Source organism: Curcuma longa, chromosome 5 (assembly GCF_044706935.1).
Source record: "Curcuma longa cultivar G26 ecotype Majalengka, Jawa Barat chromosome 5, ITB_CL_G26_1.1, whole genome shotgun sequence".
NCBI lineage: Eukaryota > Viridiplantae > Streptophyta > Magnoliopsida > Zingiberales > Zingiberaceae > Curcuma > Curcuma longa.
In genome coordinates this window covers 9,532,652-9,672,811 of record NC_133865.1, presented here as the reverse complement: position 1 = coordinate 9,672,811, position 140,160 = coordinate 9,532,652, and the positions used below count along the sequence as shown (strand labels likewise).

The 140,160-nt window shown below is 37.9% G+C and overlaps 15 protein-coding genes, 2 long non-coding RNA genes, 1 other non-coding gene and 1 pseudogene across 26 annotated transcripts in view; 11 read left to right on the top strand and 8 right to left on the bottom strand.

Annotated features, from left to right (window-relative positions):
• Positions 1-3,343: 3,343 nt before the first annotated feature.
• On the top strand, positions 3,344-6,135 carry LOC141829585 (cyclin-dependent kinase inhibitor 5-like). Its single transcript, XM_074717099.1, has 3 exons — positions 3,344-3,807; positions 5,234-5,428; positions 5,571-6,135. The coding sequence occupies exons 1-3, from the start codon at positions 3,410-3,412 to the stop codon at positions 5,641-5,643; spliced, it is 666 nt and encodes a 221-aa protein (XP_074573200.1). The 5' UTR covers positions 3,344-3,409; the 3' UTR covers positions 5,644-6,135.
• A 1,792-nt stretch (positions 6,136-7,927) lies between these two features.
• On the top strand, positions 7,928-9,890 carry LOC141829833 (actin-related protein 2/3 complex subunit 2B-like; annotated as a pseudogene).
• A 1,225-nt stretch (positions 9,891-11,115) lies between these two features.
• LOC141829645 (uncharacterized) lies at positions 11,116-13,752 on the top strand. Its single transcript, XR_012601899.1, has 4 exons — positions 11,116-13,154; positions 13,241-13,331; positions 13,432-13,513; positions 13,609-13,752. It is a non-coding gene; the product is annotated as an uncharacterized LOC141829645 (long non-coding RNA).
• A 472-nt stretch (positions 13,753-14,224) lies between these two features.
• LOC141830062 (uncharacterized) lies at positions 14,225-15,182 on the top strand. Its single transcript, XR_012601922.1, has 3 exons — positions 14,225-14,399; positions 14,496-14,582; positions 14,690-15,182. It is a non-coding gene; the product is annotated as an uncharacterized LOC141830062 (long non-coding RNA).
• Positions 15,140-16,021, bottom strand: LOC141830061 (LOB domain-containing protein 6-like). Its single transcript, XM_074717541.1, has 2 exons — positions 15,529-16,021; positions 15,140-15,387 (listed from the first exon to the last, which is right to left on the bottom strand). The coding sequence occupies exons 1-2, from the start codon at positions 16,019-16,021 to the stop codon at positions 15,146-15,148; spliced, it is 735 nt and encodes a 244-aa protein (XP_074573642.1). The 3' UTR covers positions 15,140-15,145.
• Positions 16,022-21,450: 5,429 nt separating this feature from the next.
• Positions 21,451-28,039, bottom strand: LOC141828956 (cell division cycle protein 48 homolog). Its single transcript, XM_074716349.1, is given in 10 exon segments — positions 21,451-21,949; positions 22,615-22,653; positions 22,655-22,975; positions 23,050-23,331; positions 23,409-23,480; positions 23,805-24,026; positions 24,117-24,883; positions 27,091-27,319; positions 27,661-27,823; positions 27,954-28,039. Coding segments are annotated over 10 exon segments (2,433 nt in total). The 5' UTR covers positions 27,989-28,039; the 3' UTR covers positions 21,451-21,646.
• Positions 28,040-32,466: 4,427 nt separating this feature from the next.
• On the top strand, positions 32,467-34,688 carry LOC141829093 (putative glucuronosyltransferase PGSIP8). Its single transcript, XM_074716512.1, has 4 exons — positions 32,467-32,992; positions 33,261-33,519; positions 33,605-33,806; positions 33,886-34,688. The coding sequence occupies exons 1-4, from the start codon at positions 32,736-32,738 to the stop codon at positions 34,581-34,583; spliced, it is 1,416 nt and encodes a 471-aa protein (XP_074572613.1). The 5' UTR covers positions 32,467-32,735; the 3' UTR covers positions 34,584-34,688.
• A 354-nt stretch (positions 34,689-35,042) lies between these two features.
• On the bottom strand, positions 35,043-37,856 carry LOC141829094 (GATA transcription factor 2-like). 3 transcript variants are annotated; one of them, XM_074716514.1, is made up of 4 exons: positions 37,741-37,856; positions 37,410-37,502; positions 35,904-37,319; positions 35,043-35,811 (listed from the first exon to the last, which is right to left on the bottom strand). In XM_074716514.1, the coding sequence occupies exons 3-4, from the start codon at positions 36,360-36,362 to the stop codon at positions 35,188-35,190; spliced, it is 1,083 nt and encodes a 360-aa protein (XP_074572615.1). In that variant the 5' UTR covers positions 36,363-37,319; positions 37,410-37,502; positions 37,741-37,856; the 3' UTR covers positions 35,043-35,187. The 3 variants fall into 3 exon arrangements, with proteins under 3 accessions (XP_074572615.1, XP_074572614.1, XP_074572616.1); XM_074716513.1 differs by having other exon boundaries at positions 37,766-37,856; XM_074716515.1 differs by having other exon boundaries at positions 35,904-37,310; positions 37,410-37,856.
• Positions 37,857-40,244: 2,388 nt separating this feature from the next.
• Positions 40,245-51,183, top strand: LOC141830026 (E3 ubiquitin-protein ligase BRE1-like 1). Its single transcript, XM_074717505.1, is given in 19 exon segments — positions 40,245-40,522; positions 43,387-43,548; positions 43,646-43,730; positions 45,178-45,402; positions 45,510-45,677; positions 45,908-46,101; positions 46,186-46,269; positions 46,372-46,491; positions 46,584-46,613; positions 46,615-46,771; positions 46,844-47,004; positions 47,093-47,164; positions 47,948-48,024; positions 48,650-48,844; positions 49,343-49,415; positions 49,493-49,579; positions 49,992-50,332; positions 50,405-50,567; positions 50,646-51,183. Coding segments are annotated over 19 exon segments (2,640 nt in total). The 5' UTR covers positions 40,245-40,408; the 3' UTR covers positions 50,778-51,183.
• A 5,430-nt stretch (positions 51,184-56,613) lies between these two features.
• LOC141828884 (ethylene-responsive transcription factor ERF039-like) lies at positions 56,614-57,447 on the bottom strand. The gene has a single exon (XM_074716269.1). The coding sequence runs from the start codon at positions 57,445-57,447 to the stop codon at positions 56,842-56,844; it is 606 nt and encodes a 201-aa protein (XP_074572370.1). The 3' UTR covers positions 56,614-56,841.
• Positions 57,448-62,332: 4,885 nt separating this feature from the next.
• LOC141828882 (putative trehalose-phosphate phosphatase 2) lies at positions 62,333-66,982 on the bottom strand. 3 transcript variants are annotated; one of them, XM_074716267.1, is made up of 12 exons: positions 66,847-66,982; positions 65,055-65,150; positions 64,508-64,987; positions 64,266-64,406; positions 64,112-64,183; positions 63,897-64,019; positions 63,474-63,530; positions 63,285-63,386; positions 63,096-63,173; positions 62,875-63,015; positions 62,708-62,800; positions 62,333-62,625 (listed from the first exon to the last, which is right to left on the bottom strand). In XM_074716267.1, exons 3-12 carry the CDS (start codon positions 64,802-64,804, stop codon positions 62,548-62,550), a joined length of 1,182 nt encoding a protein of 393 aa, XP_074572368.1. In that variant the 5' UTR covers positions 64,805-64,987; positions 65,055-65,150; positions 66,847-66,982; the 3' UTR covers positions 62,333-62,547. The 3 variants fall into 3 exon arrangements, with proteins under 3 accessions (XP_074572368.1, XP_074572367.1, XP_074572369.1); XM_074716266.1 differs by having other exon boundaries at positions 64,508-64,980; XM_074716268.1 differs by having other exon boundaries at positions 64,508-64,980; positions 65,055-65,140.
• Positions 66,983-72,472: 5,490 nt separating this feature from the next.
• LOC141829528 (auxin-responsive protein SAUR36-like) lies at positions 72,473-73,433 on the top strand. Its single transcript, XM_074717018.1, has one exon. It carries the CDS (start codon positions 72,623-72,625, stop codon positions 73,175-73,177), a length of 555 nt encoding a protein of 184 aa, XP_074573119.1. The 5' UTR covers positions 72,473-72,622; the 3' UTR covers positions 73,178-73,433.
• Positions 73,434-75,300: 1,867 nt separating this feature from the next.
• LOC141828828 (pectinesterase-like) lies at positions 75,301-77,001 on the bottom strand. The gene is made up of 2 exons (XM_074716211.1): positions 76,071-77,001; positions 75,301-75,992 (listed from the first exon to the last, which is right to left on the bottom strand). The coding sequence occupies exons 1-2, from the start codon at positions 76,999-77,001 to the stop codon at positions 75,301-75,303; spliced, it is 1,623 nt and encodes a 540-aa protein (XP_074572312.1).
• Positions 77,002-77,524: 523 nt separating this feature from the next.
• LOC141829998 (elongation factor G, chloroplastic) lies at positions 77,525-81,853 on the bottom strand. The gene is made up of 4 exons (XM_074717469.1): positions 81,591-81,853; positions 78,945-80,359; positions 78,035-78,547; positions 77,525-77,929 (listed from the first exon to the last, which is right to left on the bottom strand). Exons 1-4 carry the CDS (start codon positions 81,838-81,840, stop codon positions 77,762-77,764), a joined length of 2,346 nt encoding a protein of 781 aa, XP_074573570.1. The 5' UTR covers positions 81,841-81,853; the 3' UTR covers positions 77,525-77,761.
• Positions 81,854-82,913: 1,060 nt separating this feature from the next.
• On the top strand, positions 82,914-98,588 carry LOC141829449 (AP-2 complex subunit alpha-1-like). The gene is made up of 27 exons (XM_074716917.1): positions 82,914-83,259; positions 84,465-84,596; positions 85,120-85,245; positions 86,100-86,162; positions 86,235-86,332; positions 86,451-86,658; positions 89,545-89,616; positions 89,699-89,791; positions 90,352-90,453; positions 90,649-90,746; positions 91,660-91,741; positions 91,854-91,942; positions 92,773-92,878; positions 92,970-93,035; positions 93,719-93,825; positions 93,905-94,009; positions 94,129-94,249; positions 94,384-94,560; positions 94,645-94,932; positions 95,105-95,185; positions 95,600-95,764; positions 95,845-95,931; positions 96,017-96,142; positions 96,824-96,904; positions 96,978-97,049; positions 97,948-98,027; positions 98,098-98,588. Exons 1-27 carry the CDS (start codon positions 83,128-83,130, stop codon positions 98,237-98,239), a joined length of 3,099 nt encoding a protein of 1,032 aa, XP_074573018.1. The 5' UTR covers positions 82,914-83,127; the 3' UTR covers positions 98,240-98,588.
• Positions 98,589-99,261: 673 nt separating this feature from the next.
• On the bottom strand, positions 99,262-121,369 carry LOC141830088 (uncharacterized). 4 transcript variants are annotated; one of them, XM_074717572.1, is made up of 21 exons: positions 121,095-121,369; positions 120,878-121,006; positions 118,777-118,944; positions 118,580-118,663; positions 117,177-117,227; positions 116,028-116,084; positions 115,869-115,951; positions 114,044-114,167; positions 113,878-113,937; positions 112,834-113,079; positions 112,546-112,617; positions 112,299-112,446; positions 111,150-111,277; positions 109,415-109,462; positions 108,312-108,442; positions 106,744-106,826; positions 104,301-104,404; positions 103,499-103,569; positions 101,509-101,792; positions 100,884-101,059; positions 99,262-99,638 (listed from the first exon to the last, which is right to left on the bottom strand). In XM_074717572.1, the coding sequence occupies exons 1-20, from the start codon at positions 121,350-121,352 to the stop codon at positions 100,902-100,904; spliced, it is 2,487 nt and encodes an 828-aa protein (XP_074573673.1). In that variant the 5' UTR covers positions 121,353-121,369; the 3' UTR covers positions 99,262-99,638; positions 100,884-100,901. The 4 variants fall into 4 exon arrangements, with proteins under 4 accessions (XP_074573673.1, XP_074573674.1, XP_074573671.1 ...); XM_074717573.1 differs by lacking the exon at positions 99,262-99,638 and adding an exon at positions 99,897-100,335; XM_074717570.1 differs by lacking the exon at positions 99,262-99,638 and having other exon boundaries at positions 100,346-101,059.
• A 1,027-nt stretch (positions 121,370-122,396) lies between these two features.
• LOC141830260 (small nucleolar RNA snoR77) lies at positions 122,397-122,537 on the top strand. Its single transcript, XR_012601949.1, has one exon. It is a non-coding gene; the product is annotated as a small nucleolar RNA snoR77 (small nucleolar RNA).
• A 5,991-nt stretch (positions 122,538-128,528) lies between these two features.
• On the top strand, positions 128,529-130,171 carry LOC141829009 (GATA transcription factor 5-like). Its single transcript, XM_074716417.1, has 3 exons — positions 128,529-128,724; positions 128,858-129,205; positions 129,292-130,171. The coding sequence occupies exons 2-3, from the start codon at positions 128,876-128,878 to the stop codon at positions 130,012-130,014; spliced, it is 1,053 nt and encodes a 350-aa protein (XP_074572518.1). The 5' UTR covers positions 128,529-128,724; positions 128,858-128,875; the 3' UTR covers positions 130,015-130,171.
• A 3,976-nt stretch (positions 130,172-134,147) lies between these two features.
• LOC141829005 (uncharacterized) overlaps positions 134,148-140,160 on the top strand; it is a 6,086-nt gene continuing 73 nt past the window's right edge. The window contains exons 1-7 of one of the 2 annotated variants that reach the window (XM_074716410.1): positions 134,148-134,532; positions 136,497-136,710; positions 136,792-137,492; positions 137,579-137,800; positions 137,894-138,317; positions 138,390-139,662; positions 140,013-140,160. The exon at positions 140,013-140,160 is cut by the window's right edge and continues 73 nt beyond it. In XM_074716410.1, the coding sequence (XP_074572511.1) occupies positions 136,638-136,710; positions 136,792-137,492; positions 137,579-137,800; positions 137,894-138,317; positions 138,390-139,662; positions 140,013-140,160 (2,841 nt within the window). In that variant the 5' untranslated portion in view covers positions 134,148-134,532; positions 136,497-136,637. Of the gene's footprint in view, positions 134,608-136,496; positions 136,711-136,791; positions 137,493-137,578; positions 137,801-137,893; positions 138,318-138,389; positions 139,663-140,012 lie in introns of both variants that reach the window. The other variant, XM_074716409.1, reaches the window with a different exon arrangement.

The window sequence follows — 140,160 nt, the reverse complement described above, 5'->3', positions numbered from 1 at the left end:
TAAGGTACGGTGGCCCAATTACAAGGCCCAAGGCCCATTAAACTGATCTGGTGGGCTCATTACAAGCCTAGGGAGGGTTCATCAAATTAGTTGGTGAGGTTAATTGCAACTTAATTACCATCTATTCAAGATTTATGTTGATTAAACTAAGCTAACTAAGTTTAAAATTAATTAAGTACGGTTGAAATGGTTGTTCAAGCTTAACTTCTTTTTTGTTTTTTTGATGTGCACACTTACTTGATCTTCATTTGAGCTTCAATTGAGTTTGATTTATTTAGATTTATCAAACTTTTAATTTGAGCATGTTTAATTGTTTTAAACTTTTATATTTTAAGTTTATTTGATTGATTAATTGACTTGATATTATAAACTTATTTATTTATAAGTTAAAAAAATTAAGCTTACATGATGAACATGATTTATAAGTTTTGTTCATGAATATTACTCACGAACAATTCACAATCTCTATTTATGAATGTATATTGAAGCGAAATAAATAAAATTATTCATGAATATTTAGTTCATTTGAAGGAATAAGAATCTAAATAAGATTACATCGTCGAATTCCATAAGCTAGCTACCTAACGCATCTTAGTTTCTTTGACTAAATCTACGAAACATGTACCGAAAGAGAAAAGGAAAAGAAGAAAAGGAAAACAAAAACATTGCTCTTTTGAAAATGAATGATTAAAGCTGATTTAGCTGGTACACTACTGAAATATTCGATCATCCATCTCCATTAGCAAAACCATCGATCTATATATGAATAAAACTGGAGAAACCAAATGCCATAGCAAAAGACCACTCACTCTCGATCGATCTATCTATCTGTAAATCTAAACGAAAAAGGATAAAAATTAATTAAAAAGAACACACAGAACCAAATTTTTGCTAGTATTTTGTGTTTACGAAAATATTAATTCAGTCGTGGATTAAAACTTAAAATCGGGTTGTTTGGTGGGCTAATTAGCAAAATTCCCCTGGCGCCCTCAATTGCGGCGCGCGGGATCTAATCTAATCTAACAGTCGGCGGCGGACACCACGTGGCCGTGTTTTCCGACCGGGAAGATTTGGGCGGGAATCCAGGGAAGGGCGGGAAACTCCAAACTCTTTTCAATACATAAATAATTTATTGAATTTTTTGAAGACATTTACTGAAATCTACGTACGTACGAGCAGTAAGAGCATGATCGAAATTATTGAATGAAAGAAATGTGTGTTTTCTTTTGGGCGTGGATAAGTTATTTTATGTTGCTCTTGGTTCGATGCGTTAATTATATACAGGACAAGAACCATGCATGGAGATCATGAAGAATCTATCAGTCCACAGATGGCTCCTGTACGTATCGTATTTTTAGGGTTTCTCATGTTTTTTAAACTCCAAGAATAATCATCATGCGAGTAACAGTGCTACTTGGAATCCCATGCATTGCATGCACGTATACAATTCATAATAATGTAGAGAGAAGAACGACATTGGATTCCATGCAAAAGATTCCTGATGACGCAGGGAAGACTTCAGAGCTACTGCAGCAAAAGTTTTTTTGTATATATATTTTTAAAATTAAGTATTTAATTTTTCCAATCGATTAATCTTGAAATGGTATATCCAACCTTGTGAAAGTTTTCCTATGGACCACGAAATAAATTCAAAAAGTGCTTACATCAGATACTCGATGTTTTGACATTCACTATCCGTAATTCCATTGTAGATAAATACTTTTTGGGTAATTGTTAGAATATATATGATAAATTTACGTTATAACAGTTATGATATCATAGATATTATAATATTTATAATAATTACGATTTCATAGATATTACAATGCATACTTAATATGTTTAAGAATATTCACGTTATTATAATTATGATTTAGTTGATACTACAATATAGATTTGATCTGTTCATTTAATATTAATGTTGTAATAGTTGTTATAACTAAAATGTGTTCATCTAACCTTCATATTATAATAATTACAAAATTATAGCTATTAAATAATATTCATTTTATATAGTAGCTACAAAATAATAGCTACTATAATATAGGTTTATCTTATTTATATAATTTATTGATAATATTAAGTAATATATTAAAAGATAATTTGTTATTTATAAGAATCGAGGGTGGAACGTTTTTTAAATTAAAAATTAAAAGAAAAGGACTTTCCGTTAATGATTCCCATAAAATTGGGTGTCTTATTTATTTATTTATTTCTCTCATAATAGTAAATTATAATTCATGAAAAGTAGTGTTGATTGATGAACAGAGAGTGAACGAGTTGCACGGGTTGCACGGGCGGGTCAACTCGTTTTTTAATGGGCAGTGGTTCGAGTAAGATAAAGAAAGGGCATTGGAAATTGGGTTGGCAAAGGGGAGAACACCCTCGATCACAAATTAGGGTTCTTGATAGATATTTTTAAAAAAAGAAATCAAAAGTTATTTTTTTGTTATTAAAAGCACATCCTTTATTAAAAAAAATTTAAATTTGCACGTGAGCATATTTCTTATCTAAAAATACTTTTATTTTAATATATTTAACAGTCACAACCTAACTATTATAATTATTAAATATATTCACTAACTTAATACATTAAAAAATATAAATGTCAACAATTCGAATTTATAACAATCCAAATCGATTTGTGATTGAATCGTATAAAATCTTCAAGGAAACCTAAAAATCAAACAGTGGTTTGGTCAAATGCTTTAATGTGGCCAAAGAGAGACTAAGTCTAAAGTCAACTCCTTAAGATATGGTGGATCTATCTTTGCCATGGTCTTTCTCACAAAAGTCAACATGTAATTTATGATGTGGGTGGGCCCCTCCTTCCCTTCATCCCCATTTCAAACCCTACTCGCTTTGGACTTGCCACCGCATCAATGCAACATTTGGAATCCAAGAGATAATTATTTAATTAATATGATTAAAAAAACAATTATTCCTATTTTTATAAAAAATTGATGATAAATCCTAGTCAGTCTCATGGACTCAATCCTGAAGGTGGTCGGTCCGGTCCCACAGAAGTTTCCCACTGACCACCAGGGTAAATCGGAAAGCGCATACGGCAGCCACTCCAGATGTCCAGCATTATTTGATTGCATTCCCTATTTGGAAGAAAATTCTTATAAATACTCCGTAGCTGTGATCAAACCGCGGGTCACTGGGTCACAATTCGGATGTTTACCGTTGCACGATTGCCTCGGGAACATTCCTATTTTTATAATATTTTGTTATTTATGTTATAAATAATTTAGATTACAAAAACACCCCTCAATGTGGCATTATTATAAAACAAACACCAAACTTTCTTTCTTCCCTCCCACCTATTTACCTGCCCAAAACTCCCCCCTTTTTTCCGGCTTCCCTTCCTTCCTTCCTTCCTTCCTTCCTTGCCTCCGCGACGCCGATGGGCAAGTACATGAGGAAGGACAAGCAGTCCGGGGAGGTCGCGATCGTGGAGGTCGCCGCCCACCAGCCCTCACTCGGAGTCCGCACGCGCTCGCGGGCCCTCGCCGCCGCCGCAGCCGCCGAGCAGGACTCCCCTCTCGCCTACCTCGAGCTCCGGAGCCGCCGTCTGGAGAAGCCCCTTGTTGTGCCTAACGCCGCCAAGCTCAAGGCGACGGTCGCGAAGACCTCTCCCGCGTCGATCGCTAACCCTAGGATCGGCCCGCAGAAATCCGGCACTTCGAGCTCTGGGCTGGCGGTGGGGTCTGCTCGCGGCCCGCGCTGGTGCTCGGACAAGGGATCGCCGGATGTGGAGGTCTCGTGCGACGAGAACGTTCTTGAGCTGGATTCGGGAGAAAGGTGGGATTTTGCTCTGCTCTTTGCGTAAAAAACACACACACACACCATACCTAAGCTGTTTAGGGTTCATGGTCCTTCTCTTCTAAACTAAAGGAGTGGAGAAAAAAAAAACCCCTCTTTTGGTGTTTTCCTGTTGAAAATTCTAGTATTCTCTTGTCGAAATCATTCATTCTCTTCCTTTCTACTACAAACTGAAGCTTAACACAGACGTATAGTTTATAGTTTATTCATCAAGAACAGGACGGTCTTGTGATTTGCTTCTCTAAAGTTCACACTTTTGCTGGATTCCTTGATTTTCTTTCTCTCTTCTGTACTTCTTTGAGCATCATCTCATGTTCTAGCTTCAAGCATCACTAGCACCATTCTCTGTGCTTCCTTTTACAATAGACTCGTAATGATAATAGAAATCCTTCTGTGCCCTTAATGCTTGGAGGGGGGACCTCCTGTACGTGTCCCATGCCAAGTTCTGTCTCGTTGGATCCTCCATACATGACATCCCCTAAATTGTTGTTTTCTCTGTGTTTTCTTGCTTCATTGGTACTTACATTATGTTTGAGACTGCTAAATGCCAAGAAACCCTTTGTTTCACTCACACTGATTGACAACTTCTGCATCAAGTTTTACCTGCAAAACTACTTCATGTTTGTTTTACAAGAAAATTCTGTTTTTTTCCCTAAAAGCTTAGTAAAATTTATTAAATTCTGTTATTTAACATACTTAAACAATTACTTCATACCAAAAAAGGTCTATATTTATTTGTGAACTTCACAAAACAATATTTGTGTGCTTGTGTTCTTACTTTTTTTTTTAAAAAAAAATATTATTATTGTTTTATTTTTGGGAGTTTGGGAATTGGAAGTTGGTGAGTTTAAAGTTAGAGTTGTTCCCTGTTGATTCTGTGGTTGGACCATTGGCTGCAATAAAGGAAAGTGGAGATGGATAGCCATTAGTGAGAACAAATGAATGAAAGGATGAAAAGAAAAAGTTGACGCTGAGATATCTTATTTAATGCTGAGGTTGCCAGCACATTCCTCCACAAAGGGATCCTAGTAGATGACAACTATGTGATTGTGTCCATATCTCAATTATCCTCATGTGTTTATAGAGATTTGTCAATAAATGCTCAAACAATTGTTTGCTTTGATTTAAATTTTTGAGGCAAATCTCCTTCTGACATGTTTAGTGCTATCATTAACTTGACTATGTGTCCTTTTGCCAGGATGATGCCATTATGTTGGGTCTTCTAGGTGGCCTCATGAGTTCATGTGTAGTTTTTTAGGTTTCTATAGTGATCTTGTAGCTACTAATGTCATCAAGCTCACTTCATGTTTGCAATTCTTGCTTATTTATGTTTACATGTCATTGCTTAGTTTTAATCTAAACTTGTTATGGTTTTAATGCCATTTTCTGATTTCTGCACTACCAGAGGGGCGCTCTGCAGTTTGATAAGGGATGTCGGCACAATAGGGACACCGGGTTCTACGACAAATTCTACATATTATTCCATTACCAGTAAGCAGAGAAAACAAAGTGCTATCAGCCAGTACATCCCTTCTAATCAGGAGATGGAAGAGTTCTTTGTTGGTCTAGAGAAACCTCAACATGAAAAATTCATCGAAAAGTGAGTATTCATGATATTCTTCTATTTTAGTTGCAACTCTCACATTAGTATATCTCGATCAATTCTGTAACCATGCATTTAAGCCTTGAGGCTTTGCAAAACAGAATTATGCAGTTATCTAAATGCATGTATCTTATTACAGGTACAATTTTGATCCTGTAAATGACTGCCCGCTCCCCGGCCCTTACGAATGGGAAAAACTCGACTCTTGGTGAATCTACCTCTTGCACTCCGAACTATCTCTGCCTGGGATTCTCGACAGTGGGGTTCATCAGTGATCACTTCTTTGTCATATTCTTTGTCGTGTAAAAATCCTCTAATGTAAGTTTAGTTTCAGTTTAGTCTAATGATGTAGGACCAATGGTTAGAGCTGATAAGAACCACTTAGGCTGACAAGGAGAAAACATGTTGAAGCTGTATTTTAACTCCTAACAGGTCAATTCCATGTGGTCAATGGATTCAATTACCTTTATTTGTAGTTCATGGCATGAAAGACCTAATTCAGCAATTATTTGTCTGACCTTTGGAGTTGAACAGGGATTCATCACATTTAGTTCTTGTAGTACAAGTGCATGCAATGGATTTCTAATGGCCCAGAACAGCTGGGTCTCACCAGTCACTGCCTTGCCAAGGATATGAGGAAGCTCAAACACCTAACTCATCCTCTTTTTCTTTCTCCTGGATGAGTACTTTATTCCTCTGACCTTTTTCATCTTGATAGACAAATAGTGATTCATATTTCATTTTACTCCATAATATACCTTTTTATTTAAAATATCCAGAGTTTGTCATTTTACTTTTAATCATAAGATGACAACAGTACATAAGATTTTGGAAGTTCAATAGGTAATGATAGCAAAAGAGGTAAATTCTAGGGACACAATGAAAATTTCCAATGTATTTGATCATCTCCTTTGGACATTTGAAGGACTTAAGTTCTTTGAACTTAACAAGTTTATAATGTTTATCCTACTAAATAATAATTATCCATTCATTACATTAGTTCCCAATAAACTAAAAAAATACATCTTTGGATTATACTAGAGATGCCATTTCTTTTTGGAATTTACTTTCCTCCATTTGTAAGGAAGAAGTTCTGAATTTGAATTATAATAATGATTTGGCTTGTAATTATGAAGAACTGAAAAGCAGGGAAGCAGGAATCAACATCAAGGAAAAATATGAACTTTTGAGGAAAAAGACAAGCAGCATGGCAGTGAAAATGATTAAAAATAAAGCAGATTTTTTACTGTGCAAAAGGCATCATCTCACTTCAGTGAGTTAAATCTAGCACTTGTACCAGCCTTTCAGAGTTGATGTCAGATATGAAATTAAGCCCCATTTTTTTTTCTGACACATCTTTATCAGGTAAAGAGAATATATATAATCGTTGTGATCTTTAATGAGTTCTTAATTTCTTTCCTGTAATTTTTTAACACTGCAAATGAAAAGATAAATGTTGTTTCAGACAAGCACACTGCGCCTGACAACTTCATAGCCAAAAAAAAGAAGGAATTGTAAAGATGAAAAAGATGCAAATAAACCACTAACACTTGAACTGACTGATGGAAACTTAATTGTGAAAAGTTGGCATAGCTTAAAGAAAGGACATGTAGCTAATAGTGAAGAACTTTAGGTGGTGCTACATAAACGAGTTTTTGCAGTTACCTTAATTCTCCTCTGAGAGCATTTCATCCTCAACAGCTTTGTAAGTTGGCATGGAATGTCTTTGGTTGGATTCAGAAATGGCATGTGGTTTTGTACTTGGCAGACATGGCCTTCTTGGATTGGTAGGTCCATAGCATCTGCTAAGGAACAGTCATGTCATCATAATTTTCAAGAGCAGATAATTTAAATAAATTTTCTTCTCTTATTCTTTTTTTCTTGAGCAGCAAGAACAAAACAAACGAAGAAGAAGAAGAAAGCATGCGTAATTGGTGGCAAGAGTCTACAACACTAAGGGAATTTGCATGCAGATTTCCACAGAACGATGTTGAAAAAGATCAAAAACTGGCTATGGCAAACTACTTGTAGCAATTACAGAAGTGCTTTCAAACTCTTAAACAGCTTCAATTTTAAGTTTGAGCTCCACCATGTTTTCTGTTGAAGAACTATGCTTAATTACAATGTGCAATCCTTTGTGCTAATCCACACTGGCAGCATGAATTATGTCAAGAACTGGTTTTATTATTTTACCAACCACAAATACTGCACTGTTAAAGGCATAGTATATCATCAACTGATCAACATCATGAATCACATCACATGCTCAGAGGACATATATATCGTTGTAGTTTAATCAAAGTAAGAAGTGATAGCAATAGATTTAATTTACTTCAGATAAATAACACATCATTCATATTTTTTAAAGAAGTTAATCTCACCTGTTTTCTTATCAGGTTAATCTTCAAATCAAGACTTCCATATCAAGGAATAAATCACTCACCAATGAAATACTTATGTTCTAGTCACTAGAAAATTTAAGACAGATAAAATAGGATGCCATTATTCGGCAAGGAATCACCTGCACTGGTGGAAATTCTGAACAAACTACAGAGGTATGCAGAAGCTGAAACTTATAATTTTGTTCTATGCAATTCATATCTATGGCGCCTCTCTTCATCCATGCAGACACTCATTAACTTAGTTTCATGTTTCTCAACATCCTTTTCTTCGTGTAGTGCTGAACATTCAGGTAAAATTGTTGACAGTATTTGCATCATATCATTTTGAGAGATCATGAATTTTCTTTTTATTTATAACATGATTTATGGTGCTGCACTTACAACTTTTCTTTTTCTGAATCTGCTGTGTATATAACATTCCATAAGAAATAAAAAACATACCATCTAATATGCAACACAACAATCATAACTTAGATTTATAATAAACCACATAATTAGCATTTAGAAGCAAAAGAAAGTTGAGACCTTTGGAAGTCACACCATTCAGGTCCATTATCGACAAATTCAACACTTATGGTCAGGCATTAAAATCAAGTTCCCAAAATGTTTACTGGTCTATATGGATACCATCAATGTATCTTAAATCTACTTCAAATTGTCCACAGCATCGTACCATAGACATCAGAAATTTATACCTTGGTGGTGCAGTGCTAGTGGAGCCTCCAAAGCAGGGTTTCATGATTACTCTGAGAAAAAACTTCTCGCCACTGCCAAAAAGAAAAGGTACTGAATTTTCATGTACCTGGCACAAACAAAGAAGACTAATAATAGTGCCAAAAGATTTATGGAGATTTAACAGTCAAGTAAATGCCATGAGAAATCCATGTCATTTAAAATGAATGTCTTTATCATCTTAATAGCTTTTATGGTGATTTATCAGTCAAGTTGTCTTCATACTTAACTAGTTGTAAGAAGTAGCAAGATTCCAGTCTCTTTCAGAAGCTCATATAAAGGCTATCACTGAGATTTCCTCGGTACAATCAGTAATACTAAGTTTGCAACTGAAAGATAAGCTGTGTAAAGGACATGGGCAGTGGGATCTGCAAGACAATTAAAATTGTTTACCAGCTCAGAGAGCTTTTCTTTGTCATCAACATGGTAATTGAAGACTATTGTTAGAAATATAAATACATAAATTGGTCCCTTTGGTAATAGATATTGAACTTTTGGAATAAGTGGTTACTCAATCAACTTTACCATGATAAAAGAAAAGAAAATCTAATCAATTCATGTCTCGAGTTTGAGGTCAAAGCCAAAGTATCCCACTGACAAATGAAAGGGAAGTATTAATAATATTAATACATCAATTGATCTCTTTCCTAATAGCTAGATATTCTGGTATAAGTAGTTACCAGTTAACTTTAACAACTACTGTTATTTACAGAACTTCCTAGTAAAATTGTTTGATTCTCTAAGTTGGAGATCAATATTTTATATTTGTTCGTAAGGTGATCAAGATAACATTCTTTTCTTCTTGTACTCATGATTTAAAATATATTGTGGTATGCGTATCAATCTGATATTGCTAAATGAATTTCATATAGACAGTTAACATGATAACAAAGATGAATGATGTGTGATCAGACAAATTTGAAACCAATTTCAAAACATGAGTATTAGTTCAAGAGTCTGATTGTTGATTTTGTGCTTTTGATATGAAAAACCTTCATGCAGCCAGAAAAGATCACTGTGATATATCCCATGCGCTACAAAGATGATTCAGATGTTGTTCTAGCAACATCATTCTTTCAGGCAACTCTACAGAAATTTTTTCATGGGAACTCTACAGAAATTTTTTCATGGCAAATCAAAGCTGGTGCAAAAGGAGAAAAATACAGTCAGAAACTTGCTGGCTTAATTTTATTGCCTATGGTAAGTATCATGTGAAGGTACGTGAATGCAATAAAATGTATTTATGCCGACTAGATACTGAATCAGTAACCTGCTACAATGGTTCATCAATACTGCCAAGAAAATTTATATCTTTCAGTCTATGAGAATTAAATGACATGCAAAGTTAGTACCAAGGTTTCAATGCTTCAGTATATGCGTATGCAATATACCGGATCCATCAACAGATTACCATAGTTCACAATCACAGACTAAGTTGCCCATGAATCTTTTCACTTTTGGCCAGTGATCGACACTTACGAATCTGTGGTGAAATGCTGATCTTGTCGCTCCTAGAAATATCTTCCCTACAAACCCTAATTCGAGAGCTTTACCAGCAAATGGACGATAAATCTGAAAAAGAAAAAAAAATCACGGCGGCGGCGGCGCTCCGATCGCAAGCGGAGACGAAGACGTCGGCGCTGTGTTTCCTTATTTATTGGAGAAATTTTGAATGAGAATGTTATTTATGAAAGTCTAGGGATTATAATGAAAACCCACATAATCTGTGGAGGATCAAAATGAGAATTGGGCGGGTCGGCCCTTTCGGCCTCGGTCCCTTTTTAATTATCACCCTGGCTACGTTACCCGGAAAACGCACACAGAGACCTCCCTAGCCAGTAAAACGGGCCCACTCAGGATCAACAAGGACGGGTACAATTGGGGTAGAATGTTGTCGTGTGGCAGGTATCAGTTCATTTGTTTCCATTGCCCGCCTTCTTCATCATCTCCCTCTCTCTCTCTCTCTCTCTCTCTCTCTCTCTTCCATCGCCTGCATTCTCGTAGTTCAAAGATTCAGATCTGTAGAGATCCGTGGAAGTTATTGCCTCAATCGGATTTTTCAGAGTGCAATCGGATCGGGAAGCTAAATTTCACTAGTTTTTGCTGGGCAGCAAACGTTACGATTCCTTCTCCGGTACATAAAAGCTCCCTCCTTTTTTTTTCTTTTCCATGAATCCGAGTAATATTTGTAGTTCTTCACTGTTTCATATCAATGAGATTCGTGGTGTTGATATTTAGATTGGATCTGGGAGAATTAGGTTTTCTCGATTTTGATGAATGAAACATGGATCTGGGAGTCAAAACGCATAAGATTTGTTTTAGGACTGGAGCCGCTACTTCGGTGGAATCCGTAAAGGGCGTGAACGGGAAGGAGGCGACGGAAGCCGAGAAGGAATCCCTTTTGGGCTCCGAAGAGAAGACGACGAAGAAGAAGCGACTGGCTAGGAAAGTCCAGTGGAACGATCGGAAAGGGAACGATCTGGTGGAAGTTTTGGAATTCGAACCGAGGTCAACCCTAAATCTCCCATAATTTTTTTATGAATTTTTTGAAAAGTTCATTTCTTTAGAGATGTATGACGTGCGTATTACTGTATTAGTATTGCTTCAAAACAGATTTCAACATACAGTTTCTTGAAGAGTAATTTTCCACACAAAGTCGATATTTAGTTTGATTTGATTCGGAAATGCTTGTTTATATTCAAGCAAAATTCTGTTTCATCTATGCAATTAAATTTGAGGATGTCTAAACATACGTCTAAACAAATGACACTTAAATTTTGTTCGAATCTGTTCATCAGTAACTGATCATGAAATCTTCAGGATTTAATAAAGTAGATTTTACCTTTGTAGTCCACCATTAGACCTATAGAACCATTTACACCAGCTTCTGACATTCGATTTCGCTTACTTGCACAGCGATGTGAGTGATTCCGAGGATGAACACTTGGATTCTTGTCTCTGCATCATCATGTAATACTTTTGCCCAATTCTGGTTTCATCTATAGAACTGTTTGATGCTACTGCAATAGAAGAGTGCATGTATATCTTCTGGCCATGTTTATGGTTTCATCTTGTTCTTTTTTATAGAGTAAAAAATAATGTATAAGCTTACATATAAATAGCAATTGATGTAGTATCAAGAATATAGACATGAGAGTCTCAAAAGAAATGAAAGAGCTATTTACCTTTACAAGATCTTACATGAAAGTGAGTTCATTTCTTCTTCCTCGTAAGGATATGTAAATCATATAATTGATGCACAGGGAGGTCATCCTCATCCTCTTCTTGTGCTTGTTGGATTATGTTATATTCTGTTTGATCTGAATGTCAGGAGGAATAGGAAGGCCTTGTTAACAAAGTAGGAGCTTTTAGAACTTGAACTTACTGTTCACAGTAGGAAAGAATGATGGATTGCTACAAGATCACACAAGCATGTGATGCAATGGATCCATGCAGAAGGAGAAGAGGACTTCTATACTGAATGGTCATTTGATGCAATGGGTCCGGAGCAGAAGAAGAGAGACAAGAAAACAGAAGATAAACCTGATCCAATCCCACCAAATTCTGGTTTTGGGGCATGGAGGAAGAAGGTAGCTTGGGGACCCCCTATCGATCATATAGCCGATGTTTTCTTTAGGCTCAACTTGGGATCTTTTTGTGCTCACATGCCAGAAAGGGATGTTGGCAAACAGATGAGGGGAGGAGGGCTTACTGTTCATAGAGGAGACAAGGATGCACTTGCTTTCTCATTCTAGTTGAATCCAATTTCAGATATCAGGATCAAACACTTATTGTTGCACTTGATCCAAATAGGGAGGTTCGAATCCGGAATTCTTGATTAGGGTGTTTGCCCTATTTTGTGATGTGTTTCAGTGTGGTAGTTGTTTCAAAGGATTAAAAGGGATGCAGTGCCTTCTTGTGACTTTGAGTATGACTCATAATTGCTTGTTCCTAGATGGACATTAGAGGTTTATACTACTACTACCTCACCATAACATAAAAATGCCGAGTTTGTAGGACCATATCCAACACATTGATATATGAATAGTATAGTTTTTTGCAGTGTTCTCGAAATTGTTCCAGTTAATCAGTAACCTGAAGAAAAATTTCTTTGACACTGTACCAGCGATCACTGTACCAACAAGGAAAGACAGCAAGAGATAGAAACAATTTCTGAAACATTCTGATTTTTCACCAGAAAGCTATAACTATGCCTAGTTGTTAGTTATCTGACACAATGACAAGCACAAATCTATCTTTGCATGAGGATGCGCAAGTTCATGGTTCAGATCAGAAGTCATTCCAAAGAATCCCCTATGTAATTTCATTGTTGAGTATGTTTATTTACAATGGCATATGACATGAACTGATTTCTTTACACTCTGCTTTGCTATTATCTGAAACAATGTGCAGGGAACAATGAAGCCTATCAAGGGTTGGGTTTCCTAACACTTGTTCATCACTAGAATCATATTCATTTTCAGTCATTTCTTCGTTGCTTGATTCGTCAACGACATCCTCAGGCTTTGCGAATAGCCGGCAGTATTCTGACAACAAAGGAAAACAAGACAATAAGTGACTAATCAATGGTAAGTGAAAAATATCACTTTTGATTTAAATAGACATAATGCATCATCTTCAAGAATACAATCAGTTAATTGTTCATGTGCTATAGGCTGTTGGGTTTGGGGAAATCCACCAGAGTAACCCTCCTCTGGAGCAGCTTCCCAATCTCCAGTTCTGCCTCCAGTCGAACCCTTCATGGCGTGAGATACTCTCCTCCTTCCTTCCACCTCCTGTTCTATTTGTTTTTGTTACCTGTTTTCGAGCTGGTTTATGATTCTGTTAATGGTTTGATGATTACAGCTGAAGTTTTGATGCTTGCTTTCCAACATTACATCGTTATGCTGGGAACAATTGTCATGCTAGCTTCTTTTCTTGTGCCCATGTACAACCCTTCACATCATCATTCTTCTTCTGTTACTGAAATTTCCACAGACCTTAGTCAACAAATTGAACACCTTTTGTGATGATTTGGAGCAGGGCGATAAGGCACGCGTTATCCAAACACTTGTGTTCATGGGTGGAGTAAACACGCTGCTTCAGACATTGATCGGAAGTAATGTCAATCATCAGAGACTTTGATGGTAGCAATAGTTCTAGACAACACACTGGAGGCAAATATTTCTTACTGCGGACCGGGGGGGGGGGGGGGGGGGGGGTTAATCAAATCCTTAAAGATTTTACTTAATAAAGCATCCATCTGGCACAACAGGTAAAGAATTCAAAGATATGTGACAGTCCAAACTCATGTTCTTGGTACACATAGATTCGATCGCCAAATCTATTTTGAATCTCTCGTTCAGTAATTCTAATGAACGTCTCCTCCTTGCTTCGTACCAGTCAACTGGTGCATTATGCAGCTGCTCGTTTAGCCGGCGCAACGCCACCTCCTGCTCATGTGCTTAGTCGAAGTGTTGGCTTTCAGGTTTAAACCAACATGTCATTTGTGCAGTTTAGTGCGAGATTCCTCAGTGAAACAAGGATTTTCATATAATCGATATTCAGTGCTGCAGCTGTTCTATGTAAGTGACCCTGCATTTCAAATCTTCATCCTCACAGAAACCCTGGAGGAGAGTCAAATATCAACGGGTCAACAGGCATGATGCCAGAAATGAGGAATTCTACAGCTTCCCTCCCTATTAAGGTGCACGAATGGATACCTACAAGATTCCTTGATTAACTAACTTTTGCAGAGTAAGTTTAGCCTCGACTAGGGAGTACTACTGTCTTCAATCTGGTGTTGATATGCCAATAAGGGTTGGTCCTTCATAGTTGAGTTTTCTGAAGCACTAATTTGAGTATGTTTGTACTGTGTCTTTTAGAGGCAGTGTTGTTCATTCTAGCAACTTACAAATTTTCTTAATTAGGTTCATTAAAAAGACTATTTACTAGCTAGAAAGAGGACCTCCGCTCAGAGTTTTGATCCATTCAAAGTTTAAAAGGCCGACAGGCATGTAAGAAATTAAAGACCAGCAGCTATTAGCTTTTGATAATATATTTTTCTATATGACAATTTAATCCCACAAGTCACGTAACAGTTTCCTAATATCATTACTTTCAGATGCATGATGAGAAAGTGTGATCTTTGTAGTCAGAAGAGTACTGCAGCTGAGATTTATAGTCAGAAGAATCAGAAGGTGACATAACCAGAGACTCTGTGCCAAAACAAAATGGTTCTTGTATGAGGCAGCAAAAAAGATGTAGGTGAGCTCGCAGCAGAGAGAAGAGAAGATTAATGAGCGGGGACAATTACAAAGATATGTCAACAAGATCAAAACGAACGAACGAACGACAAAGATATGTCAACACCAATCCAAAAGTAAAAAAAACAATAGAAAGAACCTTCTTCTGTCACCAAGACTCAGTTGATGCAGTTGTGTAATGACTCAAAAGTTTGATCAGCAAACGCTTGTTCATCCGATCGAGAAAGAACTCGATCGATTCGAGAGGCAATTAAGGTAAAATTGGTTGATGTATGTATGTAGATACCTTTCAAGATGATCCATCTCTGGTTAATTCAAGAACGGCCCGCAGGCTGCTGCGGCTCGGTGTAATACTGTTGTTGTTGTTGCACAAAATCACTCTGGAATTCTTCTTGCGCCGCCGCCGGAAGAAACTCCATCTGCTCAAATCCCCTCTGACCGTTAAATCTAGCGAGTTCCTGTTGCTGGTCGTACCTCGTCGTCATATCTGCTGTTGCCATGGCCATGCCAATTTGCTGCGCCTCCATCGACTCGGGAGGCGGCGGCGGCGGCGGCGCCGGCGGAAGAAACTCCATTAACGGGCCACCACCCATCTGCTCAAATCCCCTGTTAAATCTCGCGAGTTCCTGTTGCTGGTCGTACCTCGTCATCATATCTGCTGTTTCCATGGCCATGCCAATTTGCGGCGGCGGCGGCGGCGGAGGTTCATGTATAAAAGTTTGGGCGTACTGGTGTGCGGCCGCCGGCGCCGCATTATGCGCGCCGATACCGAGACCCATCACAGGGACGGCGTAGGGGGAGTTGGAGGCAGGGGGGCCATGGGCGAAGAAGAAGGGGCCAAGGGTGGCGGGGCCAATGTAGGTGGAGAGCTCCTTCTTGGCTTCGTAGAGCTGGCGTTGCACATAGTTTAGGTTTTGGTGGAGGAAGGAGATGTGGGCGACGCAACCATAGATGGGGTCCTGCATCCTCGCCTGCCCCTCGTAGGCCAGCGAGTTGGCGGCGAGCTCCCTCTGCGACGGGGGCAGGTCGCGGAGGATCTTTCCGACGTTGCTCGCCCCGAAAACCTTGTGCACGTACGTGAACTTCTCGGGATTGTCCGGGGGAAAGTGTGGCGCGAAGACGCACTCCGGCGTGCACTTCCGCCGCAGGCATTTGCACGCGGCGCAAGAGGAGTGGGAGTGGGTTGACATCGATCGCCGCCGGTGATTAATTCTTGAAAAACGCTGAAAGAAAGTTTTTGAATCAGAGGCAAATTAATTAACGCTCAAGCGCATCGGATCGAGACACCAAGAAAAGAATTTGTTTATCTTTATAAAGATATATAAATGGATTAATCCATTTAAAAACTTTACTACTTATTTATGTATCTTTATAATATTCTTCCCCTTTTCTTTCTCTTTTCTTTCTACATTCAGTCCAAATAAATTATATAAAAATCAAAAGAATTTTTTATTATTATTTAAAATCATAAAAAAAAATATTTATTTTATTTTTATCATTAATCATCATCACATCCCATCCTCAGTTTTTTTATATTCTGAGTTATCAATCCTTATCCGACGATCCAAATGCATGAAAATAAAATCACTCTGTCTCGTGAAATTTTTTAAGTATTTAAAGATTGAATTAGATAATTAATATAAAAATGTTGAGCTGATGGATTATTCATTGTGAATATTTTTTAATTTATTTTGATGATGGATGAAAATTTTTTATGAGATCCAATCGATCATTTTTATGATTAATCTGTATAAATTGAATATTTAATACAAATTTAGATAAAAACTATCTAAAGATAACCAATCAAAACAGTTCAAATCCTCCAAAAGAAATGTTACTAAATGGATTGACACCCAAGATGAGTGAGAGTCGCTCAATGCTCAAAGAAAATTCACTGCTAGCTAAACTAGTCAGATGCAAGCAATAGATTTAGGCAGAACAAAGTAAACATTCCACAACACTAAGGAGAGAATAAGGCAATAAAAGTGGACTTTGCAATTCAGTAGGGCATCACTTCATCTTTGCCTCTGTAAAGAGAACGTGCTTATTCACTCGTGGATCATACTTGCGGAACTCGAGCTTTTCGGTCATCTTTCGAGGATTCTTTCGCTTCACATAGAAGAAACCAGTTCCGGCCGCTGAGACTAGCCGTATAAATATTGATCCACCCTTTGCTTTACCCATCTACCTCAATAATGTATCTGTTCAAAATGTAAGATGACAAAGCACAAAGTCAGAAATAGCTAAGAAAGAACATGTTATAAGTCATCATATTGTGAATAAAAAGGAAGTGATCCTAAGAAGTGCCTCATCCCATTTAATTTATTATTAAACTCTACAACTATGAAACATTTACATTGGGTTGATCTATCTATCACCTTCTGCCTTAGGCTTTATATTGATGATCCATGTTGCTAGCAAAAAATGTAGCTACACCAGAATGAACTACTGTTGAATTGCAAAGTTATCTATTTGGTGAGCATGCTACCAATGCCTAGGACCTAAATGCATGGTCATATCAGAAAAAAGAAAATTGAAATAATTCAAAAGTTCTCATGTTTTTGACATTTAAGCATTTACCAGCATGAGTACTAATAAGCTCGCTGCTCTTAGCAAGTAAGCAGTTGCTGTGTAACGTCCTACATGAACATACAGATGATCACAAAGCAATCCTGCTATTAAAAGACAATGTGACGAATCAATGTCAAACGTGTAATTTACTTCCAGCCAGAACCCTTAATTCAGTAACAATTGATTTGCTCTCAGTTTGATTTTCAACATTTGGAATCAAAGTTCGCCTTGGAAATTCTCGTGGCCAACTAAGATCTACAAACTTCACATAAAAAGTAATTTTCTTAAAAAATAGCGCCAGAAGTTCAAAATCATCAAAAATCTAATCATAATATTACTGTAAAACATTAGAGAACCATAGAAATAACATCAAATTGAATCACTCCAAAAATCTAATCATAATATTACTGTAAAACATTAGAGAACCATAGAAATAACATCAAATTGAATCACTCCAAACTGAAAAGATTATGGCTAAGGTGGAAGATTTACAAGGAGCTACAATTTTTAATCTACTTTCTGGACCACGACAACATTGAAGAAAAAACAAGATAAACAAACTTCATTTTCCTCCGTTGAACTGAAGGGTCAATGGATCTGGAGCAAATGATGATACAGCATAGTGAAAGAAAAAAAAACTTGAAAACTCTAATAACTAAAGATCTAATGGATTTTAGCTCTCAACTACATCTTGGTTATTTATCTATTTATTTTTATATAAAAAAACATCTTTATCCCACACCACTATTACCTGGACTATATACTACTATACTTTTTGGAATAAGATCCATGTAACCCCTCTCAACTACATCTTGGTTATTTAAACAAGAAACATCTTTATCCCATACCACTACTACCTTGACTATAGATTACTATGCTTATTAGGAATAAGATCCATGAAACCTACTCAAATAGTTGGGACAAACATAGCTTGAAGATCATGATTATTGCTCAAGTTTACAGCAAATATGTAATAGGAATTCAACTAAAACATCATCCTGATTTTATAATAAAACTGTGATATATGAAACTGCTAGCAACCTTTGTAATGTGTATAGAAATTTTAATTCATAGATCAAATCATTATCAAAATGAACAATTCAGATGTACTATTCATTAAAAAAACCAGAATCAAAATCAATCATACGTCTCCTTGTGATTAATATAGCTTACCATAATAGGTGAATGAGGTAACAAATAAATGACCATTCACAATGATAGTCAAGAATTGAGATTTTACCATGATATGTTCCTAGTCCAGCAAGGGACCAAGAAACAGTACAACAAGCTGGAAAATGAACTTAAAATCATAAGAGGAAGAAACATCATCATCGAGCTTTCCAAGCCCCAACTCAGCTATATGGATCTCATATTGGAAGACTTTTTGTGATACACATGATCTCATGACCTGATCCCCATTGTTTACTAAATCAAGATGAATCACAGATATACAACATTCGATCCCAGAAGATCATATTGTAAATCATAACAACACAAAACTATTCATATAAATCACAGTCAAGATGGATGATGAATCACAAATTCTATCAGAACTGCAGTTATTAGTCACAATCACAGCAAGATAATAACAGAAAGAGCTGCTCATTAGAGCTCAACAGATCATTATTGGAGGCTCTAGAAATATGAGAAGTCCCTATGTGGCTGTTAAGAATAACTAGTTATCTTGGCTTCAAGTAAGAAGTTTAGCCATGGCTAACAATTAAGTAGATGTAAAGACTCCATAAAGTATGCCAATAGAAATGTACAGAAATCAATCATTTCATGTAACTGACAAGCTAGAGGGAGAATAAAGGGACCTGGACATCAACAAGAGAGCATTGTGTCCCAAGAAGATGTTCATTAACACCATGAATTGAAGGAGGATTTCATACCATAGTGATGAGTGTATGCAAGTGAATTAGGACTAATGGTAAAATGTGTCTAGATCTCAAACTCAAACAGATCATTAGCTGCATAAGAGCATAAGATGAGATCTTAGGAAAAACTTGAGGAGCTTCATACCGACAATCGATGACAATGATATCAAGGATCATACAGTGAGGGAGATGAAGGAAGTGCAGATAGTTAATAATCAATAGGATTCAAATGCCTCCTGCCAATGTTTTAAAAGTCAGACTGATCATCAAACCATGACGTTGCCTGATCATGCATATAAATAGTAACAGTCGGTTAACTATTCTTACACTATATATGTGTAGTTATTTTTTATTTCAGAACAAGTAGATAACAAAAAGAGAGAGACAAAATATCAGCCATGCATTTCTTTTTTTTCAAAGAAAACATAATTTTGGCAATTAAGAACCATGATGTCAGGATTCAAGCGACATAATCAAGTTGGCAGCTTTTTTTTTTCCTGATGCAAATTGGAAGAAGCCTACAGTGTACATGAGTTTAGTTCACATATGTACATCTCCCATGTTAAAGGCAAACTTGTCATGACAACAATAAACTTTTGTCCAGTTTCAGTGTCATAAGAACGCGAGCATAAACAATACATATGAGAAACATCAACGTCGTTCTACTGAATTAATTCCACAATACAACCAATAAATTTTTTATTTAAAAACAAAGTAACAGCAAAAAAGAAATATGTCTCGGGGAAAAAAACTACCACTCGTCGGCGATCTGGATCAAGACTACGAAACTGAGAGGCGAGAGGAGAGGAGGCGTAAGCCTCCACCACTCGTCGGCGACTTTGGTTGGTAAGGCGATCCCGCGCCGTCGATCGGCTCCGATGGTGATTCAGGGGAATGGGAAGAAGAGATAGAGGCGGGCGGCGCTGGTAAAATTTCTTCCTCCTCCACGGGGAAAGGCGGTGCCCTTAGCTTATTCACGCTGAGCCGTCAATAGTTAAGTCGGTTGAATAGATCTGTCCGGTCAATAATTTAATCAGATTAAATTAAAATTTTATTAATTTAAATTGACAATCCGCATTTAATATTTTTAAATATTAATAAATTTAATCTATTTAAATCGTAATCTAAATTTAAAAATTTTAATTTAATCTAAATTTTAATATTTTTTATATTTTTTTTAATCATTAACTCACAATCTATTTTAAGTTTGATTAGATTGAAATTTTTTTAACCTATTAAGTTGCTAGACCAATCCATTCTGTTCCGTCATACGATACATTTTTAATGAATTAAGAAAGTGAAGTACCTCATCCCATTTATTATTAAACGTACTCTACAATTATGAAAAAATGATAATCCCAGTTAATCGTATTGACTCAATCTCTGGAGTGACCGATTCAGTCTCACGGGAGTTTCCCACTGGTCACCAGGATAAATTGGGAAGCCACGCAGCGGCCAATCCAGATGACCAGCATCCTTTGATTGCGATCCTCATTTCGAGAAAAATTCCTGCAAATACGCCATAACTAAGGATTGAACCGTGGATAATTGGACGACAACCTGGATGTCCTACCATGGCACCATTGACCCCGAGGAACACTCTACAACTATGAAACATTTACATTGGGTTGATCTATCGATCACCTTCTGCCTTAGACTTTATATTGATGATCCATGTTGCTAGCAAAAAATGTAGCTACACCAGAATGAACTGTTAAATTGCAAAGTTATCTCATGCTACCAATGCCTAGGACCTAAATGCATGGTCATATCAGAAAAAAGAAAATTAAAATAATTCAAAAGTCCTCATGTTTTGACATTTAAGCATTTACCAGCAGCATGAGTACTAATAAGCTGCTCTTAGCAAGTAAGCAGTTGCTTTATTTTAAATGTTACGATACATTTAAAATAAAATATAAAAAGTCATGTTGAATAAACAAAATAAATTCTTTATAATTTAAAAAATAATTTACCTTCATTTTTTATTCAATACCATGATCTAATATTATCTCATCAAACTGTATCTGTTATAATCGTTCTATTCGATGCAAGAAGAACAGTGATTATTCAATGCAAAAGTGAAAGGTTTTTTCACTTCCTGCAACAGTTCGTATTCGAACTGTATTTATCTTTTATACGGCAGCAAGATCAGTTCCTAAAACCTGCAACAATAAATCACAAGCCAAAGGTTTTTACTTGGATATAGTGATACCAATGTATTATATATCATTGAACTAACTAACGCCTATGAGCACATCCTGTGCCCTTAAATTCGTAGTATGGGATACTCACGACGAACACCAAAGGTGGAAGGAAATTCAACATGGTACCATAATGACAATTTATCCATCCTTCTAAATTAGTTAACTAACTATATAAATCATCGTCATCAGCTGCACCAGCTGAGGTTGCAAAAGGGTCGGCTCCAGTGGCTCCAGGTGCAGCTTCAGAACGATCCGCGAAACGGAACTCACTGCCAAGGCCCCGTGACTGCTGTAAAGTTTGAGCAAATGCTTGGTACTTGCGAATGTCAGCGTCGCTGACACTCCTGCGGGCAAACTTCATTGACTCTTCGAAATGAACGGCTTTGATCTCTGCTATTTCGTCAGCCTCGTCGTCCTCCTCCATCGCTTCAGGATTTTCACTCTTCCTCTTTTCTCTTTCGATGTCCTGCAGAACAAGGTGAGAAGAATATTCTTAACCCAATCACTGCAGAAAAATCAGAAAGGAACTACATTGACGAAAAAGAGTTATGAAAGTGTTCATACCAGAATTATATCCATACATCAGCTCTATTTCAAAAGAAAAACAAGTATATGATATAATTTTTTTTTAAAAAAAAAGTGAGCAATGAAATGTTGACGGTTACGTTCTGAAACACCAATAGCACAACTGATGAATTGATTCAACAAATTGGTGCTATCAGTGTAATGGACTTGTTCCAAATGCCTTGTTCCAAATGCCTTGTTCCAGTACCATTAAAGGACTATTGTATCGGAAACAAGGTGAAGATAGCACTATTTCTCTCACACAACTTCTTTCCGGTTATAGCCTCCTTAACCGCTCCCCTAGAGCCGGACCCCACGGATATGGAGAGAGGTTCATTCAAGTACACAGACGTTAGACGCATACAAGATCGACCCCAAGTCATCACCTCTTGGAATCGACCCTGACCATTACACCAGCAATACCATGCACCCATCGTCTATGCTACACCTTGGGGCCCAGTTATAATAAAACTTAAATGCAAAGTTGCTGGTTTCTATTGAAAAGAAAACCTGATAAGCCCTGCTCTAGCTAAAGGAACAAGTGAACAAATGCAGAAATGGCATTACCTTTTCAATGTTTTCTCTAATGGCATACTTGCATGCCCTCTTGACAAATTTCTGTGATGTCCGCACCACTAAATCCCTGAGTGTACTTTGCAAGAGCCCTCAGGTCAACATCTTTTGCCACTGGAGATTTTCTTAGGCAAGCTTTAAAAATTTGGTGCCGAGAGGCCTCATCTGGTAAAGGAATATAAATCAACTGGTCCAACCGGCCAGGCCTAAGCAGAGCAGGATCTATGATATCAGGTCTGTTGGTTGCTCCGATAATGAATACAGTTTTCTTGGCATTCATGCCATCCATCTCTGTCAGTAGCTGATTAAGAACCCTATCAGCAGCACCTCCTGCATCACCAACACTGCCGCCTCTCTACAGGGGCAAGACAAAACAGTTAGTGTTGAAGACAAACTGAAATGGCAAAAGAGTTGACAACAATAGCTAACCTGAGTCGCAATGGAGTCAAGTTCATCAAAAAAGAGCACACATGGTGCAGATTGGCGAGCCTTATCAAATATTTCACGCACATTTGCTTCACTTTCACCAAACCACATGGTCAGCAATTCAGGACCCTTCACGCTAATGAAATTAGCTTGGCATTCATTAGCAATGGCCTTAGCTAGCAATGTTTTACCACATCCAGGTGGTCCATAAAACAAAACTCCCTTGGAAGGAGACATCCCAAACTTCTCAAATTTCTCAGGATGCTCAACCGGATATTGGACAGTCTGCAAAAGAAAATAATAATAATAAAACACTGTCAAGCACTTGGTGGTCATAAAACAAAAAATATCCATGAAACTACCTCTTGCAGCTCCCTCTTGACATTGTCCAGCCCACCAATATCATCCCAGCTGACATTTGGTACTTCAACGACCTGAACAAAACCCAAAAAACTATCAGCATTTCTCAAGGACAAATGAATATACCAGGCTTATAACCCTAGTGCAAAAAGCATTTGAAGCAATAGAAAAAGGATTTTTTTTAGGCCATTCAAAAACATATGGCAGTAGCCACAAGTTGCCAACCAGACATTTGAGTTTATAGGAATTTTTTAGTTGAAAAAAGGTAGTTTAATTTATAAAAAACATCAATCTCAAATTTCTTATTTTCAACTCTTGTAGCAACAATTTATTTTAAAAATTCATGTAGTAAACGAAAGCAATTGAAAATGATTATAATTACCAATGCAAAGACTTACAGTTTCACGGAGAGCAGATGGGTTACTAGATCCCAAAGCAGTCTTGAAATGTTCATTTGTAACAGCCATAGAGTTGAGAATCTCTGCATCAATTGATTCATCTTCTAGATCAATTATGTCCATCTTTTCACGGATACACTGGAGAGCAGCTTCAGTGCATAAAGCAGCAAGGTCAGCCCCAACATAGCCATGTGTGTCCTTAGCAATCCTTTCCAAATCAACCTGCATTGAATAAATCAAATTGCATAAGATCAACATTCACTGCAAGATATTTATTGAACAAGGTAACAGCAATTGGCAATGTTCACATACATCATCGGATAACTTCATGTTCTTAGTATGGATGCGAAGAACCTCCAATCGGCCAACCTCATCAGGGACACCAATGTCAATTTCTCTGTCAAACCTACCAAATCGTCTAAGAGCTGGATCGATACTATTTGGCCTGTTGGTAGCCCCAATGACAATTACATGAGCACGAGACTTCAACCCATCCATCAGTGTCAACAGTTGAGACACAATGCGCCTTTCAACTTCCCCATGAGTTTTCTCTCTCTTGGGAGCAATGGAATCAATCTCATCAATGAAGATAATTGAGGGTGCATTTTTCTCTGCTTCCTCAAAAGCCTTCCTTAAATTACTCTCACTCTCACCGGCTAGCTTTGACATGATCTCTGGACCATTGATGCAAAAGAAAAAAGCTCCTGTCTCATTTGCGACTGCCCTAGCTATTAATGTCTTACCTGAACCAGGTGGACCATACAACAAAATACCTTTTGGCGGCTTTACACCAATAGATTTAAATAGTTGAGGATGCCTTAGAGGAAGCTCTACTAGCTCTCTTATCTGAGCCATTTGTTTCCTAACTCCTCCAACATCATCATAACCTACCTCATCAAGCCTGTCCTCATCTTCTCTTTTTACCGGTTCCCCCTCACAGAAAATCTCTGTATCAGGAGCAACAATACAGTACTCTGCAGGATCAGTTTCTATAACCTTAAACTCAACACTCCTCATCCCACCCCTGACAAGGAAAAGATCCCCTTTTCTAACAGGACGATATGCTTCCAAAAAATAAGCTGCAAAAATGTTAAATTTTGTCAAAAGAACCAAAAAAGCAACAAAGAAAGCAAACCACAAGTATCAGACAACTCCACCCTCAATAAGTCTTGCCATAACAAGCTAGCATAAATTTTTATGTGGTTCCAATATATCAAAACCCTAACATAGGGTTAAAACGCACTGGTATGCATAAATTCCTGAAGATTACGTATGGAAGAAAGGATTAGGAACTGATCAGACTGAAACTGAACAAGATAGATGTAGCTAACATAAACCAAATGAGGAAAACCAGTCACTCATGCATAAACCAGACATAGAACTAGCATAAATCTTGAATCGCATTACAGAATCACTGATCTACTCCAATTAGAACCATCAATGTGAGCTCATGAAAACATTAAATACATATTCACATGAGAAAAATACTGCTACAACATTTCAGCATTTAGGAAGTAGAAAAGATGATTTATCAAGAATCTTTTAATCATCATATATGAATCAAATAAATTATAGATCACAATATGATTGCAAGAAAGCTTCAAGAAATAGGCAGGTAGCTTGATTAGTTAGTTACCAATGAAGAAGACTAGCAAGTAAACAAGAAATCCAGAATTGATCAAATACCAGCAACATAAATTACTAAATGAATATATAGAGAATGATTTAACAAAGGCAAAATCAAGTGACCAGTCTTTGCATAAATACTTAGCTTGCATGCTGAGGAAATCAATCAGCATAGTTATTGTGCTTTAAGAACTGCATCTAATTTACATTAAACTTGGAAAAAGCTTTACAATGCAGCTCTTTAAGGCCCTCAGTTAACAGTGACTACTAGCATAGAAATGAAAATAGTGATATCTTTAAGTTGGTGGAATTAGTGCCATCCTCAATATAGGAGTTAATGGAATTCCAACATAGTCAATTTTCGTATCTGACAAACATTATAACATCATAAAATATCATAATTCACTTATGCCAACTGTCACAAATGGTCAGGAACATCAATGATGAATTCTCAATTTCGTATGCATGTTTGTACACTATTGACTTTGATGACGAGACTCCAATTAGATAAATGAAAATCATATTACAGAATTAAATTTTGATTTCAATGCCACTGGACTAAAGAAGCGTGAAATTGTATTGTTTATAGTATGCGCATATTAAAGAATTTAATGAATTAGTATCTTATAAATTCTGTCTACAACTTTAAAATAAATATCAATATGCATTTACTCACATATTTACATTTCTATCCAACCAAGGTTAAGATTGAGTGCATATCCCTCACTAGTAAGAAGTAAGAGGGTTCTAGAATCAAGAAGCAAAAGAAATATCACCCAATTAATACATACATTTGCAAAAGATATAATATTGCATGATCACTGATCACAGCATCTCTTTTCATAAGAGAACGGAGACTGATCACTATACTCAATGAATAAATACTACGAAAGATGCGATTGTGAACCAGGAGAGAAGTTTAATTAGAACCCATGAATCCAGGTATTCAACTGTTATAAAGAGCATTTTAACAATGAATAGCTTCGAAATGGCCATGAAAGCAGAGCATCTCAAAACCAATTAATCATATTGTTTGCTCGAATCAAATGAGGGTTCAAATCAACTTCAAGCACAGAACAGGAAAATAGTTAAAGCATCAAAGTATCCTAATTTGACCTAGAAGTCAAATATACCAAGAAGCACCCATCTTGCTGTAGTTCATACACAAAAGGATTTCTCTAAATAGAAAGGTTGCTCCATCGCAATTAACATTGTCAGCAATTGGAACCGTTTTCAAATCAGACAAGTAGAGTATAGAAATATTCTTGCCAAATAATTAAAGGTTAGAGTTATATATTCAGCTAAACAAAAAGAATGTGAGTTACAAGAAGCAGAATTTTCTCAAAACCCAAAGGGATGAATAAATATCTAGAATTTGAATGTATTTATTCCAAATAGAAGCTTGAATTCGAATGAGACAGAAGGCCATAGTGTAAGCATACAGCATAATTTCTTTATTTGAAAAACTGGTTACACAATGAATTCAAGCAACAATAGCACAAATTGTCTCATTAACATGAACCATGGTAAGAATGATCACCTTAAAGGAAAATAATTTTAGAAGAGAAATTGTAGCAAAGCCAACTATAGGTGAAACAACATATACAACATAAGCTGATAAATATCTATATCATTCAGGAGAAATTTAATAAAAACTCACGTTTCAAATATGCATCAAACAGATTTCCTGTAACTCCTTCAATTGTGTCATCAATAGGAAGTATGTGGACACGCTTTCCATACTTGACATCTTGGCATTGATGAACAGCTACAACGTCACCAAGCCTCACCCTGAGATTTGATCTGACAACCTTGTTCATCCTGATCTTTGGTTCATCGCATGTATCATCAGCTAGAGCAATACAGATTGTATCCCTTCTTTTCTTCCCCTGAAGAAAACAAATAGTGGAAAATTTGTCAGATTAAGAAGACCAGATTTTTTCCAACTGAAGTCCAGCCAAATTTTGGACATTCACAGTCACTCAGCAAAATAAAATGAGTATACATTCAAAATTCGCCCAATAGATGTCAGAAGTCGAACATAATTAGAATTAATGTAATGCTAGAAAAGGCATAATCCGAAGAAGCACAATCACCCACAAACCCCCAAACTATCACAAATCCTTAAGATCCTAAAAACCCTAATTTTCCAGTTCATCAAAAACCCTAGTGCTGGACTAGCTGCATCCGGATACAGTTAAGAGGAAACAAAAGGAAACAATCTTGGAACCTTCAAGAGTATGGTATCGCCGCGAAACAGCTGCAGCTTCTCCATCGTGTCGGGATGCATCGAAACAACCGAATTGTCGTCATTGGTCGCTTCATCGACAATCAAACGGTTCGGCGCCTTCTTCTTCTCCAGGATCGCCGTGCTGTAATCCTTCTTCCCCTTTCTGCTTCAATTTCCACCATCCATCCAATTAGAACCAACAAAAAAGACAAAAAAAAAAAATCCCAACGATCCAGATAGATATCGCCGAGCAAAAAAACGAAAATCAAGCTAAAAAGGCAGTGGAGACTCACGAATCGGAAGAGGAGGCCTCTCCCGGGTTCGCCATCGAGATCAAGATCCAACAAGCGACGCCAAGAAGAAGCGAGATGAAGATAAAAGTAATCGAGCAAATTTGATCGACTGAAGTGACGTAATTTATAGGCGAAGGGCGATAACCCGAGGAATTCTTGTTAAGGAAGCAAAGTCGTGGGCTCATCTTATCGTTATGCGGGAGCGTACATCGCCCGTTCATTGTTATAATCCAACGGTTTACGTTATGTCTCATTTGTCCCACTCCTATGCGGATTGTTTAGGGTCGAGTGGCCGCCATGAATCTGGTCCGTTGGATTTCGATATCAATCAGACTTTCGGATCTCCACGTTGAAGGACTAGATCTCAACCGTTGATTCGGACGGAAGAAGAGGAAACCCGATTAGATGAGCGATCCGATTTGAGTCCTACTCCAATTATAAGTAGTTAGGATTATTCTTTTAAAAAAATATTTAAAATATGTGAAAAAACTACATGATTCACCAAAACTCAATCAAAATAGATATCTCTAATTATTTATATCATCAAAATAGTTTGTTTTAAAGAATATCAAAATAAAACGTCTATAATAACTTTGAATAAAATTATACCTTAGAGTAATATTTTTTTTTATTAAAATTGCACCACTTTTTGAATAGTTTTGGAAAAATAATTATACCATTTGAATAATTTTAATTACTTTTTTTTAAAAGTTGAGTTAAAAATATATTTTAGATATTGATATGGCTTGGGTAAATCCGTTTGAGGGTTGTTGCTCTCTTCATGCGAATTAATGCCTTCTCAGAGACTCTACCTACTTAAGCCTCTTTTCCTCCATGACATCATATAACACATGAAACACAACATTTGCTACATGCTTAATCGGATTTCATTTGACTTCGCTCTTTAGTCCAACTGAAAAGAGGGGCATGTGATGGTACTTGAGTTATTTTATCGCTTCTCAACTGGCCAGGCTCATTTCCTATGTAGCCGACTGTTCCGGTTGAGAACTGCTTCGCTGCTGACACGTCACCGGACCTCCTCGCCTGCTGGCTTTGAACAGTAGATGACACTGAGGGCGATGACGGCTTCATACCTGAGTCGCCTGAGACTTCACCGGAACCGAGGGTGACCAGTAGCAACTTTTGGGGTGGCCTGCGATCACAGGGGACGTCAGTAGGAAGGCCAGGGAGGGTGCCCTTGGCACGACCCGGACTCACGAGACGAGTGACGCTCAAGTCAGGGACGAAGAAGGAGGAAGAAGATCGGAGAGGGCTCGGTAGCTCGTTCTCCGGAGTAAGCTCGTTCTCTGGACCGGACGAAGTCGGAGAGGGCTCGGTAGCTCGTTCTCCGGACTAGGTCAGAGAGGGCTCGGTAGCTCGTTCTCTGGACCGGACGAAGTCGGAGAGGGCTCGGGCAGCTCGTTCTCCGGACTAGGTCAGAGAGGGCTCGGTAGCTACCGGACGAAGTCGGAGAGGGCTCGGTAGCTCGTTCTCCGGGCTAGGTCAGAGAGGGCTCGGTAGCTCGTTCTCTGGACCGGACTATGGGTTGGTTTGGGTGAGACCCAAGTTAACCAAGGAAGTTACATTGGTTTAAAGTGAATCGATTAAACAGGGTTTAGTTTATATTTCGAAAAACCCACAGGAGATTACCCGCTTTAGTGAGAAAGCGAATTAGTGAGATGTAATCGATCAGCTGATCGATTACGCCTTGTGGTAATCGATCAATGGCTTAGGTTGATCGATTCCACGGCTTAAAGAGAAATAAGTGCGACAGTTAATCGATCAGTTGATCGATTAACTCATTTCTGATCGTCTGCTCTGACTTCTGATCATCTCTGTGCTTTGCTTTGCTTTGCTTTGCTAATATTCTGTTAAGTGTGCAGTTTGAATTCAAATGGAAAATAGGAATGGTCAAGTTTTGTCGGTTTGGTTTTCAGGTAGAAGACGACGGCAGGACTGAGCTGCACAAGAGGCAGTGAGTGAAGCTGAGCTCAGTGTGCAGTGAACTCAGAAGAAGCCGTTTGAACGAAGAGACAAAAAGGAAGAGAGGAAGGAGAGTAGAATAGGCCCTGGTGGTGAGTTCTCTGGGGGTTGTGTTCGTTGCTCTTTCTCTGAAGCTCTTGCGGAAGCTCTTTTGAGCTGGTGATCCATCTGTTGAGGCTGTGCTGTGAGCTTGTATTGTTTTGCCTCAATCGTTTCTTCCTTCTTATAATGATCTATTGAGATTGTGTGACATCTGCCGAAGATCAAGGATTCGTCCACCTTACGGACACGCCGAGGAGTAGGGGCAAGTTATCCCCGAACCTCGTATATCTTCGTGTTTGCATTGTTTCTGTTTAGTATCTATTCCGCTGCGTACTAACCTATTTGTAGGAGAAAATCGAGGTAACCCCCCCCCCTCTAGCCGCATTCACGATCCTCAACACCTTGTCTCATCGCAGGTAAAATGTTATATTGTCACTATCCGTGCAGGCAGCAGAGGGATAGCATTAACTATTGGGGGTGTGGACTTGTCAGAAATCATGATGAGGTATACCAGAGTACTGTAGGTGGTTTGATAGATCCCGCGTGCTATCAGTGACATGGGGCAAGGCTTCCAGTGTCTAAGTGCTTCTCATGTTCGATTCGGCTAGGCTGGCTGCCGAATGGGGGGATTCGGCCGGTAGGTGGCCGAATGGAAGGATTCGGCTAATAGATAGCCGAATGGAAGGATTCAGCTAGTATATAGCTGAATGGAAGGATTCAGCTAGTATGTAGCCGAATGGACAGATGCGGCTAGTAAATAGCCGAGTGTAAGGATTCGGCGCGCGGATGGCTGAGCGGAGGGATTCGGCGAGGTATCCACCGAATGGAGGGATTCGGCGAGGTATCCGCCGAATGGAGGGATTCGGCGACCGGTTTCTTCGACGGTTCGTGACTTAACCAATTAAGCTTAGGGACTTATAGAGGCGGGGCCCGGACGGTGGGACCGGAGTTGGACTCGAGTCTGACCATTATATTCCTATTGGATTATCCCCGGAACACCGACATTGCTTCTTGACTGGCTAAACTCATTTCACGAGCACTCCTGACTTGTCAATGTTTTTTCATGAGCACTTAATCTTCGTCTAAAAATATCCAATTTAGGCTCAGGAAATTCACTCGAGATCAGTAGTCTCGATCACCAAATGTTTGTCTCTATATCAACATTCCCGACCACCAAACATTCATCTCTATATTGACATCCCAAACACTCTCAATTTGCCAATCTTCTTCTTGAGCACTTAACTTGCATTCAACAACATCCCACTCGGGTTGAGGGAAGTCACTTGGAATCTAAACCCCGAGTACTTAGTGTTCATCCAATGACAAGCCACTCGAGCTCAGGAGACACATCTTGAAACTAGGTGTTCGGTCAAATTGATATTCAATTTCAACTCTCAATGATTTGATGAACATGCACCATTCATGTGGAGATTCTCTTCGATAGTTATCACCTTTTAATGCCCTAATAGCTCCGTAAATGGATAGCTGTTGGTGAGTACGTGGCATCCTAAGCGGAGAATCCTTTCAACAGTTGTCCCCTAACTGCCCTAACAACTCTGTAAATGGATAGCTGGTGGGTATGTGACATCCCACATGGAAATTCTCCTCAATGAGTATCCCCTAACCTCCCCTTGGAAGGAGAGCTAGTGGACACTCATTACCTACATAGGCATTCTTCTATGAGTGGCTTTACGACTATTGTTCTTCAGTTTCTTAATTGCCTCTTTAAGGACAAACATGTGAAAATTCTTTTTTGTTGAATATATAATAGTCAATGAAAGTGAATTAAAGATATGATTTTCTTCTTATGAGCCAAGTAACTCTTCTCCACTACATATTCACTCCTCTTGTTTTTCCTCTCTCTCGTATCTTTATAAATTCTCTTCTTTAATTTAATTTTGACTTAAATGTTGAAGTGGTCACGTCGATAAATCTTAACGTATATCTCCTCGGAGACATTAAAGCTCGCCCAACTAGAAGATCATTATAACCTGAACTTAAAAGACATTTAAAAAAACACTATATTAAATTATGAATAAAATATTGAGTTTAATATTTTTTAAAAGAAAGACGTTTATAATTTTCTTATTTTCTCATTTATAAAATGGCAAAGGTGTAATAAATGATCCAAAGTCATCATTGTGAACTGGCTGGCATCTTGGTGGGCAACACGCGGCTGGTCGTCGGTGTTCGGCATGAATAAGTTGACTCGGCCCGGTCCATGCCAACTCGGTCGACCGCGTCTCCGTGTAGTGTTCACCTCGCCGTGGAGGACGTGGGTTGACCGGTTCACCTAATGATCCTTGTCTCGGCGGAAAAAGTATTAAACCGTACGGCCCATTTCCTTTTTAAATAATAATAATAATAATAATAATTATTATTATTATTATTATTATATATACATTTATTCACAATTATTTTGACTCCGATTATTCCATTTCCGCCCCTGTTTTTCATATATAAGCACCTTCCCCGTTCTTCGACCTTCTCCACGTTAAGAACAGAGACCGCAGCAATCTCTTCTCCGGCGAACCTACGGCCGTCAATTTCCGACACGGATCCGCAGCTGTGCCGGAGAGAGGCGTTCAGCGGGCCCACTAACGAGCTTGATTTCGTCGTGAGGAGGAGCTCCAAGCTGATCGATCGGGCACGGCTAAAGGTTCAGTAATCGCAAAGTTCCGATTTTTATCGCCGTCGGTCGGCTCCGCGTGAAAGTTCGTATCTTTGGGAGTTTCCCACTCCATCGGTAGCGCATCGATGGGGACGCGGTTTTTCCGCGCGGCGGCGATGGCGGTGGTGGCGCTTTCGGTGCTGGCGCTGGGGGCGTCGGAGGCAGCGGAGAAGAAGGGGCGGAACCACGCCTACGTAGCGATGATGTACATGGGCACACCGCGGGACTACGAGTTCTACGTAGCGACCCGCGTGCTGATGCGGTCGCTGGCGCGGCTCGCCGTCGACGCCGACCGCGTCGTCATCGCCTCCGCCGACGTCCCTCCCCGTTGGGTCCAAACAATGTGAGTTCTCTCGGAATTTTCGACGTCGGAATCTTGTTTCTTTTGATTGGTTTAGAGGCTTTCTTCGTCCCCATGGGTTGTCGTTGACTTCCGACGCGCTTCCTTCCTAATCCTGCAACTAACCAACGCTCAACAGATCGTTCATGATCTCTCTCAAGTTATTATCATTCTCATTATTGATTCGTGAGTTTTCTCGTCGATCGTCAACCTTCGCACGATTGATGAAATCCATCTTTAATTGGTGCTGATGAAATGGATGGAAGAGCAGGGAGGAGGAGGACGGGGTGAAGGTGGTGACGGTGGAGAACATCAAGAACCCCTACGTGACGCAGGGCAACTTCAACACTCGCTTCAAGCTCACCCTCAACAAGCTCTACGCGTGGAGCTTGGTCTCCTACGACCGCGTCGTCATGCTCGACGCCGACAACATCTTCCTCCGCAACGCCGACGAGCTCTTCCAGTGCGGCCGCTTCTGCGCCGTCTTCATCAACCCCTGCATCTTCCACACCGGCCTCTTCGTCCTCCAGGTCCGATTCTATTCCCCGCCCTTTAATTCGAACACAATTCCTCGGCGTAAAAATCACATTTTGAAAGTCGGTGGATCGATCGCAGCCTTCGACGGCGGTGTTCAAGGACATGCTCCACGAGCTGGAAATCGGACGCACAAATAAGGACGGCGCCGACCAGGGCTTCCTGGTGAGCTACTTCCCGGAGCTGCTCGACCGGCCGATGTTCCACCCGCCGGCGAACGGCACCAAGCTCGCCGGAACTTACAGGCTTCCGCTTGGTTACCAAATGGACGCTTCCTATTACTGTGCGCTCTGCTCCCATCTCTCGCTTGAAATCGAACTCATTTTACTGAATTTGGATTGAATTTGTTCGTCGTTGCTCAGATTTGAAGCTTCGATGGAGCGTGCCGTGCGGCCCCAACAGCGTGATCACCTTCCCGAGCATGCCGTCGCTGAAGCCCTGGTACTGGTGGTCGTGGCCGGTTCTCCCTCTGGGCCTGCAGTGGCACGAGCTCCGACGAAGCACCCTCGGGTACGCCTCGGAGACGCCGGTGATGCTGATCCAGGCGGCGATCTACCTGGGTCTCATCGCCGTCACCCGCCTGGCGCGCCCCAGCCTGCTCAAGCTCTGCTACAGCCGGCGCTCGGAGCGGACGGTCCCGTTCCTGCACGCACTGGTGAGGGCCGCCGCCGCGTGGTCGGTGCTGTCCGCCTACGTCCTCCCCTTCCTCCTGGTGCCACGGACGGCGCACCCGGTAGCCGGGTGGGCGCTGTACGCTCTCGGCGTGGCGGCGCTCTGCTCGGTGGTGGTCTCCGTATTCCTGCTGCCGGCGCTAGCGTTGACGATGCCGCTGGCGGGGGGGCTGGGCTCCCTTCTCGTGATGGCGTCCCCCTGGTACGCCGACGGGGTGCAAAGGGCTTTGGCCTTGTTCGCGTACGCGTGCTGCTGCGCGCCCGCCGTGTGGGCGGCGGCGGCGAGCATGGCAAAGTCGTTGAATGGGTCGTTGGAGAGAGAGTCCTTCTCCCCGAGCAGAACAGGGGAGTCCATCCCCATGACCCAGTCCGACAACAAGCTCTACTGATATCATCTTCTCTCTACTAGATGCTTACTCGCACCGATCTGTAACATTTTTTTACCTATATTTGTTTATCATTCCTCGAGAGTTCCGATGATCTTCTCATCTCAATTCCAGCCTTTTCCGATCATCTTCTCCGACGCCAAAAGCTTCAATTTGCTAAGGAACGGCAACAGGGCATTCAAGATCAAATCTTTAATAAATCTACCGCTGAAGATTCTAACATTGTAAAAATGTCAAAAGTCAATCGCCCACAATTAAAGTATTTTGATTATCACCGCCACCACGTCGCCGGAAAGCGATCTTTTCGCTTTCGTGTCAGGGTTGCAGGCACTTCACGTGCCTTCCTCATCCCTCCATTAATCACGCTTTTTTTATAAGATTGTTTTTTGCACAAACAAAAAAGAATTTAAATATGAAATCCAACATTTCCGGCGAATCTACGACGTCGAGATCAATCCAATGAGAATATATTGGCGGAGCACAGTTCGTTGAGAAACGGAATAGAATTTCTTGTTTTTAGTTTTGGATTAAAATTAACTAACTAATGGAAGGGGAGGGGGGAATTTGCTACCGACAATCGCCGCCGGCCGGCGAGCGGAGGCGGCGCTCAGCAGACCCCGTAATCGCCGAGGAGGAGCTCTGAGATGGCCGCGGCGGAGGCGGCGTCGCCCTCCTGGCGGCGGCCGTCGACGAGGAGCATTTCCTTCTGGCGGCGGAGCTCCATGACCTTGCGGTGGGAGTTGGAGTGCTGGGTGAGAACGAAGGTGGGGCTGGCGGCCGGGCGGTACTCCGGCACGAGCCGGCCGGACTTGTACCGTACCCCGCACGCGTTGCACAGCGTCTTCGGCCCCAGCGGTCCCGTCCGCCACTGCGGCGTCTTCTCCGACGCGCAGTGCGTGCAGCGCCGTACGCCTCCGCTGCCGCCACCGCCCTTCTTCCCCTTCCCTCCCTTCCCAGCACTCTCAGCGCCGCCAGCTTTTTCCGCGAACTCAGACGACGAGGACGACGACGGGGACGGCGGCGACGCGTTCTGCGCCGTCGCCGGCGCCACCAACGACGACCACGCGGCGGAAACAGAGGTCAAATGCTCCGCCCTACTCGGCGTCGTCGCCTCCCGCTTAGCAGCCGCCGCAGTGACTGCCCCCAGTCCAGAATTACAGTAAGGCACGTCGGAGAAGGAGTCATCCACAAACTTCGACAGCCATTCCAGCTCCGCCGCCTCCTCGCATTGCTATACACAATCAACCATTAAACCTCCTCATCAGCACACTGCCCGAATCACACATCCAAAATTCTAGCAGTTCAATCGCACCGACTACTCACCGGAATGTAAAGATCAAAGGAAGAATTAGACGACCCCGGCAGAGGTTTGAACTCAGAGAACGGCGTGGCGGCTCCTCCCGGTGCAACGCCCTCCATCAAGGGAAAACAATCCTCGTGGCGGTGCGGCGACAAGTCAAGGAGCTCATCGACGATGGGAGGAATTGAGCCGTAGAGGTACGTCGCCGCCGCCGGCGAAGCAGCAGCAGCAGCAGCAAACGGTGCAGCAGCAGGCGGCCCCATTGTGAAATCCATCATCTCCCATTCCTTAGCCATGAGCACAGAACTGGACTCCAAGAGAGAGAGAAAGAGGAGAGAGAACTTGAGAGGAGGATCAACTTTGCCATACAAATAATGGAGAGGGAGACATGATGGGAGCAGCAGCAACAATAATAATATTAATAATGGCGGCATGCATGAAGCCGTTGAAGTAGCAGCTACTGCTGCAGAGCATCCATCCATCCATCCATCTTCTTCTTCTTCCTCCTCTGTGGAGCTGCGAGCTGGGGGAGTATCTACGCAGTTCGTGTCTGCTCGCCACGTGGCGTGTTATTCCATGGATTGAGGTCAATCATTGGCCGAGTAACTCACCTTTCTCTTCTTCACTTTTACGTGGTGTCAGGGCAGTTACCGCCGCCGATGCGGAGGAGGAGGAGGAGGAGGAGGAGCGTCGGGATTTGCTGTTTCTGGTCCGACGCACCGCAGCGAGCTCGTCGCGTGTCAGACGATCAGAAGCATGGTGGGGGAGTGGGCGGGGGCCAGCGGCCAGTGAGACATGCATGTGTGGTGTCGGACGCCGTGGGGCCCACCGCCTCGCCTCTTCTTCGCCTTGACAGATGGCACCGCTGGATACAGCTTGCGCGGTCGACGGTTCGCGGGTCCGGTTTCTTTCCGGATCGGCCGGTTCAAGGACAGCGACCGGACGGCGAGCCGCACTCACTCTCACGCGGTGGAGCCGTACTCGCTGGGCCCCGCGGAGGATGGCTCAGCGGATCGCGTGCTGCTCGTTTTTTATTCGGCCTCGTGGAGTGGGGCTCGCGGGCCGTCGGATGAGCCGGGGAAGATGACAAAGGAAAACGAGCGAGGGGAGGGCATCGAATCACGTGAGCCGGATGGGGATCCCGAGGCGGAGGGGGCATCGAATCACGTGCCGGCTCGTGCGCCCCCTCCTCCATGAGCGCCTGCACGTGATGAACTTAACCCGGGGGTCAGACGAGTCGGGTGAACCGCGGTGAAGTAACCGGAATCAATGTCGGCTGCAGCGAGCGGAGCACGTGGCGGTTGCCGGTGGACGCTGCCGACAGGAGCAGGGAAAGTGCTCGCTCGCTGCGCGTCGGGTCCACCGGCACGTGGTCGTCGTCAGGTGGGCTGCCGGCGAAGATCACCCACTTTTACTCCCTGTAATTCCTTCTTCTCTTGCTTTTAACGAAACGAGATACTTGGTTTCAGTGAAGCTTGACTTCAGTAAGAAGGAAAGAATGAATGAAATCGAGGAGAGGGAGACACTACCTCGAGTTCCAAAGTTCAGTTGGCTGGCCACGACGGTATGGAATTGGTCATACGGCGCTGCCCACTGATTGGCCTCCATGCGTTGACAAACATCTATGAGCATCATAAAGTCAAACAACTGCAGCAGTTAAGTAATGTAAAACTGCAGTTTAGTTTTCCAATGCATGTATTGTATATGATTTCCGTTTTCTTTTTGTGGCACAATTTAGCCATTCTGTGCAGTTTATGCTTTTGATTCACATGGATTTTGCACCAAATACTTAAGAGGAATGTATTATTCAGCAATCGTTGACATTTTCTCTCTGTATCTATACTGAAATAATGCAGTTACCAAAGTTCATCAAAGGTTGAGAGACCTTGCAGAATGAGGGAATGAGAGCTTGCTACCATAAAATCCTCTTTGGTACAATGTTGGAAGGACTTGAACGATCAGGTCAGCCTTGAAGATCACCTTCTAACTGAAAGGCCCATCTCTGAATGAAATTATTATGTAAATGTACAAATTAATCAGAAAAAGTTGGACTATAAGCATTAAGGAGAAACTATTAGTTTAACCATCAGCGTAGTTAAGTTATGTTTATCCTAACCAACTGAAATTGGTTGCATGAATCTTATCCCTCCATTGATAGCTAAAACTTGTACAAGACAAATTTGTAGAAAGCATAGCAAACCAACTTTTTTGATTTTGTTCAAAAACATCGAAGATGATTGAAGCATAATACATCAAATAGTCATGATAGAATCAACCATTAAGCTATATTTGAGAGAATCAAGTCATGCTACAATCTATAATCTTTCTAATTAGTTTGATTTCATGAACCAAGCCAAGAATCAGTTGTCATCCTTGATACAACAGTTTCATTATCTTTTCTAAACACCCAATGTTTAGAACTATTGTAGTAATTTTGTGTATTTTTCACAAGTACAGCAAGATCCTGAGAAATGGATCATGTTATTTTGCAGCACGAATTAGCTTGCACATACAAGACATTATGTTAGGACCTCCTTCCAACTAAATTAGCCATTTAGTCAATGATAATGCTTCACCTAATATAATTTTGCAGAGATTGAAGTGCAGGATAAGAGTAATACAATAAATAATGTTAACTCAATATGTTAGTTTTAGATATCAAAATAAAAAAATGAGCAATTTAGAATGTAGATGAAATGGTTTAAGATGATAACAGTGGCTAAGCATTCTAAGCATTTTGTATCAAATGTTCAGAATGAAGAACATTCATATAAATATGTATGTATGGAGTAGCTCTTGCCAATCCTTTGCTTCCAATTTTTCTCTAACCATCCTACATCAAGCTTCATCACATAAGCGGGTTCAAATTTCACATGCAAATGAGTTCCAGATAATAGTATTTGGAAGATGCAATAAACAAAAGTGCAGGGGAAGATGAAATATGTGAGATGAATTGTTCACTTGTTTACATGTCTGAAAAGCAAAGAGCAAAAGTCTACAGCAGTTCAGATGAGGCATGGATTAGCATCCCATACATCAAATTAAGAAGAGGCTGTTCAGAGATGTCTTGTGGAAGAAAATTGAACAATTTTACTCGGACACTATTACATTTTGATTAGCATAATTCATACTATTTGATGTCAAACACAATTTTAAACGTAAAAGCTTAAGGAAATTCCAAGTCGAGCTGTCATAATCTATCAACTCAAACGTTGACAAGAACATAAAAGTGAACTTCAAAATTTCTGGACAAAACATAGTCAAATTCAGAAGTTTCAGCTAAACTTGCATCCAAGAATTCTCGATGGGATGAAAAGCAAGTAGACAATTAAAGTGAGAGAACTACACTAGAGTCCAGGTGAGGTGCAGCAGAGTATACCCTGTGAGAGAGCCCGGTCACCGCAGGACGTCGTGCTAAGACGCGACGTCAGCCTCGCTGCCGCCACCGCGCTGTGCAACGGGAACAGCGACCCTCCACAGCTTCCCAATTCCAGAGGAAGTCTGCGTCACATACCACCCAAAAGGAATTAAAAAAGGCTTCAATTGATGCACACACAGAAATGTTAATCCCGCACAAACCGGAGAACTGACCTAGAGAGCAACGAAATGCGGCGCATCGGGCACGGCGCCGCCGCGCCGGCGGCCAAGCAAGCAGATAGAGCAGCAGACCTCGATCTGGCACGGAGAGATCGAAGGGAAGCGACAGGAATGCAGCAGCGCAAGGATCCTAAGCAGCTCGCAGTAGCCATTCGAAGAGGAATCGCCCGGGAGGGAGGGAGGAGAGAGGGCTTGATTAGGGTTTATGGCAGGAGGCAAGCCAGGCGGGCCGTTACAAATAAAATAAATAAAGTAATTAACTTTCAAATATAAAATTAAAACAAATTTATTTTTTTCCCGGATAAATACAAAATCCAACTGGATAGAATTGCCCAACCTTTAAGATTCTGCTGAATCTAATTTGTTGATATCCAAATCCTATCCATTAGTGGAAATGGACTATTACTCTATATAATTTATCGGTATATTTTTAGCAAATATCTAATTCATTGGTATATTTTAGCCAAAACTAGAAATGGCATGTGCAAAGACGAAAATACCCCTAAAGCTTGCGAACAATCGCCCTCTCTCCCTGCCCTCGTCATCGGAGTCGAAGTCTAATGATTTTCCTTTGCTCCTGTTCGTCTCCCCTCCTAAACCTCCGCCGATTCGTACTTTTCCGCCTGCTCGATCTTGTAGCCTCCCGCCCCGCATCGAAAGATCGCATCTTGGCGCGGAAGGTCCCGGGCTCCGGTTCCTTCTTTTTGCCCTAGTTCGTTTCCCTGCTTATTTCCGCACCCCCCCCCCTTTCTTTGATGGTTGTGCAATCCGTCAGTTCGGGTTCGATCTGATAGTTTTGGTCGAGGAAGGTCCTCTTGCGCTGTCTGTTACTTGCTTGATTCTGCTGGGAATTGAAGAGATAGAGAGCGCGGTGTATGTATGTGAGCGCGGAGCTGCTGCCTAGGGTTTCTCGTTGCTGGTTGTTCGCGTCATGGGAAGCACCGGGGAGCCGGAGAGAAAGCGACGGCATTTCGATCCCATTTCTCCTACTAGCGCCGGTGCCACCAAGAAGCAACCTTTTTCACCTCGTTCTGAGGACAAGAAGGTGCGATCACTGCGCTTCATAGTTCTTTGTCATTTTTTTTAGATTTCAATTACGTGCAGATTAGTTCATTTATTGAATAATATGTAGCTTGTTTTCACTGGGGAAATGGTCTAATCCATATTATTTTCTTCTCTTTTAATTTTTCATCAGATTGCCGGCTGTAGTAAGCCAATTGTGTCAACTTTTTGTTCTTAGTTAAGATTCTGTGTGGTATTTGATAGTCATTTTTATCATTGATCGGTTGCCAACTCAATCTACTGTCCTTGAAAGTATCAGTTAGAATTAATAAAGAGGGATCAAATATATGCGAGTATAAACAGGCTAAGAAGTTGAAGACATTTAACCCCTTCTCATTTCTGGAGTGAAATGACTATTTGCTCAAGCAGATGCGAATCTTTGCTATTAATCAGTGATTCAGGGGAAATAGGTTTGAGCTAAGAATTCCTGAGAAGAGAATGAGGGTCCTATGGATTCCTATTCATTTATTGCATGGTTGTAAATCTATGTAATGTCTTTGGAATATCAGTTACAAATATAGTGAAGAATGATCAAATATATGCAAGCTCAACAGATTAGAAATTGAAGACATCTAAGACCTCATTTCTCAGGTGAAATGACTTTTTTCTCACCAAATGGTGGATCTTTGCTATTTATCATTGATCCTGTGGACATGCATAGGTTCAAGCTGATAATTCTTGAAAAGAGAATGAGGGTTCTATGAATTTGTATTCATTTATTCCATGCTTGTCAGTTCTGCCAATCTTAATATGTATTGGCCAAGTTGGATTAGGATCAGCCAGATCTGATTGGTTCTGATTGATTTTTCAGACGTGTCTGAGAGCTGTTGAAAAACCGAAGATGCTATTGGAAATTTGTTAAGTTTCTCCTAAAATCAAAGAAATTTGATGATTTTTGGGAAGAAACGGCATTTTTTTTCTTCCAAAATTGTCCAATTTGACCAAGAATGAGGAGTTGGAGAACTTAGGAAACAAGCTCCGTTGTTGGTTGTAGTTTGAAAATTCATTGCTAGGTGATCCTCTTGGGTGCGATACTTGCCAGAGCCACTGGATTGCAAGAGAGAAGTTGCCAATGCTTTTGTTTGTGTTTGAGATGATGAATAAATCTTTTTCAAATGAAGAATTTCACTTTGTGAAGTCATGAGGACTACTGTGGAGGAAGCCTTAGTGTAATCATGAGGACTATTGAGGAGTAAGCTATTTTGTGAAATTGCGAGGATGCGGCTTTGAGAGGTGAGATGTTAAACTAATAATTAATATACAGTACATTTAATTTGTAATGATTATTAGATATCTAAGATCAATTATGTAATGTATTAGATGTTGATGATAACACTATGTAAGGACTAATGACACTACATTACGTACAATTATTGCTAATAATAACAAATAATGAATTAGTAAAATTTATGTTCTGTGAATATTTGATTAAAATTTTAAATAATGATATCTTCATTAACTATAAAAATATTAGATAAAGTTTGGTTGACAAATAATTATGCAATTAATGATCAATTAAATGTTAATTAATATGGAAAGATGAGGGGGTTTGGCTTCGTGAATCCATTTGTGAGAAGTTGATCTTTGATAAGGTAGTAAACTACTAATAATTATTAGGTTACCTTTAATATAGTTGGTCATAGTAATGCAATTGTTGTATTGATTGATAGGGAATGTAAGGTAGATTGGTAAGGAAATGAACAATAGGTATTACACTATTAGTGTATCAGTAGTAAGTATAGTTATTAGTATAAAATAAGGTAAGATTAAGGATCTGATACCATATTAGTTCAGAGTAATATATAATAAGTTGTTTTATTATTATTACTAATAACTATTAAATTTGCTATGTAATAGGTAATAAACATTCCATCAATAATTATGTTTCTCCATGAAATCGCATGTGAGATTGGTTTATCAAGTACATAACTATACTATTATTTATTTTTTGAGAAGGGGAGCTTTAGCACAATGGTAAAGTTGTTGTGGTGTGACTTGGAGGTCATGGGTTTGAGTCTCGGAAACAACCTCTTGCAAAGCAGGGTAAAACTGTATACAATAGACTCTTTCTTGAGACCCTATATTGGCAGGAGCTTTGTGTACCAGAGTTCTCTTTTTTTTGTTTGAAATGAAATTGAAAGTGTTGTGGGTGATACAACTTATTATATATTCTTAGGTTTTAACATGTTTTGTTATCTCATCCATTAAACAAATTTATTTTAATTTGTTCCATATTTTTGTGTTATTTTATCGTTTCTTTTTGAATTTTTTTCCTTACCAACTCTGATACTACTTATCCTATTGATCTGACACCTGCCAACACTTAAAGTCATTGAATGTTCAATATTGTGATGAATATGACAACCTTGATTTATTCAACATATCATAGGCTTGACTTGCTATGATAGGTGTCCTCAGAGTTCAACCTGCACTTACACATTAGGGGTTTACAGATTCACAAATACATATGCACATATCAAACCCTAGGTCTTCTTTTGAATGTCGTCATAAAAAATGCCTGATGAGCGTTTCTTTGGCCTTGATATGCAGAAGATCACTATATGTTCCTTGAGGATTTTTTAAGGATACATTTATAACTCTGATATAGTTTGAAACCACATGATCTTGATTAACTAGTTATTGACCCAGTGTTTATATTTTTATTTTAATAGTGGTAGTAGATTGATGTGTTGTTTTGTTGATCTCTCTGTGTTTTAATTTCATATTAAAAGATAAGGTAAGATTTTTATTTTCGTGTAAGGCTTTTACAACATTAAAGGGTGGTAAGAACTGCATGGGATTCTGAATTTTCTCTTAAACTTATTCACAATGATCTATTTTATGTAGCTTGATGTTGCTGTGTTGAGATACAAGAATCAAAAGCTCTCTGAGCAATTAGAAGCTCAGAAATTTGAGTATCTTACTCTTGAGAATAAATTTCATCAGATCAAAGAGAAACAAAAGACACATGAAGACATGTTACTTTTGGTCAATAATAACTGGGAGAGGGTTAGTAGGCTTTCTTTTAGATGTTTGGTGACAAAAGTTCCAGAATAACAATGCTGGTTTCAATCATTTGATAATAATTTGGTTGTTTTTTTACCAGCTTCTCAGTGACCTGGACTCACTTTCTACCTCAACAAGTGGATCTACAAGTGCTATTCACTTGAAACATTCTCAGTTGTCCAACGGTGAGATTTTGGTAGGATGTATATTATGTTAACTTAGGCAATGTATAGGTTTGACGAGAGCAATTTTGTTCACTGCATATGCTTTAAGCTTCCTGATTCATGAGAAATCATTGTGTTAGAAGTATGTTGGAGAAGAACTAATGCTTTGATTAATCAACAGGAATAATTGAATAGGAAGTTGTTTCTAGCGTAGAAAAAGTTATCCTGTGCATTCTTTTGGATGTCCAAATTAGAAGAATCACTTGGAGTCATTGTTCATACTGCACCTGCTAATTCACTTCTAATTTCTTCAAACTCAACACTCAACTAACTGATCTTTTTGTGTATTTTGTGTGTTGCTTAGAGCATATGTAATCTGTTTCTTTCACTAAAACTAAATGTTATTTTTTTTACACAAAGCTATGAAAATCAAATAGTAGTTTTTTCCTGTGCATTTTGTGCCACAACATACACTGGTATTTTCATATTGAATTAGCCAACCGAGTTAAAGGTTTAGGTTGTTGGGTCAGGTTTGGTCAGATGGGCACCCACTTAACACATACATGACTCAGTTAAGCTATTTCTTTCCTAGTAAATAGGACCTTAGCTTAATTCTTTGAACATCTATGGTCAAAGAAATAGAATCTCAGATACTTCTATATTGTTCATCAATGTGATGTGAATTTGTATAATTTATTTGTGGGTTCGATCTTTGTGAACTTGTTATTTACAAAGCAAAAAATTGCTTTGTTGTTTAATGGAAGATAGACAAACGAGAAGGGCGAACATCAAATGAGAAGGGCAAACATGAAAAATTAAAATTAAGAAAATCTCGCTAAGGAATGTAAAAAACACCTTTATGAGCAGAAAATCTCACTAACAAGTTAGGAATGTAAAAGAAAAACAGTATTATCAGCAGGTATACAAAAACATATGTTTTGAGTGTTTAACCAAGGAGTATGAACCACCGTATAGATCTTATAGGTCTGCTTACTAAATGTGGCAGACTCGATTTGTCATCATCATCTAGCCATCCCAACTATGTGATTTGGGCTACATGAATTGGTTGGTGACTAGGCATCTTTCCTGTGGTAGTTGGCCTGTGGAACTCCCTCTTTGATTATTCTATGTTTGGTTGATATCTGTTCAAAAGAAACTCTGCTGAAGTGTCTTGGTTAGTTTATTGATTTGTTCTGCTGCTTCATTTTGTGAGTTAGGCAAGGTGTAATCATTCAATATATATTTCAAATTGTAAGTACATCTTAGAGTGGAATATGTTTTTATTTGGGAGTTCTTGTCCACGATTTAGGCAGTTATCTGAATGAAAAAATTGTGAATGTGCTACAAATCTAGGTAGAAATTTTCCTTTTGGTTTCAGCGGGGAAATTTTTTTCAAATGCCAGCTTGTCCTCTATTTATTAATTAAGTTTTAAGTTTTTAAAAACTTTTCATAATATATTATTATCAGGTGGAGCATCCTTCTCCATAGAGGAGGATTTCTTGAGGAGACTCCTGGAAACAGGTGCAACTGAATGTTCGGAGGATGCATCTCCTACATCTAACCAAGATGATAGGCAAACAGAAGCTTTGACGACCAAAAGCATCTTGAAGAATCTTATAAGCTTGCTCAATGATGTGTGGCTTGCAAATGAAGTGTTTTCTACTGCTTTCCTTGCAACTCTACCTGAAGATGGTATCAACCTCTTCCATTCAGTGTTTTGGTGATTTTGTAGTTCTGATTGAGCTTCAGAGCTGTGCTTGATGTATTTCTCTTTCAATACTTTTTTTGGTTTGTCGCAGAACCCAGCAGGAAATTGCTGAAGGTTATTCAAGACCTTGAGGTAGAGGTCAGGAACTTTCTCATGGCTGTAGGTGATCTTCATTTAAAACATAGATTGGTGACAGATGATCTCCTAAACCACCAAGATATAGATTTGAAAAATAAGGCTGAATGCAAACGACTAGCAGGTACCCTTCTAGAAAGTGTTGAAGTTCCTTCCAAAATTTTTTGCATCTTAGAATTTGAATTTAAGGAAAAGGATTTCTCATGTTGAATTTGCCTGTGATACCTCTATGAACTTACAACCAGTCCTATGTGACTTGTGTCTCTATGGATGAATGTGACAAATGTATGCATCTGTACTTCATGCCCTTACTCTTTTGATGTTGACATGTTCCTTATTGAAACCTTTATGAAGAGGAGTTGGCCAGTACAGTTGTGGAGTTGGAAGAAAGCAATTGTAAAATATCAAAGCTGAAGTTGCATAAAGGCACAACACAAAATTCATATTTCCTTTTCCCTAATTTTGGAAACAAACAAGTTGCTGGAGATAAGGTGAAGGATGCTGAAAAGGATATGCAACATATGGAATCTTCCCTCAAAGAATTGATGGTAGATATCGACCTTTGGTTTTCTTATCTGCATATTGCTCGACAGGCCTAGTGATTGTTTCATTTGTTCTGGAATTTTTATCAGGGTCTGGTTTCAAGCCGGTTAGAGGACATAAAGAGACTGCATGAAGAAAAAATTGAGATTCTAAAGAAACTAACTGATATGCGGGTTGGTTTTCTTTGTATTTTATCAAGTTAAAGTACCACAGTTATGATTATAATTTTTGTAAATTCTAAGACTATCATGTATTTCTGACATAATAAATTTCAGAATACTTTGATGGATTTCAAGAAGATATCTTCATCCAAGGCTTTTTTGTGTCTGAGTGACTGCCTGAATTCATCAAAGGAAGAAATGGATCAGTGCCGGGTTTTGCTTGAGAAATTGCAGGTGATAACTGGTCGGTAGTTTGTATGGTTTGTTCTGGTATTCCATTTCACATTTTTAGTCTGTTGAGATTTGTTGCAACATATTTATTACAGGTTGAAAAAGACAGCTTCGTATGGTGGGAGAAAAGAGGTGAATTTGAAACATGAGATAGCTGACGTCGGTAGGACAATCTCTTTCCTTTCTGAGTCAAGAATTGCTGAACTAGAGCAGATTCTGCAGAAATTGGCTGATGAAAGGGTTATGTTAGAGACCAAACTTGAAGCAGCCACGAGAGAATCAAGTATTTGGTCCAGTTGCTCAATCTTAATTCATTTTAGGTATGAAAGAACATCATATGGTTTGTTATTCCCAGGTAGGAAGGAGATAATTCAAGAATTCAAGGCACTTGTTGCATCACTGCCTAAAAGCATGGAGATCATGCAAAGTGAAATTGATCAAAAAAAGGAAGCTACTGTAGCTCTTCATTCTCTGAGAGCAGAAGTGCAATCTCTTTCTAGTTTGTTGCATAGGAAGGTAACAACTTATCAATGTCAATACCTTCATTTTTTTTTTTTTTTGCATATTTATCAAATTATCATGAAGGATATGTTATTCATTGCAGGAGAACGAGATTAAAATTTTATTCAGTACATCTTCTCATCAACTTTCTGAAATTAAGCAGCTGCATACAACTGTAAGATTAGTATTGGTTTGAATCTAATTTTGTTACTTTTATGAGCTCTTGATAGAATTGATGAACTGGATCTGTGACTCTGCCTAATCTCTTTTTGATTTTGATACTAACTGGAAAATGTGAGAGGGAATGGGAGATATCTATACTTAATATTTGAGGGTAATTAGTAAAATGAGGATCACCTAACAAAAGAAGAAATTAACTGTAATTTTTGTTAAGAAAAGAATGATGTTAGGTTACTAACACACCAGTTTGTTTTCCCCTCCTAAATACAGTATTAAAAAACTGTGGGATAAGTTTGAGTACCATGGTCTATGAGAAAATTTGGCTTAAAGTAAATCTTTCAACCAATCTCCATGAAACAAAAAAATAACATAACATATTTTATTTCACACCAGTTGGAACTTTCTTAATTGTAGTTACTAAATTGCAATAGTCAACACAGAATTAAATCAAAATCTGTACAGAAAGATGATGGATCAAAAAAGGATTGAAGGGTTAATAAAGTCACACTCAATCCAAGTGCTTGTATACATTTTTGGATAATTATGTATGCTATGTTCCTTATAATTTTTTGAATGTATATGTGCATCATTCAAATGCAATCTAAGAGAGTTACTTCTGATGCTTTTCTTGAATAACCTATTTCTTCATGATTAGTTGTCTTATTATTCCTGATCCATCCAATCATGCAAGGATTTAGAGATTTGATTATTTTCTTTGTAATTGTATTTACTTACTAAATTTGCATCGTTAATTATTTCTTGTTTATGTCTGATACAGGTTCAAGATTTGAGAGATAATAATCACGAGTTGAAACTTTTCATAGACATGTATAGACGTGAATCCACTGACTCCAGGTTTTTCTTCCTTTACACTTGAGATGTCCTGCAATCTAAATCTATTTCCTAGTTTGATTGTCTTAATATCCTGCTTTCTTACACATGGTTTAATAACATATTTTGGCGAGAATGCATGCTAATGTAACTCCAACAAAAGTAGCTTTACTAGATAAAATGAGTGAAAATTGGTTGAGATGGCATGGGCATGTTCAAAGTGCACCAATAGATCTTATTGTTAGAAGAGTTGAATCTTGTATGGAAGGTGTAAGAGCTAGAGGGTTGACTGAAGAAAACATTTTTTTAGTACAAGAAAATATGATTCGATTGATTTGAATGATGCTAAGGACATAACCTTGTATGGAACTCAATGGATAAGATGCATGTAGCTGACTGACCTCAAAGAATTGGAACAGACACTTTTCTCATTGATGGTAATAGTGATGATGATGCGAGAATTTTATTATGGGTTCTATCTACCTCCATGTCAGATGTATTTTACCCATTAGCGACTTGTAGCGTTTTATTGTCTGAAGTGTATGCCATTTGTGTTTGGTAATGCAGCTGAGATATTCCCCCTTGCTTTTGTGATATCTTCATACAATATTGGTTATTATTGTTTATCGTGTCATCTTTCCTGATGTAGAGATCTAATAGTATCCAAAGACAATGAATATAAGGCATGGGCTCATGTCCATACCCTCAAATCATCTCTCGATGAACACAACTTGGAGCTGCGTGTTAAAGCAGCCATTGAAGCTGAAGCAACATCTCAAAAGAGGCTAACCTCTGCTGAAGCTGAGATCGATGAATTGAGGCAGAAGTTGGAGACATGTGAGAGGTAACTCGTATATTCTGTTACTTGCATCTGTACGCCTAAGGTCTGCTGACATGCGGGCATTTCACAATTTGTAGGAGCAGGTTGATATTTTATTATGGTTGCACTTAGATTACATGTTTTTCAGTTTATTTGAATGCTTAAGCTTGCATAATATCGAGTCGATTAAATAGACGCAGATCTTTCGATATCTAATACAGAAATGGTAGGAAAGAAATAAGTACCAGTTTTTTTTACATTTTTCCATAAATATTATGATACTCATATTATACTAAAATATTATTCTTATCTTTCATGTCTACACTTTATTTTTATTGGTAACTGAATTGGTATTTGATATTGCAAAGATTTATGCACCAGATCGGTAGGATTGTAATCGGTGAGGAAAAAAAATTAAAAAAGAGCAAAATAAATTTATGTTTTGATGAATGCGTGCGATGTAGGTGTTGCTGGCTCAAATATGTTTCTTTTTTGATGAATGATCGACAATTTTTTATGCAGAGATTTGTCTAAATTGTCGGAGATTCTGAAATCAAAACACGAGGAAGGAAGAACATATTTATCTGAAATTGAGGTTGTTCTTTCCTTTAAAAGATCGAACGGTAATTCAATGTGAGAAAATGCTCACTGACTTTGGCCTGTTTGCTGCAGTGTATCGGGCAATCATATGTGGATATGCAAACTCAAAATCAACATCTGTTGCAGCAAATTATAGAGAGAGATGACTACAACATCAAAGTAATTAACGTTGTTCTTATTGACATTTTTGAAGCTGATTCTTCTTTCTTGCAATGTCTGTTTTACTTTTCTTTCATGATTAGAAATTATGTTTGTCAATTCTTATTTTCTTATTGTGCATTAGCCTTGTGTTTTTATAATACACTTGATGCTTCTAATTAACATCTTTAAGATTCATTTTGAGAAAAAGGGTGGCAACTTGTAGGTCGATAGCTGACGATGACATCGATCGGCAATGTGCTGGATCGTAGATTTCATTTTACAATGTATTAGCATTTCTTACTGCTGATCCAAATCTGCTAACTATTCTTTTCTTGTACTTGAGTTTTTCTCGAGGCCTGTTTATGAGTTCGAGTATTTGTGCCGCCTTCATCATCACTTCGGTCCGCTTAATTTTACGATTTTTGTCTAGCTCGTGATGGAGGGCACGAAAGAGAAGCAAGCGCAGGAAGCTCTTCGCTTGGAAATACAAACTACGAACAGGAAGCTACGCGAAGCAAAACTGTTGATGGATTCATATGACCTGAGAGTTTCTAAAATGGATGAACAGTTGAAGATATGGTCAGAGCAAGTTGGAAAACTCGCCGAGGATACTCGACAGAGTAGAGCCACTTTTGAGCACACAAAGAAAAGGCTATTGGAGGTACAAATGGAAGCCCAAAAATTGAGACAACTACTCGATGTCGTCCAAAACAAGGTCGAGGGAAGCCGACTGGAGGTAGCAAATTTGCTGACAGAAATAGAGAAAGAGAGGTAATGAGCTACATGTAGTTTTTTTTCAGATCCAGTCAATAGTCTATTCAATCTCACTGGATGGATGTTCAGGTTCAACAAGAAGAGGATCGAGGAAAGTTTAGACGGCACGACAAGGAAAGCTGCCTATCTCAGGGCAGAAACCAAGGGTTCTATCCTGGAGAAACTTCGGCAAGAAGTAAAAGAATATCGGGGAATCCTCAAGTGCAGTATCTGCCTCGACCGGCAAAAGGAGGTAAACCAATTTCAGAATCAGAATGAGGGCTTTTCCTTCTGGTTAACTGGTTACATTAAGCTTTCATCATGCTCACAGGTTGTCATAGCGAAATGCTACCATTTATTCTGCCATCAGTGCATTCAAAGAACAGTTAGCAACCGTCAGCGCAAGTGTCCAACTTGCGGATCAAGTTTCGGTGCCAACGATGTCAAGCCGATCTACATATGATCCTCGCATTGTATCGTATTCTGTTTTGGAGGCTGAAACACTCCCGAATCAAGATCGTGCCATCGCAGATACAACCAAACTCTGTATCTCGGTATCGCGAAGTGTAGCCCCTGTAATATATTCTGGTGTATAAGGTGTCGAAAGGCACTTTAGGCTGCCTCGTCGACAACCCTGTGTGCTCGGCCACTCGAGTGGTTTTCTTTCTGAATCTATCTGTGTAAAGTTCCATTGTTGTTTCATAATTCAATGAACTGAGACTGTGTGCCAAACTAGTACAAGTCAATTTGTAGTAACTAATAATGATCAGAGAGAGATGAAATGTCAAGATAATCGACAGTGAATCTTAAGTTTCAAGGCTATTACTCACTCGATTGATTGTAAATGAACATAATGTTTGTAAATAAGATATTTTACTCTTTACAAATAGTGGTGGGATTGTTGGTGTTATGGTCGTGTGGAACAGGTCCCAGGGAATCAAATCAGGGTAGCGTGTTGGAGACATGAAACGTGACATCTTACCGAACTCGAACGGCCTATATCATCGAACTCGGCTTGACTCGGAAGGTCTGAGACTAGTTGACTCCCCATTAAGATCCGAGCCGACTCCGCATAGAGACCTATTCCTCGGCCCCAGCTGAGCCAACTCTTCGTAGATACCCGAGCCGACTCTCCGTAAATACTTGAGCCGACTCTCCATAAATACTCAAGCTGAATCTCCTTGCAGACCAAGTCCTATATCAGATCCGAATCCTGAATCTCCTTGTAGACCAAGTCCTATATCAGATCCGAATCCTCAGGAGTACTGGCTCCCAAACCCAAGCCGAGTCCTTATGAGGGCCCGATTCCTCCCAGTCGGCTCGGTTGCATCAACCCTCCACGGACTCGGCTCTGGCTCGGTTCAGACGACCCTCGTTGCCCTGCTCTATTAATACTATTCCTCCCATCATGCAGCGGTTGATGAATCACCCCTGACACCCTTGCCATCAATCATGGTTATACTCTGACAGACATACGCGAAATGACTTTTCAATCGCAAGTCAATGATGAGACTCTTGCTTTGACCATTTCATTCCTTCTGACAAGATCTCTATCGATGATGGGATACTTTCCTTACTTAGGATGTGACGTGACGCTCATTTCAGACATACATAAAGTTCGTCCTTCTCCAGAAAGAGATGCGAACTCACCATCCCTACTGTCCATTGTTCTTCGACTTTCTCTCCTTCTCTTTCACTTGCTGACTTAAACATCGAAGTGATCACGCTAGCGCTAGGGTAACCCCTGGCCTTCCTTATCATGATTGTCGTGTTTGCAAGTTCCGCCAGCTTCGCGATCCTCTCTTCACGCGACCTCATCTGATCGTGGTGCTCAAAAGCCGTCGACGCGTCCAGAAACTGATCTCAATAGGAACAGTTGGGATGGCGGATTTTATCTTTATGCTGAAGTAAATAAGATATTTTAGCTCAATTATGATCGGTCTCATTAATCTGGCATTTAAAACGACAAAGTTGTTGCAAAAGAATGATCAAAACATTCAATTCAGTGAACAGAATTTGGTCTAATTGTGAATACTACAAAATTTTTACTATGAACTAGACAAGCACGCATCAATAATTGAAAAGGACAAATTAAATTATTTGGAGTAATAATCTAATGAACTAGTGGTTCACGTGTAAAATGTTTGCTGGGCATCTGGATTGGCCGCCGTATGCGCTTCCCGATTTACCCTGGTGGTCGGTGAGAAATTGTTTCTGTGGCTACTGAGATTATAATTTTTTTTTTGAGCTCCAGAGCTCTCATGTAGGAACCAACTGAGTCAGTCCACGAGTTATTCGATCGATTTAGTCGTTCGCTTGTCAGATTTTGTTTCTTCGATTCGAATGAATCCAAATTATTCTTTTTGTTATGATTTTAGTCGTATAATGGGAGATATATTTAAATGTACAATTACAATTGCAAATAGTTGAAGATCGATCAAAGATACGGTGTTCTTGGTTCTGACCGACAATTTATATTATCGGTCATATTTATCATTTATGATGGTAGTTGGATCTCAAAAGTACAGTACATTTTTTATAATTAAAGACATTTAAATGTACAATTATCATTGTTTTTTTATTCATATTATATATTAAAATATATAAAGCGAATATTTATTTATTAACACAAATGTTTATAAGAACTAAGAAGAGTCAATTAGGCTCCCAAGATGTAGTACCGACAATGAGCACGGTATTACTAACGTAATAGTCAGGGATCGATTTTAGAAGGTAATGACTTAGAGTCAATCCTGTCATGCGCCTAATGTTTGTGTACCTATATGAGCCTCCCTCTATATTCACTACCTTTTTTTAAGAAGAGTCAATTAGGTAGGTTAGGTCAGCTCGAGGCAAAGTATCGAAGATAACAAAAATACCGAAAGATTACTCGAAAACATAGCTTTTCGTAAAGAATTGAAGCAACTTAGGGCATCCAACAAGAGACTAAGAATCTATGAAAGTCCCTTCATAACCAATATATTTTTAAGGACAACTTAGAGAACTAAACTCTGAATCATAGTTAGGGATGTCAAAAATGAGTTTGATCCGAGTCGATCCAAAAAATATTAGATTAGAGTTCGAGGTTTTTTAAAGTTCGGGATGAGAGTTTCTAGATTAGATTGGGTTCGAGTCGAATTCGGATTGATCTAGATTGACTTGAATTTAAAGTTTAGAGTTTTTTTAATTAAATTATTTTTTGAGAAATTAAGAAGCTTTATATATGTTAGTACGATGACGATGAAATATTAAAATAAAAATGAAGAATTATAAGAAAAAGTAATAAAAAAATATTTTTTTTGATTGGTTGAGTTATTCGAGTTGGGATTTAAGATTTTTTAAATTGAGTTAATTGTTATTTTTTTCGATATGAATCCATTCAAATTGACGCTTAATAATATAGTTGAATATTTAACCCCTTAAGATTACAAGGGGTATAAAAAAAATGATAATCTCAGTAGCCACATCTCTGGGGTAGCTGGTCCGGTCCACGGGTAAATCGGGAAGTGCATACGACGGCCAATCCGACCACCATCCTTTGGGTAAAAAAAATTCCTGCAAATACGCATACGGCGGCCAATCCAGATGCCCAACATCATTAGTGGGTATTTTTATAGTGTCCGACCCCACCGTCGAAACGGCCCCATATCAGAAAAACCCCTAAGGGATTTTTTGGAGACACGGTACCACTAGGTTGATAAGAGCATACTGCCGAAACAGCACTTTAGCCGAGCTAATACATGAATCGCACAGCACCTCAGTCAACAAATATATGTTGCTAAGAGGATTCGAACTCGAAACCTCAAGTAATAGGTGTCTTCATGCTTACTACTTCGGATAAGACATTTCAACTACAAGGGGTATAACACCACATGGAGTGTTGCGATTAGAGGGTACGAATTGGGTCCACGTGCAACAGATTGAATTTGTCTCCTCCTGTGTTGCAAATAGTAGCTATAAGCTACAAATGAAGTACTAGTGCAATGGGGGCCACAATGTTGGACAAATGAAATTTGTCACTATGCAAATTAATTAATATATAAGAAACAAAGAATAATAAGACATGACAGCGTAAATAATGGTACTTTTTTTGTTGGGACATTAGACCAATTTTATCTAAATTTGTCTATTAAATAAATTTAAATTTAAAAAAAAATGATAAATCTCAGTCAGTTTGATGGACTCAATCCCTGAAAGTGATCTCCGTACAAAAGTTTTCAAATGACCACTAGGGTAAATCGGGAAGCGATCGGTCCGGTCCCAAAGTTTTCCATGAAATAAATTTAAATTACAGCGATCAATCTAGATGCCCAACATCCTTTGTGTTCTCCCTTTAAAGAAAATTCATGCAAATACGTCGTAGCTGAATCGAACCGTAATATTAATTAATTTAATTTTTGCCTCACAATAAATTTAAATTTGTAATATAGCTAAGGCGGAGTACTCCGTACAAAATCAAATGAACTGGTTAAATCATAATTGAATAAAATGAAATAAATTTAAAAAATTATAAATAATTGAAGCGCCCTAGTAAATTAATGCAGGGATGGTAAGCTTCTAGATCATAATATATCAAATTAAAATTTAAATATATCATAATATATCAAATTAAAATTTATTTATAGATCTATATTTATTATGCTAATCTACAATCGTTTAAATTTTTTTTTAGAGGTTCTGAAGAATTTTAATCCTTTGCATGTTAGTGTTTTCTGATTTTTTTTTAATATTTATTTAATTGATGTTAAGATATGATCTTTTGAATTAATATTTTTTCGTTCTCAATCAAGAGAAAATTTTGGTAATTTTCTGTTCTCCTTAGAATTTTTTTTTTCGAACTAGCCTATAAATAAATATTATTCTGTTTAGCGTCAAATTTTTTTAATACCTTTAAATAAAAATAATACCTTTAATATAAAATTAAAAAAATACAAACAAAATATTTAAAAATGCAAAAAAAATTACAAATCATGGAAATACCCCTATTATTGTGGTATGATTTTCGAGTACAACAGTGGTGCAGTTTCCATTCAGTCTTATTTGATTGATAATAATATTAATTAATTTGATTAAGAGTTTTAAAATCGAATTAAATTATTTAAAATAATTGATATTTAAAAAAATAAAATTATGAAATAATCAAGTTGGTCACGACAAGAGGAGGATATTGTCTCGACTTTATCAAATTTTGATTTTTGTCTACTTCAATAATTCTACTCCATCGTAACCAACTTAACTATGTTCTAGAGGATAAATGATTTACTATTGCACCATATTAATAGGGGTCAAATAATGACACATGTGAGTGTGCATAAGTTGGGCATTTGTAGAAGGATTAGGCTTAAACATGGATTATTGCATGGTTTGTCTTTCCCTTAAACGTAAGTTATAATTAATTAATATTCTGTTTAATACCATTCATCAAGCTTAATTAATTATTCCTAATTAATCGTTCCCAATTCTGATTTGACTCTTATTGTTTATGCCAAATTGTCCACAAATAATTAATATTCAATAATTTTAAACACAAATTTTATAAAGAAGATCTCAAATAATTAATTTATTAACCATCACGTGATCAAGATGTGAAAAGCATTTGAATGAAATAGGCCACGACAATCACGTGCCTTATCACTTGGCTTTTGAGGGTTGGGACATTGCAAATTCACGGGAAGTAGTTGATTGAATGAATGATTGCCCTTTTTTTTGGTGGTTATTTCGATCGTATTAGATATGAAAGCTACACATTGGTTTAACAATCGAGAGGGCTCGCTGTGAATGGTTGTCGATATTCTTATTTCTCTCGTCTTCGAGTCGTTTTCGTGTTGCTTTCTCGATCATACATATGCTAACGACTCGTTACTTGATTCGATTTGATAATACACATCTAACCATAGAGGTAGATGAGATAGATATTCTTTGATCTTCTTTAGAAGCAACATAATAGCACGGGGAGTTTGTATTGAACAAGCGGCGCAACCAAGTGAGCCGCAATCGCCTAAAATCTTGTTGGGTCGGACTGATTCAACATGATATGGTTACGCACCTACGTGCCCACGAGGGGGTCATCTTCGTTCGCCCGAGTACAAGTTCACTCAACTCACAATCGAGTGGGCCGCAATGGGCCAAAACTGAGCCAGCCCAACAAACGCAACTGGATTTGGGGGCACAAACATCATCGCCATGGAAGAGACAAGATCAACAATGGAAGATTTTGATCAATGCTTTCCGATTCATCAGCAATGGAAGATTTTGATTCCAAAGCTCAATTATTCGCTCTTATCTTCGAGCTCATTCGGTTGGAAAAGAGAGATTCCTTATTGAGAAATTCAAGAAGCAAATGGAGATCGAAGCAGAGGACATCGAGAAGAGCATTGAATCCAGTTGTTTATTGTGGGTAAAAGCGAGAGATTTGAGACCTTTGTTTTGATTTTGATGCATAGCTCGAGTTGCTCCTGATCGATCGCTTTTTGCTGCGCGCCGTCAGATGTGGGAAATTAGGGTTTTCGGAATGCGGGGCGTGAGCTTCAGTAGGACTCCCACAGGAATGGCTCCTCGATGGGGAAGTCGGCCCCGATCGAGGACGAGCAGCGGAACCCTTCTATCAGGTCGAGGAACAGATCCGGGAGGTCGAACACCGCCTCCTCGTCGTCGGCGGCCGCGATCGAGGGGGTCGCGGGGGAATCCGAAGGCGGCCGCGCTAATGTGGCGGCGGCGAGCGCGGCGGCGGCCTGAATGTCCTTGGGGGAGGCGGTGGCGGGGCGGGGGAGCGCGGCGGCTAGCTCGGGGAAGTTGAGATGGGCGGATCGGCCCTTGATGGTCATGGCGGCGACGTCGTGCGCGCGCGCCGCCATCTCGGCGGTGGGGAACGTCCCCAGCCAAATCCGCGACTTCTTGCGCGGCTCCCGGATCTCCGAGACCCACTTGCCCCAGTTCCGCATCCGCACGCCGCGGTACGCCGGGTGCCTCCCGTCCTTGCTCCGCTTCTTGGTTTCTCCGACGACCGCGGCGGCGGGGGCCTCCCGCTTATTGGATCTGGCCCTGGATGGCGGCGGCGTGGCATTGGGGCGGCAGGAGGAGGAGGAGGAGGAGGAGGAGGCGCCGCTCTCATGGACGTTGGGAAGAAGCATCATCTCTGCTTCCGTCGAAGGAGGAGGACGAAGCTTGAGAAGACGATGCGAAATGGCGGGTGGCTTAAATAGTAGTTGCGTTGTACTATTTTTTCTGATTTTTTTTCTTTCAAAAAATAATAAATTTAAAATAGGAAATTAATTAATAAGAAATTTTTTTTAAAAACAACAACAACGGACTGTGGAGGCTTTGTTTACCTCGGCGGAAAGGGGAACAGAATGGAAGAAAACAATAAGGCATTCAAAGGAAACAACAGATAGATCGGACCACAGTCTCGCCCAAATTGAGCCAATTAGCCCAAACGACTTTGATGTCCCTCGGTCCATCCTCCTATTAGACTTCCCACCTAGCCGGAGCTAGGACTTTTTGTCCCTCGGTCCACCCGACCTACTAGGACTTCCCACCTAGTCACAATTATGAATTTTTGCCCCTCGATCCACCCGACTTATTAGGACTTCTCACTTGGTGTCTGGTCCTCTTGATTCAGATACGGAAGCACCCACTTCCTTTGTTTAAGGTTCAAACCACATGATTAGATCTGGATCATGACTCTTGATACGGAAGCATCCACTTCCTTTGTTTAAGGTTCAAACCACATGATTAGTTAATCTCATCCGACAGTTAGTCCGAAGAGCGGTCTCGCTCTAATACCACTTGTTAAAACCGATAGAATCAAAATATCTCCAAATGGTATGATATTATCCACTTTGAAAACCCTCATGACTTTGTTCTTGGGCTCTCACCAAAAGGCCTCATACTAATGGAGATACTTTTCATCCTTTTAACCTCATGATCTTTTCCATGTACTTTAGATGTGGAACTATGTTTGTACCCATGCAACCTAACAACTAACTTCATTGAAATTCATTTTGAACTCGGATCTACGAAAGATCTACCCTTGCAAAGTTGACTCGATCGAACAAGCCCCTTCTTCTTGCACATTTGAATAGATTTTAGGGTTACTTAATCTAATTCTCATTGTATCTATTGATCAATTAGCAAAGAAGATCGATTTTCTTTAGGTTCATTTAGATCGAAAAAGGTCTTCGCATGAATCATTATAGAAGTTGTATTAGTTCGTCTAACTCTATCACTTTTTCATATAAGACGATTCGATTGTCTAGGTTAAGAATCTTAAATATTTGTGTGTTTCGGACGCCAATTTTGACCCATGAGATAGGTGTGTTTGTTTAGCTAGAAGAGGTAAGTAAAAGCCAACAAGTAAAGGGCAATTTGAGATATGAAATTCTAGAAGAATAATTAGATTATATTGAATTTATTGTACATAATTTTATCTTTAATTATAAGATATTATTTTCACGATTTGAATTCTTAATTATAAAATCACACAACAAGAATTTTATAGTTGTACTAAGACTTTTTTCAAAAAAATGTCAATAAAAAACTTTTTCTAAATGGATTTCCATTTTAAATCTATCCAATTTTTTTTCATCTTCTTATGTTAAATAAATAAATAATATAAAGAAAATTTATTCAAAAAAAAACACCGATAGAAGCTTTTTTTTATTAATTATGTTGTCAATAATTTGATGACACGTAGGCATGGAGATGGTCTGAAATTAATGAAGTGGTCCAATTTCAAAACCAAAATTAATTCGATGGCCGCGTGGTACACATGTGTCAATCATTAATTGCCAGGTTAAAGATTAAAGAACATCTTTTATTTTTATTTGTATTCTATATAAATAAATCTAAAATGTTTTAATTTATTTTTAATCTAAAAAAGTTGGTTAAAATTAGTATTATTATGTTAAAATATTCGTTTATTAACTTATTCAAATATATATATATATATATATATTTATATATATATATATATATATATACAATTAAGTCATTTAAAATTTTATTTTTAAGATTTAAGGATTAAATTATAGTATTAAACATAAATCATGTTAAGGCCCATATGTATTTCTGGTATGATCTCGTGATTTAATGTAGTTTGTTGTTGCCTTGTTGCCAACCAAATTGGTTGTTTAAAAATAAAATAAAATAATAATTTTTTTAAAAATAACAATAACCATTTGATAATAAATGAGCTAAATTTAAAGCACTTCTGGTTTTTTTTTTTTTGATAAAAATAAAAAGGACACCATTTATTTTCAGAATAATCAAGTTGCCTACTTAATTTTTTTAAATCAAAATAACACGCCATCCTCGTATATAATTTATCTAACTATTCTTTACTATATTATTTTTATTATTATCTCTCTTATATATTTTTCATTTAAATTTTGAATGAGATTCATTATAACAACTATGTTTCATAGCTACTATATAGTTATAACAATTATGATTTCATAATTACTATATGATATAACAACTTTGAAATCGTAATTACTATAACTATGAGTGTTAGATAAATTTTAAAAGGTCATAATTTTTATAGCAACCACGGATTGAACCACGAGACGTACAATATATCAAATCGAATCTCATTTAAAGATTTACATCTGTTATCAGGTGTAACCTATACCAGTCCAGTTTTAGGCTCAGAAAATATCATTTAAAAGTTTTTTGAAGGCTCCAAAGAATTTATCTTCTTTATTTAAAATTATTTTATATATTTTCATAACTACTGCAACAACTATTATAATTATAATAACTACTAAATCTAATTGTTACGACTATTATAATTGTAACAATTATGATTTCATAACTACATAACATGTACGTAGCAACTATAATTTCGTACTTACTATAATACATCCGTTCAATTCTGGATTTAGATTAGAGATATAGATGAAATAATAATAGAAATAATACTAAAAGATAATTATATTATTTTACTTGGGAGTGAAGTGTTATTTTGATAAAAAAAAATCAAAATGGAACACTCTTATACGATTTCAAAAAAAAATGAGACCTTAATTTTTATCTTTTTTTTGTTTACAAAAGCATTGATCAACGAGGCACATTGAAGCCATGGACACATAAGAACTTATATTTCTGATAATCAATTTAACTAGATAAAGATGATATTTTTTAACTAAAAAATCATTTATCTTAAATTGTAGCTTATAGCTAAGCTAAATCTCAGGACTTTGAGAAACTCAAGTCAAAGTCAAATCTACTGATCAAAAGATAAATCTACTATCTCAACGACCTTTTAGAATCGGTCCCACGGATATGGAGAGAAGTTTATGCAAATACACAAGTTTTAGACGCATGATAGAATCGATCCCAAGTCATCACTTTCTGGAATCGACCTTTGACCATTACGCCAGTAATACCATGTGCCCACAATCTACCTAGGACGATGGGGTATCAAATCTACTGATCAAGCTCCTAGAGTTTGTTGGATTTGGCCCTTTTGCCACGTGCCATGCATCCATTGGTGTCATGTTCATGAGTAATTATACCCATATCTAGGCAGCTTACTCTTGTTAATGCATGCAGCATTATACCATCATAATCAGAACCTTAACAATTGCTAATACAAATTTAAAAAAATAAGAACATGTTTCATGCAATCCAAACAATTCATGCTGCATTGCACCATCAACATCAGAACCTAGAAATCAGATTAATGCTCTAGGTTTCAGGAAAGATAAGAACAGTATCAGAAGTTCAGTGGATGTACAAATACAGAACCTTAATCCAACTTCATGATACAGTTACTTCCATAACTCAGTAAGTTTTGTATCAGATACATGCACCGATGTGGACACAAAATCTAGTGATGTTGAGTGAGTCTATATATGAGATAAGCAAGTTCGCGAGGTCTTACCGGTTATCGTTTGTGTTCTCCTTCGAATATAAAGTGAATAATGACAGGAATTACATAAATAAACAGCTCAAAATTGTTTCAAGACTAGATTAACCTCAATCCTGAAGACTCCAGACAGATGCTAGAATCTGCATTTGAAGTTAAGGATGAAATAAGAAGTGAATACTGATTGATATGCAGCTCAAAAACATTAACTGACAAAAAAAGTCACCATATTTCTATTTGTTCATAGGACACTCTGCCTGAGACATCCCAGAGTTTTTACACAACTATTCAGCTGAAAAAGGTTTGTGAATTCTGTAACAAGAAGGAAGTCTAAGCATATAAGAATTTTAGTTTATCAATCTCACAAGAAATTTAGTTCAACAACTGAAACAGTGTTTCCATCAAGAATTCCTGTCTCAAAGTTAGCACACTAAATAAACTTTCCTTGCAATAAACCTAAAGACTATTGTTCTGACTGATCGGATTCAGTTGAATTCTCAAAAATGCAATAAGAGAAGGAAAAAAAAAGAAATTTTGGTCACAGAAATTGTCAAATTTTATGCTGCAATATGAAAACCTCAGCTCCTCGTGTGGATTATCTTAAGTTCATCCATCTCGATCCCACAAGGCTTTGCTGTCATTAGATATGAATCTTTGGGCAGCCATGCATGTTTACAGCAAGATTACAATCTAGTATGATGATTTGAAAATGTTTCACAAAAAAAAAAAATTGATAACCACAGAAGAGGCAAACTTTATGTAACAACTTCAATTTCAGCAAAACCAGAGTATAACTTTGATGGTGTCATTTAATCCACATTCTTTGTCCTAGTAGCAAATATTGATAGGATAACATTTAAAAAAACACACATTCATTATCAAACATGCCTAACAACATTGACACAGTTTGTATCCTCATTGATGAACCCGAAGGTACATAAATGTGCAAGGTAAACCTTTTAGTTTATCCACACCAATCATGCTAAAATGTGTTCAATAGAATTACACATATGAGACCAACAAGGTCATACTCGATGGCAAAACCTTGTTGATGTACCACAATTAAAGAAAGTCATCAAACAATGTCAGAGAAATAATTAGAGATTTGAAATAGAGTTAATAAAAGAAATTACACTGAATTAACAGATAAATGAGATAAAGAACAGAGAACAAATACTTGTCATTAAGAAGAATGGATAACAAGAACATTCAATGACAAAGTAACAAAGAAGTTATAAATGAGGGAACATGCTCTTGAGCTTGAAAATAATTAACAAATGCAAGAACGAATGCTATGGCCCACTTATATTTAATAGGGCAAATTATTATCAGGTACTTATCTATTACTTAGTTATGTACATCAAATCTATTTAGTAGAAATAGCTTCAGTTTGTAATGCTGTGGACTTCTTCCATCTCACAAGGGACTTGAGAAATTCTTGTACCTGCCACAGAAAAAGAGGTTATGTCAGTGCCCAACCCAAACTAAAAGCACAACTGAAGTTAATTAATAGTTTTGAAACTCACCTCAGACGGGTCTCTCAGAGAGTATAAGGCATTGGTTTCTTTTGACACATTCGATACTAAGATGCCAAACCCGCAGTTACTCCCTCTCAAGACCTGAAAATTTTCAGATTATGTATAGAAATATGCATGAATTCAGTACCGTTTCATCGAACATTTAACAATTATACCTTGAATGCATCTTCATCAGTACGATCATCACCAACATAAATTGGGAGTACATCATCGCGTTGGCTAAGCCCCAGTGATTCAAGCAGAAATTCAACAGCTTTACCCTTGTTCCAGTCAATCACGGGACGGACCTCTAAAACCTACATCATAAAGAGAAGGAACATAAATGATAATATATATGCATATAGTAAACTATATTTTGCTTCCCATTTGCATTTACCTTCCGTCCATGGGTGACGTGCAAACGTGAAAAAGATTTTAACAGGCCAAATACACGAACTCCAACTTCATCCCACATCTGAAAAACAAGTTGAGTCAATAATTTTATATACTAGAAAATATGAAAAACTATTTCTGTATGGCAAAGCATTCTCCTAATATTCAATGCTCTTTTTAATTCAACTGTTACCTTTTTATCAACATTGCGGTAATGTACAGAGACACAAAACTTGTTATTCTCTACTTTGACACCGAGGATGTCGTTAGTGATCTCAATGAGAGATTCATACACCTGTGATTATTTACACTCTGGAATTTAGGAGGAAAATTGGAAGAAAGTGTCAGAACGAAGAGTTGAAATGGCATATAAGGGGCCTACCTCATTGATCATTGGTAGAAACTCACTGGCAGGCTGGAAAAGATGTACTTCTTTGCCCTGTTACCAAGAATGTATTAGCAAAATATAGGCAAAAAGATAAAAACATAATGTTTGGAACTTGATTGTTTAATCTCATCTTTTTTTCTCTAAAGGAATGTTCTCATTAGGACCATATCAAGATGCAGCTAGGACAGAAGTCTAAACTCTCAGAGTACATATTCTGTTTGCTAATGAGCACAAAAGAAATCAATGATTCAACTTCTATAATTTTAATTAGCATTTTAAATAAAATAACACCACCAACAAGTAGCCATGTAAGTCCCAAGTATTTGTAATAAACTAAATGGATCTTATCACACCATTAAAATTGATATCGAAAGGTGCAAAATCAAAATGATAATAATTTTGACATCTGGATTTTACCTGACAATCGGTTGTCGTGGTGCAATAATTGTCAATGGACTTGGATACTCTGACTGGCCCCATTATGTCCATACCATGACTACCAGCATAGTACAACTCGGATAGCCTAACAAATTCATGCACCTGAAGGGAACATATTTTTCATGCCATTAATACTCATGTAGCACTATCATTCCCAAACAATCATTATAATGTGAGTTTACATCAAGCTATACCTTATCACGAGACCTTCCGCTAATAATTGCAGTTGGGAAATAATTGGCAGCTTCTTTTACAGCAGCACGCATCTGACATAAATCAAATAACCAAAAAGAAAATAAGATTCCCAAACAGCAAAGGTATCAAACGAGTTTTGTAGGACCAACTTACAGAACTTGACATAAATGCATGATCAGGATTATCCACAATTGGTGAAAGAGTGCCATCATAGTCCAAAAACAATGCTATTGTCTTGCATTTAGCAAGACTTGTGATTAGGTGAAAGGAATTTAGAGCAGATGGATGACTTATCTGCAACATTTCAAAGAAAAAAGTTAGACAAGATTTTCCTTAAAACTAATTTAAATTTCAGTAATTAATAATTTTAATGAACTTGTGCAACAAAAACACACCATCCAAGTTTGATAAGCAGCATCGTGGTCATCTAATTGAGTCTCAGAAATCATATCCTTGTTTAGCTTTTTGCGAGGAGGTGACGATGCTATCATGGCATCTAGCCAACCATTAACCCGGACTTCTTCAAGTTTACCATTTATGATTCTGGGAATTGTTAGATACAAACCAGAAGACGAGTATGGTGATGCTGCTGGAGAATATGGTGCCATGTTAGAGGGCAATCCCAATCTTGACTTGCTCAAAGGTGCAGGATCCGTGAGAACAGGTGAACTATGGCTTGACTTCAAATCCATCAATTTAATGGCAAAAGTAAGCTTAGATGCAGTAGAAAATCTGACAGCCCTCCAATTAGTTTAATTTGACTCTCTTTTTTCTGAATATTATCCAACCCTTTTATCAATGAAAAACCACCGCTTTAATGTCTTCTTGTCAGTTGAAGTGTGCATGCAGTCCATCAAGCAGAAGCCACCTGACCACTAGTATACAATCGTTAGAAGGAGAAAGGCATAGAGCATACAAACAATATTTAGATGGCATATATACCTTCTCATAGATGCTAAGCTAGTATGTAGTCAATCATTTGAGTTTTTCTGTAATTTAGAAGAATCAAGTCTTTATACTCCAATCAGCTGCACGTGGCTGTAAAAGTAGGCATCGGATTAAGCAATAATTAAATAATGATTTTAGATTCTCAAAAGTGAGTTCATAATTTTTGAAACCAGATGAAACAAGGCAAAAATGAATTCAAACACTGAATAATGGCCATGATGAGGGAAAATTCGTAACATAATAATGAAAATGGTAAAGTTTTAAAAAATGAAGAAAAGCACATAAATTTGATTGAAGAAATCTATGAAGGATGAAATAATCCACTTCTGATAAGATACTGCTGGTGGACCTAAGAGTACCAAAATGCATTTAACTTTATCAATCATGCATCCTGTACCAAAACACCATGAGGCTAAGTATGATATAAACGGGCATTTGTACCATGCGGAACAGAAAATAATAATAATAATAATAATAATAATAATAATAATAATAATAATTAGAAATTTTCTTCCATTCTAGGCTGTACTCAGAAAGGCTTGAATGCAAAGCCAAAAATTCCAACCATAAAACTTATGAACGCATAATTTCATGATCTTAATCCTTGTGCTTTTTCAGTTGCATGTAATTGAATCTTCATGAATATGTAGAATGATTCATCAACATAAAACCGAAGACTAAAATTTCAAGGATTTTGAGCATATTTTTAGAAGGATTATTACTGGCCGGTTGATGGTGGAACTAATAGAAAACATATTTCTTCATTATTATATAATATTTAGAAAAGCTGCAGTCTTGTTGTCTGCTGAAGCCTGCATGCGGTCAGATTCAGAGACTTGGAATACTGGTGCTATGTTTGAACCGTAGACCTCCACGAGAGTATTTGCTTTGGGACAACAACGAAGTATCAGATATATGTAAAATGAAGAATTGAAAGATGACAACTAGAAACCAGAACTGCTACCAGTCTACCAGTCTTGAAAAAGTTTAGATGGTCTTTAAGGGAGCGGGAGCAGTAGAAAGCTTTAAAAAAATAGTTTTTGGATTTACTAATCATTTTTATCAGATACTTGCTCGACAATGCGGAAGCATCACGGACAGAAGCAGATGGGCGCCCCTTTTTCTTGCGAAGGACAAACTCAAAAACAATACGCAGACTCGCAGACAAAATCGAAGGAAAACTACAGAAAGGCACGCTATCAACTTACACTGACGGTTCCATCACAACGCCCATCTCCATCCGCCGTGCCCCTTCATTCATTAACCAAGATATAATTTTGGCTACAGCGTGTTGTACTGATTAGCCAAATTTCTGCCATAAAACGATAGAAGGCACGCCATCGACCTAAATGGTGGGTCATAAAGAACGCCCGTGCCCATCGTGAGCTTCTTAAAAGTTCATTAAAAATCACTCCGCCCAAAAAAAAACTAAATCCAACACCACCAAGGTAAGAAAAAAATGCTTGGTCATAAGAAGAAGAAGAAACCGACACAACATATTTGTACGTGCCGCAGGGATATAGCTAGACTATAAAACAAATTTTCCCCATCAATTTTCAATTCTCCGGATAGGAAAATGCCGACGGAACAGACCAAACTAAGCTGGAAGCGAATGAATCGTAGACCGAGCAAAACCCACAACTCTGGAATCTAACCATGTACAAGGTAGAGTAAATAGAGCAAGCAACAAATATCCATGAGCATCCATAAAAAAAACACAAAAACGGAGAGAATACCCGATCGGGGCAGAAAAGGAAGAAACAGAACAGATCATTGGTGAACTCACCGGAAGCTCCTTCTCGGAATGACAACCGAGGAGCAAAGGAGATCTCGCGAGAAGAAGCCTAACTGAAATCCTAACGACCACCCGAAACGGTCAGCGAAGAGCCGACGCCGGCGACCACCGCACGGCGACGATCGAGGAAAGCGAGAGGGAGAGATGGAGAGGAGAAGAGATTCAAGGCAGGCGGAAGCTCCTTATTTATAGTCCTTTCGGTCCACTCCCCCGAACAGAGTCGTACTCTGCAAGGCAACTTGCGGTGGAGGTTAATCGGAATTAAAACAATTAACCATTTTTTAATTAAATAGTTAACATAGAAACTTCCTAAACCGTACAAAATTAGCCATAAAAGCACCATGTTTAACTTCCCCGTAATTAAATTACATCAACTTAAATCCCACTCTTCCAGCTACGCGCACCGACACTTAAGCCCGCGGTTTCACCAGCAGACTCGCTCTCGCTACCTAACAGCAAACAGAGTTTTCGACCATTCGCCAATCCCCTTCGGGACGGGACAGCCAATCCTGTGATGGAAATGGGTGGTCCCCCGTCCGGAGTACGAGAGTGGGTGGGGTAGGTGGGACTGCCTAATCGGGCAGCGGGACTTCTGTTGGCCGTAACCGTCGCCACCGCCCGCGTACGCTGACCGCTGCGTGGCGCCAGCGCGTACGCGTCGTCAACGTGGCCACGTGTCCGGGAGCTGGAGCTGGGCCCCGCGAGGTGCCGCGTCGCTGTCGCCGTAGCTGTCCCCCGCCTTGATTCTCTACGTGAACCCCAACTCACGCACCCGGACTCTTCACCCGAGAGCGACGGCTCGGATCCGGGTTTAACCTAAAAATCCGACCCGATTAATTGGTCGAAACCTAAAAGACGAACGCGGACGGATCGGTTTTTTGGGGTTTGGCTGTAATCCGACCCGCTATCGGCCCGCGCGTCGTCGAGAGGGCTCACGTGCGGCGAGCAGGCCATGCGTGCCAGCTGGCGGTGGTCGGGAAGTTCGCGGTCAACGACAACCGCTGGATTTGGAATCGTTAAACAAACGGAAGGGGACAATTGGCAATTTAATAATTAATAAAAAAATTTTTGATTGAGACTGAGATTCAGAAAATGACATTAAACTACCAACCAATTAAAACTGCCTCCAATAAAGGAAAATAATAAATTACATCAAGGTTATAAATGAATTACATGTTATTAAATATTAAAAATCCTCATGGCAGTTACGTAATTATTATAATAGTTTAGAATTTAAAATTTATGATTTAATTTGCTTAAAATAAAATAGATGACCTTTCACATTGTATAAATTAAATATTAAAATTTTAAATCTCTTTTAAACATTATTATATCAAAATACTCTTTATTAATTTAATTAAAATTATTTAAATTTAATAAAAATTATTTTTAAATAGTCATAAAATCTACTAAACAACTACTATAATTACAATGAGTGTTATATATTATAGCAATTAATTATATCTACTATAATAGTTAATTGTAGTTATTACAATATAGGTTATAGAAGCTATCGATAATTACTATAATAACGTTGAAATAAATAATATTATGAGAATAAAATATCTGATAGAATATCTTTTCATCCATTTGTTTTTTTTTAATTTAGGATGTCCTTTTGATTTTTTTTTTTTGCTTCGTGCTCCATAAGCTAGTTGACTTCTATTAATTATTTTTACTTAGTGGTTAAGCATGATGTTTGAAGCCTATAATCTTATTAATACATTTGAAAATCATCTTTGTCTTTTTGAAATTTAACCAAGTAATATTGAAGGCCCGGAGCATTAAAATCTCAATTATTAAGCATCAAAGAATATTTTCTTTTGATAGAATGAAAATCTAAAAAATTAGTTATTGAGCAAATAAGAGAAGATCGTCCGTCTTCCGAATTAATAGAGCCAAATTTCCGTGGAAATGCAAGTGGTTGAACTTTTTTTTGAAATGGAAAATTGAGGTTGGAAGTCGTCGGGCGTGAAGGACTTGACTTTATCGTCTTTATTAAAAAAAAAGAAGTAATGGTCATTTTTTAAATATATGAAGAAAAATTATTTTTATTTATTTATTTTAAATTTGGCATTTTTCAAATTGTTTTCTCTAATATATTACAAAAAATAGCGTAGCTCCGAACCGACAAGGACGTGACTTTTTGCAGCGGATCCACGTGGGCGGCTCGGATCCGACAACCCAGCGCGGGCCCCTCAACGGCCAACCAATCCAGCGTCGTCGCCCACCTGGATCTCCCGGTGACGTCGACGGCGGCGCCCAGCGACGGCTGCCGACGTGGCGGTGACGCCGCCAGCGCCCCGCCCCAGGGAGACGCCACTGCGACGGGGCCGCCGTTTGACTCAGCGCTGATGCGGAGCCGAGTCGCATGCGGACAACGATGTACCAAATGGACTATTTCCTTTATGGCTTCGTTCTGGAGGAGGTCGAGAAGATTCCGCAGACGTGCGACGGATTGGCGAATCGGGCATTGGATTCTCTGTCGCCGGGTCAATCTGTCCGTTGGCTTCTTAAATAAATCTTAAAATTATTATAAATGAAAAAAAAACATTATAGAGTGATTAATTAGAAAATTTTTGACAACCGAACTATTTAATATAATTATTTTTATTGATTTATATAGACGATGGACTTTTAAGTGAGAAAGCTAACAGTTGGTATAAGAATAGTTCTCGACAAAAAATAAATAAATAATCATTGATGACTCAAGGCATTGTCATGTTTGTCTTAGTGGCACGAATATCTTTTTTTAATTAATATTTTTAAAATATTTGGGGTGAATTAATAAGTTACTCCGAGCGCATGGTTTCACTTCCGAACGAATCAATCTCCTTTCTTGAGCATTCTTGACTCACCAATCTGCTCACTCGAGTATTTGACTTTCGTCCTACGACTTCCCACTTAAATTCAAGAGCAATAATCCTCGTGATGTTATAGTACTCAAGATGTTATATTACTTGAGAAAGTTATACAGATTTTGTTCTCTTGAGCACTCGGCATTTATTCAATCTCAATAACCCGACAATATTAGTATTTGGTAGAAAGATTATCACCTTTGGCCACCCAACGGTCCGACAATATCAAGTGTTATATGAAGGGGAGGATGATTTTTTTATTGTACGTAAAGATAATTCTTTTCTATCATCAATCTCTCTTCTCTTTCTTATGAGCATTTCTTTCCCTCGTGTTTTTAAAAGTTTCATTTTTCAGTTCAATACTAATTTGATTGTCGGAAGGGTTGTGCTGACATCAGTAACATGTTGGAGGATCAAAGTTTCCGCCCCAAAGACGAAGGGAGAGGAGGAGTCTAAGTGGTTGAAAAAGGATGCCATCAATAACTATTATTGTAATTTTATACCAGTAAAGATAGTGAATTTTATTAAATTATTAAACTAATTTAATAATTCAGACATTCATTTTCCTGTTGAGCGGGCCCAGCTGCCTTAATTCCAAGCCTGTGTGAGGTCGGTGCTGGGCAGTTGGGGGACAGTTACCGGCCCAGTGGGGCCCAAACCCATGTAACATAGAAGGGACAAATATATATATATATATATATATATATATATATATATATATATATATATATATATTTGAATCATAAATTTTAAGGTTCTGATTGTATATGAAATAGATCGATATGAATAAATAAGATAAATGGTGCTTCTATCTTGTGAATTACAGACACACTGTTTTCTCCATGTGAGCCCAAAATGAAGGTATGAGTGTGATTAGGGTATGTTTTGGCATAGTTGAGCGAGCTACGGATACCATCGGGCAACATTATGTTAGATGAAAGTCTTTAGGATCTACTCAACTCGTGTTATTAAACCAAGTGACTTGTTACTTCTTGAGGTGGATTTTCAAGGGATTATAAAATCGAAAAATAGTTTTTATTCTAGTCAGGTTGGGCCTTCTGGCCCATCTCAGAAATATTTGGGCTGACATGTGATGAAAATTGGCCTGGTTCTATTTTCTATTTTAGTCATTTAGTAGTGAAAATTCTCAAGCCTTCACTTTTAGGAAGGTAAATTTTAAGCTTAGAAAAAAGAGATAAATTGTGCGAGTATATATATATTTTGCTAGCCTTCACTTTACTATGATGATTTGCAATTTATTTATTTTTATTCATTAGTAGGATGATTTACAATTTAATCTCGCCTGAATGTTTCTTAATAGTGTTTTTTTTTTTTTTGCTTACTCGGGCTCCTCTCTCGAACACCGTTTGAGTTGAGGTTGCGATGGTCTCCTATCTTGCCAAGATCCAATGACTTGTGAAGCGAAGTACATCAGGGTTGGTCATCGTTATCGACACGATCAATTCAAGTAAGAATTAGATCAAAAAAGGAAACTTGCATAGAGAGAGAGAGAGAGAGAGAGAGAGAGAGAGCGCATAATAGAGAAGAGTTATTTCTACACGCGAGAAGAAAATCATACCTTAATTTACTTTCATTATCTGTTATATAGTCGGCAGGAGAAAATCTCCACGTAGGATGTGCACATCCATCGGTTATCCCTTGGAGAGACAATTAGGGTGCAAGATGGGGGACAATCGTTGGATCCCTACTCTAACATATTTTGGCATAATCTACACGTAGGTCACCACGTACTCACCATCTATCCATTTGAGAGACTGCCAAGGTGCAAGTGTCATTGACAAGAATTTTCATGTAAGTAGTGCATGCTTGTCAACTATATGTCTAAGGGACAACTAAGGCACTAAGAGGCGATAATCGTTGAGGAAACTCCATATAGCATTCTTATGTCCGCTAGCTATATATCTGCTTGAGAGGTCATTTGGGAACCATAGGGCGGATGCTGCTGAGTCTTGGATCGTTTGCATTTGCTAGGATGTCAAATCACCGGAAGTTGAAGCCGAGTAGGTCTCCCGAGCCCAAATGAGTCTTGGATAAACACGGAGTGCTCAGGAGTGTCACTCTCGAGTGACCTTTAGTACTCAGAAGCATCAATTCTAACAACTTTCACGAGTCTGGGTGATACGCAACTGAATGAACGTTCAGTGCTCGGGATGCAATTCCCAAATGACTTTTTCCGAATCCGAATGATACAAAACTAAATGAACGTTGAGTGCTCGGGAATGCAATTCTCGAGCCTGAATGATACACAACTGAGCGATCGGAAAGATATTGATGAGGCAGAAGTGTTGAGGAAGCTGATCAACTCGATCTAGAAGCCCAACGGGCCGTTCAGGCAGTAGCCTTAGTACCCATCATACGTTTCTCTTTAATCAGAGACAAAGTTGAGAGGCTGCTGCGTCTCTGCCTGTGTTGCGGGCTACACCTAACTTCCTCGTGCACCGTGCGTGCGTTAAGGATGCCCCATCAACCCTAAACCAATGTCCTCCCGCATAGTAAACGGTCCAATTCCACCCCTTTGTCTCGCTTAACTCGGACACGTACCATAATTTAGTCCCCCACGCTTGCACCCATAATTCTCTTTGTACGGCTACAAGATCTTCCACTTTATTATGCGCACAACTTTCCTTCCATTAAATTTTGAGCATTATTATTATTATTATTATTATTTATTTATTTATTTTTCACTCTATTAAAATCGCCTTCACTCGACGCTCTTCCATCGCATCTCTTCTTCTTCTTCTTCTTCTTCTTCTTCTTCTTCGTCGGGAAATTAAAGGAGAGATTTTTACTGATTTCTTCCGCACAGACATCAATCTCTTCTTCCTCTTTGTTGATCGAGTCGATCGGTTTGGTGCTCTTCGTTGTTTTTTGATTTGATCGGTTCGTTCATGAAGAGGTTCAGAGGATTCAGGTTGGGGCGTCGGCTCGTCGGGTTGTGGAGATGCGTCGCCGGCCGCTGCCCTCGGCGGCGTCCCATGAGCTACGTACGCCTCGAGCCGGACGGAGAGTCCAGCCTTTTCGCGCTCTCGTCGGCAGCCAAGTTCCTTTGCTGGGGCCGCCGCCTCGCCCGCCGCCTGCGCCTCGGCGGCGCGGGAGCTGCAGGAACCTCCGGCGGGAGGAGGAAGGAGTTCGCGGATGGCAAAGGGCCGGGGTGTCGGGCGCCGCCGAGAGGGCACCTGGCGGTGTACGTCGGGGACGAGGGGGAGGGCGCGCCGCCCCGGCGGCGGTACACCGTGCCGGTCATTTACTTCAACCATCCTCTGTTCGCGGAGCTGCTCCGCGAGGCGGAGGAGGAGTTCGGCTTCCACCACCCCGGAGGAATCACGATCCCTTGCCCCGCCGCCGAGTTCGAGCGCGTCCGAAGGATCATCGCCGCCGCCGACAACAACAACGACAACGACGATGACGAGAAGCTCCGCAGGAGGATCGCCGCTCCTCTCTAAATTCTCACTCCAGTAAATACTTTACATCGACCATTTGTCGTCTCTTAGTTCTCAATCAATCTCCTCCTTACTCTAGAAATTCAACTCCAAAGCAAATGCGCCGCCATGATTAATTTCACAGATAAAAATAAAAGCAATTGAAAACTTCAAAACCACAAACAACCCTAAACCACAAAGCGGCGGAAACCGCAGCAGTGGCAGGTTTTGCTGCCGAGCAGGACAGTCGATAATGGTTCTTGACAGATTCCTGGAAACTAACACAACTCCATGGTTTTCCCTGGTTTTCTTTCTTTCTTTCCTTGCTTTCTGTTTGATGGAATTGTTGGACTTAGCTGCTTGGCCGGAAGAGGAGGATAACTTTGACACGCATTTTCGAGCCAATCGCAGAGGAGAGAAGCAAGAAATCTCCATCGCCTCTTTATTCACGACGTTCCTCCCCCATTCATTCATTCCCTCATCTTTTTCTTCCATTTGGATTCGTACCATCCAAGTAAACGCAATACTGATTTCCTCATCCAGACGTTTCTCTGAGGCAATAAATAAGCATTACTTTCAGGGGAAGAGGACGGATTATTCCACAATCAAAGCTATTAAAGGGTCATTTGGCTCCTAGCAATCATTTTGATTAGATTAAAGAGTCATATTGAATGATTTCATAAGAACTTATTTATGTGATTAAATGAATAAGTTTCATTAAATTAAATGAATAAGTTTATTAATATTCATTAATAATATTCATAAATAACGTTTATGAATAATATCTGAATCATGTTCATCAATAAATTTTTTAAATAAATATATAAAATCAAATTCAATAATCAACTAAATAAATATTAAAATATAAACATTTAAAATAATCAAAATAAGTTTGAATTTAGAATTCTAAATAAACCAAGCTCAAGTCAACTTATAAAAAATATAAAACTAAGTTTGAATAATCATTTCAACGGCTTGATTCATTTTAAGCTTGATTCGACTCGATTGCCTTACCAAACAAATTCAAACACTATAAAATTTGATTCGACTTGATTTGTTTATAGACCTAGGTAAGTTGAATTGAGTAGACTAGTTGAGTTGAAGGCGCTCATTGATTAGTAGCCAAGTTAGATGTGTCGAGCAAATTTGGAAGCTAAGATATCAAAGTTGTTTTTTATATATTTAAATGCAAAACTATGACAATTGAGCTTATCAATTACAAATAAGTTATTTATTGCACAGTCAATCCCATGATCATCTACGAGGAGATAAATCAAGAAGCTGCAGTTGATTACATCACAGAGGAGAACATTGCTTCGGCTTCGTCAAGATTCGATCGTTGCCCACTTTAATAAGTCTGTTCCATCGTAACCAACTTAACTTGTCCTGAGTGCATTGATTTTTAACCTCTACAGCATATAAAAAAGCACAATTAAAATTCAAATAAAAACAAAAGATTTAACGAAAAAACACTAAATTATTTTGGATGACATAGAATTTAAACGTTTATCTCATGAAATTAGATTTAACATGTCATTTGTAAAAAAGGCATTTAGTATATGAAAATGAAAATTTAATAATATAAATAAAAATTTATTTCTAATCGAATCTGATTCTAAATTCTTTACTTGACCCACCTCACACAGTAGGCCACGTGGCCCACTTCGAAATCCTAAATCCCCACAACTGTAGAAGGAACCAGCTGGCATCGGCACTCGAGCCACCCCGACGACCCGCCGCTCCCGGCTCCGCCGCCAACGGACGGTGACCACTTCGATTCAGTTTAAAACAATCTTTATATTCGACCTTTGGATCCACGTGATCTGAACACGTCATCATCTCCTCGATTTACGATGATTCGATAATTTGTGATGCGCCTTAGATTCTCCTCACGTCGCTTAGATTTCAGCGCGTCCAATGGGAAGACGCCACGTGCGAATGTAAGATAAATCATCCACGCTACCGGCGGCATCGATGAAATGCTTTCATAATTTCTTTTCTTCTTTCGGTAAAAAATAAATGGCCATTCCACTCTGCTCATTAATTGTTTCGCGTACAATGGAAGAAGAGATCATGAATCAATAATGATGACAATAAATAATCATCATAATAATTAAAAATGTGGAATTGGCGCATCGATAAATCAGTTAATCAAAGGTAGGATCGTACGGAATTCCGGTCGCCGGAATCCAAGTCCGGCCGGCGATGAACCGGCTCACTGTGAACGGCCTCACGACCGACGGCCGGGCGACGACGTGGTACCCGGCCCACCTGACCCTCCGCGACATCCTCGACCCGGCTCCGGTGTTCCTGAACTCGGCGTAGTACAGGGTGTCGAGCGCGAAGCCGCCGTTGAACGGCAGCCACCCCGCCGGGTCGATCAGGCCGGCGATGTAGCTCTGCATGTAGACCGTGCGGGAGTACTGCATCCACGGCCGGCCGAGGTAGGACCGGACCCCGGAGCGGTCGCGCGCGAGGTCGGCGGCGGCGCGGATGGTGCACCGCTGGATCACGATGCCGGTGTTCTGGTTCGGGTCGCTCCGCCCCTGCGCCGTGATCACGTCCGCCTCGCCGTGCCGCGGTAGGCGGGCGAGGATGTTGCACCGCTGCAGCACCGCGGCGGCGTTGCCGAAGACGAAGTCGATGGTTCCGTAGATGTCGCACTCGCGGTAGAATTGGCGCTGGGAGTAGACGTAGAGCGTGTCCTGGTACCCCTCGATGCTGCACCGGTAGAAGGCGGATCGGTCGGACGCCGACATCAGCGCCACCGCCTGCGAGCCCAGCCCGTAGGTGTTCCTGAACGTGATCCCTCTCGCTATGAACCCGTCGCCAAAAACGCCTAATTAAACAAGAAATTAAAAGTTTTTTGATCGGATCATGTTTGTTTGCTATAAAAATTAGATGTTTTGGAGCTTACTGAAGGTGGCGGAGCTGAGGGTGGTGTAGCCATTAGCGACGCTCCGACTGCCGGTGATGATGGTCCGGCCTATGCCGTCGCCAATCATGACGAGGTTGATTAAACTGCTGACGACCTGCAAGATCTCGTTGTAGACGCCGGCCTTGACGTAGATCACGAACCTGGAGCTTGCTCTGTTTTGAGAGCGGGCGGCGGCGGCGTCGAGAGCTTCCTTGATGGTCCGGAAGTTGCCAGAGCCGTCCTGGGCCACCACGAGATTAGCTTGTTGAGAGCTCTGCAGGAGCCTCCGGTGCCCACTGCCGGTGTCGAAGAGTGTCGTCCAGGTCGGGGGGTGGTCAGGGGCGGCGGCGCCGGCTGAGGCATTGCGAGCTGCGGCGGAGGCAGCGTGGCGGTTGATGGCGAGGCAGTTGCTAATGAGCTCGGAGACGTTGCAACGCGTGACGGGGGCAATAACGGCGACGGAGGCTCCGGTATCGTTGAACCCCTTAAGGCAGGTCCCGAGGTTCGTGAGCGCGGCGCTGAGCCAGGTCTGCGAGTCGAAGGCGGTGGCGGAGCCGCACCGGGACGCGGCGTCGGCGAGGGTGCGGTTGAGCTGGAGGACGGTGTTGGTGTAGAGCTTCCAGCAGTCGAGCCAGGCGGTGCGCGCTCGGGCGCTGCGGCGGCACGCGGGGCCGCGCTGCCGCAGCTGGCGGCGCGCGTGGATGGAGAGGTCAAACGCCACCCGGAGCGAGCGCCGGTAGAACTCCTCCTTGTCCTTGGGCGACCGACCGCGGCCGCGGAGGTAGTAGCGGCACGGCTCCGGGTGCGGCGTCGTGCTACACCAGTACTCAATGTCACCACCGCCGGAGATGTCTCCGTCTAACGCTATCGCCGGAAAGAAGAAGAAGAAGAAGAGGAAGAAGAACAGAGGAGGCAGCATCGGGCGTTGCATGGTTGAAGGTGGGAAGGGGAGAAGAACGGAGAGTGAGTGCTTGGTGGGGTTTTAAAGTGCAGGCTCTCTGTTCCTGGAGAAGAAGACTTAGCTTTGATGGAAAGATTTCAGTAAAAAAAATTATCATACGCACAATATCACTCCCAGCTTGAGCTTCACTTCTTCATCATTGATAAGTTAAATATTGCTGCAGAATTTAAAAATCAAATGACTTCTTATAATTTTAAACAAGATACACATGCAAACTTTTGGAAGTGCCCTGAAACTTTCCCATAGAAAGTCACATGATAAAGGGAACACAAACAGAGAGTGCATGAACTGATCTTGGAGACCAGCCTTAGGCTTCAGCAAGGAATTAAGTTTCTACAAGAAGATTGACTTTAGTTTCTGGTCGAAGACAATTGAGGGACACAAATGATCACTTAGAATTGCAGCAAAGATTAGCAGATGATTACTTGATCAGGTCAGATACCACAGCTGGTATTTCATCATGTATTTTTTTTTAATCTAGAAACTTCAGGAATAAGGCACTGAATCCATCATCTAAAGTGTAATGAATAAAAACACAAAAACATTCATCCAAGTACATTAATCAACTAAAATATAACTTTGTTACTACTTGGGAGATAGCTGAAGGCCTGACCTGTCCTTTATATTCTCAATAAATATGAAGAATACAAACTGTTGTGTTTGGTTCCAACAAAATAGAATGAAGTTTTGTTGGCCTTAGCCATCCACATGAAACAGATTCCACAAGCCTTTAAGCTGTTGCGGCTTCTTGTTTAGCAGAGAGTTCGTTTTGGATGTGTTGAGGGACGACGTCGAAGTTAGCGAGCTGCATCGTGTAAGATGCTCGTCCTTTTGTCATCCCACGAAGGGTACTAACATACTGGAACATTTCAGCCAATGGTACCAAAGCATCTACAACCTGCAAATTTGAAGCATTTCGGCAAAGGGAACTGAATACTAAGCTGATGGCATTTCACCATTATCTCAATAAGCAAATATCAAAAGGGAACATAGCTTCACATACCTTAAGACCGCCTGGCTTATCACCAAAGTTGTTAATCTGGCCTCTTCTTGAATTAAGATCACCAATAACATCACCTAAATGCTCTTCTGGGGTGACTACCTCCACTTTCATAATAGGTTCGAGCAATCTTGGGTTAGCTTTTCTAATACCTTGGCGGAAAGCACCCCTGGCTGCCAGTTGAAATGCCAGGACACTGGAATCAACGTCATGATAGGTTCCATCAACCAATACTGCTCTGACATCGACAACCGGGTAGCCGGCTAGCACACCGTTGCTCATGCATTCTTCCAACCCTTTCATGACACCTGGAATGTACTCTTTTGGTACTGCTCCTCCCTTTATCTCACTCTTGAACTCATACCCACTACCTGGTTCCAATGGCTCAAATCTGACTGTAATGTCTGCAAATTGCCCTGCCCCACCAGACTGTTTCTTATGGACGTATTGGACTTCAGATATTCTTGAGATGCTTTCTCTATAGTTTACCTGTGGTGCACCTACATTTGCCTCAACCTGTTTGCAAATGGAATAGGGTAAGAATTAATATAGCCAGAAACATTGCAATGGGATATAATCAAGCTTTAAAGGATTATAAATAGCAATTCCTAAATTGGAAATGAAATTTCAGAATTGATACAAAAAAAATTCAGTCATACATGGTAACAAAGCACCAAAATATTAAAAATGAACTATATTATATAACCACCATAACCATCCTTCACAACTAGGTCGAACATTAATAACTATCGTTAATAACAATCATGTGCATAATAGCTAACATGCATATAAAACAAGTAATTCTCGACTTCTTGTGCAATCAGGTCTGTTTCTTTTGATATTTGCAATATTGAACGGTAGAACAATAGTTTTTTGAAAACTTCCAGACTAGATTACTAAGCTAGACACATACCTTGAACTCCCTCTTCAAACGATCAACAATGATATCAAGATGCAGCTCCCCCATTCCCTCAATAACAGTTTGGTTAGTTTCTTCATCCCTTGAGAAATGGAAAGAAGGATCCTCTTGAGCCAACTTGATCAGACCAGTTGCCATTTTGTCAACATCTGCCTTGGTCTTGGGTTCTATTGCAACCTTAATGACGGGATCTGGAAAGTCCATTCTTTCAAGGACTACAGGGTTATCTGGATCACAGAGTGTTTCACCTGTGATTGTATCTTTCAGGCCTGCAAGAGCCACAATATCACCAGTTAAAGCTACCTTGACATCCTCCCTACTGTTAGCATGCATCTCTAGAAGTCGTCCTATTCTCTCTTTCTTTCCTTTGTTTGCATTCAGAACATAAGAACCCGCAGCTAATTTCCCTGAGTAAACTCTCACGAATGTAAGAGATCCTACAAATGAATCATTCATGATCTTGAAAGCCAATCCAGCAAATGGCTCATCATCTTTAGGAAGCCTTTCAATGGTGACCTCTGGGTTATCAGCATCGGTACCTTTGATTGGTGGCAACTCGAGAGGTGATGGTAGATAATCCACCACAGCATCAAGCAATGGCTGAACACCTTTGTTTTTAAATGCTGACCCACATAAAACTGGCACAAAATTGCTTGATACAGTGCCTTTTCTAATTAGCTTCTTCAGTGTCGCTTCATCTGGCTCAACTCCTTCTAGGTAGCGCTCCATAGTTTCATCATCTAACTCAACAACAGTTTCTATCATCTGGCTGCGGTACTCCTGAGCAATGTCTTGCAGATCAGCAGGTATGTCTTCATAGGTAAATTTGGCACCAAGTTCCTCACCTGTCCATATGACAGCTTTCATTTTCAATAGATCAATAATTCCTTGAAATCTATCTTCTGCACCAACAGGCAACTGAAGGACCAAGGGTTTGGCACCTAAGTTCGAGATTATCATATCCCTTGTTCGGAAAAAGTTAGCTCCAAGGCGATCCATCTTGTTGACAAAACATATTCTTGGGACACCATATTTGTCTGCTTGTCTCCAAACAGTCTCAGATTGTGGCTCCACACCAGCAACACTGTCAAAGAGACAAATAGCACCATCTAGTACCCTCAGTGCTCTCTCAACTTCAAGTGTAAAATCCACATGGCCAGGAGTGTCTATAATATTGATCCTGTGATTGTTCCAGAAGGTGGTGGTTGCTGCTGAGGTTATAGTGATTCCTCTTTCCTGCTCCTGCTCCATCCAATCCATTGTTGCTGTGCCCTCATGCACCTCACCAATCTTGTAATTCCTCCCTGTGTAGTAGAGAATTCGCTCTGTTGTAGTAGTTTTTCCTGCATCTATGTGAGCCATGATACCAATATTGCGGTAGTCCTTCAATGGTACTTGTCGCTTTGTTTCTGTAACAAATTAACAGAATTACTATCATTCATCCTAAGACAAAAACAACAACCTGTTAGAATCACTATATTGGGTCCGGTGCAGGATTTTATTCACCCTTTAAACTGCCATGTAAGGCTATATTGCTGCTAATATCCAGATCTTTTGGCCACGTTTTACATTAAATAGAGATTGTTGTTCTTCCTCTTCCTTTCAAATTTTCAGCTGTAGTTGCTTAAACTTATTTAGTTAGAAAATCTTATGTTACTGTAAAATTATATGCCCCTAAATGTTCTCAAGTAATCCTTTCATGGAATGAAGCACAAGGCCAATTACTTACAGTCTGACACTCAAACATCCAAATAAATTAGAAGAGAACATAGAATACAAAGGGTATGCATGGTGAAGGGGTTCCACTAACATCTTGAATTTTATCAAATTTCAGGTGAATCAAGACTTCAACATTGTCATTATCCATAAAAGCAAGCATCTAGACAGAATAAGCAAGCATCTTTTCCAAATTGAGCGATTTCAAGTTACTAAGTTGCATTTGCTAATCTTTCAATAGCTCAAACCCCACATCTTTTGAAGCCTTTCGCTTGATGTGAAATCAATCCTGTATCGAGGATTTTGAGTTGGACAAAAATTATATGGAAGAGTAGAGTTATAAGAAAGTCGGAGTTTTGAACAGATTAGCTGATTTATCAACTGATACATTTAGAAGATGACTTGAGAGATGTTTGTGAAATGTTTTTATAACAACAAAATCCTCAAGAACTTTTACCAAGGACATATAACCAAAAAAACAAATGGCATCAGAGAAAGATAAGATAATTCGATGAACAAACCGTGGCAAAGTATCATCAAATTTTCTAACGACACCTGCTGACGCTATAAATGTACTCGAACATTAGCATTAATAACCACAATGACATATTTCTGTGTCTACTAAACTTCTAGTGTCTAACGAGTTCAGAAGTATATATTTTAGTGTAGGCAATCCCGTTCGCTCGTACTGTTTTTCAAAACAATAAGATCAGTAATATAAATTCATGTGTCACTTTTTTTTTTCCTCAAGCAAAGGATTTTCATTCGGGAACATGGAGTGATCGATTGACCTGGATACCTTCTGCTGCATTAAATCAAACAGGTGTTCTACAAACACTAATAGGAAAAATAATTAAACTTCAGAGATGCTAAAGCACGCCAGTAGCTAAGAGGGCAAAGAGAGAGAGCGAGGGCAGAACGAACCATCATCGGCCATGGCCACCACGAAGAACCTCCCGCCGCGCTGCTGCTGTACCGGAACCGCCGGCAAGCTCGTCTTGAGGCGCCGGCCCAACAAGTCGCCAGCGGGAGCCCGGAGGAGGCCAGCGGTGAAGAAATAGTTGGGGCCAAGGCTGCTCCGGCGAGAAGAGAAGGGGAGGCGCCGGCACGAACCCCGGAGACCGCCGCATGTGGCTGAGGCCGACGCCGTCATCCGCATGGTTCCCTCCGCCATGGCCGTAGATAACGCTCTGCCCCTATCCCTCTATCTGTTTGTCGAAATGTCTACTTATATATAGTCTCATGAAATATATATATATATAAACAAATTTATATTTGTGTCATATAAATCTCACACTCTAATTATCACAGAAAAATATTATTATCATCATTATTGGAATCTCCACGATGGATCGATCTCACGATCATCTATATCGAAAATAAATTAAAAAGTTATAGTTCACTACAAAAAAGAAGATATTATCTCGACTTCATCAAAATTCAATTTTTGTCCACTTCAACAATTTTGTTTCATCGTAACCAACTCAACTATATCTCAAAATTTTTTTTCTCTAATATATATATATATATTTTATCAAATTACTTGGTGAAATAAGACACACGTACAAGTTGGACAGAAGATGTGGAGCGGCTCCAACGGCTAAGAAGCTGCCACGTCAGTGGGCTTCCTATCCTTCAAATGTGAGGTCAGGAAGTGGACTCTATGTGGGCTCCATGTTGGGCCGTGCGAAGCACGAAATTATGGCCCGAAATTGTGGAATGTGGCGTCTTATCTCCCATAGATTATTGTAGATGTGCCAATTGGGTCGGATTGATTAGACGGGTCGGATCCATTATCCTTATAGTCCAATAAGGCATTTTACATATTTTCTTTTTCTAAATTAATATATTGAAAAAAAAACTACTTGTCACAATAGAATTTCCGTCACAAATATTATGACGGGAATCTGCACCGTTGGATTTTAAAATTAAGATTAAATCCTGATCGTAGATTGAATGGATGATTATGATTGAATGGGTGATTGTGATTGAACGGTAACATCACAAATTTGTAGCATCACTCTAATATATTTTAACATTTGTGCTTGGCTTTGTTAATGACTGAGGGATTCGCTTTGGCTGGCGAAGCACCGTGTGCTTACATACCTTACCCGGTGACCGGATCCGCGGAGCGTTTTACGCAATAAAGAGAAATTTGAGAGTTTTATTGTAAAAAAGTGCATAAATACATATAGCAGTGGCTTGACTGTTCTAGTTTCTGTCGTCGGCTTCTTCCGATCCGCTTTCCGGAAACCAGCTCGTTTCTTCCCCCCGTCGCCCGAGCCCAGAGCGGCGACGGTCATTGGTTTGGCCCCGATCGGTGCCAGGGCCTCCCGATCGAGGTCCGGGGAGGCGATTCGACGCAGAATCACGCGCGGGGATCCACGGATCTGAGGCGGTCTTCCGTGGATCGGGCGCCGGAGAACGGATCCACCGAGGCGTGCGGGTGCCGGCAGCAGCCATGGCGTTGTCCGGGATGCGAGGGCTCTCTGTGTTCATCAGCGACGTCCGGAATTGCCAGAACAAGGAGCAGGAGAGGCTCAGGGTCGACAAGGAGCTCGGCAAAATCCGTACCCGGTTTAAGAATGAGAAGGTCAAAACTCTCCTGACCCATTCTCTTGATCTCTTTTTTTTTCTCTGTTGTCTTTCTTCTGCTAAACCCCCCTCCTTTTCTTTTTGTTTGATTGTGCCTCAACGGGTAGGTTTATGATTATTTCATATCTGAACAATGTTATAGTTCTTTTACTTGATCTATTTTATGCGAAGAACAACTGTAACTTTCAAATTTTGTCCATGCACGCCACACAATCTATTTGCCGTCGTTTGAGCATCTAGGGCTACTGTGCAGAAGTCAGTGACAGTATAGTAGCTCGGGAGGGGAACAACTTATGTAGTTAATGAGCGAAATTTACACTGTCAATATTATTCAAGAGAGACGTTTTGTTTGCTACACTGATGTCCTGTTGTTTCAACTCCATTTCACTGTCTCAAGACAAAAAAATGACAACAGACGACAGAAAATATGTCAATGGTAATGTACATATTGTTGCAGGATTACTTCTTAGCTAAATAGTTCTCTACTATTGAATTTTCCATGGTATTTATTCATGATATTCATTTGTTGATTGAATTCAGAATTTCTAAAATTAAGTTCTGGCTTTTGTGAATGTGAATTCAGCATTAAATTATTCTTGCTGGGAAAAAGCACTAGATATCACCGTCACATGGTGGGCATTGAACTTGAGCTTCCTTCACTAATTGTCTTTGATTTTTGTGTCTCATTGGCATGAATTTGTCTTCTAAAATGTTCTGTTTATTTCAATGAAAAAATAAATGCATTTATCATACACTAGAAATACCTTTTCTTATTTTTATTCTCTCTTTGCACATCCAAGATATTGGAGCATTTATTCTACTGATTTGTGACTGTGAATTTACTGAATGTAAATTTACCAAACTACATATATTAAGGAATGACAACAAATGTGCAGAATTATATATGTAACATTTAGCTGCTTTATATTGCATTGTAAAAGTAGCCAATCAGATAGGACTGAGGGGAGGCAACACTGAAATAAATTCTGCTAGGTTGTTTTTCATTTGTATTCCAATGAGAAAGTAACTCTAAATAACCGATATTGGATATGATCTGTACTGCAATTTATTGTTATCACATAGTCATTCGATACCACTCTGATGGAATTCTAGTAACTGCAGAGTATAGTGCACTTAAATAATTAAGTCATGTCTGTCGTAGATTATTTTGTTTAGTGATGCTGATCTTTTCTTAATTAACAGGGCTTGTCACCTTATGAGAAAAAGAAATATGTCTGGAAAATGCTTTACATATACATGCTAGGTTATGATGTTGATTTTGGACATACTGAAGCGGTTTCGTTGATTTCTGCTCCAAAATACCCAGAAAAACAGGTATTTTATGCTTGCAAATCAAATGGTTATAGATGATTTATAAAGGTATGCCAACTATGGATGCATTTCTCCAATCTGTTTTTTTTTCAAGATTTCTATCTTTGTTTACAGTTCAGAACAATGAAGTTTTTCTTTATTATTTTTACATTACAAGTAGTGCTCATGAATGGATCTTTTGCTACTCAACTTAAAGGAAGCAAGTGAACCCTAGAGATGCAAGGCTTAGAGATTCTATCTGTGACAATTGTATACAATTTGTTATTATATGTTCTTACACGGTACAAAACCCATCACACCGAAAATGCTGAATGTTCTGTAAATACTATATCACCTTCCTTTATTCAGGCTAAAGATTTAACAAAGCTTTGCAACTTTGTTCTATTTTTTCACTAAGAAGAGAAGATTGTCGAGGATAATGCTTCACAAAACTAAAGTGAAATATATAAGATAGAGTGCATGAAGGCATTTGGTCTATTTATATTTCTATTTTATATGTTTCTCTTATATGAAACTTTTGCTGCAGGTTGGGTACATAGTGACATCTTCCTTGCTTAATGAGAACCATGACTTCCTAAGAATTGTTATAAATACAGTACGGAATGATATAATTGGGCGAAATGAGACCTTCCAGTGTTTGGCACTGACCATGGTATTATACAACATCCTTCTCAAGACTCATATTATTTTTTCTTTTTCTTTTTCTTTATTCTTGGAAGATAGATTATTCTGCTGTTCATTTAACATATCTGGCATACATGTTTCATGAATAGTAATTTGATCTTTATTTCCTACATTTCTGTTTTCTTAACACTTTACCTATAATATTTAAATGGCTATTGATATTACTTTTTATTGTTTAAATATAGAGGCTTGACTTAACTGTACGGTTAACTTCAAGGAGAAATAGTCTGTGAATTTTTGTGATTGTCTATAAGCCCTTTCTTTTCCTTCCTATTAGAAATTTTTTATGGGATGGAATCCCTTGTGTTGAGATATTTACCCGTATAGGGGTCAGCAAACACAAATTTAAGAAAACATTCAAATACTTTAAAACACCAAGATAAGGAGTTCACTGACATGGTCATTTCCAACACTTGGAAATGGCCTATCTGCATGCTCTTCATGATAAACATTATACTAGTTTCTCAATAAGAATCCAACTCCCTGATATTTTATTTCTGCATCAAACAATCAGTTGATGTGCAAGCAAGATATATTTTACTGACGTGCAAACTGTTTTACCAGGGATGCATAGGCAGTTATGATAAACAATGAACTGTCTCCATCAACATTGTATAGATTGGTGGTCTACTTACTGAACTGTAAACAGAACATACTCATGTTTTCTGTCCTCTTAAAATCACAGTAGCTGTTCACCAAATTGGGCAGAAAATTTACTAATTATTGGACATCGAGACAAGGCCATATAATAGATCTATATCAATAGTTAGCTTGTCTAAATTTGATAATTGGTCATATGTTTCTTTTTCATCCATATTTTAGGTGGGAAATATTGGTGGGAAGGAGTTTTCTGAATCACTGGCACCTGATGTCCAAAAGCTGTTGGTAATATTATGGAGTTTCCGGTTCATATCTTTGTCATGGATGTGTGACTGATGATGCTTCTATTTTCAACAGATTTCAAGTAGTTGCAGGCCTCTAGTTAGGAAAAAAGCTGCATTGTGTCTTCTTCGTCTTTACAGGAAGAACCCTGATGTTGTCAATAGTGACGGTTGGTAAGTAGATGCTGTGCATTCATATTCTCATCTGGTTTTATCTACATAAAAACTCAAGTCTTTTATTACTAGGTGTGTTTGTCTGAATTAAGTATGATAAGCTTTCTTTCCATTTTAGGTCTGATCGGATGTCACAGCTTTTGGACGAACGTGATCTGGGAGTATTAACAGCTGTTATGAGCCTTTTTGTTGCTTTAGTCTCGAATAATATAGATGCTTATTGGAATTGCCTTCCAAAGTGTGTTAAAATATTGGAAAGGTTGGCAAAAAACCAAGATATTCCACAAGAGTACACCTATTACGGAATTCCATCACCATGGCTTCAGGTCTAGTCTACTTCTACCTATTTATTATTGTTAGTTTATAAATTCCAGTTATCTACTTGTATTGTGGATTGCTTAGTTTCTGAATTTATTCTTATACTTGGTCTGGAATGGGGCTGGGACTTTTCCTTTGGCTACTGCATTTATATGTCCATCTACTTCAACATATTTTGTACTTCTCACTTTGTTGTTTCTCCCATGCATAGTTAAACTTTTTGCTACAAAGAACCAGTTCTCTTTTATCACATGTATTGAGTATTGAAAGTGTTCAAATAGTGATTGGCTCAATTTGATTTATATATATATTTTCAAATCAATGGACATGATAAAAAGATTCTAATTTGAAAATGAATACTACTAGCTTGTTGATCAAATTGTTTTTGTTCTGTTCCATGGGCATCCATAATGTTTTTCTTTAGGCTCCATTTCTGTAGGAGGATCTTGTTTTTTGTCATTTTATTTCAGGCAACAACCTGAATCATTTAGGAAGCAACATCTACATAGGAGGATTCTTCCAGAGCAGTTTCCATGAATATTCTCTTCCTTGATAATTGCAGTGATACATTTGATGTAATTGGAAACAAATCCAGCAACATAAAATGGGTTTGTTTGAATGTGATAATGATTGATAGCTGTAGTAGATCATCTTATCTAGTGCCAATATTTGACAGGATATGAAAGACAAGGAAATGGTTGATCGAACTGGAGTCAAACCATGGTTCCACGTGAAACAAGTCTTGACTTAAGGATGCATTATAGGTCCCTTGGATTCAGAGAATATTCCATGTTTCCTAGCATGAAAATTTAGAAACATACTTTGTGGATTTTATTTTTGTTTGTGTAACTGTTATGTTCTTTAAATTAAGGCTTATGTTGAAGATTTTTAATTGCCTCAAACTCAAAGGGATACACAATATTTGCCCTTTAACTTGGTTCTCTAGAAATCAACACTGATTATGAAATAGGATCAATTTTTTTTTTGCAGTAGCAGCATTATGAGCATTTGCTGTTTGAGGCCAATGTTTGTTGACTGGATAAGTGCTTGAATTTGTCAAGGGATTGAATCTGAGGTTTACTTGTTCATTTGGTTCAATAGGATGACCTAAAATCATTTACAAAATAAAAATTCAAAAAACTAAAACGCATTAATTGCTCCAGTTTGCATAGTTTACTAGTTTTCACCCATTTTGACATGTTTTTGACATGATTTTATTGATTTTAAACTTTTTTGGAATTCCAAAAGAACCAGGGTAGTTTGGACTTAGGTTCTTGGTATAACCATTTTAACCAATTATTCTTATATTGTACCGGTAACACTACATGTGAATATTCTCTGAAAAGAAATCGTACTCATATAATTTTATAGGAAGAGATTTCTATGCAGCATTCAATATTCACAATTTTAATCAAACACTTTCCAGCCTCCTTTTGATAGGAAAAACTTAAATGGTTCGATAACCTTTTAAAGTTGTGAAATTTATGGAGCTCCTTAGGAGTGTTGTTATCAGTCTAGATAAGCTATTCAAAGGCTCAAGGCCCAACCAAGGTTTTGAAAATTGGATGCGGTTGAACTGGTAAGGTTAGGAGCCTGATGCTTTGTCCAACTGGTTGAACCATCCAGCTAAAAATGACATTATAAATTAATATAAACTTGTAATATTTTATGAATTTAATAAAAACATTAATGATAAATCATCTAAAATACATTAAATTTATCAACTGATCAATTTATATATATCATTCAATGTGTACTGCATTAGTGCCCTAATAACACATTTGAAAAAAATATTAAAGAAATCCAACGATGTAATTGGGCTTCAAACTCATGTCCAAGAAGTGCAAATGGAGAATCGATCACCAGACAAAGAACCAGGATCTATCTGGTTTTATGGGTTTACTTTCTAGCTGATTTTCTGTTTTTTTAGGAGGCCTCATTCTATCTGGCTTATCCATCAAGCGAGAGTGCATTGGCTTCTGGAGGCTCCAGTCTAACTGGTTGAACTGGCTGGTCCAATTCATTTTTTGAAAATACTTAATGAATGTTTTTGTTAGGTTTTTATTAAAGCGGGAATATGATTCCTAATGAAGGGAATATTTCTTCTTGGTATTTTTCTCTCAGTTATTGTCCATTGTTTTGATTCAGTTTATCTCTACTCTAGACTCCACATCTTTTACACATCCCTTTCCTTGCAAACAAAGAATTACAACAATGACCTGGACCTGTTTATTCAGGCAAAAAGGAGTAACCTTATTATCCATCAAAATTCGACTATTGATTAATTCTGCAGTGCATATGAGCAGCTCTTCAAAGTGGCTCTTGATGATCAAGGTTGTACACTAATGTTGTGTGCCTAAACAAACTTAGAAGTTTTTTGAACTTTTTGTGTGATTTGTTTTGCTGGTATTCATATTACATGTATGAGTAAATTTTCCAATAAGCTTACTATACAAACATTTATATTACTTTCTATTGAATTGCTATCATACTTTGTCCAAGCCTACAGGCTTATGCTTATCACAATTTTACTCAAATATTGATTTTCTAGCATTGTTACATAGGAAGCCATCTATAAAAATTAAGAGTTTGAAGTGTAAATTCATTGTGCTTGTATAAAGAGAATATTTGCTGAATTTGTATTGTAGGATGATAAAGATTTTTTGTTTTGTTTTTGTTTTCTAGCATACACACATAACTCAGACATCTGATTTGTTCTTCAGTTGGTGCTTAAATGTTGAATGGTTTGTGTTCATTATTTTGCAGCATGAACCTTGGAATCAACAGATGTCTAGTTGTAGGTGTTTAAGCAATTATTCATGTCCATCTAAAAATATTGACAAAGTTACAGAAAAATTATCATTATTCTGATAGTCAATATTCACATAATGCAGGTTAAGACAATGAGGGCTCTTCAGTATTTTCCAACCATTGAAGATCCAAACATCAGAAGAGCTTTGTTTGAAGTATGACTGCTTTTGGTATGGAGCATGGTGCAACATGCTTATTTTCTTATGTTTGCTAATAAATCAACTTACTTTACTGTAGGTTCTACAACGCATTTTAATGGGTACCGATGTTGTTAAAAATGTCAACAAGAACAATGCAGCACATGCTGTTCTGTTTGAAGCCTTAGCTCTTGTGAGTTGTTTCCCCTAAAATTATATGCATTTTTTTTTGTATTTGAGGGTTGACGCACTGCCCTAAGATCTTTGTGTGTCTTAGAAAATGCACAAGCTAAAATGCTAATGCAACACGCCATTTATTCGGTGAATGACCATGATCTGGATACTGTATGCATTTCCTGGAAAATAACATCTGAGTGTTCTTGCTTCAGTGGACAATTTTGCATCAGTCATTCTGAGGATATTGATGTTGGCTTTAAGTCGTGAAAAACTTTTTTTGACTCTTATTGTACAGATTTCAAATCGATCGATAAATCATTGCTGTGAAATAATGCATTTACAACACTGACAAATTATTAAGAAGAGTAAATTTCTCTTCTTTTATGTAAATGTGTTAATAAGACTATTAGTTTCTTGCTTCTCTTCTTTTTATTTCCTATTTTATACATTTTTTATCTTTTGGTTTGTTAGAAACCAATGTTCTGTTTGCCAAAGTATCTATAAATAAGCATTTTCTAACTTCAAAATGTATATTGCAGTTTCCCAGTTGTTACATTGCTCTCATCTATATTGCAGGTTATGCATCTTGATGCTGAGAAGGAGATGATGTCTCAGTGTGTGGCTTTGCTTGGGAAGTTTATTGCTGTTCGTGAACCGAACATTAGGTATCTTGGCTTGGTAAGTAATTTCTCCAATCGTATTTCTAAAGATCTGTTGTGCTGGTGGTTGATTATATCTAAATACAGTAAATTGTGGCAATTGACTTGAGGTGGGAGGAAGATGAGGCCACACTTGTTTAAAAAATGCACCTTAATTTCCCAAAATTTTAGACTTTGTTGGTATGCTGATGGAGACTCTTATGTATTTGCACAGGAGAACATGACGAGGATGTTATTGGTGTCAGATGTGCAGGATATTATCAAACGACATCAAGCACAAATAATTACTTCTTTGAAAGATCCTGATATCAGGTACTTTTGTGGTGATGGGAGTTTGGTCCAATTTTCTTCTGCTTTGCTTTTTTCAAAACATCAGCCAGTACAGACCTTTCAGAATTTCTGTCACTGTGAAAGAGGGAATTTCCTTTTAACTTTGCTCTATGACTTTATATTCTTTAATAATTTGCCAGGATACATTTTGATCTCCCAAAAACATCTTTCATCTCTGAAGGATGAGAATTGCTGTGGCATAGCCATTACATATGAGACATGATATGAAAGTCTCTTTGATGTAGATTTAGTGTGATGCCAGTCTACATTGTCATCATATGATTGGTAGAGTAGGGCACACAGGTTTTAGTTGCCAAGTGGCCTTGTCTAGGCACCTCACATGCTTTGAGTTAAGTAGAGGGCTAGTTACGCTTTAGTCCTACATGGATAAATTGGAGGCTCTTGCGTATATGTAGTGGACAGCCCCACCCATGTGTCTAGTCATATTGGGTGGTGGGCTATGCCCCTCCATCACTTTTGTCTACACTTGGTAAATTGATTATTGTATTATGAACTTGCTAATTCAGCTTTAGCTATGGAACATTATTTTGGTTACTGGAAATGTACACATTTGTAAAGAATGACTTTGGTCCTTGTATGCTGAGTGATCATGTCCTTCAGTTTCTAGCTGTTGGTTGAATACCATGGTTGGTTATTAGTGAGACATGTTCAGTTTTTGGTTCTGAATCTTTCCTTTGTGTACAATTCTTGTCTGTAGTATGAATTCCACCATAGGAGTGATTTCTTTTTGAAGTATTGTGTTGCATTTTTTTTTCTTTGTATCCTCTGTTTTTGAGTTTCCTCGAAGAATTCTTCTGCACAATTGTCTTTCCTATGCTTGATTATGCTGGTTGATGATCACTGTAAATTCCTCAAATGTTTGCAAATGTTCCAGCATTAGGAGACGTGCTCTTGATCTACTCTATGGTATGTGTGACATTACAAATGCCAAGGATATAGTTGACGAGTTATTGCAGGTACTAGTGAACCTTTTGTTGTGTTTTCCTCTTTTTGTAGCTTTAGTGTTTGAATATCATGCAATAGAAGGTCAATCTGAGATCCTCACAAATTGCTATTATCTCTCTTCAGTATCTTAATACAGCAGAGTTTGCCATGCGTGAAGAATTGGCACTCAAGGCTGCTATTTTAGCAGAGAAGTTTGCTCCAGATCTATCTTGGTATGTACCAATTTTTACATCAAAGAACTTGTTTCATGGTTATATCATTTATATTGGCACCTCTCGAATGTGTTTTTTTTTCCCAAGCATTAGTGAGAGAATTTGAATACTTGAATAGACCAATCAAGAATCTCTTTGTTATATCATAGGATTTATTTTATGAATATATTCCATAACTCTATCATGAGTTTTTAGTTATATCATCATGGATGTTGTCTCAATTGTAAAATTTGGCCTAATTGATGATATTCTTCTGCAATCCTGTAATCAAACTTATATTAATTAGTAGCAATGTTCTGGCAGTTAGTTTATTCTTAACTTCTGACACTGAGAGATGACAAAATGGTTCCTATGTAGCACTTTGTATGATCTGATCTTGATAATTTTCCTCTAATTTTGCAAATATTGATTTCTCTTCTTGGTTATACTTTTTGCTTCAGCTAAATTGTTGAGGTAATAAAAATTACCTGAAGCATGGGAATCCAAGTTACCATTAAGGAGATGGTAAAATTCAGATTTCCTTGCCTTATTAATTTTGCAAAAGCACTTGAGACTAAAAATATTATCAATGCAGCCAATCAGTTTCTCACCCTCCTTCCTTTCCAAATCACAAATTAGTCTTCCACCAACCTTTTCTGTATTTTCTTTGTTTTATTTCCTGCTTCTTCACCTCATTTCTTCTATGCAAAAACCATATTCAGGTCCATGCCATCTCCATTTCCATTGTCCCTCTGGGTTGTAACTTAGTATAAATTCATCAAAATCTCTTTTACGCCTTTCAAATTCTTGACAATCTTGATGTCTATAATGTCTATTCTTGTTTTTTGTAGGTATGTTGATGTCATTCTCCAGTTGATCGATAAAGCTGGGGATTTTGTCAGTGATGACATATGGTACCGTGTGGTTCAGTTTGTCACTAACAATGAGGATTTACAGGTTCACACCATTTATTGCCAGTAATGTAGGATTGTGTTCTTAGTAGATCTGTCATTCTGGTCATATAACTTCTCTAGTGATGTTTTTACAGCCATATGCAGCAGCGAAAGCAAGAGAGTACCTCGAGAAGCCTGCTTTGCATGAGACCATGGTCAAGGTGTTTTTTTATCCTGATCTTTGGTTTCTGTTCATATTGAGAAGAGAATTCTCTGTTAACAAAACATATTTGCTAAACTCTCTGCATTTCACTTCATTTTTTAGCTTTTATCTCTTTGTAAAACTTGATGCAGTAGAATGTCTTCATGCCACCGTAGTAATTCCTCAAAGTTTGCAATATGTCGAGACTTGAACGTTTTTGTTTGATTTTCACCTGGCTGTTGAATTTTCTGAAGTTCCCTTTAGAATGGGACATTAAAGTTTAGTAATAGACCTACATGATTGATCATTGTAGCAATTTGTTTCATCTGAAACTCTAGGACTCTAGCAGAGCAAAAATCTGCTAACAAGTTGTTCATACTTCATTCACTTTTTTTATTCTCATAATTTTACAATTGAGGCTTGAAAAGTTAAATCTAAGGGTTGAGGGACAGGAATACTTTCTTTTATCAATTATTTTGGGGTTTTTTTTGGGGAGATTACTGGAGTATAATTACCGGAGTATATTTGTTGAAGTATTCAGCACACTCCATGGTCATGATCACTAACTGAAAATTTGCCAGTCGTATCTGATCAAATTCTTACCATGATTTTAACTGCACTTTTAATTTAGTGACTCTTGCGTTGCCACCTGTTTGATATACAATATATGCTTAATTCTTGTAAATATTATTGATGCATTAGGTGAGTGCTTATCTTCTTGGAGAATACAGCCACCTTTTGGCTCGAAGACCTGGCTGCAGCCCTAAGGAAATCTTCACCATTATTAGTGAGAAGCTTCCTACAATAACGTAAGCTTACAGCAGTTCCATTTTGGTTATGGACTGTTGATGTCATTTTTGTAATGCATCAAAGAATTATTCTCTTCAGAACAAGTACTCTTGCAATTCTTCTGTCAACATTTGCCAAAATCTTGATGCACAACCATCCTTCAGATCCAGAATTACAAGAACAAATCTGGTCTATATTTAGAAAGTGAGTATTATACTTTTCTTACCTATCCTGCTTGGTTATGTTTAAAAATTTATTATGTCTATAATTTTGTATGTTTGTTTCATAATCATAATAGGAAATGTTTTTGTGCATTTTGGCAGATATGAAAGTTATATTGATGTTGAAATCCAGCAAAGAGCCGTTGAGTATTTTGCACTTTGTAGAAAAGGGGAAGCCTTAGTGGATGTATTGGCTGAAATGCCCAAATTTCCAGAACGCCTGGTAGACCTCTGGGTTTGATTTATTTGTTAATGAATGAAGACGGAGTTAAAGAATTTTCCTTTTTTGCAAAAGCTAGTGAAAGGTAAAAAGTCTACCATTTTCTACTAACGCATGTTTTTAATTGTCAACACTAGTCTGCTTTGCTTAAAAAGGCTGAGGATGCTGAAGTCGACACAGCAGAGCAAAGCGCAATCAGAGTAAGGAGTCAGCAACAAACATCAAATGCTTTGGTTGTAACTGACCAACGCCCTGCAAATGGATCCGTTCCAGTCAGTCAGCTTGCCCTTGTTAGGATGCCAAGTGAAAATATGGTTAGGGTTAAGCCTTTCTACTAACTTGTAGTCAATGATTGTTCATGGTAATACTGCTTCAACAAGTTTAAATGCAATATCCAGGAAGCTAGTAGTTCACATGATCAAGTTACCTCTGAAGTTCAAGTTAACTCTCAAGATCCAGAATTGTCCCATGAGAATGGGTCTATCAATGCAGTTGTCCCTCAAGATGTTCAATCTGCAGACCTCCTTGGAGATCTTTTGGGTCCACTTGCAATAGAGGGTCCACCTTCCCCTGCTGTTCCAGCTGAGCATAAGGACCGCAGTCTGTTGTCAGCACTGGAAGGAACCCCTGAAGCAGCTGGTCCCCTGGCACTGGCCACAGTTGATGATCAGCCAAACTCAGTACAGGTACCCAATTAGGCTGGTTTGTCATGCTGATCTATGATTATCCTTTTCTTTGCCACCCTTTTTCTTGAGGACCTATATTTTTCACATGATTGTATTACTAGAACATTAATCCAGCATATTGTTTGAACTATCTTCTTTTGGCTTCATTTTAACCTTCCCTATTTTCCAACAGCCAATTGGGAACGTTGCAGAAAGGTTCAATGCACTATGCCTTAAAGACAGTGGCATACTCTATGAGGACCCTCACATACAGGTTTCCTGCATATACTTCTTAAACTTATGTCTAGAATGTAGTGATGACTGCAAATGGTTATTTTGTGTGCTTCTCGGGTGTGCTTTGCTCATTGATTTGTTAAAAGACCTTGTTTGAAGAAAGGCCTCCCAAAAAGTTAAAAAGAAGCTTAACTTATACATGTCGCAAGTCTGAACTTCCTCAAATTATAAGTTTGGTAGTTGATTCTGGCCTTTAATTTCATTTATGATTCTTTGTAACTGAACCAGCCATAGTTGTTTGACTTGCTAATGATTCATAATTCCAAATAAGTTCACAGTGGTGTTTATGTGGTTGAGTGTTATTTTACAAATTATTTTTCATCATGTTTTACCTTTCCCCTAGATTTTTTTACTGAATAAGTACTTATTTTCTTGACCTTCTACTTTCTTTCAGATTGGAATAAAAGCAGAATGGAGATCTCATCATGGACGTCTTGTTCTTTTCTTGGGAAACAAAAATACTTCACCTCTTGTCTCAGTTCGAGCTGTGATACTGCCTCCAACCCATTTAAAGATGGAACTTTCATTAGTACCAGAAACTATTCCTCCACGGGCACAGGTCTGACTTAGTTGCCTACTTCTATTTACTATTTTATTAAATAGAACTTTGAAGTTTGTCATTTTTCCTTAATGTACTAGGTTCAATGCCCACTAGAAGTTGTGAACCTGCAAGCAAGCGGAGATCTTGCTGTTCTAGATTTCTCCTATAAATTTGGAACTGCCATGGTCCCATTCGTCACTTTGCCTTTATACTTTTGTTTTTGTGTATATTGTATAAGATCATTCTTCACTAATTTGTTATGTTTTCCAGGTTAATGTCAAACTACGGCTTCCATCTGTTCTTAATAAGTTTTTGCAGCCTATTTCAATCTCAGCTGAAGAGTTTTTCTCCCAGTGGAAATCATTATCAGGACCACCTCTGAAACTTCAAGAAGTGGTGAGCATCTGGATGGACCTATATATATATATTGCTATTTTCTACTACTATAAGTTTGTCTGGAAGAGCATAACTAAGGGTCAAGTTTACCTTAATTAGTCATTTTATAAAAGATTTCTTTAAAGATAATCAAAACTTTTCTCTTTTGCTTGTTTGGTCTTTTACCGCTGACATAGTGCATGAATGTAATTCATTTTTGAGCCAATGTGTAATTAAATGTGTATTAGCAGATTCTCAGAAGACGAATGTTAGTAGCTCCTAAATTCTAAAACATGGCTCCCAAGAGTTAAAATTGCTAAATCTAGGCTATAGTTTTGGATGATTTAATAGATCCAAGCCAAAATTTCATCATTGACAAATATAGTCCATGTGTTTCTAAATTCTTACCGAATCTAACTGTCAATTTGGACATTATTTGTCCAAATGCATCTGCCTGGTGCCACATGACAACTAACGGTCATCATACCACATTGGATCAAAAAATGAAATCATGCTTAATTTAACTAGAAATGATATCATGTGGCATTGTCAATTAACTATAAGCACTGGATATCTGTTACTAAGCAAATGAGTATGTGTACAGATTTGTTGAAAATGAAATTTCAGAGTTTGAAGTGAAGGCTTCATAATCCACCTGAGTAACAATTCTCTCAATTCTAACATTTTTGAGGACGTTTGCAGCTCAGAGATGTAAAACCTTTACCTCTTTCTGAAATGGCAAACTTGTTCACCAGCCTTCGCATGGCAGTTATTCCTGGAATTGTAAGCCGTATCTTCTTTTCTTTTTATCTTCCATGTGATTCTTTAGAGAAAATAACAGTTACCTCTTCTCCAGGATACAAATCCAAATAATCTAATTGTTTGCGCTACCTTCCATTCAGAGAGCTCCAGGGCAATGCTTTGTTTGGTTAGTATATATCCTTTTCACCAATTTTTCTTAAAATTTGCTATGATTTCTTCCAAGTAATTGAGTCTGTGGAATACAAGCCATGTTTCCTCTATATTTATGCAATTGTCACGTCCTGTGATGGGCTGTCTTTACATTCACGCTGTTGTAGCTATCTTAGTCTTGTTTACTGTCAATTACCTTTTATAACTGATGATTCATTGCCCAACTGCAAGTATTCCTGACATTTACCTGTTTCCTGCAGCGATTTCGTTTGTTTTCCTCATTTTACATGCATGCTAGTGTCTGTTGTAGGTTACTACTCATTTGAATGCTTTAGTTCCATTTAGACGACAGAAGAGTTGAATCTAATAGTCGAAGGTGGCTCAAAGAAAACATTAGTTAATAGAATAGAAAATAATTTAATTGCTTTGAATATTACTAATGATATAATGTGGCTTATAGCTCCATGGAGGGATAAGATTCATATAGCCAACTTCAAATATATGGGACAAACAATTTGATGATGACGATGATGATCTATAGTTCTGTACCAATATCAATGTCTTCCTGATGGTTCTCTTTTCCTCACCTTGTTAATGTGAAATAAGATATAGTACTAAATTTTAAAATAAAAAGGCAACTTCACTAGTGAGCTAGTGTGAATGCCATTTGAATATTTTGAGCAGAACTTTTTTGTGGCAGTTTACTATTTCCATTCATTGATTATTTTACACGTTTTCACTTTTTTAGGAACTTCACACTGAACTTAGTAGGAAAACTGTCTGAAGCCAATCTCTTTGCATTTTCATTTGTATGTTGGAAGTGTTAGATTGGTCCATTGACATTCTCTGCTTAGTGTTCCCACAGATTGATGTTGACTCTGATCTAGTAACATTTTATGTCCAACATTTTTCAGATTAGAGTTGAAACGGATCCAGCTGACAGAACCCAGCTTCGCATAACTATAGGATCAGGAGATCCAACTTTGACATTCGAGTATCTCTTCTGAGTTAGTTGATTTTGGCTAAGATCCATTCCATCTTCTAAAATAATAATTTCTTAATAGGTTGAAGGAATGCATCAAGGAACATCTGGTCAGCATACCAATTATGCAAGCTCCGACACCAGTCATACCACCATTACAACCGCAATCACCAATTACTCCAGCATACAATGATCCTGGTGCCATGCTTGCTGGCCTACTTTAAAACCTCTAGCTGCAAAACTTGGATGTACTTGCCTTTTCAGATTTAGAGAAAGATGTGCCAGCCAACAATTCTTGTAGTCGGCAACACAAATGGATGACTATTTAGTACGAGGGTGTACAGAAGAAATGTTGGATCAATCAAGCATGATCAGGATAGCATTCGATATCAAATTCTTTGGGTATGTTGTGTATGATTTATGTTTTTTCTTCCTTTTTTTTTTCTCCCATTGTTATTATGCTTCTATTTCTTCATTGAATCTAGTGGATGCAACAAGGCCATTGTGAAACTCTGTTCTGACGTAATTTTGTTTCATGTATCAGTAACAAAATAGGGGAAATTATTTTTGCAACCTGTAATGATACATGGACGATTGAGGGTTTGTAGCCCGCCCCCCGCCCCCGTCCTCTCTTTCCTAAATCGTGTTGATCTGTCTCCTTCTTGTTTTTTTCAAGGGTTTGATATCCGACATTTCATGTCTTGCCATGACTTGGAGAAATGTTCATTTTACCCCTTAAAATCAAAGTATCTTATAAAATCATCCAAATTGTTATTTAATGGAATGATTGTACAAGGGGAAATTTATCACCTTTTCGTTAGATAACAAAGTGATGAGTCGAAAAGCATTTGTACATTTTTTTTATATCAAGGATATTCCGACGGGCATTTTGATAAAGTAGGTAGAGTCAGCTGGGTGAAAATTTCTTAGAATTCGCATTACGTTGTATAATGTTTGTGCATGTTACCTATTTAATATTTTCAACAAGAAATTAACAAAAGAACGTTAACAAATACTAATTAAAGAAAACGGTGAACTAAGAAAATATACTGTAGACACTCCTACCGCGCTAATGGATGAAATCACGTGTAAAGAAAATCAAAAGGAAGGAATTCCAATTGCCCGGCTAATACGAAATGATACATACAAAATGAGAGATTCATCACTACGAGCTGATGGTCATTCAAGGCGCGCCAGTGTGCAACACCAAACACATTTTCCTTCTCTTTCTTTCAGATAGTGAAAGGCAAGTGCATTATACAAAACACTTTAAATGTAGCATTCATGAAATGACAACTAAGAGGCCCCTACGGGAATTAACTCGTACGATTCAGGCTCAATCTTTTTAGAAGGAGAAAGACAAGCACCACCAAACCTCTGTTGAAGGAATATTAGCACTGCAAGAAGGATTCCTCCTTGCTCGAGAGCTGATGTACTCTGGATGATAGCGTCCAGCTCTTCTCTTGCTGAATGCACTGTTAGTTGTTCATGACCTTGAATTTTGTCAATATGGTTCGTCTCGTTCGCATTCAGCAATGTACTACCTTTGTAATCCATTTTTCATCATAATTTCATTTCTTTTATATATCCATCAAAGGTACTGCATTATTACAGCTCCCTTTGCTGCATATGTAAATCGCAAAAGTTGTATAAAATTCCCCCACTTTAATGGCAAAGCTAATGCAATGTTGGAGGCTCTCTTGTATGCAAAGGTAAAATTTTTTGGTAAGTTATTATTTATGGAGCAAAGTTAGTGCCTGCTTGAATCTAGCCACTAGATTGGAACTACGTTTCAACAACAAGAAAGGATATTTCACATTATTTTGACAAAATTTTGCAGATGTAAATGTTTTATTTCTTGACATTGATGCAGAACCTGATTTCAGCAATACTCATCTAAGAGTCTCCTTTCTTTTAGAAAGGCAATTGCATATATTTTAAATAGAGGGAAAAAAGAAAGAAAAATGCATACAAGCATAAAAAACCAATTAATCAAACCATAAGTACAAAAAGGCAAATACATTAACAATTTATGATGACTGCCTTAAATATGAAACCTTACGTAGAAAAGCTTATCTCCTTGTGACATTGAGTGAATACCATTAAAGTATGCCACAAATGCATGTATCTAATCATTGCGTTCTGCTATTAGTTTGAAAGGAGCCGTGAAGGACACATCACCAGATGCCATTTCAGAAATATCCATTGTCTATAAGAATCGACCATAAATATTTCCATGGGACTAACAGAAATCACCTTAACTAAAACATTTTGTTTTGGATCAAAAGTATCGACGAGTGGTTCAGCCATAGCTTGCTTCCTGATGCAGCTCATATCAAAACCATACACATTGTTCCAAACTAGAAGAAGGAACATAGTTCCAATAGAAATAGTAAAATCATTTTAAATGTGACAAAACAGAATCTGCCGGGGTGAGACCATAAAAAAATGCTTGGAATAATTAGAAAAATATGCATTGTTTAAGAGTGTTTTTAAAACCTTTGAAGATCAATCAGGTCCAATTTGATCAATAGAGCGAGTCCATTTGAATCAAATTTTTGACCGCTAGTCTAGAGGGCTGACAAAGTTGGAAACGTTGACTGCACAATGGCTAGGTAAGAAAATTTCTCAATATTATCATTAGTAAAATTTAAATTAATTAAAATGGTTTACATTAACAAAGTTTTTTAGCCATTGTGCAGTCGATGTTTCCAACATGTTCATATCTATCTCCATATAACTTCATTTATCATCTTAGCATTTCAATTTTGCTACATTAAATTTTTGTATTTTTTACATGAGCATTTCCTAAGTAATGGTTAAGTTTTCTCATAGATTTCATCATCAAATAGGGAAGCATCAACTTACTTGTATCCTCCTCGTCCATTAGCTTTTAATATCCGTGAGCTTTAACCTCAACTTCATGTTACTAGCCTGGACCAGAATTTCCCCTTTTGATTCTTCCACCTTTAGAACGACGGCCTCCTTGCCAAGGGATGGAATATTCACTGTATCGCCTACTGCTGGCACATAGCATTCTTCATCTGAGAGAACAAGAACACATGTATTTGAGTAACATGTTTCAAAAAACAAAAAACAAAAAAGGAGAAAATGTCAATTTCTTCTGCTTTCTTATTTTTTCTCATTACCGGATTGGACTAGCCCAATCTCTCAACACACAAACAAAGGTTATATTTCTCAAATCAATGTTGAAGGCAAAAGCCCAATTGTCTTGATTCAATATTATCTTCCCATTTCAAGTGAATCCAAGGATTAACGCCACCAATCTTACAACTAATAAGCTATTAGAACTGAACCGGCGCAATCCTAAATTTGATCGACCAAGTTATTATCTTAAAAAACTAATAGCAAGTTGCTAAGAGAAGGTCCTACCTATATCACATATTTTAGCATAGAAGATACCCCATCTTTAGGAAACGATGTTGCTTGAGAAAACAAAAAGTAATGTGAAATAATGTTCAGTTATACCCACCATTCATAGGCTTGGTGGTTCGGGATGATATGCTCCATCCTGGGGTGGTGTTTGACTTTGGATGCTCAAGATTTTCCATTGAGTAGCTATTGGCTACTATGTTCTCACTTTTTGATTTCATCTCAGTAGACTCGCGAAACTGATGCAGCTTATGACGAAGTAGAGAACGTGCCACTGCAGCACTATCTGAGATTGCTTTTGCTTTCCTTCTTTTCAACTTAACACCATGATCTGCAATCTTCTTCTTTGCCACCAATAGGCTTCCACGTAGTTCTTTTGACAGCCTAAAATCAGTAACTTCATGTGAAATTACAAATAATGAACAAAAACAGACTTTTTTAAGTGAATCAACTGCCGAAAAAAGAATAAAAAAAGAGATGCTTTTTCATGCTCTAACAGTACATAATATGTATTCCATTAGCATAATAACCTCAGGTAAACAAAACTAAGTGGAATATAGAGATACCTAAATCAAATTGTTGCAACGGCATAAAGACCATGAGCAAATGTTTTTTTAATACCTTTGGCTAATTAGGATAAAAAAACTAGTCATTGCTTGATTTTGTACTACAAGAAATCATTTTCTTGGCAGCATTGACTGTTGTCATACCAGGTTTTATTTGGGACAATTACATAACATTAAATAAACCATTGACATTTTTTCTAAATGGGACAAAAGGTTGTACCAACGTAAATAGTTAGAACCCAAACAATGATCTGCAACTGGAATACTCATGCATATACTCATGATGGCTGAAAGCATCACCCACATTTCTTTATTTCCTTTTCACTGAAATGTGTGGTGTTTGGTGATAAAAATCCCACAAGAAAAGACTAACAATCTCTCACTATCTTCAAACAATAATTATCTATGGCTACAGTTTAATCCAGTGGCTCAAGACCAGAGCACCATTTTGCCCTAATCTAGTTAGAGTGTTTCACACAATCAGCTCTTTGTAAGAGCAATACAACAAAATAATATAACAAATAATTCTGACGGCACAAGACAAATGCTAGAAGCTGTAATACCATACATGCCAATTCCCACTAATTCTTTTTTGAACTACCATTGCTCATTATCCCTTTCATAACCATTTCAACCTTAGAGCGTCATCAGTATTTGTCGATTACCATTCATGATAATGAGAAAGTAATTTACATCATGTGCATCCTACATTTATTTTTTTTAACATAAATTTTTGAGTTCTTACTAATGCAGAGCCATTTTCCTACCTAAACCAAAGTGTTACCTGCTGTAAACAGATTGTTGGAATTCTTCAACACATCCACTTATACTAATTGACAAAGCATTTGAATTTAGTACTAACGAGTTTAACTGCAAGCTGAATTCAGATCTTGCATATCATCATTACGGTTTCACTTATCGTATGATTGAAGTTATCATAAAAGGATTGGATGTAGATCATAACTAATATTTCAGAATAATATTGAAAAAAATAGTTGGGCAAGGTCTTTCATATTGGTCGATGAACTATTACTATACTACCCAAAGTCCCTTATTACATTTTTTCAGTAACTCAACTTCTAAATAGATAACTAATTATATCCTACTGCATGCTTTTCATGTTAATTTTTAGCAGTTATAGAAAAAAATAGAACCAAAGTCCATACTTCCTTTTTCATAACAGCAAACATGGCAAAACTGCAAAAACTGATCTTGGCAGCATAAAAGTGAATAAGTACCATGAATCTGATTTCCAAGTGATGCAATGAAAAAAAACAACATAAACATGTAGTCAAATAGCCACAATCTTGTGTTTTAGTGTGTAAACTACTAAATGCCAAGCAAATATAGTCAATTACTAAATCAAGAAGTCTGTGCCAAATGCCTTAGAAGAAAAAAAAATAGCATATCGCATGTAAAAATTGAACCAATAATATTACTTTTATGACATGCAAAATATGTCAATAGATGTTTAGATCCATATGATTACAATACGTAAAACTTTTGGAAAAGAATAATCCTTACATCAAGTAGCGTTCTGCGTCCTGAAGATTTTGTTGGAAGCTTTGTTTAAACCTTTCCATATCGACTATTACCTGCATGAACACTCTTTTATACTCATAGATTGTCAATTAAAATAGTAAATAAAAGTTCAAAATCATGCATCCAATTGTTAAAAGGCCCACCACCGCTAAGTAAACTTATGTTTCTGAGTTGGAAGTTGTCACACTTCCTCTGATAGAACTTTGAAGTATGAATTTGTATCAGCAATGTGTTAGGGGACTTGGGAACCATCATCAGATAGTTGAGACCAACACAACTTACAATGATGAAGCACTAGCAGACTTAGGAAAAAGAAGATCTTTCATGAACAAGGACCAAAAGAATGAACTAATAAAGAAAATCTGACAACACAATTCCTCACTAACATAGCAGGATAGAAATTATACAACACATTATCTAGGACCTTTTGGAGCATCTCACCTCAATAACTATTCCATACTTTATCCCTCCCTCTTTCTTAAAAAACATTTTTATAATTGTATTCCAGCTATATAATTATAAATTACGAGGCCATTGTAAGATATTAAGAATTTTATGAAATTTTTTTGTTCTAAACATGAACTGAAGCTTAAAAGATTGCCAGAAAATCTTTCATGGTATCATATGGTATGAATTATATGAATAATCCAAAAAAAACTGACTAATAAAAAATTATAATGTGAAAAAACTTAGACAAACAAGATCTTTAAATTATAAATTATCATTTACTGAGAAAACATATTTTAAGTTGCAATACAGAAGCAAAACATGATTGTGACTTTACCTCATTGATCTCTGCACTTGCAGTTCCAAGTAGCTTGCGTGCACCATCCACAATAACATTTGCCAGACCTAGCCTTTCAGCAATGTTAATTGCATTTGAACGGCCTGAAAGAAATATGTGAAGACTCCTTCATTTTCCAGGAATTGAAAAGACTAAAATAACTCACTATTGGGTTTAGGTGATAACTACAAATCATCACTACACGGTGATCATATTCTGAACTTTGATACAATTGTCAGTCACAACTTATGCTCACTTAATTGCTACTGATAAATACTAAGAAAACTTTACTATCCCTCAATAAAGTCTCTTTAGCATTTTTATTGTAAAAAAAATTAAAAATAAAAGTATTTTTGTTGCTAAAATTCCAATTCCTAGGGCTTGTTATGCATTCGTGATATCAGAACATTTGGCAAGGATTCCAACATTAAACTAAGTTCAACAATTTCATCATTATGTGAAATACATCATTCATTTTTTAGGCATAGGTTCTAATTTCATTTCGAATTTTTGAAGAAAAATGTGCAGCGAAAGACAAAAAAACAAAAAGGCTTTGTAGAAAGTTGATGCCCTATCATCAATCATGTACAAGATGCCAAACTCCTAGAGATAACCAGATTGTGCAACAATATGCATTTCTAATTTTATAGAGGCCAAGTCAAGTGATTCAGACACATGCAACAATTCTAAGTGATAACCCTTCAATTCGCCCTGTGTTCTTGAAAGCATAGCATCTTATACATGATTGATGACAAGGCATCAACAATTATGGAACTCAAGAATTTCGAACCCAAGGCTTGGCAACAACTTCCAAGGTTCTTACCAACTGAGCTACCTGGAACTATCCTATGTGAAACAGTAAGTTGAAAGGCAAATTACAGTTTCTCATTGTAAGACACATCAAGTTATATATGATTTATTGTCTGAAAATACACGAGTAAATCTGATTAAAATGATCTTGTGTATTGTGTGAAAAGAGTCGACCCCACTGGGATAGACTTGGTTGTTGTTATTGTGTGAAAAGATTGGATCCTAGCAATTTTTTCCAGATGCAAATACAAATCCATGATGACTTGTTCTTTGAAGGCAAGGGACACATGATCTAAAAGTCTCGTAGTCCACGATCGATACTATTCTTTAAGCTACTAAGTTTAGAGCAGTTCATGGCGGTTGCTAAAAGGTGCCTGAGTGATCGTGTAAGTGCCAAGGTGAGGCAAAGTCCAAGTGCCTAACTACAATCACTAGCAAGTGCTCAGTTCTGGGAAGCAGGCAGTAAGGCAAGCACTCAAGGACGAGGCAAAAACTCTAGTCTAGTTCAGGCTTGTGTTAGGTTCAGGTCTACCCAAGGTTTGTTGATTTAGGTTTCTCCTGCACACTATAGAATTATTTCTCTCTTCTGCACAGCACACACAACCTCAACCTCAAAAAGAACAAGGTGATACACTAATGCTTCCTACCTACGGACTTCAAGCAAAGCTACATGTGGATGGTTATCTTTGTGAGATGCATTGATTCACCTATAAGCTATAAGAAACAGAGATAATCTTTGATATCTCCAGTGCTACCTCTTAAAAATAATTGGATTAAATAATTAAAATTAGTGTTCACTTTTGATACATGCTTCTTCTCTGGATTTTTATGATTTTTCTGGGTTTGCTTTTCATTTTGCTGGTTTTTTATAGATTTCTTTTTTTTAAGTTTTCTGTTCCCTCTGCCTTGATGCTTTCTTTGTTTACTGGATTTTTCCTACTTTTTTCTTCAGCTTTTTCTGGCTTTCTGAATTTTTGCCATCTGTTATGAGTTTTTTTGTTTTCCTCTCTTCCAATATATTTCAAATACCCTAGATATCAAAAGTTTCCAGTATATACCTATATTTAAAATAAGCCCTTTTAATTGCTTAGGCAAGCACTCACCTCTTGTATGACCATGGAACATTACAGCACCATGTTCTCCTAGCAAAGTTGATGGTGGCTGATATAGGTTTAAATACATCTTCTCGAGCATCATTTTCAGCATACTTACCAGTGGTAACCATATTTGCAGCCAAACAAGCTGTGCCTATTAAAGATATTTTAAATAAATTTTAAAGGAAAAGAATCATAAGGCTTAGGCTTCTAAACCAACAAGAGGTATGCACATCATGACTTTCAAATTCAAGGAAAAGACAGTAGTCAATGTCTACTTGATTCCTTCATAATATAATATACGGGAATCAAATGCGTACTATCACTATCAACTATCAAGTATCAGCCCCCTAGATTATCTTTTTTTCTTTCTTTCTTTCTTTTTTCACTTGGGATTGTACGCAAATGGAACAAAATCACCATTCTACTTCTTTGTATGTGACAATCTTAAGATCTCACACATATTTTTACCAAACAGAATCTAAATATAACCAAGATTATGCATCTTGGTCGATAAAATTCACGAGAAAAAAGAAAACCTGGTACTCCCCAGAGGATCTTGTACGTTGGTTTTAAGCTGAGTTCATCAAACTCCACACATGCATTTTCAAATGCAGCACTACTGCTACAAGATAAAATCTTCTTAGGTTCCAATATCTATTAAACATAAACATTATACCACATGAAAGTTATGGATAAAATGAAAATTTTTAATCACGATTCTAACTTCAGATTTAGTAAGCTATTAAGAGTTCAGGTCATATCAGTTCACCAATTTTGGGTTTTCTTACCCAACTTTTGAAATTAAAATATAAAAGAGCAGAGAATGTCAGAAAAATCACGTTAGTCAAAATCAGTTGTGGAATATGACATAGTTTTCTAAAATGTTGATTCATTGGCATTTTTTCACAAACAGGAAAAAAATCTCCTTTCATGGAACATAGTTTCATTGTTGCACAAAGTTCTCTATGGAATCTCATCTTTTTATAGTTCTTAATTTCTTATCAATTCCATGTATCCACATCTCTCTTCGAGGAATCAACCCTGTCTGTTGCTAGTTCACTCAGAGGCAAGGATAGCTTCTTGAATTAAGAAGGTGCAGTAACTTCACATCCCCTTGCTTTGATAGATTCCCCTTGAGATTCTCACAAATTTTGACAAGCAATCTGCTAGTTGGTTTGCTTATTCATGAAGACTAAAAGCTTACCAAGTAGAATTCTTGTAAATTGCATCTATTTCTGCCATGACCTTCCCAAATTTCCAAGCTACCTGATAATTGTAATTCAAACAACTACATTATCCCTCAGGTCTAACCGTACATGGATTTTCCGAAGTGCTAATTTACTTGCTTCCTTTAGTTTCCTTGTATTACCAACATAATTGGATCAAGCATAACTGTTTATATGACATAAAGCAGTCAACCTGTGTATGACCCAAATGGATGTTGCTTATATGTTTTTTCTAAAAAAAAATTATGTGCTTACACTACATAAGTTGACCATCTATGATCTGTCTAATTATTCTTATTATTATATTTAGTTAAGTATATACTAATAAATTTGTGTTTGAAAAAGTCACACCGCTTTGAAAAATTCTTTCCCTTCCCGTGCCTGCTGTTGAAGAACCCAAAATTTCAATCAGTATTGGGTTCTTGAGCAATATCTAAGGAATTCAGTATTTCGCAGCCAAGTCAAAGAGCACTTGCTACCACAAACATTTCACCAAGCACATCAAAATTTTATTATAGAAATATATTCAAGCCAAAAATTCAACTAGTTAGCTGAGACAAATGTATCTGAGGGACTGAATTGACAAATCATTCATTATGTAAGCCTTTAGATGCTAGTTCTGTATAACAGAGGAAAACAAAGATTATTAGTTGAAGTTGACATAGCATAACAGTGGTAGTTTCCTGCTAGTATTACACATCATGACATTATAGAAGAATGAAAACAAATTGTCATCATGGAAATGCCATGTAGATGTACACAACTACACATCCACAAGCTATCTACTGTAGAATTCTTATAGTTGGCTGTAAAAGGCTAACTACAAAACTCATTTCCAGAAGGATAATAGTTGATCCATGAAGAAGTGTTATACAAACCTGTACTTCAGTGTTTTAAGCTCTCCATGATGAGTCGTAGCTATAGTTAGAAAAGAACCAGCTTCAGCAAAAGATTCTAGAATGGACATTCCTAGAGCTGCTCCTTCAAGTGGATTAGTTCCTGCACCAACCTAAGCAATGAATGAGCAGTCAAATGTCAACATTTGTTTTCATTAATATGTTGCACTGGAGTGTATTTAAGGCTTAGCGGCAGATAGTAGAAGTTAGTTATGACGGTTTAAAATGAAAGACAAAATGAAAACTAAGGAACAATGAGGTTGTTGAGAAATTATATGAAAGGTAAATGAAAAATAACTTGATAAGTAGATCAGAAAGTGCACAAAACCAATTACAAGCATTACAATTGGATTGATGAAAGAACATCAAACAGCTTGAAAACCTGGTTTGAGGGACTAGACAGACTGGCCAAGGAAAAAGTACTGACTTGTAAAGATCACAAGTGACAATTTAGCTCTTGCAGTCAAGCCAAATGTAGCAAAGCCCAAATTTTTTTGCTGTTTCACCTGTACAATTGCAAAACTTCCTCCAGAATCTCGTCAACTCTCTTATTCGCTTACTTAAAATGATTCTTGATTCTCCCAAACTATAACTTCTCAAATTTTAAACCATACATTTTAGTCTCCACGCCCCCACCTGACATTGGTCTCTTTTGTTTCTAGTTAATCATAATCATATTCAAGACTAGATTCATAGTTTGGACCTTTTGGTCATAATGAATTGTAGTAAACAATTACTGCTTAGGTAGATTATAATATATTTGAATTTGATTTCAGCATGCACAGTCAAACTGCAATTTAATTACCTCTGAGCAGTATAGAATTAGCTGAAATCATAAAAAAGGTGCTCTTCTTTGTAATTAAACAGAAAGATAATAACAATATTGAAAGTTTATCTATCAATTATACCCTGTGAAGTACTCATCTATGGGATGAATTTCTTGAATGATTTTGCTCACGTATTACAATCTAACTTTTCATTCCAAACATGATGTTGATTGTGCTACAACTAAGCCAACCCTGTCTTAAAAAACATATATCTGAACAAAAGAATTTTTAAGAACAAAATTGATATGTGGCACTTACTTCATCCAAGAGAACCAATGACTTATTTGTTGATCGAGAACGAATAGCCTGGCAAAAGAGCACAAGTATAAGGGAAAGAATTCTAACTTCAATAAATATTTCAAATTTACACAGGTATATACCAGAATGATTCTAGACTTTTGTAAAGCGCATCACACTTTACCTAATCACTAATGTTGTGTCTGGTTCACACAAATATCTATATATTTTTTATGAATTTCCCACAGAACAAGTAGCAGACGTTTGGTTAAAAAAATAAATTTGGAATACCAATTCCCATGGAATTGTTATTTCTCAATCATCCTTCTTAGTTATTTCTTACTCCATTCCATGGAATACCTTTTATTACTTATCTTACTTGGAGAGAATTTTTGTTATCATAATGGAGGCGCGCTCCTTGTAGCATTCCTACAAACCAAACATACATAGGAATGACAATGATCCATATACTTCTTTCCATGTACCCAACTAAAGAATATATATTCCTAAGCTATTTCCTATCAATTCCATTCCCTAGGTCTACTCCCTCTTATCAATTCAATTCCATGAAAACAATGTAGCATAAATGAAAAATTATAATGACAGATATATGAAATAGGTAAAAATTACATTACAGGACGGTGAAAGCTACAACACAAACTTCACTTGTCTTCAAACTTCTAAAAATGAAGTACATCAACTTATATTAACATATCTGAAGGGAACGCTAACTAGTTTAAAAATATAATCTAAAGGCTCAAATTAGATCGTAAAGCTACAACTCCAAACATAATATATATGTGAACCCCAGTGAGGATCACGAAAGAGAAGAATCTTTCAGATATATACTCTATAGTTTGGCTTACATAGGTTGGTCAGTGATCAAAAAAAAACCCTCAAATTTCTCAGATGAAAATTTATACTTCAGCTGACCAGAATGAAAATTCAAATGGTAAGTAGATACACTAATATAATTACTAATACAAAATGAACAGGAAAAAAGTCTCTATTTTCCCAATAAACAGAGTAGGTATTAGTTTATTATTTCTAACAAGTCAAGCCATTTTTAGACATTAATTTTTTTTTAACTTAAACAGCTTTCTACCTCAACATAACATCATTGAAGCATCGCTGCATGGCAAGATAGAATCATGCTGACTGATAGCCAGAACAACATCAAAGGTTTAATTGGATAATGCTGGATGATCGACAGAACATCACCAAGCTATTTTTAGACATTAATTTTTTTTAACTTAAACAGCTTTCTACCTCAACATAACATCATTGAAGCATCACTGCATGGCAAGATAGAATCATGCTGACTGATAGCCAGAACAACATCAAAGGTTTAATTGGATAATGTTGGATGATCAACAGAACATCACCAAAGTTTTAATTGGATTTGGTTCGTGTGAACCAGACCATTAAATTGGACTTCAGTAAATTATAACTCAGTTGACATGGCCAACATTACTAAAAAAAATATGCCTTTGCTAAGTGCTAAGTATCGGACCACATTCCAGGTTACAAGTGCAAATTTTGATTGCATGACAAGCTTATTACATAAAATGTGTGCAGTTAAATTACCGTTACTGTGTTTACAGACAGAACAAGTGTGCATATAACCAAATTCACTTTCAAAGAGCAAACTTATAGAGGACTGTCAGTTTCAAACATAGAAAATAAGAGAGAAAATATAAGAGAATAAGCTGCTTGAATGAATCTTTGTATCGAGGAAAACAAAGCCACAACTTACACCAATCTGTCTAAGATGACCAGAGAAGGTTGAAAGTGACTGAGTTAAAGATTGCTCATCTCCAATATCCGCAAATATTCCATCAAACCAGGGAATTTTAACAGGCTCAGATGCAATAACATAAACACCTGTCATAAAAATGCTTTTACTTCATAGAGAAAACTCATAGTAAACTGATGAGGCAATTTCCAATGAATCTAACCATATATTATGTCTGCAAAGGGAACAAAAAAGAAAATAACAAAAAAATGTGATTTATGGTCATATTTTATTATTTTGTACATCATTCACCCACCCAAAACTCAAGTATATGCCAACACACCTTTTCTGATGACAACGGCTAAAGTTATGCATATGAGAGCATGTGAGATTCTAGGCTAACAAATTCAAGAAAGAAAAATGCTTTCAGCCCAACGAGTAATGAAAATACCATTCAACACTTAGGCCATGTTTTTTCCAGGAAGGAAACAGCTAGAAATGGTGCAAGTGAAATGAAAAAAGATAGAGAAATATTCCCTAATTTGTATTTCCTCGGAGGGAAGGAAAGAATTATTGTTTCCCTTTAAAATGATGAAAAGGGAGAAAAGTTGTCAGCGGTGTCAACATTTTTTTAAATATCTCTTGTTTTAAAAGATGGGACTGGACATAATATAATATTTTATGGGGGCTCCTGGGTGAATGAAGAAGGGAACACAGACAAGAATAAAGGAGGTATATAACGTGTGCTAGGAGGGGAAGAGAATTGGTGATTTTGGAGTATAAAAACAAAATTCTCTTTTGTCTATTTTGGAATTGGAACAGGGAGGGATGAGTTAATTGGTTTGGAGAATGGCAATTTCGCTCTTTCTTCTCATTTTTCAAGGAGAGACAATAGTCTTGCAGAGGCAAATTATGGAAGGAGGTCAAGATTTGGTATTGAGCAGCTAGCAGTAGGAGAATGGTGGCTTGCAATTTGCAAAAATCTGTTAAGTATGGATGTACTACTTCTGAAGATCACGAGTAGGTCATAGGTTGGAAATGAATAAATAAAAAACTTGTGTTTTTTGGACTTTGAAGTAATGTATCAAAGGGATATGACCTTGTAGGTTTTTTACTAATCAAATCTGATCAAGACTACAGAAAAATAGACTAATTGTACTGGGATATGACCTGTTTTAGCCATCAAAGATGATAAACCAACCGTCTTCAAGCTAATAGTTTTACCCCCTGTATTTGGACCAGTTATAACCAGCACACCAGTATTCCCTGAGATAATAAAATCAACAGGTATTGGCCTATTTTCTTCTAGCTCAGAAACCTAAAGAAAAAGTGTGAGTAAACAAAAATGTAGAGAATCATAGAAATTTTTTACATAATTCAAGAATTTTGAGCTGCTAACTCTAGAATTGAGAATTACCCTGAGTTTCATGGATACAAGGCGTGCACACCCTTCTTCTTCCCCTCCACCATGTGAATTCCTTCTGATCTCCTATAGATGAAAAAGGAGTTGCACTATGCTCAACAATACAGCTCTAAGACTAATTATGGCCAGAAGTGAATATAACTAAGAAGAGCATCTAGCATAGGTTATTTCGGCATATTTCATACTCCAACAATTGAACAAATGTAAAGTTGATGAGTCCAGAAACACCAAAAGTTTTGGAATCAATGAATAATCAAAATGATATTCTGGAATGGAACTTACAAAAGTAGCATCAGCAACATCCTTCTTTGCCTTCTGTAGGTTTTCACGATGTTGTTTAAGTAAAAGAGGATGATAAGACTTTGGCATATACAGTTTCCATTTCTTATTTGAGAGATTAAATGGCGCACTTGTAGTAGTTAAACCTTCATGTGATACTTCAGGGCGTTCTCCCCCTATGTAGCTTGGCAGATAAATATCAGGGTAGGTCCCACCATATGCTAAACTGTATTTCGCTCTTGCAGTTATCTATCCCATTAAGAAAGCATATTAATCAAGCAAAGTTCAAATAAGATGGTTGCATGATCGTAACAAAACACAACAAATCTACTTAATTTTGTTGTCAAAAATTTGGATTACAAATTGCTAGAATGGTGAGTCAATAAACCACACAAATTGAGCATTCAGAATAAACAAAATGATTATCAATATACATGGTTAACTCCTGAGATTAAAGAGACAAACAAATGATAGTCAATGATGTAGTTTTATTCGGCCACAGTAAAACATATTTGCTATTTTCAATAACTGTGTCTGTAAAAGTAACCAAGTATTTCAGAAACAATGAAGGTCAGCAGTATAAGTCAATATTATACCGGTTTTCCTTGTTACAGTGTTTCAGAACATCATTGACATACGGTTGAAGTTTATTGATTCAGGAAGTATATCCTAATGGGATGTACAGCACAAGATAACGGCTATATTATTTTAATCAATCCAGACAGAGAAAATCCCAGATGGATAAAATCATCAATGTGCCAAATATACCATGGAAAAAGTGCTGCTTGTGTTAATTATACACAACTCCTGAGACAATAGAAGCATAAAGGAAAAGGACAGAATGGATATAAGATGAAACAAGAGTAGTGTAAAAAGTATGATACAAATTTTGTTCCCAATGTTTCGCAGGTCACGAAACTGCTAAGCATTTAGTCAGGAAGACCATATTGTACACCAACATAGATGCAAACATTGACTATAAATCTGAATATGTCATGCTTTAATAAAAAAAATAGAAAGAGAGGAAAATTGGATTCATTGACATACAACGTCCAGACTTATTATTGTTTGCAGCAAATACTGGATATCATCAATTTCTTCAAGCATCTATAAGAAGGAAGAAACACATCGATCAATATTCCCCAAGACTTCAAAAAGTAGAATTTCTTTTTCAGAAGGAAAAAAAATTTGTAAACAAGAAGCTGACTCATACCTTATCAGTTAACCTTGACAAAACATCTTCCTCGGCCTTAACCACCAAAGCTCTAGCTTGTTGCAACTCATCATTCAATGGGATAGCAGCAATTGGCTCCAACATACTTCCAGAACTTGAATCACTAAATGTGATGCAATTCAACAAATAAATATTTGAAGAGTAATCTCGCTCAGTTGCAATGCAAGAACCAGAATAGTATTAGCAAACAACAAAAACCTCATAAACAACATTATACTAATTTGACCAGAATGCTAAAAATAAGAATGGGCAGTAGATCTAGATATAAGGGGCGATTAATGTTGACATCTCATTATTCAGACTTACCTGAGCCATAAAAGGAGAGGTTCATGGTATCAATTTAGGCATCTCATTCAATGGTCAAATGCTCTCTTTATTTTTACATATTCCAATGCATCACATTCATGCTGATCCAATGATTTTTAACACAGAAATATACCCTTCTTCAGAAAGGAAAAGTATTCAATATCACCATCTCAGTTCTCCGCAATCCTCATAGTCATTGTACTACAAGTCACCACCTTGAGTTGCCACCAGATCTTCCTAGAGAAGAAGGCAGAGAATAAGGTAGGTCAAATATGGGGGGAGAATGTCAGAGATCCACCATTGATAAGTAATAAACTAACCTCTCCATCCTTCAATTTATGTCTACATGGACTTCTTACTGATTGAAAAGACAATATTTTTCTGTACGACACTAACAGCACTTTTCATACTGACAGCAGCTCAAGATCCCTAAGCAGCTAAATTTTAGGCCTTCAGATAGAAATTTTATTCCAGTCCAAAAACAATTTTAGGTACAACCCAAAAAATTGAGCCTTTACCTAATATTTATACAACGACTGTAACCAAATACTCCAGTTGATAAAAAGTTTGGCAGCAATAGAAGCACATGTGAGCGCATAAAGTGGTTGAGGATCCTAATATTTTAGGGATGAATGGCAACTCTGTCAAGGAGAAATTAAACTCTACAGCAACTGGATGACAAAGGCACAGGATTCTGTTGACCTGCCAATTGGTACTGCCAAGCTTATTTGTGGCATATAGTAATTTTCCAGATGTTGATATTGAAAGGTGCTTGTATATGACACAAGTCACAAAGTTCTCAATACACACTGTCTTGGAAGAAGAAAAAAAGGGGATGAAAAAGCCTATTAGCTGGACTCTATCACTACTGGTACAAATCTCAAGCAGAATCCTTTATTTAGTTTATGTTTTCTTCCACCCTTTCTACCTAACAACATAGTGATTCTCCCCCTTCCACTTGCACCTTCCTCCGTATTTTCTTTCCACCCTCTTCAGCCCTCCAAATAAACACAGGGTCAGAACAGTCAAGCTCTAGAATGCATGTAGCTTAAGAAACAAATTGTCAAGGATCATCAATTCACAGGATAGCATATAGTAGGCAAAAAGTTTCAAAAAGTAATATAAAAAATCCCATATAAAACTTGATCAGATCTAATTGAGTTTGAAAGCTCAAAAAATACTTATGATGTATTCCTAGGATTGAATGAGTGATAAGAATGAAATTTTAAACAAATTCAAAATCCAACATGCAAAAGTATATATAACCTTAAGAATTAAGATATCACCATTATCAAGCTGTGGTTAACACAACTAATTGGAATATACTACATGAATTTTATAGCTACACTCTATGAACTGCAATATCACTAGTAATAGCAAATTAATTAAATCATTTTTTATTACATCGACTAATGCTATCTTTTGTCTCCTACATAACCTTAAGCTAAGACCATGGAGAAAGAACTACAGCAACACAAACTATGTGCAATTAGCACACCTAGACAAAAGTAGTCCACCAAGTGTCGTTGATCTGTCACCCATTACCCTGATGCAGCATCGGCCATTAACAATGCACATTTCCTGAATCAAATAGAGAGAAATGCTTAGTGCTTCTGCAGATTAGTTTCAATACAGGGGGAGGCTCTTTAAAACTTACCAATGTGGAAGCTTCACTTTTACCCTGTCTAATTAACTTGTCCACAAGCTGATACAACTACACCGCAATTAACATAAATTAGAATTCTCCTACAAAGTAGATCTTTGAAGATTGTAAACATATTAAGATCAAAAATTCATTTCTTTGCAACACTGCCATAATAATAATAGGCTGGACCCAAGATTGGTACAATAGGCATGAAAGATGTAACTTTCATCATACCAATACTTGAATCTCTTTTAATGAGTTGGCAATATTGTTCCGTGGGATTCATTGTTTCATTGAAAATCAAAGTGATCATTCTTTAGTAACTTATATTCATTGGTCAAGTATTTTATTCACATTACTCTTTTGATTTTCAGGCTTAAAGAGTACAAATATCATACAAAAGACTTGGAAATTGAAATCATGGATTTCTCCAGAAAATAATTCTTTTTACCAAGATAATATTTCATCGCCTGAATTAAATAGAGTAGAAACAGAAAAATTTCAACCTTAGAAATTAATGATGCCAAAGGAAATTAGAGAGAACAACTGCCTTGTGTAATAATTTCCAATATTTTGGTGCCAAAAGTTAATGAAACTTGAATTTGCAGGAGTGATAGAAAAAAGCATAAGGTTAAAGACTTGAACTTGCTTTGACATATTGTCATTATGTTCTTTGTTCCCACAGCTAGTTAAGCTTTTCTATTTTTGCAATAGCAGTAACCGAGAATTGGACAAAAAGATAGGATTGAATTTGCAGTGGTTATCTTCAACTAATGAACATATCAAGAAAAGTTAAAGTTGTGCACTATATGGTTTTAAACATGATTTAATGTGAAATTAGGAAAAGACTGTGATGACAATGTATCACCGTGAGTCATCATTCCGTGAATATATGAACGATGTGCTGTTTGAACAAGCTTTGTACAGACAAACAGAACCTACAACTAAAATATTCTAGTATACTAATGAAGTAGCTTCTTTAGTCACTCCAATATGGAGCTCATATATAAATGCATGTGATATAAAGACCCAGGTTATCAAAGGAGTAACAAACTAATGCAAAATTGCAAACAAAGATACTATATCAATAGAATTATCAGAATGAAAACAAAAAAATAAGGTTGATGTAGAGTATTTGCAAATCAAATTGAAATGGTATACCTTTCTCTCAAGTGATCGAACTTGATCACGGGATCTTCTAAGCTCGGAACTCTACAGCAACAAAAGGTATAAAATTTTGGCATAAGGGTGAAAGACAAGGCAAATTAGGGGAGAAATGAAAGACAATCGAATCATACTAAAGTACAAATAGCAAAAAAAAAAAAAACAGGGAAAACATAAGGAATGTAGCCATGTAGGCCAATGAAATACAGTGTTGGTAATTGTGTTAGAAGCTTAAGGCCAAATTTCAGTACCACAGCCCAATTCCAGTCTCTTAATTGGGACACAACTGAAAGAGCAATCAGAGCAATATCTTTTTGAGCCAAGTGGAGTATGATCAGATTACGGAGACATAGGCAAATAATTATTGGCTTATAGCCATTATGACTTTCACAAAAGTGGTCATATTCATATATGATTTACCTTGGCTGAATATTTTCGACTATACGACAACAACAAAAATGTTTGTTCATCCCAAATAATTATAGTTAGCTAGATATATCATATTTCATCTTTGAACTCCATGAAGGACTAGTTAAATAGTCTTCTTTAGCCTCCCCCAGCCCTCATGTCTTCAATATTTAAATTGATTCAAATTATTAAATATATTGGTCGTCTTTCAATATATACCCTTTTAACATACTTTCAACTATCTGAGCAACACCTATGACCTAACTACTCTCATATCATAACATTATTTATTTAATTTTAGCAAGCTCATAAGTTATATTAGCATTCTCATCTTTGTTATATTAATTTTTATATTTTTGTTTGCAAGTCAGTCAATGTTTTGACTCAGAGAGTATAAAGCATAACTTGTCGTACCAAAATCTCATAATCCATTTTATCCTATTAATGATATATCTCTCCATGCTGAAAAATAAATTCAAGCTACTGAAACTTTTGCTATAATTCTTCTCCGTCAATTTAATTACTCTATCACAATTTTCTTGTTGCCAAAACTATATTTCATATACTCAATTTTAGTTCAACACTTCTACTTAATTTGAACCCTTTAGTCTTCAAAGTTTCTTTCTGCAATTCAAACTATGAGTATAAACATTCAAATTATTTAGTAAAATGTTTTCTCTTCTAACTTACACTAAATAGGTTTTTCACAGATAAGTCTATTTAGTAATTATGTATTTGACTGTTCAATATCAGACAATGTTTGATTCTCATCTCAAATAAGAAAAATAATTGTCTGACAATTCCAATCTGTTCTACACTTCTTTATTTATTGATGATTATCCAAAAAATAACTTTGCAAAGCGGGAAAGTATCCAATTGAATAACGCATCTACATGGTATGGCTTCCATCTTTTACAGTAATCTCAATTATACTCTCCAACGTCCAAAGACAAGATATGAAATACTGAAACAAAGGGTATAAATATACAAACTGCGCTATCTTTAACAGATCCATCTTCATCGATCACCAGCTGGGCAGACTTGACGAATGCCTGGCTAATAGCAACATCCATTATCTGAGCATAGAACAAAAGATAGCATTTACCATCCATAGTTTGGCACTAAAAAATAATTTTAAAATGCAAATAAAAACCATGTTTACTAAAGGAATAATATATACTAGATTTACCATTGGTGTAATGGGCATAAAACGGCTATACCACTCTGAATCTTCTTTCACTGCTGTCTTAAGAGTGACTTGCAAGGCATCAGCATATTTTATAAGCCCAACAACAGCCATTGCTTCGGTTCCATTCAATGGAGAACCTCTAGATACACGAGTAATAGCTGACTTTACCTTTCAAGAAAATCCAATAGCAAACATCAAATGACAAGCAGTAGTAATCTAAAGCCTAAAATGACAGCAGCGACATTTAATAATCTAAGCAAATAACAAACCGTCACATGACCTTGACATGTTCATTTATTCTAATTTTATAAATCATAGCTCAATATACCAATAGAATACCAGGAACCTGATCAAGCCAATATCTACCAAGTAGAAGGGCATTAATTCTAGTAAGAAAACCAGAAATAGTTATAATGAATTTCTTCAAATGGTATATTGGTGGAGCTGTTAGAATTGGATTTGCAGTGGTGTACCAGAAACAAATTGCATCAGTATTAATAGAGCACAAGTAAACCACACTTTGATGAACATGTGTTATATCTGACATGCCTATAGAACAAAATACTCCATGATTGACCCTGAAAGATGGTTATCATAACAATATAAAATAAGAAAACAGATAACACTTTTCTGACTGTGACATTTTTCTTTCTTCAACCATGAGAAAAATAGCATATCTACAGTTAAATATTGTAGAAGGACAGTGATCTACATGTGTGCCACTAATGAGAGTACAGTAAACCATAGCACAAAAAGATGGAAAATAGAGTCTTTAGGTGCTAATAACTTTCTTTTTTTTTAGATGCCAAAATAAAACCCAGAAAAACCATGAATTGCAAAAATCAACAGAACCACTAGCATCAAGGCACTAGAAAAATTTTTCTTATGGTAACATGGTTAAACCTAATAAGATCATACAAAAAAGAAAGAGGCCATAAAACTTATAAGTTAGCAAAAAGATGACTTCTATGATGATTAATATGAAGTATGAACCCATACCTCACCACATTGAAAAAGCTAAATAGCATTAGTAAACTAAAATTTGCGATGAAAATTGCACAAAGTAAGACTCCCTACTTTACACATTGAGAATCATGGATTATGAAGTCAGTTTATAGGCCTAATGAGTGATCTATCATTAACTTGGGTTAAGAATTTTGGACTAATGATTTGCCCTAATTAGTCAATAAGATAATTTTCTCATTAATGTGACATTTTGGTATCAAGACTTCATGATGTGAATAAACTCCATTGCTAAACTAAACCCAAAAAAATTGACAACCTTAATTTCAGATCCAACCTAATTTCACCACAGTTACATCTTAGTCACACCCAGTTGGACTCTTATCATTAAAACCCCGATTGAAAGTTAAAGCCCAATTTGTTTAAGTAAAGTTTATGTAGATTAGTTCCATCCATCACGTAGATGAGCCTGTTCAAATTTCAATTCCATCATTTACACAATCAAATGTTCAATTCCAAAATTGATAATAGAGCTAAAGGAACCCAGTATGGTAGCACGCTTTAAAACTGTTTGAAAACCCCAAATTTAAAGTTATAAACTAACTATTTAAGTAATTTTCATGTAGATTGGCTACGCCAATTGAGCCAATGAGCTGGTAGGAATTTTGGTTCTTGTCATTTAGACAATAGAATGTTCAATCCTACATTGGATAATATAAATAAAGGAAGTCAGTGCTGTAGCATGTATTAACACCTTGTTTGAAGTGGCCAACTATTACATTGTCTCTGTATAATGAAGTGACCGTGCTCTAACTCTTATACTTAGAGGATTGTGTGATCAAGCAAAGTGATAACAAGCATTGGTGTTAAAAAGATGAACTAACCCTAAGAAAGCAAAAAGGAGTATATCTTCACACAATACGAAACCGGATACCCCCATAGCAATTGATATGGTTCACAGATCAATGAAGTGTCACAACTCAGTGTAGAGATTAACTGTTCCTTAACATAATGGGCATTCTCGATCTTTTGTGGACAGCAGGAGCATCTAATTCTTCCCGATGCATAAATATAAGTTTTGATGCAGCCATACCTCTGCACAAATATCTCATGCATAAGCACCCAAAAACATCCTTACCAAAACGGTATCTACGCCAGCGAAGTCCAATCCTCCAGCTCCATAATTGATCAACTCAACGGCCGCGGCAGTCTCCTCCAACAGCTTATTGCTTTCCTCGAAGGACACATCGACGTGCGAAAGCTGCGCCTGCGACACCCAAGAAGAGATCAGCGTTCAAGAAACACGTCCGACCGACCAAGAGAAGGCGGAAAGAGCAAGAAGGGGGGAGTGACACCTTGGTGGCATCACGGCCTAGGGCAGTGCCAGCGAAGGCGGCGACAGCGTCGCAGAGCTTGTCCCACTCGAGGATCTTGAGGGTGTCGGTGAGTTCGGAAGGTCCGGGACGGCGGTCGCCGGGACCGAGGAGGAGGGGGCCGGGAAGGGCGCCAGGTAGCAGGCGAGCGAGGCGGCGAGCGGCGACCGCGGGGGAGGCGGAAGGGTGGGAGAGGGTAGGGATCGGGCTGAGGGCGAGCGAGCGTTGGGCGACCAACATCGGAGTTCGCCGAGCGATCCGAGTTGAACGGTTGACGAATGCGTGGTGACGATATATCAAATCAAATAGATACAGCAGATTTTAATAATTTTAAAATCGTTAAAATATGTTTTTCCCCAAATGTTATTTGTTTTTTAAAAACTAAAATTGTTATTTCTTTTAATGGCACTCACGAACAATTTTAATTTATTTTCTCTTATTTTGTATCAATTAAAATTATATAATATATATAATTAATACGAAAATGATATTCTGCGCGCCTGTTTCCTGTGCGCGACGTCGAATCCATCGTTCATCACCGATCATGTGCCGCATCTAACCGTCCAAAACTGGGAATGTACAGTGCTCCGCCCCTCGACCCCCGTCACTGCCGCATCCCCTCGTCGCGCCGTCCGACCACCGCCGCCCGTCGGATCGGGCCCGATCAACGCGCCACTCATCGACGCGTCGACCGATGTCGGATTTCGATCGGATTGTGGTCGGAAACCGATCGTGATTTGGCCGGAATTGATTGTGCGCTGGATTCGACGATTTCAGATCGAATTCGTCGGATTCTTACCACAATCCGCCTGAAATCCGACGTCGGTCGACGCACCAGCGAGTGGCGCGTCAATCGGGCCCAGTTCGGCGACAGGAGGTAGTCGGACGGCGTGGCAAGGGCGGGCGGAAGCGGTGGAGGTCAGCGGTGTCGCGCACGGGATCGCGGAAATTGTGTCGTGCAGAATATCAGAACTCATAATTAATAATATAAATATATCATATTATTTTTCACATGTTTGATTATTTGGAGATGTTATCGTTACGATTTATTTAAAATTATTTATCCGGAATAATCGGATCTCGAGGAGAAAACAGTCATTTCGGTCGCCTCACAGTCTATTTAAGCACGATCTAGGGTTCTTCGAACAGTGCCTGAACTTCTCGATCCTTTGGCCGGCGGCCTCGCTGCTCTATTGAGATCCAATCAGGTTTTGTCCTCTCGCCCCAACATTTCACCATTTTTGCCATCGTTTTCTCTTCTGGATTTCGATCGAGTGAAGATTCAGGCAGCCTCTTTGCCCACGACCCTAAGGTGTCACGGCATCGGCGGCGTTATTTTGCTCGGATATCAAATTAAGCTATGGCTCTTCGGATCGGCGGAGGGCTCGCCTCGCTGATGCTGATCTAGTAAGCTTTTAGCACATTTTCGATCCAGTTTTTCATACTTTTTCTCTTCTCGCTTTCTCGTCCGGAAATTCCTCGTCACGGAGAAGAACACAATGGAACCCCTCAAAAATCTTATTAAGTATTCGACATGGATCATTTTGATCTTATTAAGTATTCCACATGGATCATTTTGAATTCTTTTTCCCCCTATTTCAAGGATTTTTCTTCCTCTTTTTTTTTTGATAAAATCGTCCGTGATCCTGCAAATTTTGTTTGTTTTTTTACACCAAATGCTGGTAAATGCTAAGCATCGACGGCTTCTTTATCGAGATCGCTAAAGGCTCATGGATACCAAATTCGACAAAAAAAAAAGTACGTTTGTTAAAAAAAATCAGAGATCGATGAGAACTAGGCAGCGATAATGCTTCATCAAAACTTTAATTCTACGTCGAAATTCAGAATTCTCGATGGGATATATTTCGGCTAATTAGACTAATTGAAAATTAGTATAAAGTATTAAAATATGTATGTACAATGAAAATTTTCCTTCCAAAAAACCACTCATCTAGCTTGTTCGGATTGTTTCATATCGCCTAAGCACGTAGGCCTAATCTCCATTTGGACTCGAAACTAGGTCAGTGGGTTGGTTATTCAATGCTCTGATTCAACGGGTTTAATTTTTAATTGGTCCGTTTTGACTCGGACTCGATTGGGAATCGTTAGTTTAATGGTTACGTTCGGTTCAAGTTATTTAACTTGAATAATAATTATATAAAAAAGGAATATAATTTGTTTATAATTAATTTATTTAATAAAATAATTTATTAAATTATTAATTTTATTTTAATAAAATAATTTATTAAATTAATAAATATAATATGATAATTTTATTTTTTTAAATTTAAAATAAAATTATATATTTTATAATAAAATAATTCATTAATATAATTATTTTATTTTTAAAATTAAAAATAATTAAATTATCTTATAAATATTTAAATTAAAATTTATTAAATTAATTAATTTATTCTTAATTAGATTTTTAATACATTTTAATTAATTTAGTATTAAAATCGTAAAATAATTAAGAAAAAAATTTTCATTAACATTTAAAATCACAGAAAAATTTAAATTGTCAAGAAAATTACATTCCTGATTATAACTCTTTACTAATGACTAGTAATTATTTAAAAATCAATCCTAATTTAAATCAAATATGATTATCATTGATAATCTTTGACAGAAATTAATCATAACTTAAATCACATTCTTAGAGCATCTGCAACGCTAAAGGCGTTATAACACCTTCATCTCATCAAAACGCTGGGGTCCACTGCCATATTTGCGTTATAACATGTTACATTTTTCACCTCACAACTCATTTAACGTTAATACGGGTCCCAATTGTCGTGGTCGATCAGCCGATCGACCACCACATGTGGTGGTCGACTAACTGGTCGACCACTGATCGACCACCATGTGGTGGTCGACCAGCTGATCGACCACCAGCTCGTGGTCGATCAGCTGATCGACCACCACATCGTGGTCGATCAGTTGATCGACTACCTTCTACCGTAGAACTATGTAAAAATTTTTAATATTAAAATAAAAATTGATTTAATAAATTAAAATTTAATTTAATATATCAATGGAGCCCACCACATTCGTTAAAACGTTAAAGACTCTAAACGCGTTAAAAACTTTTAACACGCCGCAACGCGGCCGCCGTTCATCCGAGGCATTATAATGCCTTTTGAACGCCTTTTAACACGGCGTTGCGGATGCTCTTAGTTCGCGTGCATTCTTCAAAAAATATTTTTATAAAATTAATAAAATTGGTGTAAATGTTAGGTAATTAAGAGCATTACCCAAGTCAACATTACAATAAATTTAAATAATGTGATTATTTGACTCGGATTTAATTTACTTGATTAGTGTATGGAATTGCTGCCGTATGTAAAAGTAATCCAACTTAATAAATTCATTATTCATCCCTGCCAGTCTTTTCGTCGACTTAATTTTACATTTAATTAAGAGCATTACCCAAGTCAACATTATAATAAATGTAAATAATGTGATTATTTGACTCGGATTTAATTTACTTAATTAGTAAATGGAATTGCTGCCATGTGTAAAATTAATCCAACGTAATAAATTCAACGCCCACCAGTTTTTTCGTCGACTTAATTTTACATTTAATTCAATTGATAAAGGTATTCGAGCAATTTAAATATTACACGATGGCAATAAAAATTAAGGCTAATTACTATATTTTCCATTTTTAAATTTATGTTTAGAGAATAAAAAAAATTTAAAAGCGGGTGCATAAAATACCCAAAAAGGGTCCATTGAGTATGGCCACGGCCGGATGGACACGTGGAGGCATCGCATGCGAACTCGAAGTTCCAAAATGCAAGTCACTGTTTAGGGTGACGTGGCCTAGCGTGATACGCCTTCTAACTTTTAAGACTCGAAGCGTGATCCGGCCCTGCACTCTGCGCATTTTGATGCGGATATTATTGAAACGGAAATGTTTCACTTAGAGCCACGAAGTTTATCAAAATTGCAAACACACCTTCTACGGTTTAAAAATAAAATAAAATAGCACTTTTATTTTAAAAAGGGATCCTTCTTCTCTTATGGTTGCCAGTTATAATCATAAGAGAAATTCTTTTCCCCGTATTTTAAAATACTATTCTTGAATTTTTAAAAATTATTGGTGGGGAAAAGAATTTCTCAACTATGAGGTGGAAATTACAAAATTATAAAAAATGGAGGAGGCAAATGGAGTTTGATTTGGAGCGCACGCCATTTCGGATTTTTAGAATTTAGATTTAGTCAAAGTCGTAGCGACAAAGATACACCACAAAACTTCCTCGTTTTCTCTCAAAAGTCAACCCTATTCAACGCCTTAGCTTGTTCCGAGAAACACGGTGTCTAGATTTTGTCAAATAAATTTAAGTTTTCATAAACTCCTCATTTTTTTTATATGTTTATTCTCTCAATTTTAATTTATAAAGAATATTATAATATAATATTTATATATAATGATTATAATCGAGTTAAATATTTTTTATGTTAGAGTAGATATGGTTATAGATAGAATTGATATTATGTGCGCTGCTCCCGTGCATGCCAGACTGATCACCGTCCATCACGCATGATTGTGCAGATCTGACCGTCTAAAAGTGGGAATGCACAGTGCTCTATGCGCCTGACCCGCCGTTGTTCCTACCGTTGCAACCTCGCCGTCCGATCACTGTCGGGCGCCAAACCGGGCCTGATCGACGCGCCACTCGTCGGTGCGTCGGTCGGTGTCGGATTCCGACCGAATTGTGGTCAGAATCCGACGTAATTTGGCCGGAAACACGCCGACAGTGGCACGCGGCATTCCCGACCAAATCGCAACCGGAGATCGGTCGGGGAAGAACCGCCGTCGCACGCCGGTCCTTCCCCCGCCGGTCTCCGATCACGATTTGGCCGGAATCCGACCGCGATTTGGTCGAAAACGCCGCGTGCCACTGAGGGCGCGTTTCCGGCCAAATTACACCGGGAATCCGACACCGGACGACGCGCCGACGAGTGGCGCGTCGAATGGGCCTGGTCCGACGGCCGACGATGACCGGACGACGTGGCGACGGCGGCCGGAAGCTAAGGGGGTCGACTGTGTCACGCACGGGGGTCGCGCAGAATATCACCTGGTTATAGATACTAGATATCTTTTAAGATTATAAATATAATATTTTGTTTAATATTTAGATATAATTAGAAATCAGATTTCTTTTAATAGCTTAGTAAAATTAAACAATGAAGATTTAGAAATACTGTGGATTATGATTTTATCAAAGTGTATTATATCCTCACAAAATGTTTTGACTAATTGTGATATTTTGGACAATTTAATTTTTGCTCATGATATCGACATGTGTTTTATCATAATCCTCCAAGATCAGGAAGAGAGGGACCCACTGCGCCGCCTGCTGTCGTTCAAATTTCGAACGCCAGGTCCGCGTCGTCCCCTCGGCTAGATCGCTACCAGCCAATTGCCGCCCGACGCGTGGACTGTTCCGGGCCGCCGGCTCGGAAAGCGACTCGGTTCGCCGCCCGCCGTTGGGCGTTGCTTGACTCAGTTAATCATCCACCGTATTTCCATATTTACCCTCGCATAGATGATGAAATGACGCTTATACCTCGACCTACGGCGGAATCCTCGAAGACATGGGTGAGGGTGTTTCGGTAAATTCAAGTGTGCACGTGGAGCCCGAGATGGGGTATTTTGACGAGTCTCACGGCGCGGCGTAGCTGTAAAGCGCCGCGTGACTTCGAAGAAAATGTGGGGTCCGAAAAAAATCTAAGCAAAGTTTTTTACTTTCGCCCTCCGTAATTATGGATCATTAACATTTTCACGCCCAGAATTTTAAAATTTGATCTATTGCCCTAATTGCAGTTGATAATTCGCCTTCTTCTGTTAACATTATAACGTTAGGAGCAAATGGCAACGGTTTAAAAACTATAAAGCATGTTTAATCTGATGATAAATACAAAATTTAAAATGATAATCGTCAGACGATCAAGGATGTCTCGATGATTTTCTTGTAGTGTTAATTGCACGAACCGATTCAAATAGTGATGACAATAGACTTGTGATTGGTACCATGGAACGTTTATTCTACCTTAGCCCACAAATTATGCCTAACTAATTCGTCTTATTCTATGTTAGCATTTTTATTTACTCATAGGAAGACTTTAGGTTAGAAGGTAGACCTTTCGGGGGAGGTTGATAGGTCAGTCGACCTCTCTTAGGAAGTCAATAATTTTCTATGCCGAGTTTAATTATAGGTTGTGACAAAACATGGCTCGCAATTTCTACGTGATCCCTCAATTTGTAATTCAATTTAGTAAGAGTTTATTTGTGTTCATTCAATACACGCCATATTAATTAAATTAGCAAGCTTTAATAACTCACTAAATTAAATGAATAAATTTGTATATATATATAGCTCATTAATATTTTTAAATAATATTGTTAGAAAATAATATTCATAAATAATATTTATGAATCATGTTTAACAATATATAAAAATCTTAATAATATGCTAAATAAATAAATAATATTTAAAATAAATAAATAAACTCAATAATCTATCAAACAAGTTTAAAATATAAGAATTTTAAATAATCAAATAAGTTTAAATTGAGAGCTCCATTAATATCTAAACGAACCAAATTGAACCTCATAAAAAAGAAATTGAGCCAAAGTTGATCAATAATTTCAATGATTTTATTTATTTTAAGCTCGACTTAATTTGACTCGATTACTTCATCAAATAAATTTGAATACCACATAACATGTCTCGTTTACAGCCCTACTTATGTTGCTAATCGTACAAGCAATTTGGAACAATCCCCATGCAATGAAGAACGATTACTAATTAATTTCTAAGAAAAAATTGACTACATTTTATATAAATAAGACTTAAGCAAATAATTACATCATCTAATTACAATTTTATCAAAAAGCATAGTAATCATTGATTAGATGAATAATTGATTTTATTGCTCATATATTCTTAATGAGATGTATAAATACTACTAACAAGATAGGTTAAAATTAATTATAATCTTAATCTCTCATATCATACTTTGACACTCACATCTAAAATGTTTAATTAATTCATATAATTTTTAATGATTGAAATAGATTATCATGTCACCCAAAGATATGGATCACGAGGTGTGCTTCACAGTGGGGATATAGTGTGGCACTTAAAACAGTCATGCTCACTTTCTCTCTTTTTCTCTCTTTTCTTAATCACAATAAACTTTTTATTTAAAAAAAAACTTTTTTGCAATACATTTTAATTTTGCATTTAATGATCCTTATTTTAAAGAGATTATTTGTTTTTAAAAAAAAGTTAATTTTGGAAATTCTAAATGTTTTAGAAAATAAATTGGAAGGGCTTTTCTGAAAAAAGGGGAAAGAAATAATAATTTTCAATGGGCGGAATGAAACAAAAGGAAAAGGTAAAATGAACGGGGGAAACTAAAGGCACTGCATTTGTTACGAAGCCATTCAATGCTCCGAACGCTCGTTGCCTTTTCTTCCTCCACTTCTTCTTCTTCTTCTTCTTCTTCTGCAGTTTGTTCTCTCTTCTCCGGCGACTCTTCTTCCTCCCCGGCGTGATCCCCTGCCGCCCCGCCCTCGGCTAGCCCCCACCGTGCTCAGGTATGGCGGAGCGAGTTAAAAATCTCGTCTTTTTGGGCGGAAATGGAAGGAAAGGTGGAATCTTTCCTCATTTCCGCCGGAGAACTTTGGTTTTGAGGTATAGGGTTCTTGCTCATAGCTGGATGAGTTGCAGGTCGAGAAGGAAAGATCCATGGAGGCTCTGAAAGCGAGTTTAAGGCTCGAGGCGGCGTCGCCGTCGGGACAGCAGCAGCTTTCGAGCGAGGAGGCGGGGTGGGTCGTCGAAAGGGGGAACCTTTTAGGCGAGGGGTTCTCCGTCGACGACCTCCTCGACCTCGGCGAGTTCGCTGAGAACGAGGCGGAGGAGGCCGGAAGGGAAGCGGAAACGACGAGACATGAGGAAACGGAGGAGAACGGCAACTTTGATTCTTCTCCTTCTTCCCCGTCTTCGGGGCTCACCCTCGAGCTCCAGGCTCCGCCTCCGCCGCCGGCGGCGGCGGCGCTTTCGGATATATGTCTTCCTGTGAGTCTTCGCGTTGCTGGTGTTGGAATAATGGAGAAAAGCAGGCAAAGATGCGATTTTTATGCTTAAAGATTGTTTTTTTTTAGGCTTGTGATGCTGTTGAAGAACTTGAATGGATGTCTTTGATCATGGACGATTCCATCTCGGAGTTTCCGCCTCCGTGCGCCGGCGTATCATCGTTTTCTCCGCCTCAGGGAGACGACCAGAAGGAGAATCAGCGAGCCCGCGCAGCCGGGGAAGGCCCTTCTTTGTGCCTCACCGTCTGCGCGCTTTCCACCGAGGCCATGGTTCCGGTGAAAGCCAAGAGGAGCAAGCGCTCGCGCGGCGCCACCGCCTCCTGGTCAATGTCCGGCCCGCTCTACTTCGCGGACTCGTCCTCGTCCTCCTCCTGCTCCTCCACCTCCTCCTGCGACCCTTTCCTCGTCTACGACCCCACTGGCGCCGTGGAGCAAAGCTTCCTCCCTTACGACGACCACCACCGCCTTCCGCCTCCGCCGCCGGCGAAGAAGCAGAAGCCGAAGAAGCGCGGGCGGAAGCCCAAGTTCCCCTCCTCCGCCTCCGGCCCAAACGGCGAGCGGCGCTGCAGCCACTGCGGCGTCCAGAAAACCCCCCAGTGGCGCGCCGGCCCCCTCGGCGCCAAGACCCTCTGCAACGCCTGCGGCGTCCGCTTCAAGTCCGGCCGCCTCCTCCCGGAGTACCGCCCCGCCTGCAGCCCCACCTTCCTCGGCCACATGCACTCCAACAGCCACCGCAAGGTCCTCGAGATGCGCCGCAAGAAGGAGGCCGACGACCTCGTCGCCTCCTTCTAATCTCCATTCCAGCAGCGGCCTCCTCTGTAACGGATTGGAAATTTTCTCTTCCTTCTTTTAGAATTCAAGCAGCAGTTTTCAGCAATTTTTCTACTTGTAGCTAGCTTCCCTAGCTTTCCCTTTCCTACTACAATTAGATCTCCTTCTCCTCCATTAATCTTCCTGTCGAACAAGATAGATCCTCAGAATCTAGTGAATTTCCACGAACCAGAACCTGCAATACTGATTAATTATCATCCTTTTTTTCTGTCTTTTTTCCAGAAAGGAAGTCTTCTTCTCTGGAATTTTTGGACGACGACAGGATTTCGCTTCCAACTCTTAACCAATCTTCACCTAACTCCATGCATGGCAGAGCTGTTCTACCGATTCTCTTTCTGAAATCAAACTTATCGTGCTGAATTAGGTGATTAGGTGCGTGTTCTGGTAATCAATTGCAGTTACGGAGCACGCCTCATCCTAAAAATATAAGATGAACAAATATATCTTTATCATAATTATAACTATATCTTTTATATTTTTATAATAAAGATATTTTTAAGATGAACAAATAGAATGAGAGTTTTTTATAATTTTAAATATAAGATTTCCTCTTAATACTAATAAAATTGGAGCGTTTTAATTTTTCCTAAAAAATAAGATTAAAATTTTTATAAAGATTAATTTACTGGTATTAAAAATATATTTATTTTGTTAAAATTTATAACTGACAAAATAAGAAGCTGACAATTGAGAAGAAGAAAAAAATAAATGACTTGTAGCTGCAAGGCAGTTAGAAAGGCATGTGCCATGTTATGTAAGGCATGTATCAAGTGGGCTCTCCCTTCCACTCACTTAAAGTTTTCTAAGAAAATTTTATTTCATCTTAAAACATTTTTTGTATTAAAATATTTATTATAAATTTAATTAAAATAATTTACTTTAATTATGCTGTAGTCGTTATTATAAGTTATATATGAGTGATGATATTATTAGAATGGTATATATACGTGGCACTATTTTTATGGTTTTAAAGTAAAAAAATACACCTTTTAATCAATAATAAAGGATGCATTTTAAATTTTTAACTATAAATATATTATGCATTCAACTATATTTTAATTTTCCTCATTAAGTCAATATTTTAAGAATATTATTTATCTCCAATCGGCATCATCCTCGCCTCGTTCATTTAATACTGCAATTTCATTATTTTATAATAATGTTTTTTAGTACACAATTTTAAAAAACCTAAAAAGACTCTAAAAGTTGTTTATTTATATTTAAAATAAATGTTAACATAAAAATCAAAACAAGAGTTTAGACTTAATACGTATTATAAACACTGCCGTTTGTTCAAGGTCAAATAATGATTGATGTGGCAAACAGTCGGTCTCCGCTTGGTGCACTTGTTGAGTTAAAGTCAATAGTCCAAGCCATTTTATCCCCGAGATATATGATTGAGTTGATTAATACGAGAGTTGATTAATACGAGACAAATTTATTGAAATAGGTAAGGATTGAATCTCGATGAAGCTAAGATAATACTTTCCCTCGTAGTGGCAAATTGTAATTTTCCAATTTATTTCCTTATAGATGGTCGTGAAGTCGACCATGTGGATCATTGGGATGACGAATTTCGCCCCCGTGGCATAACTGAGTTGGTTATGACGCAGCAGAGTTGCAGAAGATGGCAAGGATTCGAATCCTAATGAAGTCATACAATACCCTCTTGCGTCGTGACCAACTGCAGTTTCTCGATTTACTTCCTCATAAATAGTCGTGGGACCGATCGTGTGGGACCGCTAAGGTGGCGGATTCTACCTTTATGCAGAAGAAGGGATGACGGATTTCACATTTTGCTGAGGAGTTCTTTTTTTAAAGGTCAAAGGACATTAGAAATCATGACTGAACAAAATCCACGATAATGGGCGAACGATTCAACTCCTATGTCTCTCGACGATAGATGCTGACTCTTACATCTCTCAACGATCTACTTTACCTTGCACCCTGACTCTTTGTTCCAAGTCCTCCATCAACGTGCGAGAATGTAGAATCACATGATCGATAAGAAATGAAGGGAACGTGGACCCTGAGATAGTGTAGAAGTGAAGTAACATGACACCCCTTCAATCGAAATAGAGGATCATAAGTATCACCTATGTTCAGGGGTGGATCCAGGATTTCATATTTGGGGGGGTCATATAATGAAAATGATATACTCATTTGAACAAAAGAATTGCCCAAAGATACATATCAAGGACCTAAGTACAAACTTACATATTCGGCTGAAACTCACCCGATTTACTTCTTCTCTTCGACTCTTCCGGTCTGCCCTTCATGCCACTGCCGCCGCCGATTGACCCTGTTACCAGCACTGCCCAATCCACCCTTCACTCATCGGCGTCCTCAGCCACCTTGCAGATCGCTGGCAATCCAAGCTGAAGTTGTTGCCGCCGCGCCCGACGAAGACACGAAGAAGACGGAGGCGTGATCAGGACCCAACAAAGGCAGACTCGCGATTTCTAGGTTTCCTTATCGGCTTATCGGGTTAGTTTAGGATCCAATAGATCAACAACCCATTAACCCTAAAACCTATTAACCAGTAACCCTAAGGATTTAATCTAAACACATTAAAGGTTCAACTTGGGAGGGGGGCCATGGCCCCCCGGTCCCCTTAATACATCCGCCCCTACCTATGTTATCTAAAGAGAGAGTATAGCAAGCGCAAATATGCGTAGATCTCTAGAGTTATTTTTTTTCTATATTTTTTATCTTATATATTTTAGTTGTCAAAACTAATTTAAATATCAGAATGACTATGCTAAAATATATCTTGATCTCATTCTAACTTTCTTTTAGTCTCAGTCTCGTAGATAACTAGTCATTCTAGGGGTTTAGTCTTTACTTTTGTATAGATCCGTCATAACCCTCTTATTGTTGATTCCCTATTCCTTGATCCAAGGAACTAAATTGATATAAAAGTTAATTAAAATAAATTTTAATTCGAACTAAATGCATTATTTTCATATATATATATATATATAATTTGTTTTTTTAAAAAAGTTACGTTATATTGGTTTTTTTTATTCCTTTTTAAATGGAAAATCAGAAAGCTCTCACATAAATTCTCAATTAGATTTAGAATTATCTATTTTAACTTTTAGTTGGCCAATCAACCAACGGGCCGAAGTGGGTCCAAGATCTATGAGAGCTTTTGGGCTCTATGAACTCATATTCGAACCAAAATCTCCTAATTAATAACTCGTGTAAAAAAAAATAGTTAGGTGCTAAAAAAAATTAATAATTACTTTTTTGCTGTACTTTTTTACATATGTCAAATGTATATTAAAGTATATTTTGATATATATATATATATATATATATATATATATATTTAAAAACAATATCAATATTTAAAAATAGATTTTCATGTAGGTCAACTTTTTTAACCTTTTGAAATGTAAAATTACCAATTAAATTTTTTTATATTCAAAACTTGATAATAATTTGTTTTTAAATTGATAAAATTATCAATAATTTTTTAGAAACATAAATAAGATTTTATTAATTTTAATTTTGAAAATATATTTCTGTTGAAGTTATGTATTATCAGTAGTATTTTATAAACTAAAGAAGAGTGGATTAAGTTTTTAAAAGAAAAGAAATACAATTAAAAATAATAATAATAAATATAATTAAAATAATCTAAAATTAAAAATTATCGTTTTCAAAATAATTTAAAATTAAAAGTGAATATTTTTTTTAAAAAATGAATATAAATAATATAAAATATATAAAATTAACGGTTTTAATATAATTATTTTTAGTCTCGAGAATTTAATGATACTTTATTTTTTACATTTTATTTTATTTTATTTCCCTCTCATTGAACAAATAATTATATCCGTTTCAAATTAAAAAAGAATGCTATTGATTTTTTTAATAAATAAAAAATAAAAAATGGTTTAGAATAAAATTGAAACGACCGCCAGAAAGCAAACCTACTCGATATATTTGAAAAACTTCAAAAAATAGGATATTTTATTAACTAACCTTTTTTTAAAATAATAATAATATTATTATTATAAATTTATATAATACTATGCCTCGTCTTTCCTTCTCCATGGTTTGGGGCTTTCGGGCGTCCGCAGAGATTCGTTCCGCTTCATCCTCAATACAGATCCGCTTTGATTTCGCATTCCACCGCCGAGCAGATCGAAACCCTCTCCGGCGGCGGCGCCACCCTCCTTCTTCGTCTCCTCCTGCTCGATCCAACAGCTCGCGTCCCAGCGGAAGCCGGCCCTCAGCCGTAACCGGCAAACCCCCAATTTCCCATCCCTTTCTCTACTCCCCTCGTCCTCCCGCAGTCACAATCTCCAGCCTCCCTTTCTCCACCTCTCTATCCGCTCCAGTTTTCTGATCGTCGCGTAACCCCAGTCTCAGGTTCCGGCACGAGGCCACGATCCTCGCAGCCCTTCCCTTTCCGCGGGACACTATCCTCGCGGTCTTGGCTCCTGCGAGAATCGGCGACTTCACGAGGTTCTACATATTTACACTGAAGTTGGTTCGAAGCGACTAATTTACATAATCGCAGCTCTTCTAAATTGAATATCGGTTTGTACTATTTCAGCAGCAAAGACACTTCATGTTATAATTGATGGAAGTAAATTTTATGAGCTAGCTCTAGGCGTTATTTATTTTTAGAACAGTTCTTATTGTTCCTTTTCAAATCCGAAGGTAGATTTGAGAATATGCACTCTTATAATTGCCTTTTCTCTTCAAGGCTATAGTATTTTACAAAATTTTAGATTTCCAGAATTGTCTTAGATTCTATGTTTCATTCACCTCCACTCTTCTATGGGAGTGAGAATTGTTGACATAAATAGAGAGTGAAGAATCAGACACTACCATATTGTTAATTTGAGGCACTGAAATGTTTCTAGAATTAGTGATCACGGATTCACAATGACTGAAGTATTAACAACTATTTTCTCAGTTATTCCATGCCTTTTCCATTTGTAATAATTTGAAATCTGTACTAGATGATGAAACATAAGGGTGACCTAGTAACATTCTAATAATTGCTTATGGATTAAAATCATAGTCTTTTGCTAATTGTTAGGAATTAATCAATTAATCAAGAGTAGTTTGTCATTTTCTTTTCTAGGTTATAAATAAATATATTTCTCAAATGCAAACCTTGTTTGTTAAACCAATAAACATCTTCTTATATATATATATTCAACTGCTGTTTGATGGACTATATATATAATTTTTCAAAAACATTTTTTTATTTGGTGTTCTGCCCAAACGAAAATGTTGTTTCCATCATGCTAGAATGGTTGGTGCTTGATTTTGTTTTGAGCTTCTGTGGTTTTGTCTTATTGAATCTGCACGGCCGTTTTCCCTTGGTTAGCTCATCTGCCAACCCATTATTTCCAAATTTTACAGGCTTTCATCTAACGATATTGTTATTGGGCAAGGTCATTGCTTTCTGATGTTGGCTGTATAAATGTTAAATGAAGTAACCAAGCAGGAAATAGTTCTTAAAATTGACATTCTAAGACATCTTGCATTATGATATATGGAAACACGTGTAGGGATTATTTAGCTTTAGTCAGAGTTAGAGAAAGCAATTAGCTAATTTGGTTTTAGCTGGTATGGATGCTTCATACTTATTTGATACAATTATGTTAGATGATATGAATGTGTTCAAATGAGACTCATGCACATCAATTAAGTGACATGTCAACATGAATGCTAGTGCAAGGAATGCCCAACTCTTAAGGGTTTTATAGAGGCATAATCAATTAGTGTTGTTTTGATATATGCATTTGAAGGTATTCATGGTGGGAACTCATGAAGCTGATTACAAATAGACAATAGTTGTCATCCCATTCGATTTTGCTATTTCAGTAAACTAGTAATATGTATTGCATAGGTTCTGTATTCTATCTTAGGTCTGATCCTGATGGTGAATTAATATGGAATGCAGTTGGTGACTCACTAAAAGAAGCAACCAGTTTTTTTCTGGAAATATGCAAGCCATAATTACATAATAGACACAGGACAACCATATGGTCATATACACATGTATATTCCGTTACAGCCCCAACATTTTCTTTAAATTGTCGATTGAGAAAGATTCCTTTAGTTTTTATGGTGTTCTAGGGTGTCAGAAATTTCAGGTTCCATTTTGTTAATTATAAGGATTTAAGTTTCCTGCAAAATCAACTTATACTCATTCTATCTATTTAATTCCAATGGTTCCTAGGTAATTCTTAGAAACGTATTTATACTGGCAGCCTCTTCAAGTTCACTTCTAGAACATCAATTTCATTGAACTCCTAGTACAATTAATTCACATGTAATTAGTACTTGCTGATAGAACTTGATTTTTTTAACTCTCTAGGGCTAGGCATTTCAAGGGAAATTTTTTAGTAGATTTCCCTGAAAATATGCTTGATATCTCCATTTGACAGTATCTGTATTTGTTGTCGCAGGGATATAGCTGATGAAGTATGAAGCAACAACTGCATATGATTTAATGTTCAGCACTATGTAGTGACAAATAGTATAGGCTAGCCCAGCGTAACTTGACCTGCATTCTCTACCTACAGAACCAAACAAGTATATTTTGTCAGATGTCCCTCTTTACCAGGTTCTTTTACAAAAGACCACCTGATGGTTTGCTAGAATTTGTGGACAGAGTTTATGGTAAGCATTTTATCTACTTTAGTTGTCTGTATGTATTGTATATGTTCTTCAATTAAGCTATTTTTGGGTATCCTTGTGCAGTTTGTGATTCGTGCTTCTCAACTGAAGTTCTACCTGATGGATTATACAACATCTATTTGCATGAAATTATCACTGAACTACATGAAGAATTTGCTGATTCTTCCTTTCTTGCATTCAACTTTAGGGAGGGAGAAAAAAGAAGTCAGTTTGCAGAAATTTTACGTCAATACGATGTTACTATAATTGATTATCCACGCCATTTTGAAGGCTGCCCGCTCCTTCCTTTATCGCTTGTTCATCACTTCCTTCGAGTCTGTGATTATTGGCTCTCTCTTGGGGATAATCAGAATATTATACTACTACACTGTGAAAGAGGGGGCTGGCCTTTGTTAGCATTTCTTTTAGCTTGTTTTTTGATTTATAGAAAATTGTATAGTGGCGAACAGAGAACTCTAGATGTTGTACATAAGGAGGCTCCTAAAGGTCTTTTGCAGCTTTTATCACCATTGAACCCATTACCATCTCAGCTACGATACCTGCAGTATGTTGCTAGAAGGAATATCACTCCACAATGGCCTCCTGTGGAACGGGCTCTTTCTTTAGACTGCCTTATTCTTCGAGGCGTTCCAAGCTTTGACTTGGATAGTGGTTGCAGACCGTTAATCCGAATTTTCGGACGAAATATCCATAAAAGTGATGGTCTTTCTGTTGGCACACTATACACAATGTCCAAGAAGAAACCCATACGGCGCTACCAACAGGTATACGGTACTTGTTTTACTTGCTTATGTAGCACTATATTCTGAAGTGCCTTGCCAAAACATGTTGATATTGCTTGCCCTTGCAGGACGAGTGTGATGTTATAAAAATTGATATCCAATGCCTAGTTCAGGGAGATGTTGTTTTGGAATGTGTCCATCTTGATTTAGATCCAGAGAGGGAAGTAATGATGTTCCGTATAATGTTCAACACTGCTTTCATCCGATCTAACATACTCATGCTGAACTATGATGATGTTGATACACTATGGGATACCAAAGACCAGTTTCCAAAACGCTTTCGAGCAGAGGTATATGTTGTGTATTCTATACTGAAGCTATTTGAATAATTACTAATGCTTCTTGCCTCAACTAATTGTTTCTACACGCATTTCAATCTCCAGGTGCTGTTTGGTGATTCCAATAACATCACTCCTCCTAGAGCTCCAACTGTAATTTTTAATGGAGAAGTAAAAGGCGGATTGCCTATAGAGGCTTTTGCGAAGGTACAAGAACTTTTCAACAGTGTTGAGTTGCTTGAAAGAAGCGATGATGATGCATTCTGGCTGCTTAAACAAATATCAACCAATGCATTGCAAGAAAAACTTGAAAAGCTGATTTTAACAGATGCTAAGGAGGTTTCAAATATTCAAAATAAAGTGGGTTTACAGATGCCTCTAATGTCAATGTCGGAATCTGATGAGGAAAAAGATTCTGTAACTTCAGATTCTGCTGCTTCAATGGACAATGAGAAGGTTCAGCATGTTTCAAGCACCACGATAGACATGGAAAAAATACTTGACATTTCCAAAGATTCTAAACTTAAAGGTAAACTTACCTTTGGATACTTACATTTCTTGGTTAAATATGAACATTATACTAACAAAATTTGTGTAACAGATTCCCAGCAGTCCACTTCCAGAATTGCTGATCTTGGCATACCACTGTCAGTTTCTCCACCTTCTGAAAGGAATCTTGAGTTTATAGAATCAGAAAGACCAAATTCTATTCCTGAAGGTGCTCCACCTCCACCTCCACCTCCACCTCCACCTCCACCTCCATTCACTACATTATCTAGTAACGATTCCCTGCTACCATTGTTACCTCCTCTTTCTTCCTCCACGGTTAATACAATTCCACTACCACCACCACTTCCTCCCCCTCTCGCGCAAAGTAAATGTCTCAATCCAAAGCAGTCATTGTCTTTGCCACCACCTTTGTCACAGCCACCACTGCCTCCACCACCACCTCCTCCGCCACCGCCACCGCCGCCACTTGCTCAAACTCAACATCTCAATTTTGCTCCAGTTTCTCCCTCTCCCCCTGCATTCACATCTAATAAAGATGTTCAGCAGACTCCTCCACCACCACCGCCACCACCTCCTCCTCCTCCTCCTCCTCCTCCTCCTCTGGTTCCTACCCAAAATAAATACCTCAACCCAACACCTCCACTGCCATCAGCATTACCAATGTCTCCTTCTCCTCCCCCTTTGTCTACATTTGCATCCAATAAAGATCTTCAATGGCTTCCTCCTCCTCCTCCACCACCTCCTCCTCCTCCTCCGCCTACATTCATGGCTAATAAAGATCTTCAACAAATTCCTCCTCCGTCAATGCCATCTAATAAAGGTTCTTTATCTATATCACCAGCTAATCTTGCTCAACCACCACCACCTCCACCTCCACCTCCACCTCCACCTCCACCTCCACCTCCTACTATTAAATTGAACAAGGGTCCTTGCCCTCCTCCCCCACCTCCTCCTCCAATCGTATCTACTAGAACCCCAATGCCTCCTCAAAATGGAAAAGGAAATATTCCACCACCACCAGCTCCTCCTCCAATTTCCAGTGGCAAAGTTGTGCCTCCACCACCACCTCCAGCGCCAAAGCCTCTTGGAGTTGTGCCCCCTCCACCACCCTTGCAAGGTGGGGTTCGTGGGATACCAGGTCCACCACAGCCTCCTGGGCTGAAGGATTTAAATATGCTAGCACCACCTACTTCATCTGTGGGCAGAGGGAGAGTAACTGCTCATAGTCTTGGAAAAGGTCGTGGATCTTCACAGTCAATTCCACCAAAGAAAACTCCATTAAAGCCATTGCACTGGGTAAAGGTTACACGAGCAACACAAGGAAGTCTTTGGGCTGATTCTCAGAAGCATGAAAGTCAAACCAGGTAGATCAAGAACAAGAACTCTTTTGGTTACTGTTTGATATCTCAAACAGATTGGTTATTACAATGGTACTTGTACATTATTGATTTGATGTAGCTTTTGAATGCATGAAGTTTCTCATTGTGCATGCTCATTATGTTAAAGTGAGAAAATGGTACTTTAAATATTTTCATCCTTTGCAACTTTTGGCAAAAAACTCCTCATGTTGCACAAATTTCCTCAGAGAAGTATTGTTTCAGTGCTTACAATTTAAGTGATTTGTTTAATTACCTAAGTTCCTCATCATTTCAACTTTGAGCAACCTGTTTCTTCTTAAGTTTGAAATCTGATGCTTTCTTAACCTTTTGGATAGGGCACCTGAGATAGATCTATCTGAACTAGAAAGTCTCTTCTCAGCAACAGTTGCTACTGATGAACGTGGACGGGAGAGAACTGGAGCACGACGCAGTTCTGGCACAAATAAGTCTGAGATTGTTCATCTGGTGCTTAACATGTTATTT

Excerpts from the sequence above, each read along its gene's own strand:
- LOC141829009 (XM_074716417.1), top strand. The coding sequence starts at position 128,876 with ATGGAGGCTCTGAAAGCGAGTTTAAGGCTCGAGGCGGCGTCGCCGTCG. Across the intron at positions 129,206-129,291 it reads TTTCGGATATATGTCTTCCT|GCTTGTGATGCTGTTGAAGA; the intron begins GTGAGTCTTCGC and ends GTTTTTTTTTAG.
- LOC141829528 (XM_074717018.1), top strand. The coding sequence starts at position 72,623 with ATGAAGAGGTTCAGAGGATTCAGGTTGGGGCGTCGGCTCGTCGGGTTG.
- LOC141830088 (XM_074717572.1), bottom strand. The coding sequence starts at position 121,352 with ATGTTGGTCGCCCAACGCTCGCTCGCCCTCAGCCCGATCCCTACCCTC. Across the intron at positions 121,007-121,094 it reads TAGGCCGTGATGCCACCAAG|GCGCAGCTTTCGCACGTCGA; the intron begins GTGTCACTCCCC and ends TGGGTGTCGCAG. Across the intron at positions 114,168-115,868 it reads GGTGGACTACTTTTGTCTAG|TGATTCAAGTTCTGGAAGTA; the intron begins GTGTGCTAATTG and ends CATCACATTTAG.
- LOC141829449 (XM_074716917.1), top strand. The coding sequence starts at position 83,128 with ATGGCGTTGTCCGGGATGCGAGGGCTCTCTGTGTTCATCAGCGACGTC. Across the intron at positions 93,036-93,718 it reads TGCATGAGACCATGGTCAAG|GTGAGTGCTTATCTTCTTGG; the intron begins GTGTTTTTTTAT and ends TTGATGCATTAG. Across the intron at positions 97,050-97,947 it reads CCAGGGCAATGCTTTGTTTG|ATTAGAGTTGAAACGGATCC; the intron begins GTTAGTATATAT and ends AACATTTTTCAG.
- LOC141828828 (XM_074716211.1), bottom strand. The coding sequence starts at position 77,001 with ATGCAACGCCCGATGCTGCCTCCTCTGTTCTTCTTCCTCTTCTTCTTC. Across the intron at positions 75,993-76,070 it reads CCTCAGCTCCGCCACCTTCA|GCGTTTTTGGCGACGGGTTC; the intron begins GTAAGCTCCAAA and ends TTGTTTAATTAG.
- LOC141830061 (XM_074717541.1), bottom strand. The coding sequence starts at position 16,021 with ATGTCAACCCACTCCCACTCCTCTTGCGCCGCGTGCAAATGCCTGCGG. Across the intron at positions 15,388-15,528 it reads TTTTATACATGAACCTCCGC|CGCCGCCGCCGCCGCCGCCT; the intron begins CGCCGCCGCCGC and ends TTCTTCCGCCGG.
- LOC141829998 (XM_074717469.1), bottom strand. The coding sequence starts at position 81,840 with ATGGCGGAGGGAACCATGCGGATGACGGCGTCGGCCTCAGCCACATGC. Across the intron at positions 78,548-78,944 it reads GTTTGAAGAGGGAGTTCAAG|GTTGAGGCAAATGTAGGTGC; the intron begins GTATGTGTCTAG and ends ATTTGCAAACAG. Across the intron at positions 77,930-78,034 it reads ATAAGCCAGGCGGTCTTAAG|GTTGTAGATGCTTTGGTACC; the intron begins GTATGTGAAGCT and ends TCAAATTTGCAG.
- LOC141829093 (XM_074716512.1), top strand. The coding sequence starts at position 32,736 with ATGGGGACGCGGTTTTTCCGCGCGGCGGCGATGGCGGTGGTGGCGCTT. Across the intron at positions 32,993-33,260 it reads CCCCGTTGGGTCCAAACAAT|GGAGGAGGAGGACGGGGTGA; the intron begins GTGAGTTCTCTC and ends ATGGAAGAGCAG. Across the intron at positions 33,807-33,885 it reads AATGGACGCTTCCTATTACT|ATTTGAAGCTTCGATGGAGC; the intron begins GTGCGCTCTGCT and ends GTCGTTGCTCAG.
- LOC141828882 (XM_074716267.1), bottom strand. The coding sequence starts at position 64,804 with ATGGATTTGAAGTCAAGCCATAGTTCACCTGTTCTCACGGATCCTGCA. Across the intron at positions 63,531-63,896 it reads CCACGACAACCGATTGTCAG|GGCAAAGAAGTACATCTTTT; the intron begins GTAAAATCCAGA and ends TCTTGGTAACAG. Across the intron at positions 62,626-62,707 it reads CTCTGAGAGACCCGTCTGAG|GTACAAGAATTTCTCAAGTC; the intron begins GTGAGTTTCAAA and ends TTTCTGTGGCAG.
- LOC141829094 (XM_074716515.1), bottom strand. The coding sequence starts at position 36,362 with ATGGATGGATGCTCTGCAGCAGTAGCTGCTACTTCAACGGCTTCATGC. Across the intron at positions 35,812-35,903 it reads CCTTTGATCTTTACATTCCG|CAATGCGAGGAGGCGGCGGA; the intron begins GTGAGTAGTCGG and ends GATTGTGTATAG.
- LOC141829585 (XM_074717099.1), top strand. The coding sequence starts at position 3,410 with ATGGGCAAGTACATGAGGAAGGACAAGCAGTCCGGGGAGGTCGCGATC. Across the intron at positions 3,808-5,233 it reads GAGCTGGATTCGGGAGAAAG|AGGGGCGCTCTGCAGTTTGA; the intron begins GTGGGATTTTGC and ends CTGCACTACCAG. Across the intron at positions 5,429-5,570 it reads CATGAAAAATTCATCGAAAA|GTACAATTTTGATCCTGTAA; the intron begins GTGAGTATTCAT and ends ATCTTATTACAG.
- LOC141828884 (XM_074716269.1), bottom strand. The coding sequence starts at position 57,447 with ATGATGCTTCTTCCCAACGTCCATGAGAGCGGCGCCTCCTCCTCCTCC.